General features: G+C 37.7%; 4 protein-coding genes across 7 annotated transcripts; 2 read left to right on the top strand and 2 right to left on the bottom strand.

Annotated features, from left to right (window-relative positions):
• Positions 1–16,307: 16,307 nt before the first annotated feature.
• Positions 16,308–30,345, bottom strand: rasa1b (RAS p21 protein activator (GTPase activating protein) 1b). The gene is made up of 26 exons (XM_084401372.1): positions 30,229–30,345; positions 29,153–29,818; positions 28,888–29,040; positions 28,565–28,700; positions 28,412–28,482; positions 27,737–27,854; positions 27,602–27,633; positions 27,445–27,497; positions 27,216–27,366; positions 27,044–27,122; positions 26,838–26,961; positions 26,597–26,753; positions 26,428–26,515; positions 24,933–25,013; positions 24,689–24,846; positions 24,532–24,608; positions 24,273–24,445; positions 23,010–23,169; positions 22,794–22,936; positions 20,198–20,313; positions 20,002–20,088; positions 18,577–18,644; positions 18,346–18,434; positions 18,178–18,255; positions 17,208–17,342; positions 16,308–17,136 (listed from the first exon to the last, which is right to left on the bottom strand). Exons 2-26 carry the CDS (start codon positions 29,635–29,637, stop codon positions 17,053–17,055), a joined length of 3,096 nt encoding a protein of 1,031 aa, XP_084257498.1. The 5' UTR covers positions 29,638–29,818; positions 30,229–30,345; the 3' UTR covers positions 16,308–17,052.
• Positions 30,346–31,274: 929 nt separating this feature from the next.
• Positions 31,275–59,037, top strand: edil3b (EGF-like repeats and discoidin I-like domains 3b). 3 transcript variants are annotated; one of them, XM_084401144.1, is made up of 11 exons: positions 31,275–31,471; positions 33,506–33,580; positions 34,625–34,654; positions 35,095–35,223; positions 42,670–42,783; positions 45,396–45,577; positions 50,452–50,607; positions 51,645–51,789; positions 51,874–52,058; positions 55,327–55,482; positions 57,228–59,037. In XM_084401144.1, exons 1-11 carry the CDS (start codon positions 31,405–31,407, stop codon positions 57,375–57,377), a joined length of 1,389 nt encoding a protein of 462 aa, XP_084257270.1. In that variant the 5' UTR covers positions 31,275–31,404; the 3' UTR covers positions 57,378–59,037. The 3 variants fall into 3 exon arrangements, with proteins under 3 accessions (XP_084257270.1, XP_084257271.1, XP_084257272.1); XM_084401145.1 differs by lacking the exon at positions 33,506–33,580; XM_084401146.1 differs by lacking the exons at positions 33,506–33,580; positions 34,625–34,654; positions 35,095–35,223.
• A 12,888-nt stretch (positions 59,038–71,925) lies between these two features.
• On the top strand, positions 71,926–87,525 carry hapln1b (hyaluronan and proteoglycan link protein 1b). Of its 2 annotated transcripts, none has more exons than XM_084401149.1 (5): positions 71,926–71,957; positions 81,479–81,623; positions 82,858–83,220; positions 84,889–85,191; positions 85,374–87,525. In XM_084401149.1, exons 2-5 carry the CDS (start codon positions 81,518–81,520, stop codon positions 85,661–85,663), a joined length of 1,062 nt encoding a protein of 353 aa, XP_084257275.1. In that variant the 5' UTR covers positions 71,926–71,957; positions 81,479–81,517; the 3' UTR covers positions 85,664–87,525. The 2 variants fall into 2 exon arrangements, with proteins under 2 accessions (XP_084257275.1, XP_084257274.1); XM_084401148.1 differs by lacking the exon at positions 71,926–71,957 and adding an exon at positions 80,754–80,946.
• A 777-nt stretch (positions 87,526–88,302) lies between these two features.
• vcanb (versican b) lies at positions 88,303–119,244 on the bottom strand. The gene is made up of 15 exons (XM_084401147.1): positions 118,943–119,244; positions 117,971–118,041; positions 116,336–116,746; positions 110,458–110,632; positions 110,240–110,367; positions 108,316–108,609; positions 104,262–105,011; positions 100,631–102,661; positions 100,318–100,431; positions 100,103–100,216; positions 95,250–95,408; positions 93,629–93,711; positions 90,416–90,560; positions 90,155–90,337; positions 88,303–89,337 (listed from the first exon to the last, which is right to left on the bottom strand). Exons 2-15 carry the CDS (start codon positions 118,032–118,034, stop codon positions 89,204–89,206), a joined length of 4,785 nt encoding a protein of 1,594 aa, XP_084257273.1. The 5' UTR covers positions 118,035–118,041; positions 118,943–119,244; the 3' UTR covers positions 88,303–89,203.
• Positions 119,245–120,708: the final 1,464 nt, after the last annotated feature.

Here is a 120,708-nt window from a genome sequence, read left to right on the forward strand (position 1 = left end):
TCAACATGGCTCGCCCTCATAGGTGATAATCAATGACCCTCTATGATCTTTAGTGGATTATGACTCTCTTGGGTCTCGTTGTGAGGCTTTAATTGATAGCAGAAGGTGGATGTCAGTGTCAGCTATGGATCAAGGAGACGGACATCCACTGGAAACAATCCAGTCTGGGATATTAGTCATATTTAGAACAGAACTGCTGAATATTTGCAAATTTACCTTTTAGATTAGCATTTTTCTGATCTTTTTTTTTTGTTGAGATTTTTTTGGTGGATTGGCATTTGCATCTGGGCAATCTTGCTGAGCGGTTGTTGCTTGGCCACTTTCCCATTGAAAATGGGCAATATATACATTTATATCTGGATAATTTAGATCGGTTGTGGGCCCTGTGTCTAATCTGGTTGCCCGTTGACGGCAACATTACCCAAAAAGTTGCCCTGTGTATCATCACCTTTAATGTTGGTTCACACCATGAACGATACCTATAACGATAAAGATATAGTGTGGACTTTGCTATTCTTTTATATTTAGAATGATTTTTAGAACTATAATGTATAACGTTAAGTAAAGATAATGGCAGAGAGGAACAATGTCGTTGGAATCACTTTCATAAAAAAATGTTCCCAGCTGATGAATGCTAAAACATTGACAGCCAATCAGAATCCATCCTGCTTTAAAGAGTTCGAACATTTAAAGTGACAGATGACATAAACTACAGGGTGCGCTTATAATAAACAAAACAACATTGTCAGCTGGTATGAACACTAATATAGTTATCTATAATTATCATTCTGGTGTGAACGGGCCTTAAAGGATTAGTTCACTCCAGAATTTAAATGTCCTGATAATTCACTCACCCCCATGTCATCCAATGTTCATGTCTTTCTTTCTTCAGTCGAAAATAAATTAAGGTTTTTGAGAAAAACATTCCAGGATTGTGGACTTCAACGGAGACCGGTGGGTTGAAGGTCCAAATTGCAGTTTCAATACAGCTTCAGAGGGCTCTACACGATCCCAGCCGAGGAATAAGGGTCTTATCTAGCAAAACCATCGGTCATTTTCAATAAATAAATAAATAAATAAATAAATATATATAGGCTACTTTTTAACCACAAATGCACGTCTTGCACTAGCTCTGCGATACTCGTCCACGACTTAACACATTATGTCATGTTGGAAAGGTCACGCGTGACATCATCTAGAACGATTATTTAAATCAGTAGGTCATTTTTTATGTAATTGCAAAAAGTAATTTAATAATTAAAATAAAATTGCTTAGAATGGGAGTGCCCTAGTATTGTTTCGTGTTGCTCGTTTACAGTGTAGATAGGGTGTTAGTTACCCCCCTCTTCCTTCTTACTTTCTCCTCTCTCTCTTTTTTGGGATAATTGCCAGAGAAAATTGCGCAGCAATTTCAGATTTATGTAGCACTTTGAATACATCCTCCCCCTCTCAAGTCTGATTGGTATCCAACCGCCTGTTACCATGGTAATGACAAGATCATTTTCCTGTAGCTCTTTGTGAGGTGGCCTTTCTCAGATGACAGGTTAAGCAGACGTGCTTGACCTGTGGGGGCAGATCTATTGCCACCCTTACATTATTTTATCTTGCCAAGGAGACGAAATAAAGAGAACAAAATTACATCAAAAGTTCAAGAATTTACTCGTGATTTAGATTAAATGAAATATGCAGAGACAGTTCCTCTTAGATGTACAATAGCAATACCATGGTACAGGAATGGTATCGGGTGGCAATACTGTGGTATATCTTATATACACACTGCTATTGTAGCTACTCCAAGTTCAAAGAATACCGTGGTACATGCCTAAAAATATGGTACTACCATTTTTGTTAGTGTTGTGTGCACTGCAGTGTTATTTAAATATTATTTATTATTATTAATGTTTAGATTTTTACATGTACAGTTTTCATTTTAGTTTAAGTTTTAGTAGTTTTGTGTGTTTTTGTACTGATACAGTGCAAAATGGTACTGTTACAGTGCATATCCCTTACAAACATTTACCATGGTGACCTCATTTCCGCCATAATAGAGTTGTAAACCGTTGTAAAACCATAGTAAATTAATATTGGATAAGTGTCAAAAGCTTTCAGAATGTTTTGTCTATGTTTGTTACTGGTGGCTAATCTCATGATACTATAGTTTCACTATGGTATTTTGGTGGAAACTATGGGTATCATGGTAAGTTTTGTCATTGCTTGTGGTAAATAATCTATCATGCAACATGCATTAACAATATTACTCATGATCAGTGTTGGGGGTACACATTACAAGTAACGCAAGTTACATAATCAGATTACTTTTGTAACTTGTAAAGTAATGCATTACTTTTACATTTTCAACAAAATACTTACATAATAGCTACTTTTCCACATAAGTAACGCAAGTTGTTTTTCCATTTATTGACTGACAGCTCTCCTGTCCCCATGTCGAGAGAAATGGAGAGTAAGTGCAGAGGTGTTGTGTGCGCTGTGTGAAAACATGATGGTTATTGTAGGTCTGACTACATGTGAGAATTTACTCATCTCACTTGCAAAAAAAAAAAAAAACATTACGCAAACCTGCAATAATTAAATATGTTAAATAACACAAATATGCTTTATGTATTTAATCTCACTTTATTAACCAATGTCTTTGCTGCTGACCTTTGATGATCCAATTCGACTACTAAAAAGCTGTCTTTAGATAAACATAACATTTGAGTTTCATTTTGTTGTTTTTATTGCTGAAGTAAGAGTGTTGGGCTGTGTCTGAAATTGCCCCCTGTACCCTTAATTAGGGCACTATTTGAGGGAACAGCCATTTGTAGTGGTGTCCAAAACCACAGTGGACGTTATCGAGTGCACTCATTCAATCCCATAATGCACCGCAATAACGAGTGTACAACCAATGTACACTCAACAGCTAGAGAATACCCATAATGCACTGTGAAGGTCGACCTGAATGAATTCCTGCGTCTCGCCAGAAGATGGCGCCGCAGCTGAATCATCCATCCATCCATTTTCCAAACCGCAGGTCCAATGTGGGTACAGCGTAATATCATACAGGTATAAATTGCTGTTTGATTGATTATTAAATTGTTTAAAGGTGCCTTATGTAAAAATTGAGGTAAAAATATCCAAAAAATGAGCTACATGCATCAAAAGAATGAGAAGAAATAAGGGCGATGATGTCATTAAAAAAATGTCAAGTTATAGTGCTGCAGAGATATCAACCTCAATTAGCATTAGCATTAATAGCCACGGCCCGACAGGTGTCGTAATACCAGTTTCGGCCATGGGAGGCGGTATGCCGGCAACATAACCACCAGCCAAACATGCAATACACGAATAACTCGCACGGCTTGTGGGCGTACTTGAACCTGATGTCAATCGTGTGGAAAGTAGCCTACTGCCCACTACTACATTCAAATAAAATATGATAAAAAAGGAACAGAACCAGAGTAAACATTGGCACTGCTTTCCATCGCTGGAGACAACTAATGGACATGAAAAAAATGAGGTTTGACTTCGAACTTGCAACATTTCGTTTGGATTGGTAAGTAAGATGCTGTTAGTATTTCGTTAGAAGTTTGTTTTATATGTTTGTGTAGATTTTCGGGAAGTTATAACATAGAAATGTATCGAAGGCTGTTCGATAAACGTATATAACGTTCATAAATACAGTATTGTAATATAGTACACATAGCACAATCTCTATTGCTCTTTTTGTCTTGCCAACTACGTGACCTATATTATGTTTATTAAATGGCTTTCCTGAGGTAAATCTGACATAATTGTTCTCCAGCTGTGTTATTGACCTCTTCACGATGATAAAAAACACTGATTGGTCGATATTATGTATGAGGAATACATTTTGGTAAGTTGTAGCCTAACGTTACTGTATCTTTCAGTGTTCGTGATTTTTTTACTATTAGCTAGTAGAGATGATCGGTTCACATGCGCTAGGGATCTGTCGTGTAACATTTACAAGCGCCAAAACGGTATTTAATTGACAGAATCTGAGAGCTGAGATTTTTTTATATCATAACTAACCTGCTCTGTCTAGTCTGTCGGTCTCCGTGTCCTCTTTGCTTCGCGATTTTTCTGTGCGTGAGAAAATTGATGTGTGGGGTGAGAGCGTGTGAAAAGTGTTTGCGTGTGTCTCACGGTGAATGCGTGAGAGTTGGAAGCTCTGGTTATGTTGGCGCTAGCTTGGTCAACATCAGCGAATGCTGTCTGTCAAATTAATGTAATTCAAACTAACAATAAAAATGTAATATGAACAAAACGAATATGAACATATTCACTGGTAAAGGTGAAGGGGAGTAGCTTGAAGATATTCATACTCTAGAGTAGACCAACTCACTTTCTGGAGGTATACTGCCCCCATCTGGTATGGAATGTGGAGTATGAATTTATTTATTTTTACATAAGGCACCTTTAACTAAGGTTTATACATGCTAGTTTCAAGATAAATCTTTTCATTACTACTGGAGCTGCCAGTTTGATAAGTTTCAAATGATTATTAAACCGCAAGCACAAACTATGCGGAAGCAGCAGCCCTTCCTGTGCACTCGTTTGCATTCACTCCTTCAAGTGAACTATATTAGTGTACTAATATAGGGAATAGTGAATGAGGGCCTTTACATTTGCCAAAAAATAGAACTTTTGTTTCTTTTTGTTATTAAAAAACAAACAAGCAAGCCCAGCCCAGGTGAGAAAAAGTAACACAAAAGTAACGTAACATTACTTTCCATAAAAAGTAACTAAATAATGCAATTAGTTACTTTTTGCGAGTAACACAATATTGTAATGCATTACTTTTAAAAGTAACTTTCCCCCAACATTCATGATGCTGGCCTCATGTAACTCAATCTTTTATGTAAATGTAAATGATGTTTTATTTATTTTTTCATGTTATATAACACAGCAGGTAACCATGGTTACTATGGTAAAAACAGCAACATTTAAATAGCACATTACCATGAGTAAACAACATCATAAATAAGGCTGATCTTGTTTTAATAAGACATGTGGTCGGTTTAGCCATGCATGAGGAAAGTCACGGCTAGTCACCGTACGTGGTTTACAATCTCCGTAGCAACAACTGGATCTCTTACTGTTTAAAAGGGGCCCTTGGGCCCCTGCTGACTTAAACCCAAGCCTGGGGCCAATATAATGAGCCTGTGATCGGCTCGTCAAACAAGAGCTCCATGCCCCATGAGCTCAAGAACACTGCAGTGAATCTACAGCCGCTACACAATTAGAGCACATGCATCATGTTTTTCCAGTGGTTTAGCTGAAGCCAAACCAGTTGGGGACGCATTAAAGAAAGAAAAAGCAGCCTATTTGTACTTGTGTTCGATGTGATTTCTGAAAAGAATAACCCTCATTGATGTTCGTTGTATTCCAGCCAACCGGAATGGTTTGGAACCAAGCAACCGCTTACTGTGAGCAGTGTCACATGAACACTAATATCAGCACTCTTGGGATGTCTCTGGCCTGTCAAAGACAGATCTACATGACATGTTGTCAGACGAGCGAATGAGCGCTTGAAGAGGTGAGAGGTGACGTGTCTAAGAAATTTGCAGCCTTCAATTAGCCGTGAGTAGAGTCAAGTCGCTTAACTCCCCTAATGTATCGAGATGTTGCCATCACCTCGGGGATCTAGATCGCAACTAATGGACACTCGAGAATCTGAGGGTGCTTGACGCCTGGCGGAAGTGACATGCGCGATGACGGGCTATTTTTGGCGTTAGGAGAATTTAAAGACAAGAACAGAGGTTGTGATGGTGTAATCTGAGGGTTTTAAAGGGTTTTGCTTGTTTGAAGTTTCAAAACCTGTTCAAAGGAAGAATTTGATCAAAAAAAGCATTTAAGATTCTAATGCAGTATGAGATCTTATACAATGTCTTCTTTCTGAGGGCTCGACTTTTTTAAAGGAATTTTGGTAGGAAATTTTCAGCGAACAATCTGTTGAGATTTCCCTCGTGCCTCCCTTGGTGCTCCCAGTGCAGTTAGCTAAAGCTATTACCTTTTCAAGATTTTTTGTAATCTATAATAAAATTGTATTTAATAATGGTAAATAATGACATTAAGTTTCATTGATCATCCATTGATGATGGATAACAAAAAAACAAAACAAAAAATAAAACGCTTGAACACTAGTACTTCAGGCCAAAGACATTGTTAATTGTGGTTACTGAAATATTTGAATTGTCAATATAGGCCTGGTTTCACAGACAGGGCTTAGATTAAAGGCACACTATGCAGTGTCCGTTTTTGTCAAGCAGTTACCCCTAGAGTCGCTGTGGAGTACTTGTGTTTAACGTTATTGCTGTAAATACCACTCGCACTCTTCCGACCGCGCTTTCTTTGTTTTCTTCGTCGACTCTGCCATGATTCACGTTTGAAATGCGTGCTAGTGTCTTCCATAGAGGCTGCTTCTATGCTGTTGATGTATGTTTTGTCGTGCCGTGAAGCAAGTCGTGATTCTAGCAAGATTTGTCGGGGCGCCACCTCTCAAACCTGCATTGCTGGTTTTGCCAGCGGCTAACACATTACTGGTGTGCATCTTGAGACAAAACAATGGAACTGACATATTTTAAGATATATCAGTGCAAGTTGCTTTCAGTAAACAGCTCAAACATGCATTTTACTAGGCTTAAAGCTCATAAATGAAACCATGGGATAATGTTTTTATAATTTGTTTTTGCTCTGAAGTGAAATGATAAGTTTGTGTGAGGAAGACTAGTCTCGCGTAGCCAGGCCTTTAGACTAACGGCAGAAGGTCTGGACTCATAGCAGCTTTCATTGGCCAAGGACCGCCCAGAGGACGTCTGACTGACATGTAAAGCAACCAATCACAGTTTGTTTTGTTCCGCGTCATGTTTAGGGGCGTGAAAATATAAAGTCGATCCCTACGATAACAGACTGGTGTGTTTCTACTAAATTATTAATTTAAGAACGTTGTGCGCCGCAAACTTCACATGCTTTTGAAAATCCAGCGTTTAGTTGATCCTGATAAGCGAAAATTGTCACAGTTGTGAACACGACGGCATTCATCCATGAGGGGGTTTGGCCTCACTACCATAGATATACATAATGCCTCATTAGCGTCCGTTTCTATGGGCCGTTATACGTAATCCGTCCGCCATATTGGAATGGTAGAAGCCAGTCCATGAACATTCAAGAGCAAGTTGATGAGCATCTGAATCCGTAATTGGACGCATGTATGAATATCTACACTCACCTAAAGGATTATTAGGAACACCTGGTCAATTTCTCATTAATGCAATTATCTAATCAACCAATCACATGGCAGTTGCTTCAATGCATTTAGGGGTGTGGTCCTGGTCAAGACAATCTCCTGAACTCCAAACTGAATGTCAGAATGGGAAAGAAAGGTGATTTAAGCAATTTTGAGCGTGGCATGGTTGTTGGTGCCAGACGGGCCGGTCTGAGTATTTCACAATCTGCTCAGTTACTGGGATTTTCACGCACAACCATTTCTAGGGTTTACAAAGAATGGTGTGAAAAGGGAAAAACATCCAGTATGCGGCAGTCCTGGGGGCGAAAATGCCTTGTTGATGCTAGAGGTCAGAGGAGAATGGGCCGACTGATTCAAGCTGATAGAAGAGCAACTTTGACTGAAATAACCACTCCGAGGTATGAAGCAAAGCATTTGTGAAGCCACAACACGCACAACCTTGAGGCGGATGGGCTACAACAGCAGAAGACCCCACCGGGTACCACTCATCTCCACTACAAATAGGAAAAAGAGGCTACAATTTGCACGAGCTCACCAAAATTGGACAGTTGAAGACTGGAAAAATGTTGCCTGGTCTGATGAGTCTCGATTTCTGTTGAGACATTCAGATGGTAGAGTCAGAATTTGGCGTAAACAGAATGAGAACATGGATCCATCATGCCTTGTTACCACTGTGCAGGCTGGTGGTGGTGGTGTAATGGTGTGGGGGATGTTTTCTTGGCACACTTTAGGCCCCTTAGTGCCAATTGGGCATCGTTTAAATGCCACGGCCTACCTGAGCATTGTTTCTGACCATGTCCATCCCTTTATGACCACCATGTACCCATCCTCTGATGGCTACTTCCAGCAGGATAATGCACCATGTCACAAAGCTCGAATCATTTCAAATTGGTTTCTTGAACATGACAATGAGTTCACTGTACTAAAATGGCCCCCACAGTCACCAGATCTCAACCCAATAGAGCATCTTTGGGATGTGGTGGAACGGGAGCTTCGTGCCCTGGATGCGCATCCCACAAATCTCCATCAACTGCAAGATGCTATCCTATCAATATGGGCCAACATTTCTAAAGAATGCTTTCAGCACCTTGTTGAATCAATGCCACGTAGAATTAAGGCAGTTCTGAAGGCGAAAGGGGGTCAAACACAGTAATAGTATGGTGTTCCTAATAATCCTTTAGGTGAGTGTATATATGCAATAGACTTCAGCAGACATCTGGAGTGGTCGAATGTGGCATCTACGTATACATATCTACGATCACGGCGGCTTTGTTTCCAGGCAGACCGGTTAAGAATGCGACACACACGTCTCCCAGAAATCCTGTACAATTCAACCAATCAAGTGACGACTTCGAAACTCCTGAAGTGTTTCCCATTTTGTGTGCCACATGCATCAGATGTTCAGCCAACGGTCCGTGGGTGGCTCTGCTGCAGCGCTCCTCAAATCTCATTCACATATTCAAATTTGGTCTGTCTCGAACAATATAACAAATTTTAGTTGCAGTGGAGGGGATTTTTTTTTAGCAAATAATCACTTGGCTAATACTAGTAATGTGTGATGAAAAGACTTAAATAAAAGTAAATAAAAGTGTTATGGACTAGTTTTATGTGAAAATCCAACAGGCTTTATTTGACTATTCTGTATTTGACCAATGGGAAAACGCATCTATGCATTGCACTGTTTAAGAGATTCTTTCTGCAATCTTTGATTTCAGGTTAAGAATCCACAAATCTGTGCGCCACCGGTGTTACTGATCTCCTCGCGGGGGGTAACAGCCCTAGATCTGAAGGGCGGTTTCTGACAGCTTGTGCACATTCACTCAAAGTGCTGCTTCACAAAAGACCTCGGCAGCAGCTCCACAGACCTGATTGTTAAGAGCAGCCAGTCCTGAGAGCCCAGTAATTATCACTGTCCAGTGTTTCTGCAGCAAAACCAGCACTGCTTCTCAGCTCCTTTGGCTTTTCGGACATCAAGTGGTGACCCAACACGGCACTGAAATGTTTTCGTCGTACAAAAGTGAACAAATGTTATTCAAGTCGAACATTGCTATTTATTAATATTACTTTGAACTCTTCAGACCCAAGTATGCAAAATTACTGCATTTTTAGTTTCTAAATGTCTCTTGATTAATTGCTTCGTGCTCTCAGCGGCCGATTAATTCACCGCACAAAGTTAACCTGTGTTTAACTCTGTGTCATATTCTGTTTTATTCATTGACTGCTGCAAAATATTGTAGCGTTTAATGAACACACAGGCCGGTGTCAACTACAAAATATGTTCTATTTTCTTTTCTTCCTTTTAAAAGTTAATTAGTATTGTTATATATCCATCCTAACCATGTTTGATTATATGGTTAGTTTGGACTTTTTTACGATTTTGTTTTTTCCCTGCTGTCCATGACCGACCAGTTGAGAACCACTTATCTATATCAATTACCATTACCATTCAAAAGTTTGGGGTCAGCAAAAATATTTTTAAAAGAAGCCTCTTATGCTTACCAAGACTGCATTTATTTGATCAAAAATACAAGAAATATTATTACAATTTAAAATAACTGCTTTCCTCTTAAATATATTTTAAAATGTAATTTATTCCTGGGACGCAAAGCTGAATTTTCAGCATCATTACTGCTCAAGAAACATTTTGTATTATTATCAATGTTGAACGTAGATGTGCTGCTTAATATTTCTGTGGATGGAAAACATAATTTTTTACAGGATTCTTTGATAAATAGAAGTTCAAAATAACAGCATTACTTTGAACCCGAAATGTTGTGTAACAAATTCTTTACTGTCACTTTTGATCAATTTAATGCATTCTTGCTCAATATCTTTTTTTTAGAACAGTAGTGTAACATGATGCATATGCACAGATAAAAAAAATAACAAAAATCAGTATACATCCAGATCTCGCTGCATTATAAAAGACAGAAAGAACAGACCCTGTGACGGTGCCCCTTTACTCACGTCCCTCCAGCTGTGCAGAACCTAAAGGTTTTTTGTGCATCGGAGACGGCTTTAAATACTACAGCCCGGGTGTTTTCGTCGAACACAATGCATGATTGTAAATTGTGACATCAGCAGCCATTCCGCTACATGGTGCGACTGTCATAATATATAACAAAACGAGCTGACGGCAGAGACAGATGAAACCTAGGCTGGAACTTTGCTAGAAAGGCCTGTCAGATTTATTTCAAACATCAAGGGCTCGATTATTTCATTTCACCCAGGCCTCATTCATCAGAGCTCCAGGGAAAGGGGAGTCTGTAGCCGTTGACCCGCTGTCTCCGGGGACAGTTGCCAGGGTACGAGGGCCAAAACTATCTTTCCCGTCTGGCATCCCACAGTGTGACTCCTGGCATGATCTAGACAAGGTATGGGTGGAGGTATAAAGGCTGTCTTTGGAAATGAATGTACTGGCCTCTCGTCTCGCCGGCGAGGACAAAGAGCAGGAAAAAGCTCACGCAGTGGTATAACTGTACTAATGTGTGTACAAGAGAGCGCGCTACGCGGACTTCTAATGCATTAGCGAAATGCAAAGAGGCTTTAAAAAGGCTGAGGCCTCGTACATTAGACATTCACATCACACCGCGAATCACGGCCCTCCGCCCCGACGTGCACGCTAATTAGCGCTCGGCTAACAAGCTAGGTCCTCCATTAGCACCCGAGCCTGAGGGTGATTAGCATTATGGAGGTTCAGTGTTTTTCTTTCTTTCGCGCTGACTCTGATTAAAAGGAGTGTTTCCTGTCTGAGAGACTCCACTTCCGTCATTATGTTCTTGGAAAAGCTGACAGAGGAGACTGGGAGAACGCTTTGCTCCCTCTCTTGGCCACGTCACGTTCAGATGTGTGAAACGTTGCAGGCAAAGACAGACCAAAAGAAAAGGGATGTGAATTATGCGAGTATATTGAAAATTGGCCTTAATTTGCATCTTAATAAATGGGCATATTGGGCACATTATGATATGCATTATGGCTAAAATCATGGCAACAGTAGGCTATGATTTTAGCCATAATGCATATCATAATGTGCCCAATATGCCCATTTATTAAGATGCAAATTAAGGCCAATTTTCAATATACTCGCATAATTAGATAGATATATCTAATTATGTATATATATATATATATTATCTATATATCGCATAAGAGAAAATAAACAACATGAATGAGATATATATATAAAAAAAAAATTGCTGGGAAAATTTTTCAAATTCATTTAATCTCATTCATGTTGTTTATTTTCTCTTATCTCAAAAATCTAAAGATAAGATTATTCATAACAAATGCAAAACAATATCCATCCATTCAGCCGTCCATCGTTTTATGTCTATTGATTGATGGATCAATCGCTCGTTTGTTTGTTAATCCGATCCATCCGTCAATCCATCCATTGTTTGATCTATCTATCGATGGATCGATCAATCGTTCCATCCATCCATCCATCCATCCATCCATCCATCCATCCATCCATCCATCCATCCATCCATCCATCCATCCATCCATCCATCCATCCATCCATCCATCCATCCATCCATCCATCCATCCATCCATCCATCCATCCATCCATCCATCCATCCATCGTTCGTTCGTTCCATCCATCCATTGTTTGATTGATCGATCAATCGTTCGTTCCATCCATCCATCGAGCGATCAATCGTTCGATCTATCTATCTATCTATCTATCTATTGAGCGATCAGTCGTTCGTTCGTTCCATCCATCCATTGTTTTATCGATCTATCTATTGATCTATCTATCAATCGAGCGATCAGTCGTTCGTTCCATCCATCCATCCATCCATCCATCCATCCATCCATCCATCCATCCATCCATCCATCCATCCATCCATCCATCCATCCATCCATCCATCCATCCATCCATCCATCCATCCATCCATCCATCCATCCATCCATCCATCCATCCATCCATCCATCCATCCATCCATCCATCCATCCATCCATCCATCCATCCATCCATCCATCCATCATTTTATCTATCTATCTATCTATCTATCTATCTATCTATCTATCTATCTATCTATCTATCTATCTATCTATCTTTTTTACAAACTCTCGCTCCGATCTCCGCGTGTCGTTCCCTCTCACACAAACACTCCATTGAAAACTCCTCGGCTCCAGTCGTGTGTTCCAGAAAAACCCCTTACAGACTCAGCAGGCCGGAAAATTGGCCCACGCTGTCACAGTTAGCTTAGCTGATCCTTATTATCCACGTTTCCAAGGGAGCTATTGGTGGGTTTTTATCTAACGTACCAGGGAGACGCACCGCGACCCAGTGGCCGACTGCAGCAGCCCGAAAGGGAAGGTTCAAACGTTAATGGCAGCTCTCGGCATGAGACAAAGAGCTTTACAACGCGTGGGAAAAAGTGGTCCATCAGCTTCCTGGTACTGGGAGAGTTTGCACTGACCCAAAAGGTCAGCCAGCGACAATGCTTCATCCCAACAGGGCCATCTGAGACAAAGCCTTTCTTTTACAACTATATTCATCACTCAGGGGCCGTTTCTGTTGCTGTCTGGCGCACAGTCGCTAACACAAGAACATACACACACACACAAACTATGGACTTTTTTTTTGATGATTGTGTTCAAAAATGTCGGGTGTTCAAATCCAAGTATATTCACTTCTGCCTTTCAGATTTCAAATATTAATGCAAGTCAACAAGGGCCTATAAATGTGTGTTGTCCACTTCCCCTCTGGCCCCAGGGACGCCTGGACAACACACTTTTTGGCATGTCCATATGGAGAGACAATGAAACAGGTTAAGTGAGTGCTGGTTAGTGTCTTCATTTTGTACCACAAAGTGAAGTGACCACTGCTCAAAGAGAGTCATTGAAATCCACTTGGTCAACTATTGGTTTGACCTGCTGACTCATGACCGCATGACAGACGTCGCACCACTGGTGCATAACCTCTTTCTGTTAACCGCAATTACTAAAAGCAAATGACAACAAGCATGAAATAATACAATGGCATTATAAATATTTTAAAAATTGATTAGTCTATCTGAGATATATTTTGTGATCATATGAAAGTTTAAACCATTCCAAATGTGATTAAAAGATTTGTAAAATATTTGAAATATGTGCACTTTGATAAAAAAAAGTAAACAAAGATTTTTTTTAAAGCATTAAAAGAGTAAAAAATGTAACTTACATTTTAAAGTACTGTATTTGTTTTATGCAAAATGAAGTGCATGTGTAGTCCAGCTAAGGTAACAAAATTTAAACAAATCAATTTACCAAATAGTATTAAAAATTGTAAAATTGAAAAATGTGTACATTTTTATTATTATAGGTAATATGCTTTTTTTTTTTACCAATTTTTTTTTAAACTTTTTTATCAAAGTAGGTATTAAAAGAGTAATACAATTAAACTGTTAAATTGTGAAGTATTTTTTTTTTCATGCAAAATAAAATGCATGTGCAATCCAGCTAAGGTGACCAAATTTAAACAAATCAATTTACCAAATAGTATTAAAATTAGTTAAATTCAAAAATGTGCAATTTTTTTTATTTATTATAATGTCCTTTTATTTTACCCCCCAGAAAACATAGACTAAAACATTTAAAATATTTCTTTCATGATAAATAAAATGCATGATTAATTAATCGCAACGGTTAGGTAAGGTAGAATTTAAAAAAAATATAGCCTATATATAGCTATATATTGGCAAATATGTTTTTTTTTTCTTTTCTTTTCTTTTTAAATGTCAGCTAGAATTACAGACAATAAATGTGACTGAGACACAAGTGTCCCCCATGGCTGTCTCCCTAAAATGCAAATTTTAACATATTGTTAAAACCATCTGTGAGCAATAATTATGCATTGAGTGGCAATTGAATGGCTGACGTCAATTATGTTCCCAGAGTCCTAAAATCCTGCTTGTTCTAAGGTACTTCCAGCTCTTGTGGGAAGTGTGCTCAAAAAATTAACCACAATGCACTGCTTTACCCAGAATTAAAAAAAAATTAAAATTGCCCACCATTAAAAATGGTTAAATTGCCAACAAAAAAATGTTACCTAAAAATGTACCTTGTATGTATTTTTAACAATTTAAATTGTCAAAATACTGAGATAACATGACATACTATTCAAAGGTGCTTTTTTCTTTCTTTCTTTTTTTGTGTGATAGAACAAATAGCCTGTAATTAAGCCAGTTCTGTCCTCCTTTGTGAAACATGCAGGAACAGACAGCGGGATGTTGTAAACTCAGAACTCAATAACTAGTCCCCTGAAGTGGAGGGCAGGTCTGTTGGTTTTGACTTCAATGTGCGTGGACTGAGAGGGCAGCTGCTCGCGGGACTCCGGTCATTCAGAGCGTATGGATTACAAGGTGGTAGTAACGCTCGGCCCAGCGGTAGGCAGTCCGGCTGCCCTAAGGGAGGTCAGGGGTTAAATGGTTTGTGTTAGAGGGGCCGAAACCCATAATTGAAAATAGACCTTGCCCTCCTTTTAGTTCACAAAACCAGTAGAGTGGTTAAGGGCATGAGGTCTGCTCATGGGGTGACATATGAAGTCCACAGGGCACGAGGTCATGGGCTAAAGATATTTATAGACGGTGCATTTCCACATTCCATCAATCATGATAGTTATTAATGGCACTTGTTTGTAGGCTATTTTTTGTGCATATGATATTCCACAATCCTCTACGTGCAAATCTGCAGGTCCGTTTCTGTCTGCTTAAGTTTTCATACTCCAACTGATGACACACAGGGGTGTAAATGCATCTACAACATATCGTCTGATCCTGTCCAATGGAAGTGATTTCCCACTTATAATGGTGTGTCCCGCTCATTTGTAATTTACATTGTTAAAACAGTATGTTGAAAACAACTCTATCTATGCTCTTTTCATTTGATCTCGTGTTGATTTTGGTTGTGCTGACATTGATTTAATCATTGCTGGGAAAAGATAAAACGTTAATCTTTTGTTCACTGGCTGATAAGTTAGTAGGAAGACGTTCTTTCAGGTCTCTTTACTCAAACCTGCTGGGCTCTATTTGGGCCCTTTGAAAGAGGCAAATAATGAGAAAACTGAGGCAGGAATGGGGGGCATAGAGTCCCTTCTGCTGGCAAACTGTGCTGTCGGTGGGTGCTTGTAATCTCTATTGTGCCTCGTCACAGGACAATTAAATCACTCCACCAGAGTCCTGCAGCTTCAACGCAAGGCCTGTGGGTCTGGACCGAACGAGATGTCGCGTTTTGTAGAGTTATTACAAAATGAAAAATAAGGTCATATGTGTGTGTGAATATATGCGTATATTATCTACTACACCTAACAATGGTTTCAAAACGTAATGTTCAGCCACGCTAAAACACCTATTAGACGACAAAAACTCACGGCGCAGCTCTAGATGTTTATTATTAACCTTAACGCTCCGGGTCTATATCTTCTAGCGGAAGGATTGCATTTGTATAATTTGCTTTTCTATTTAATTTAAATAATGTTCTTATATTTTATAGTAAACATTTTACAAAAGCAGAATTCACAACATAGTACAGCTTTGTAAGGCACAGAGAGGACTCAATTTCGACAGATCGATCCTGAGAATGAAGTGAAATGCTGCCATCTAGAGGTATAATTGTTTTCTCTCTCTCTCTCTTTTTAAACAAAAGAAGACCTAAAATATATTTTGTAATCTCAAGGTTGGAATTCACTATTCGACTTTTGCCCAATCACAGCCAGTCTACAGATTTTGGACAGTCGGAATCGACATACTTAACAGAATTGACGTTTTATATTTGAGGCAATTTCAGAAAACATTGGTTTCATTTGTCATGCATCTAGTGTTAAACAACTATTTACAACGTCAGCAAGTGTATGATACCTCGTGTTTTAAAATCTGTTTTAGTCGCTTAGCGTATTCCAGCCTTTAGTAAAACAAGAACCGACAAAACAACAAAAATACTTTTACGGCTTATCTGAATTGTCACAGATTTACTCCTATGAGGGAAGATCACCTTGAAAACTGTAAATACAGAAATGGGAATAAATTCACAGAAATAAAACTTGACAAACAAATGACAAATCCTATGATTTATTTGCATATATATATTAGAAAACAATTATTGTATTTTTACAAGAATGTATTAAATGAGTGCATGCATACCTGATAGTGTAATGTCACCCACATCTTTATGCATATTGTCATGAAATCATTTTAGAACAATTCAAAAGCAAAATGCATTTTTTTCTTCTTCTTCAATTCCATGATTCCAAGTATGAAAATAGTTTTGATACAAAATAGCTTCTTTTGCACTTCTTGGTAGTTCCTATAGATATGTAAAATCAGATATAAAGAATGTTTTCTCTTGATGGTCTGCTTAAGCACAACACATAAAAGGAAAACAAACCAGTTCATAAAGCACATGTGGTCTTTCCAAGCATTTTTTCCACAGCATCAGTTAGATAAATGCCTTTTTTCTTATTTATCCACTTGTCAAGCATCCGACTTCTCAGTTAAATTTTATTTTTAGTTTGTTTTTGGAGCAAAAACTCGAATAGTGTTTAACATTGCAGAATGCAAACAGCAGTCATGAACACTTCTGTCAGCTGGAAAAAACTGTCCTTTTTTATGACAGCTGTGGAAAGTTTCTCTTGCTTCTTTTATTTTGATCTCTTTAAGAAAACATCCCGTGAATAAGGGTGCACAGATAAACAGAAACATTCACTCTGTTTCACTACCTCGTGACGTTTCTGATCAAAAGTGGTTTATAATGTCACAGAACAGACATGTAAAAGCTTTTAAAGTGTGTAGGACTGTCGTCTATCGGCTGCTGTTGGTCACTGCATACTGAGTTTGGGTCTGCTGCAGAAGTTCAGTGACTGCCAAGAGTTTTTTCAAGATGTGCTGTGAGAGAAACACAACATGAGACACAAGTACTGGCTGTCAGCATGAAATATGTCAAGTTCTAATGTTACCTGCTGCGTGCCCCTCTCATTGCTGAGTATCCTCAGTTCATTTAAGTGTGTGACACAGAGCTGGTGTAGGGCGGCGAGGTCACGGGCCAGGTCCGTGTTAAAGTGCTCTGTGGGTTCAGGCAGCTCAGGGACGTTCTGAAAAGAGCAAACGTATGCAAATACTAAAGACACACTGGACATACTGCACAGGCCACGTGAATATGACTTTGTCGTTTGTGCTTATCCACCTACTTTTATGCGAATATTGGGATACTGCATAAAAAAAAGCACCATTAATTCTAAAAATGTGCATAAAACAACATGTGCTAAATTGCGGCAGATCTTTTTTTTATCCGATAAGACGACATGCGCATTAACTACGATGGAAATACATATACTGAATAAACATAACAGCGTTTATTGCGTTTTTCGTCTGTGCACTCTGAGACGCAAGTCATTTATGCTGTAGAAAAAAAAGAGCCACAGTGGCTTCCTCGATTGCAGAAACTTCCATATTACAGATATTTTGCACCACTTTCCCAGGCGATTTTGTTCTCTTGAACACATAGGATGGAAACAGTGCTTTAATCGCAAATGTTTTATGATATATTCCAATTCTGTGCACAAGTGGAATGGAAACAGCTGTTGTGCATTTCAATGTTGATGAATATGGATCATGGAGGATGTGCGCCCCCTGGAGGAAGTGTACTTTGTGTCTTAAAAGAAGAGTTGCACAGCAACAACAACAAAAAATTCCCGAAGTTTTAAATAAAACAAATATTATTTTAGTACGTTTGACAAGAAAGTACTATTTTAGGCTTTCTACTTAAAAATGTCATGTTTCATTCAATGTGCTAATTGCCGTTTCTCTGTAATTATTTGTGATTTCTGAGTGAAAATCATTTCAAAGTAAATCCTACACCATTTCCCCCCCCCCAATGTACTAGCAACATTTGCAGCAAATTAAGCAGATTTAGAGATAGTGACAAACCCCAAGCTCGTCCAAAAACTTGATCATTCTGTGTTTGTTGCTCTTGATGAATGGATTCACTCCTTCCATGTATGGCTCCTGAGATGGGGAAAAAAAATAATAATTTGAAGAAAGCAACAATTATTGAGCCTGGAAAGTCTTCAAAAACTATTTAAATCCAATGTTTACTTTGGCACCAAATTCCACCAGGTTGGCCAGATTCTGCACAGCTTTGGCCACTAAAGTGAGTGTCCGGGAAGCGATAGGGGAAGGAGGGTCTGCAGAAATAAACATGCAATTTCTTTTTTTATATTTAAAAGATTTATTAAAAGACATCTCTTTAAAGCCTGCCAAAATTGTTGTTGACGCCTGTTTAATAAAAACAATTTAAACAATTTGAATTGGTCATTCACAGCTCACCAGCAATGATGTTAAAAATTCTTGGGTTGACAATAGCAGGACAGATCAATCGGAGGAAGACAAATCCACTGAAAGAAACAGAAAAGAAAAAAAACATTACTTTTTAAATACATAAATTAAATTATATTATACAGTTGTTGATACATTTATTTACGGAAGAGGATTAGGGCCAAGCAAGAATAAAAAAAATAAAACCATCTCGAGATTAAAGTCACTATAATGCGAGATTAAACTCGTTAAATTTCGAGAGAAAAAGTCGAAATACAATCTTGAAAATAAACTCATTAAATATCGAGAATAAAGTCGTTGTTTCGAGAAAAAACTCGTTAAATTCGAGAAAAAAAAGTCGAAATACAATCTTGAGAATAAACTCAGTAAATTTCGAGAATAAAGTCGTTGTTTCGAGCAAAAAAAAAAAAAAAAAAAAAAATTCGAAATAATCGTGAGAATAAACTCATTAAATTTCGAGAATAAAGTCGTTGTGTTTCGAGGAAAAAAAGTCGAAATGAAATGTAAAGAATAACGCATTCGATCAGTGTTCATTGCATAGCCTACTGATATCAACCTCATCGAGGTTTCGTGGTTTCCCAGGATACCATAAGATGCATTATTAATCATAGTTGGCTGTGTAGGCCTCCATCCACAGAATGTAAACGACTGTAACCATCTATACAGCCATTAATGGCAATGCCGTACGGTTTTAATTTATCATAGCTGTCCATATGCCAGAGTGCATCTGGGCCAGCACAAGTGTACTGGCGTCTTCTCAAGCGTCTCCTTCATCGAAATTCCACACCTTGAGGATCAACAAGTTTAATAATGCGTCTTATGGTATCCTGGGAAACCACGAAACCTCGATGAATTTCATGTTGGACAAAAGCGAGTACATCGCGCAAATTGGACTGATTTTTTCTTCTAAAAAGACCTAGCCGTCCTAGACCTAAGAATGTTCTATTCTTTGTTACTGAAAGAAAGTCTAAAATATAGCTTGACTAAGTGATCCAACTCTGCCATGTCCTCTATCAGTAGGCTATGCAATGAACACTGATCGAATGCGTTATTCTCTACATTTCATTTCGACTTTTTTTCTCGAAACACAGACTTTATTCTCGAAATTTAATGAGATTATTCTCAAGATTGTATTTCGAGTTTTTTTCCCTCGAAATTTAATGAGTTTTTTCTCGAAACACAACAACTTTATTCTTGATATTTAATGAGTTTATTCTCAAGATTGTATTTCGACTTTTTTTCTCGAAATTTAACGAGTTTAATCTCGCATTATCATGACTTTAATCTCAAGATGGTTTTATTTTTTTATTATTGCTTGACCCTAATCCTCTTCCGTATTTATTAAACGTATTGTTATTACATTTAAACACATTTAAAAATGCAAAATGTCCTTCAACAAAAAAGAAAATTCCATACCTTACAACTCTAGTTTTCATGGTTGTGTTTCTGGGCCACTTTTTCTGTACAGTTTTCTGTAAACATCCATAAATAAACCTGAGAGTTCTGCAACAAAGAAAAGGCAACAATGTGCGTAAAACTCCATTCTCTCACATTACATCCTGACTGAAGAGTTTATTGGCTGAATTCCTTAAAAGTTGTGACAGAGACTCACGGAGGCAGGATTTCAGCAGCCATGAATATTTTCTCCACCAGCTCAGACACGATGCTCAGGAGATTAGCGAGATTCACGTTCACATCCTCATTCTTCTCCAGTTTAGAGGGATTGAGCTAATTTATAGTGGAAACAAGGTTACGGAACATTTCTAATGACATTCACAAATAAACAAACTAGGACGCATCAGCTGCAAAAACGGTTCATTCATTCATTCAAGGATATTAGTAGTGTCATTTGACAGTCATAAAACATAATAGGTTATTTAAATATTTAAGTATAAAAGATCCTGTTCAATTCTAAGGGGTGAACTTGTCATTTAAAATAAATTACAAATAATGAAACTAAAATACAATATAGTCATAATAAGTAAATTATTGTTTTTAATGCAAAAAACCTTGACTAACATTATTAGTACACCTCGGTGGAAAAAAAATAAAGTGCTACAAAAGGAGGATATGGGGGCCTTTCATGATGATCATCTATTTGCTAGGACTGTCAAATTAAACTTTGAATTTAAAATAATAATCCACATTCGAATGCAAAAAAGGTGCATTTGAATATTAGGTGTAAAGCAACCTTAAGTGACACACGAGATGCAATGATGATGTAAGTTGTTGCATGTTAATTTTTTTGTTAGAATGATGTGGCACTGCTGGGTTGTTCATTCAAAACTCAAGCTCAATGCGGAGAAGATCTTGGTTATGTCAAACCGCAACCAAGCAATTCACACAGAACGCATTTTCTGCGCTGCTTTTCCATTGTGTTCTATGTAAACAAGTGCTAGACAGACATCTTTGATCATTGCACTCGCATCTCACACAACTGTTTAGAAAGCCTTGTAAAGTTAAAAGAAGTTCAACTTTTAAAAAACATGTTGTGAGACTTTCCATTCCTCTGCATCTCATATTTTTAAATGCAAAAAGTACTCTACGTGATTGGAGCTTCAGCTATTATTAAACTATGCAGACATACACTATGCTGTAGGGGTGGAACGGTACATGTATTCGTATTGAACCGAAACGGTACAGGTGTCACTGTTCGGTGCATACATTTACACAGAGAATACACGGTATAAAAATAAATAAAACTCGCATGAAAATTAATTAATGTAATGCAGAACTACTGTTCGATACACGGGTTCTTTAGAGACACCTAATCTGTAACCCTGCCTTAGCTCTGAAGCAGGTTGCGATGTAAAGATTGCAATGCTGGAATATGGTGTGTGTGTGTGAGAGACAGAGAGAGAGAGAGAGAGAGAGAGAGATTCACACACACACGCATTTGTGTGTGTGTGTGTGTGTGTGTGTGTGTGTGTGAGGCGCGGGCGCGATCGAACAGTGGAAACATAAAAACATACTCCGTCATTTTGTTTATACAGGACATCATTCAAACTGCAAAGTGTTTAAGTTACTGTTAATTAGAATTTTAAGGAAAACATATATATTAATCTGAAATGATGCAAATTAATTTTCAATTCATTCAGATACAATTACCAAACATATCTCAAGATCTTTTTGTCTTTTTATTAATTTAATTAATAAACTAATTATATAAAATTTATTTTCCTTTTTGGTGGTACAGCCTGAGACATGCACAAGCCTTCTGCATTTTTGTTTTGCTTTTCCCTCCATTGTACCGAACTCATACCGAACCGTGATGTCTGAGCCGAGGTATGAACCGAACCGTGACTTCTGTGTACCGTTCAACCCCTACTATGCTGTTTTGTTCATAATTGTTTATGCAATTTATGAAATTATATTTGATTTATAAACATTATGGACTTTTTTTGTACAGACAGTCATGTTATTTCATAGATCTGAATAAACAATTTAATGCTGTGCATTAATATTTTGCTAATTACGTCCTCTTGCGGCCTCAGGAGACAAACCAAAAGCTTCTCTCCCTAACTGAAATAATGCCTTTTCAAATTCAAATATTACTCTTATCTAAAGGGTTAGTTCACCCAAAAATGAAAATTTGCCCATGATTTACTCACCCTGAAGTCATCCTAGGTGTATATGACATTCTTCTTTCAGACGAATACAATCAGAGTTATATAAAAAAATGTCCTGGCTCTTCCAAGCCTTATAATGGGAGTCAATAGGTATATGTTTTTGAAAGTCCATCAAAGCGCATCAATCCATGATAAAAGTGCTCGACACGGCTCTGGCGGGATAATAAAGGCCTTCTGAAGCGAAGCGATGCGCTCGTTTAAGAAAAATTTCCATATTTAAAACTTTATCTACTAAATTAACTAGCTTCTGGCAGGCGGCCATATGCACCGATTTACGGCGAAAGAGTAACACTTCAGAAGGCCTTTATTATCCCGCCAGAGCCGTGTCGAGCACTTTTATCATGGATTGATGCACTTCCAAAAAAAATACCCATTGACTCCCATTATAAAGCTTGGAAGAGCCAGGACTTTTTTTTTAATATAACTCCGATTGTATTCCTCTGAAAGAAGAATAGGATGTCTTGAGGGTGAGTAAATCATGGGCTAATTTTTTTAAATCTTTGAGTGAACTATCCCTTTAAGTATAAAATTGTGACAGCCCTACTTATATGCCACTTTAGTTACCATAAAAACAAATACCTCACAGGACTGTCTAGAGTCCATGATCTTCAGGATGGTGTCTTTAAGAGCGTGGTGAACAAATGGAGTGGCCGTGGCCTTCATGTACTGCTCCATCAGGGTACTGGCCAGAGTGGTGGCACGAAAAAGAGTTGTAGCTTCATCTGGAAAAACAAACAACTCTGTGAAAAATTCTGAGAACCCAGCCATGCAACATAACAATAATAAAAGAAGCACCTTCAGCGCTGATCTCTCGGTCATTGAGCTCTCTTAGCAGCTGGGCCTCCAGGTTCTCATGTCTGAATATCCTGAGCAGAACGCTGGCCAGGAGAGTGCGGTTCTGTCCACAAACGTGGGCCAAAGCATTGATCACGTGCAACTCCTTCAGCAGAACCAGCTGTAAAGGATCAAATATCATATAAACCAGGGTATATTTGTTGTTGACAAACTATTACTGTCAATTGAAATATACACTGTCTGTTAAATATTTGGAATAATAAAGAGTTTTTAATGATTTTGAAAGAAGCGTCTTCTGCTCACCAAGGCTGCATTTATTTGATCAAAAATACAGTAAAAACAGTCATATTGTGAAATATTATTACATAACTGTTTTATATTTAAAAATATTTTAAATGCAATTTATTCCTGTGATGCAAAGCTAAATATTCAGCATCATTACTCTAGTTTTCAGTGTCACATGATCCTTCAGAAATCATTCTAAAATGCTAATTTGATGCTCAAGAAACAGTTCCTATAATTATCAATGTTGAAAACAGTTGTGCTGTTTCATATTTTTGTGGAAACCAAGATACACTACCATTTTAGTAACATCTTTTTAAAAATAGAAATTAATTTTATTCAACAAGGACGCATTAAGTTGATTCAAAGTAAAAACATTTATAATGTGACAAAAGATTTCTATTTTAAATAAATGTTGCTCATTGAAATTTCTATTCATCAAAGAATCCTGAAAAAAATCAATCAGTTTCCAAAAAAATTAAGCAGCAAAACAGTTTTCAACATTGTTGTTAATAATAAGAACCATTATTAATAGAGCACAAATAATAACTAATAATAATAGAGCACTAAATCAGCATATTAATATTATTTATTAAATAAAAACTAAAACTGAACTACAATTAAAACTTAATTTAAAAATAAGCTAAATATTAATAACAAAAAAGCACATAAAATTACCAATTTTTTTAATCAAATTAAAATACAAAAATAAAAGCTAATTCAAAACATTAATAAAACCTATAATAGTATATATATTAAAAAAACACTATCAAATGCCATGAATATTTCTCTATTACTCTGTATTTTCTAACATTTCATTAAAAAAGGATGCCACTTTCATCGGCAATGGTCAGACTAATGTTCTAACATTGTGATTTAAATATGTTATAGGATAATAATATGTTGTAATTTTCCAAATGGCCAGTAACTGATTTTATTTATAAGTGGACCCTGTATATATCAACAAATGTATGTTCCCACCTCTTTTAACTCATTGTACACCTCCACGGGCATGATCTTCTCCACAGAGTAGCGCACTCTCAGGCGGAGTGAGCTGGGCACCACGTTCTTCAGGGGCACGTGAGAGCTCAGGGGAAACCACTCGTCAATCATCTGACCCCTCTGAAGCCGACACAGCGGGCAGCACATGAACACTGCGGGAGAGCGCAAGAAGAGTACATTATTCCTTATACAAAACAGTATTGAAAGTCTGAGCATGACGTAATAAGGAGGAACATACAAATATCATTCTCTTTGCTTTTTTTCGTCTTGTTGCTCAGGCTGATCTCAAACCTGTTGATTTCACTGGACAGGTCACTGCAGGAATATTGAGAAACACGTTAATAAAGATATTCAGTTTTATGCAATTAATATCAACATCTGAGGTGGCGGCTTACTCAAAAATGAATTCCTCTGTCCACACAGGGTTCTGGCCCTCCCGCGGATGGGTCTTTGCTACCTGAATGCTGTTCAGGTAAATGTTGCAGTAAGCATTTGTGAAATGTTTACTGGGCAGATTGTGAGCCTCCTCAACATTCAGAAATAAACTGCTGACCTGTAAAGATACATGTGAGTAACACACGAGGGGTAGCACTGTGAAATTCATCGACATTAGACGTCAAGAAGCAACTGAGAGTTTACCTGACGCAGGCGTTTGTTTGAGCATGGCTGGCTGGGTTTCTTTAAATTACTGCAAAAGGTTTGCAGACATTTCATCCAGTCCTACACAGTTTAGAAAGAACAGATGAAGGGTGTAAGAAGAGAGCAAGAATACCTTTAACAATCATATTCACAGTTTTCTACAGAGCGAAGTCATAAGTCATTTAGATGATGCGAGATGACAATTTAAACAGCCAAACAGATCATATTATTTATCAATCTAATACAGAGGTTGGACAATGAAACAAACACCTGGTTTTAGACCACATTAACTTATTAGTGTGGGGTGTAGGACCTCCTTTTGGGGCCAAAACAACACCGGTTTGTCTTGGGAATGACAGCTACAAGTCCTTCACAGTAGCCAGTGGGATTTGGAGCCATTCCTCGAGGAACTGTGGCCAGGTCACGATGTGATGCTGATGGAGGAAAGTGTTTCCAGACTTGCTCCACCAAAACACCCCAAAGTGGCTCGATAATATTCAGATCTGGTGACTGTGCAAGCCATGGGAGATGTTCAGTTCAACTTCATTTTCACATTGATTTAACCACTCTGTCTTGCTGTGTGTATTGTTGCATTATCATGCTGATACTCTGCACCCCCTTCAGGGTTCAATGTTTGAAGCATTAGGTGCACATGGTCTCCAGATTGGTTCGGTAGTCCTTGGCAGTGACGTGCCCATCAAGCACAGTCACAAGATGGACAGATGGAAGATGGACTCATCAGAGAACAATAAATGTTTCACATTGTCCACAGCCCAAGATTTCCACTGTTGGCACCAATGAAACTGACATCTGGTGTTGGCACAAGTGACCAAAGGTTTGGCTAAAGCAGCCCGACTGTGAATATTAACCATGTGGAGCTCCAGATGAACAGTTTTTATGGAAACATGAGAGTTGAGGTGCGTGTTTAATTCTGCAGTGAGTTGGGCAGCTGTGGTTTTATGTTTTTTTTTTTTTTTTTTTTACAATCCGGGTTAGTAGCTGGACATCTCTTTCAGACAGCTTTCGCTCGCATTCACAGTTACTCCTGTTGGATGCGGTTCGTCCTATGTGGTGGAATGCCGACATTAACCTGAATACCATAGCTTTCGATACACCACAAAGACTTACTGTCCTGGTCACAGATGAGCCAGTGAGATGCGCACCAACAATTTGTCCCTTTTTGAACTCTGATATGTCTCCCATTATGCTGTGTGGAGTTCAATATTTTATGTACAGCTGTGCTATTGCTCTGCTAATTCAACCTTCACACTCTGCTGGCCACGCATATTTAGGCATGAATCCTCCAACTATGTTGGCCAGTGTTTCAGTGGTGCATGTGAGACTAAAACCGACTGACTTACTAATGCATCATTTCTCACCCTAAACTCAAGACAAAAACTCTGATTAACATGGAAGATGTGTGATTTAACACTTGGAAACAGTATTACTGTAATGAAAGTGCATTAGCCAGCATTGCTAATGAAAGAATCGTTACCTGAGCTTGTTCTGGCGTCTCGCCTGCAAAGTAAAAGATACACTGCTCCTCGCTAAAGTGCTGCACAACTATCTGGAAACAGTTTGGCCTGCAAAAAAAATACTTATTTGTAGTTCCAGTGAATTTGAAGTGTAACCACTATAAGCACATAATACAGCGAGAAACAAACCTGCCAAACATGCTGTCATGGACCTCATACACAGAACACACACTCAAATCAATTAAACCCTTTGGTTTAGTTGCTCGTTTCTCACTCTCGAAGTAGATCAGCTGGGAATCATTACCCTCAAGAATGAAATATAGATTTTTCCATCTTTTTCCTTTTCCTATAAAAGACATAAGACAATGTCTTAGTAAAATGATTTTGATAATGCCTTCAATGTAAATCTACTCTGAAGTGTTGGCGGTACCTTTATTGAACAGGACATAACCTTTCTTCACAATGTTTTTATAGAAAGCATCCTTGGTCTTTCGACGGATGGTGTTGTAGATTTCTTTGCCTTCCATGGTGTCTGTAAGCACCTGCTCCTGGTGCTGATGAAATCACACATTTTAAAACATTTGACACAATAAATATATATATTTTTTGAGTTTTCCAAATGGTTGTTGCACGTACTTGGACAGATAGAGCATCTTTAAGGTTGTGGCCCTCAACTATCTGTTCCTTCCTGTAGTGTGCAACGATGTCATCAATACTGTTTAAACAGACAAGAAAACACAAGCAATGTGTGTCATGAAACTCAATTTATATGTTTCAAAAGCCTTGAAACACTTGTAAATTGCATTACCTGTTGTAGTAACGGCCTCCCATCATGAACTGGTTGCTGGGTGTGGGGCTGATTTTGAAGCGCTGAATGGTCTCAGTGGTGCGGAAGTACAGCGAATAGTCCCCAGGTGTGCTGTCGGACGGCCGCACTAAAAAACTGCCCACTTGCCCAACTAGGGAGAGCGATTACAGAAGTTTAGCAGGTGCTATTTATTTCTTTTTAATTTTTAATTTCTTTTTTTCGGACAGACCTGTCATCAGTAGATTATAAGCCTCTTGCTTGTTGATCTTGCCATGAAACCAGCTAAAACAGGCAGAATATTTAAATATTCCTATTAATTTTATGTTGTATATAGTTTGCAATGCATTACTACTTCTCAACTAGAAATCAAAACAAATTAAACTCACGCTTTCCCCTCATGCGGGTCTTCCTCACGTCCCTATGAAAGTGTCAATACAAGGGCAACCTCTCTCAATATACTGTATCTTTTGATATTCTTCCAATAACACACATGATTTAAAATCGAAAGTGTTTCCACTCACCACTTCCTTCACTAGGTCCTCAACTATGAGTCCCTGCTCATCTGTTCGGACATTTGTCACCCACAACCAGCCATCCTCCAGTTCATTATGAACTATAAATGTGTCACCTTTGAAGAAACTGTGAGCAAAAGAAGTCAATTTAAGTAAACTTTAATCACAATGACATTTTTATTTATATATATATATACATATACATATATATATATATATATATATATATATATATATATATATATATATACACATATACATATATACATACATACACAATCACAAACATTACTAACTGGACATTTAAAAAAAAAACTAAAACTGAAATAAAAATCAATTAACATAAATAGTGATAATAAAACCTAATATAAACAAAATTACACAATTTTTTACTAAAATTAAAATGTAAAATATAAACATAATACCCATATATATATATATTATTTATAAAATTGGGGTTGGGAATTTTTTTTATACATTGTTTTTTTTTTACATTACATTGATACTTTGTTTTTGATGAATAGAAAGTTAAAAAAGCAGTTGTAATAATATAAATGTCTCTACTTTCACTTTTGAAAATAAAGTGTCCTTGCTAAATATATGTTATTTTCAATAAACTCCAAACTTTTGAACACTGGTGTATATACAGTATTTGAAAGAATACATTTAATAAAATCCAATGACCTGATCTCATCAGTTTCGGGCACTTTGGTGTATGGGAGAATTGCTCGGACCCTCCTGCGGTCTTCAACAGGCTTAGAAAACAAAACGTATAGTTTTTTTATACATTACGGAAATGACAGTCAATTTTTCTGTTAATAAATAATACAAAACTACCTCTGGAGGGGCGACTGGTGATATCAACGTCTCTCCTTTCAGCAGACAGGACACGTAACTGTAATAACCAATCAGATCTGACAGAGAGGAGAAACGACGGCCTCCAATGTAGTAATCGCCACACATGGCGATGATCCTGCAAACATTCATTACTCCGGTCACCACAGGCACCATCTCATTATCAAGGCATAAAATCTTTTACATTAAAATGAAAGAAAAACGAAAAAAATTGTCATGATCATTAGTGATGGCTCAATATAAAAATGTGATTTGATTAGACACTGATGCTGTGGAGAAAGATGAAGAGAATAAAAAACAAACACCTGAAATGGCTGACTGTGTTGTTCATGTTAAGGAAAGATAACACAAATGAGCCTGGTCTGCGGTCACTCTCCCTGATGAGGTAGCTACCCGCCGCCCGGGCCTGAAGCAAACGCTCCTCTGCAATCATCCGGTCCAGCTTCCCATGATACCACCTGTCGAGTTACAAATTGCATTATGTACTTGCCTAATGATCTTTTACTATTTTCATCACAGTTTAGAGTTATGCACTCATAGGGTGCAAAGTGTCATATTACAGCGACTTACTGATTAGGAGGCGGTGCAGTGAGGGTTAAAACAACTTCCTCATCCTCTCCAATTTCCTGCACATCCAGAGCATCACCTTCTTCAACTGTACCCAGCGAGTGAAACGAAGGGGATGCCAGGCACACCTCGGGACTCAGGGATGTGGATGGTATTTGACCGACAGCACCTTCCTGTGTAGGATCTGACATCCCTCTCCCAACTCCTGAAAAAGACCCCGATATAACATGTCCAGCACTGATACCACCTCCCTTTGAGGCAAACATGACCGTTCCAGGTTTCGGATCCTTCCCAAAGACGGAATACGTGACCCCAGGAGGCTGTTTAGGTGGTAAAACCGCAGACAAAGTTGAGCTCAGGTCTGAGATCTGTATCCCCTGGCTGCAACAGGCTGGTAAATGGGTGGTACCGTCTCCTCCTGCCCCAGCCATCCGGGTCACCACCGAAAAGGGATCAGGCTCATCGCCGCCACCCTGGGTTGCCATCATTGTCACCCTGGGAAGTTGACAATGAAAGCTGACAAAGTTCAGGAGGGTTTCCCCTCCTGAAACCCACAACTACACCTTTATTCCCTTTTAGGAGACAGTTTCCCCCCTAATTCAATGTGCTGGTTTAGGTCTAACACAAGACAGATAGCTTCAGGTCTTCAATGTTTGATTTTCTCCTTATCTGAAAATAGGAAAGGACACAGTAACTCAAAATACTGGAATACGACTTAGAAATATTATTTTTTACACATGATGCTAGCACATTTTGCCTTTGTAATCACTACAAGATATCATTTATCTGGGAGTAAACATTAAAACTATTATGAGGAACTGTAAAACTGTATTTCAGCAAGAATAAGCCTAAAGAAAAACAGAATAAAATCAAATGTGCATACAAATGACGGCTATGTGCGTTAGCTCGTTAGCTTAACGTTAGTTTGGTTCTGGCCAAGATTGACACCACAAAAGTCCAGCGTTTGAGGTTAGTTAAGCGCTTAGGCTTATTAACAGTCAGGCAGGAGTGTTAAAGAGTGGGGAAGAGATGTTAAAAACGACGTTAAGGAAGTTTTTCGTTACTTTTGTATCACTCACTTTGGCTAGTTTCATGTTGAGAGTTGTGTTGTGAAGTCTCGCGCAGCCCTCGCGCCCCTCAAACACTCCCACCACGCGTGAGCCCGCCCGCCGCGCTCATGACGCGTGCCCGTGCCTTACCACCCTTCACAAAAAATAGCATGGTAACAATGGTTTCTGCCATACATAGTCAACTAAAAAAGAAAAATGAATGTTAATACTGTAAATCACAATAATACATTATGAATATAGTTGTTCTTGTTTTTTATATTTTTATTAGCTAATTTATTTTCAAAGGCAGTGGTGGCAAGTAAAGTCATGTAGACTATCACATGTTTCTATTGTTTTATATAAACTATTTTCTCAGTTTTATTGCAGCTTTATACGGTTTTAATAATTAAAGATGAGTATGATTATGGATAATCAGAATCGAGATTTTCTGCTAAATGTGCATACTTAATCGGGTTAAAATTATAAATTAATTCTAAGATTCTTGAACATTAAGCCTACTATGTCGAATGCTGTTACTTCCTATTGTTGACCTACAGAGGGCGACAGACACACACACATACACACATATACACACAACTTTGAGGTTATCAGATTAAGCTATACTGTAAATGTGCAATGAAGAACATCAATAGGCTACGTGCAATAAATAAACATGTTTGAAATCATAATGAGAACACACCATAAAACATGATTATCTTCGATGTCAGACGTGTTTTTATTTTCTTGTAAAACAGCCAATAAAGTAGGCTAAGAAATTATAACATTTTACATTTGCACGAATTTTAAGTTGCACATCAGGGATATTGGAGAGTCAAATCAAGTACGTGCCCTTATTTTTTTTCTTTAATCTTTAATTCTTCTTTGTTTTGTATTTTGTTTTATAGTAGCTAGCTACATTTAAATTCCCCGTATGCCATAGATATTAAAGTTTATTATTTGATGAACGGATGAATGGATCAGTGGGTGCGTCTTCACTGATGCTGTGAATCCTGCCAGTGTCGAGTCTCCATCATCATCTTCATCACTGCAGTAAGAAGCATCAGCAGCAGCAGCAGCAGCAGCAGCAGCATCACTGCTCGGAGTCACAGCATCTCTCTGACATTAGATCTGCATCATCGCAGCTGAAACACGGGACGGATCGAGGCTTTACCGGAGAACCAGCGGACATACACAAGTTTCCTCGCGATGCTTCCTTTATTTTTGTTCCTGGTCGCCCGCATTGCCGCGTCCATCCCACATTCGACATCCACGGGTGAGTTCACTGAACACAACTCTCTGTGTTTAACATGCGACTCGCATTTTCACAAAACAAACCTAGATTAAGTTCATCACACACGCCAGAACTTCCAGACAACGTTTAATGCGTTTATTCACAGGTCGGATATAACAGCAGCATCACTTAGGCGTTTTATTCAAACGTCCTCTGACATAATTCATGAGGGAGATGATAATGAGATGTTGGGTTATTTCGGGCTTATGATCACTTGATCAGAGCCCTCTAAAAGACGTTCAATTAAATATGATATTAATCCAAGTAGCCTACATGCATCTGCTTGACACATAAAGATGGCAATGAATAGTAAAACGCCAGCTTGTCCATGTTTCAGTGCTCATAACTGTTATGATCTGTGATATTTGTTTGATATTACTTTGAGGTGATCCAGAGGTCATCTGAACAATAAATAGGCATCAAAAGACTATCATCTGCAAGACTGAAACATCACCTTGGTGTTTTTAATGGCTTAACTCAGTGTGATTGTTGTTAAATGTCATGTGCATCTCTTGCTGACCTTTACGGATGACTCAGTAATGGACTGTCACTGAGATGTCATTAGAAATCAACTGATAGAGTTTTTGTATAATCTTACTTATTAGAGCTGTTTTTAGCTATAAACCTATTGTTTTTTCACACAATTCACTTACAAAATGTGTACAATGTGCATAGTTTCAACCAAAATACCATATTTACTACAGTTTTTAGGTTACTTCAAACAGTGTATTCCTTCAAAAAACATATATCATTGAAACCTGTTTTGTTTTTAAACCTACAATTTCTTAAAAGTATTATCACAGATGCTTACAAAAACGTACTATGTACTTATGATCCATAGTTTCCACCAAAATACCATGTTTTTTTTCTGTAAAATATACAAACCATATAATCTACCGTGTAATAGGTTACAGTAAAAACAGAAATATTGTGAAATATTATTGCAATTTCAAAATATCAGTTTTCTATTTCAATATAGCCTACTTTAAAATAATAAATATGTAATTTATTCCTGTGATTCAAAGCTGAATTTTCAGCATCATTACTCCAGTCTTCAGTGTCACATGATCCTTCAGAAATCAATCTAATATGATGATTTGCTGCTCAAGAATTTATTATTACTATTGACAACAGTTGTGCTGCTTAATATTTTTGTGGAAAATGTAATGTGTTTTTTTATATATAATAATAATAAATAATTTTTACTGACCTCAAACTTTTGGTAGTGCTCTTCAAACCACATGTACAAAAACATGATATTGGCATGGTACCTGTCCCAACAACTACATTATTACCATGATACATAGTATTTTTTGCTGGTGAAGTTACAGTACCACAGTTTTATCCCAGTAGCAATAACTAGGCTTACTTTTTGGTGGAAACTGTATTTAGGCCTACCTTGGTACATTTCGGTAGGGGTTTTGTTAAAATAGAACTGTAAGCTTTGAGGAATCATTTATTGCCTTCCAGATTTACTGTGCTATCCATAATCAGATTGCAGCAAGTTTTTAGTGCCAGTGTTTTTGTATCAATGCACATAACACAACAAATGTTCCTGGCAGTGTGAAATTCACTGTACCGTGTGGATCGTGCTACTATAATCCACTCTGAGCTCTATGCCCTCAGTTTGTGTCGGGTCATTGTGAATCTAGACAGCTCCATCAGCCGTGTTTCTTTTTAAACACAAATAATTTTCTCCTATTTTCCATCTCACTTAACCTCACACATTTCTGAAGCACTGACATTTTGTCATCACTTAAACATCTTTAAGAGTCAGCAAGTGTATTCCAAAGTTTAGCCGACACGGACACCTGTGTAAACACAAAGTTCCACTCCAGATTCCTGTGGCTGAATAATTCAGGTGGAAATGACATGCAGCGTGGCTAAGGATAGCATCACAAACTGCATCAGTCTGCAACACACCTTTCCAAGTTATCGAGTTGACTTGTCTTTGGAAAAGAAGATGTATTCATTTCCTGTGTATACAGTTTGGTTACACGTTTACACGTTTTGTAGGTGAAGTATGTGAACCGGTTCCGTGTGAGAACGGTGCTGACTGTCCCACTACACCAGCTGAAGAAAATGTTTCCTGTGAGTTTTTAAGCCACTTTTAATGTGTCCTTTTGGATTCGAGAAGCCTAAAGGCCCATGAGATTTCATTTCTTGAGATTTTTCTCTGTAAGACAACATTTATGGAGCGATATGTACCTCTGAGTTGAGTTTTTTCCTATTTATCATTATCTGACGACGTATGAGTTTGCAAGGTTTAAAGGCCCGTTCACACGAAGAACGATAACTATAACGATAATGATAACTATATTAGCGTCCACACCAACATCGTTCTGTTTATTCTAAGCACACTTAAGTTTATCATCTGGCCCTTTAAATGCTCGCGCTCTTTAAAGCATGATGGATTCTGATTGGCTGTCAGTGTTTTTATCGTTCATCGGCTGGGAAAGATCGTTCTGAAAGTGATTCCAACGACATCGTTTCTCAGTGCCTTTTTATCGTTAAAGTTGTGGTGTGGACTCTGCTATTCTTTAAATTTTGAATGATTTTTACAACTATATCTTTATCGTTATCTTTATAGTTATCGTTCTTGGTGTGAACGGGCCTACAGTGATGTTTTATTTCTCCAAACTCATACAAATAAAGCTTCTCCAAAGATTCTTAGATTCAGCAAAGAACCCTTTTCTTATTAAGAATCAGTTTTGGCTGTTCTTGAGTTGCTAGATGGTTCTTCAGATCAGAATTTTGGCTTACAAATGTAGAAAATAAAATTATTTATACAAAATATAATCATATGTGGTGTCAGGCAGAGACTTATGGGAATGTCCTTTTAGTGTTTTTCACTGTAAAATATTAAGTCAAAGTTTTTATTTGACAGTATTTTATAATACAATTACATATAATAAACATGTATAGTATGGTAAGGTAATTTAAGCAAGTGGTAAGTTAACCAAATAACTGTTTTTTACTGTAGCATTTTTACATTCTTTTCCTGTAAATGAATTCAAAGTTTGTAGTGGAGCTTTAGAAGGATCTACTGTTTCATCTAATTGGAATCTTTATTTTTAATAGTGACAATAGAATATATCCGAATTTCACAAACTGTACATTCTGCTCTCTCAACAGCATCAGGCTGGGAAGAGCAATCTGAAATCGGTGAGTTTGTTTATTTGAAGTCTCCTTTAATGGTCTGTTCTTCTCATTTTAAGACAGGTTCAAACGAGCTTACTCATTGAGACTCCAAATATGAATGCCATATTAAGCAGATGGCTCATGTTCGGCTTATGAGCCGTGAACATAAATGATGTCGGCCTCGATTTCCATTCACTTGTTAATTCACATTTAAACATCTGCTTAACGTTCATTAGGAAGTCACACTGTCTGGAATCGTCTTTTACAGCCAATGCAGTATTTAAAGTGTGATGTTCAGACTGAGCTGAAAAGCATGAAATAATAATCACCTTGTGGGAATAGTGCGTGTGATCAAGCACACTACTAAACATCAAGTTCACTTACACATGAACCTGCGAGTATGACTTTAAATACCACTTCAAATGAATCCTGCAGATTTCAGATACTGTGTTTTTCTGATGCAGGGCTCTGCCGCCCGAACCCGTGTCACAACGGAGGGGTGTGTGAACTCAGTGACACCTACCGCGGTGACACTTTTGTTGGATATTTGTGCAGATGTCCACTTGGCTTCGATGGTGTCCACTGCCAACACAGTAAGAAACATTGTCTTTTTTAGGCACATTATTATAGTTTCAGTAATAATATGAGGAAACTTATTAATATGAGTGTACCTTATCAGCAGATATGTTTCTATCCTATATATATATAGGCTACATATACAGTGTTGGGGTAAGTTACTTTTAAAAGTAATGTGTTAACTAATTATGTTACTTTCTATGGAAAGTAATGCATTAAGTTACTTTTCTCACCTTGCTTAGGCTCGCTCTCTTCCAGGCCGTGCAGGTGTTTAAGTTCTTTTTTGCATGTGTTTAAAGTCCCCCTGTGGGGAAATCAAGTTTTTAATGTTGTTTATGTGTATGTGGTGTTTTTAATATGCTTTAAGACAAACCATGTGTAAATTCATGTCAACACCATTGCTGAGTACTTTCTCCTTAAAACTGCAGTGAACTAAAGACAGTCACAAAAACGCCGTTTGAAATCGTTGGTGTTTCTGACGTCACAAACTACCTTGTAACCAATCAGGGGTGCGTTTCCCGAACAACGACGTAACTTGCTGCTTAACTACCATAGTACGTGGTTGAAGAAATCACCTAGCTACTCACGACTGTTTCCCAAAACCGTATTGTCGCCAAGTGGTCGTTCAACCACGTTAGTTTATGACGTCAAGCACGTGGTGGAGTAATAACTTCTTTTAATGAATCTGTTTGAGATCGAATTAACGCTAGATGTTTTGCTATAAATTACAGACATGACATCTGAGGACTATTTCTCATTTTTCTCAGTTATTTTGCTTTATTTCCAGATTCAATCATAGGCTCGTTCTTACATAGTAGAGCACGTTCGCACATGGGCAGTCTTCAAAAACGGTGCTTTAAATCTCTTAACGAACTAAAAGACGTAAATTACATTTTTATGTATTCTAAATAAAAGACACAGGTTGTACTGAATGTCAGCTTGCTTATTTTGCTCAATATAAGGATTTATTTAGTGCACATGTCATGCAAACTAGAATCTATGCTGTTAACTATAGGTTGAGAACTGTCGTTTCAACCACACAACTTTGCGATGGTGTTTGCGAATGTTCGTTAGAACGATGGTTTCGGGAAACACTGATTCGTTGAACTATGCACTCTAAAAACTGCTGGGTTGTGTTAACCCAATTTTGGGTCAAATATGGTCTCACCCAACGTTGGGTTAAAAATTCCATTTAAAAATGGACAAACCCAGCCGTTGGTTTACATTTTTAATGTGACCAATTCAATTTGTCCATTTTTAAATTGCATTTTTGTCCATTTTTGATTTTGTCCAAAATGCAATTTGTCCATTTTTAAATGAGACCATATTTGACCCAAAATTGGGTTAACACAACCCAGCAGTTTTTAGAGTGTGCTGATAACAACGGAACTTGCGAACATAGTTGGCTAACGATGCTTTTGGGAAACGCACCCCTGATCAACAACATGTGATCGTCAACGAGTGGATCTCTGAGCTGTTGTGAGTGAGTGGGGGCGGGGCTAATTTGCATATTCATAGAACTACGTATACTAAATGAGGCAAGGGTGTAGAGTTACAATCAAGCTATTTTAAGGCATGAATCATTTTTTTTAAAGGAAATAATGCTTAATTATGTCATTTTGGTGATCAAAGGTGAGTTTTAAGGGATAAAATGATTGACTACAGGGGGAATACAGGGGGACTTTCAACAACATAGCCTATATAACATATATATATATATATACACACACACACAAATATACATAAATCTCTATCTCTAGCTACCATAATAATAACACGTCTAGTTTAAAGCTACATACATCTGAATGAATGCCCACTATCTATCGCCCACTTGAGTACTGAATGAACGCATGTCAAGTATGTACAACAGGACAGCGCACTTGCTGTAGTGTATTATTTTGGCATTAGTCTCACTTGTGTAGAAACAGAATCCGCAATAAAGTGAATATCCATGTTTTTCTGCTTCATTTTATCTGATTTTTTTTTTTTTTTAAATACATAGGCTAATTAGCAAACAGCTATTTTTGTCTGTTTGCTGTAAGAGCTTGTTATTATTTGTTTTGTTTTGTCACGATTCTCTTGTTTCTGTGGTTACCTCACACCTCCTGCATTTTTCATGGATTAGGAGAAGGAATATTGTGCTCTGTTCTATACCGCCTAATACGCATCGCACATGTGCATCAGTGACCTTAATTTGCACTGTCTCCTGAATTGACTTCTGAGCCTAGTCTATAATTAATGCCAGAGTGAAAGTACAGCTGAGAAAGATAAGACACCGAGGCTTGGTTAGCAGCTAGGGGTGTGCATTGGCACTGCCCTCACGATTCGATTCGATTACGATTCACCAGGTAACGATTCGATTCAATTCGATTCTACGATGCATTGCGATGCATCAAAATTCTACTGCACACAACAAGGCAAAATTTTCATCAGTCATGAGGCAATACAAGCAGTCAGATATTGAACAACAGATTTTATTGGCTGCTATGTGTGTATTATCACTCTCCTGTATCTTTGACATAAATGTCATTAAATAAAATAAAATTGAATGGTACAGGGTATTGGATATGACATTTTCAAACCTGAAAAAGAAAGCATAAATCACTGCTTTCAGTGCTTTGAATGAGAAATGTTTCTCTTCTCACTGCTTGAGAACCATTTGAAATTAAATTTCAACTTTATTGTCCAACTCAAGGCCAGAAAATAAACAGTGTAGGGTGTAACGGTTCACAAAATTCATGGTTCGGTTCAATAGGCTACGATACACTTGTGTCACGGTTCGGTACGTTTTCGATACAGCAAAAAGAAAGAAATGCCAGAGAAATTTCCTTGATTTTTTTTTTTTATTCTTTTTTTATTAGAACTAACATCATAAAGTATGACTTTTTTTTTTCTTTGAGCAGTGATGGAGCTATAATTGACTCTTCTTTGGAGCATATAAAACAAAACAGCTCCTTGGAAAAAATTAAATGTAATTGTGCTTATAAACAAATGTTTATTTTAGTTCAGATTAACATTTGAGGGCAGCAATGTTATTCATAATGTCGAAATAAATCCGACATAACGTTACTTGAAAGCATTATAGCCTACTATTCCTGCCAAACTTCCAAAGTTGCAGTTAGTGTTAGGCTACTACAGTAAATCCATGGTGAATATTGCAGATCCGTGGACACTGGATAGTTCATTCATGTCACAATGTTTCTTCCTGGTTTCCACGTCAGCGCTGTTTGATCCGTTAATAACGGAGAAATGTGAATGTTTCTCACTAGATCTCGCAGCGATGTTATTACTTTAGTGGCGAGTTCAAATGCTTTCTTTACTGGATCTCTTAGCGTTGTGTAGTATAAGATCGGCTCGCGCTGCGTTGGTCCAAACTGATAAACAGTCCGTCACGAGTAGCTCAGTTTCGTTCCGCTTACATTGCGTTTGCCATTTGATGTTGTGGTCGCGCCAGCGTCTACATTATGAGCGCGCTCGCGACGCGCTTACATTTGAAATAACCGTTCGGTTTGAAAATGCGTGCCTTGTACCGAACGGTTTAGTACGAATACGCGTACCGTTACACCCCTAAAACAGTGACATAATCGATTATGGCACTTTGCCGCATCGATGCTGAATCGTGCATGCCCCGCATTGCGATGCATCGCCGAATCGATTATTGTTGACACCACTATTAGCAGCTGGAGGCTGGGCGAAAACAGACTGAGCAACGGCCTTAGAAAACTCTTTTTGGAGAATGACATTCAGATTCATTATCTGCCCCAGTCCCCATGACCTGATCAGTTTTTTCATTATAATTAGACTTCACAGCATTGGCCTCATGTAGGATGTTTAGCTGAGTGTGACATGTATAAAAAACCATGGATGTCACTACACATAAATGACATCCGGTGCTTAGACCATTAGCCTATTATAACGCAAAGCTTGCCCTATAGAGGAAAAAAAACCTTTTCAAAACTGTATTTAAAAGTATACTACAAATCCATTATCATATTTACTGACATATCGCTTGAGACTTACTTACTAAATATTATAATTAAACTTTATTTGGAGTACTTTATTGCACAATGCACATTTCTTAATATTAAGCCTAAAATGTGTGTATAGCGGAGTATAGCGCAGGGGGAAAGTTACCTGCTAGATCACAATTCATTTTCAATAAGAGGTTCACAGGAGAACTGGTGCAATCCTGTGAAACTGTTGTAGAGGAGCCATAAATAAGTGAAGTGCATGCCACCTCGGGGAGTGCTGCCATCCTCATCTGTATCGGCTATGCCAGGATCTGATGCTGGTTCTGACTTACTGTTTATTCTGTGTCAAGCACCACTGACTTCATTAACCTAGTTGCCTTGGCACAACTGAGCACAATGAATTTGCATTTCTTAAGAATGGAGTGCTGAAATCAGCATGTGTTCAACAATGGCACGAGCTCTGATCAGGAGAAGAGGCAACCAAAAGGAACTTGGCCATCTCAAAATGACATTTATTAGGTCAGAGGCTCTGTGTTTTCCTATGGAAGTAGCGTACAGTACCACAAATCCAGCGTGACAGCTGACCAACCCCCCTCTGCTCCTCACACCAATTTACTTGCTTGACTGCCTGGACTTTGGCCCCACGGAGGGAATCCCTCCAATCAGGAATCTGAGTTTGTTCTATCGCAACTGACAGCGGTGCTTGGATGCACATGACTTGAAGGCTGAATGCCAATGGTCGTTCCCCACTATGAATGTGCCAAAAAAACAAAACAATGCTTTGTGTTAGGGGTCATATAATGGAAACAGATTTCTTTTTTTTTTTCTTTTTTTTAAATAAGAGTTCAATGAATTACCACAATTTCTTTAAAAAAATAAAAAAAATAATGAAAAAAAATATATGAATAAATATATGTTTATGTATATGTAATTAATTCCTGTGATGGCAAAGCTGAATTTTCAGCATCATTACTTCAGTCTTCAGTGTCACATGATCCTTTGATGATATGATGATTTGCTGCTCAAGAAACATTTCTGATATTTATCAATATTGAAAATATTTAATACTTAAAATTTTTGTGGAAACCCTGAAAGTTAAAAGGTACAGCATTTATTTGAAATTTAAATATTTTGTAACATTATAGGCATAATGTCTTCACTGTCACTTTTGATCAGTTTAATGCATACTTCAGAATACACAATTCAAGTATTACCATTTTTTTTCTTACTACCCTAAACTTTTGAATGGTTGTGTGAATGTGACATATTCTAATGTTCATAATGCAAAACTAAATTCTAAGGGCCAGATTTACTAACAGCTTGTGCCAATGCAAACCCTCTTTAGAAATTAAAAACCATACTGTCAGGATTTACTAAAGACACACAATGAGAAATTAGCGCTGAAAAAGCATGGACAATTATTTTAGCGTCTGACCTCATTGCATATGCATTTGTAGGAGTTTCCCTTTCAGACGCAAAATGTATGGGTGGATAGTATTTAAATGAATCATGCAAGGTGATTTACTAAGGTTTGCGGTAGTCAGTTTAGTGGTATTTGCACCAGTACTTACAACCCAAAAAAGGCATAAGTGATTGTGCGCCTGAGATGAAATTGAATTTGTCAGTAGATCACCCATAGAAATTTCCACTCCCATTGGCTGCATGCTAATTTTGACATGTTTAGTAAATCTGGCCCTTGATGGTCATCATCAAAAGTACAGTATGAGCACAGTGACATATGACCACCTACATTTACATATCAATGCATATTCATCACTGCACCCAGGTGAGAACAGTGAGAACTACAGGTTAGCATATCACAACAGAGGCGATTTACATTGTAGTGCTTAAATGTGCAGTATCAAAAACAGCCTGATTAATGCAAGCAAGTAAAATGCACCTAAAATGCAACACGATTGTAATTTTCAATACTAAACTGAACTACATCTGGGGAGTGATTGTGTCGCCATTACTACTACTATTGCTCTACTTTCTGATAAAATGAGCACAAAAAAAAAACAAAAAAAAAAACCCTGTAGACTGAGAGGGGAATTGAAGCATATCTAGAGACCAGAATATCAGACTGATTTAGGCTAGTATAGCAACCGCATAGCAACATACTACTCTGAAAACCTTTGCAGCAAATTGCTGGAAACCCTCCAAAACACTTCAGCATCGTGACAATGATCAAGACCCACTCACATATTCTTCTAAAAACATAAACATCATTGAAATTGCAATGAGATTTTAAAAGTCCTATTCCTTTAGCTTTTCTTTTTACTCTTGAGTCTCTGACACCACCCCATCAGAGAAATCTAACATCAAATCCTTAAATCCCACGTTTGTTCTTGAGGTTGTTCTGTGACGCTGTTTAAGCTGTGGATTTGGTGGTTGCCCTCCTGTGTTCTTCTTCTGTGGAAAACCCAAAGGTGTGCTTTATCTCTGTCAGATACCTGACACAGTTGAGCCTTGCTTCACCTTGCAGATCCCTGAATTTCTGCTCGGATGACCCCGCGTCATGCTGTCTGTAACGAGTCTCTTGAGTTCCTTTCGTTCTGCTTAAAAATCAAAGCCAGAGGTCTGTGCAGCATTTGAGTCTAACATACGACAACATGAGCGTTTCTGCCAGGAGCATGTCACAAAGCTTGCTTATGAAATTAACATCACGGGAACTTTCGTGGCAATTCGTAACTATTTTACGTTTTGGCGAATTGGTGGCCAATACAATCTTATGTGTACATTTCCCTAAAATATGCTTAAGTGTCAAAGTCTCCTATGGACAACATTTAAGCAATAATATTTCCCTCTCTGTATGATGAGAGAGATTTTTCATCGCTGTGGCAAACCAACACATAATGAGAAACAATTAGGGGTGTAACGATACCCTCATGTCACGATTCGATACATATCACGATACTGAACTCGCGATACGATATTATCGCGATACTCCAAGACATATGATAAAAGGTTAACAAAAAATGTACTGTTGATTAAATTTGGTATTGCATTGTGGGTGTAAATGAATAGACTTGGACTTGGTGCTGGTAACCCAATGCACAGGACAATAGTGACACCAGAATACAAATATTGATGATTCTGAAGCTGAAAATACAGAATTATTTTAGATGAATATGCTTGCACTCTGTCACTGACTATATACAGTATATTTAAAATAATGTAGGCCACTTTTTACTGGTAACATAAGACATTTGGCATTATCAAATATTCCCCCATTGCATTATTATACATTATATTCAGCATTATATACTGTATAGTAGTTGAATGTAGTACTGACGCTAAAACTCTGAAAACTTGAATTATTATTTTGGGTGAACTTTACACAATATATATTGTCACTATTGTAACTACACTTTTGTATTGCAATATATTGTGACACCCCTAGAAACAATATTTGACATTTTGGATCTTTTTTCAAGTTGTCGCTTTGGATCATTTCCTGAGGTGTCCGCGGATGTCTGCTTGTCTTTTCAGATGTTAACGAGTGCGAGAAAAATCCCTGCAAAAATGGAGGCAGCTGCACAGACCTGCCAGCGAACTACACCTGCCAATGTCCCGGCGAATACATGGGGCGGAACTGTCAGTACAGTAAGTGAGAATCGACTTCATCACCTCATTTAATTAAACCCATGTGCGTAAATATTTGTTATCATCTCTTGAGGAGAAAACTAAAACTAGATTCTGTGCGTCAACTTGGGGATGAGAGCCATCTCCCTTCGACCGCGTTTTTAGGAGAATCTGAGTGAATGAGGCCAATATGACATTGACAGAGTAGGGTTCCACATTGCTCATGAAATCATTCTGTCATTTCAATGAATTCCGGCGGGGAACTGATTCTGTTTTGCTTATTTTTGTCCATGCAACATTTCCGAGACGTTTGTGCGCCTGAGCATGCCAGAAAGGCCTCATAACTCACCGTACGCTCTAGGACTCGAGAGAATACCGACACTTTCATAGCCATGACTTATTTGTTGGTATTTTTGTGCTGACTCAAAACAAGATTTTCCCTATCTGTAGCTTAACACTTCTATGAATGCATAAAAGAATTAGCTGAAGATTAAAGTCATGCACTCTTACTTACACGGCTCTCAGAGGAGCATATATAATGTTACATCCCTTCATAAGGTTTGGTTTGCGATCATGCTGTCCAAGCACAGCAGGCAAAACTCCCTTCGGGCAAGTCTGAACAGCCTACGGCTCCTTTTCGAATCTCCACAGTCGGCGCGTGGAACATTAAGTGGTTCAAGTACTCCGTTAATATCCCAGCGAGCGAGGGCCATCTCCGCAGGTGGACGAAACGATGACAGCAATGACCCTGGGGAGGACATCTTAGGCTTCGAGAGTGAAAACAGCATCTCTGTGTGTGAGAGCAAGGACACAACATCCATCGATGAATCCAAGGACGCTGCCTCCAAAAGCTCAGGGCTGACAGATGTTTTTGAGGACAAAACGGAGAAAGATGGCATTTCAGAGGCCGACACGGATCCTGTGGCGGGAACCTGCGAGAATGATATTATGATATTAGCATTTGAGACCAAAGAACTCTGCGTTTGTGGTATTCCTTTGAATTGCTTAATCTTCCCTTATTATATTTACTCTTAAAGAAAAAAAATAACATTTTCTATTAATAGTTCAGGAGACTTTTCCAAATAAGATAATTTTGATAATAATTCGATTAAAATCAATTCTCACATGAGTTAAGTTCAGACTTTTTAAATATATAAATGCAATCTAATTATTGGTCTTAGCCAGGGTTATTATAGTTTACTAAAACATAAAAAATAATTTTCCGTTGCTTCAAATAAAATGAACGTAAACTATATATAAAAATGAATATACATATATATAAAAACTTGGTTACACTTTATTTTAAGGTGTCATTGTTACAGTGTAATTATATATTAAAGTACTGAGTAATAATAATTAACAACATGTACTTACTATAGGGTTAGGGTAGGATTAGGCTTTGTTGAGGGTTAATTGCATGTAATTATGCATAATTTACTCTTATCACTATGGTAAGTACATGTAACCTATGTAACAAGGACACTGTAAAATACTTAAGCTTATTTAATTTCAGCTAGTTGCCAAGAAAATATTTCTCATTTTCATGGTTTAACTTGAACAATAAAACTAAAACTGAAATAAGTAAAAAAAAAACTATAAAGACATATGAATAAAAATAACCCTAAAACTTTAAATAAAAATACAATTTTAATGGAAAAGTAGAATAGTATCTCAATAATACTAAAATAACACATCTTAGCTATATAGCCTATATACTGAACAACATATTTCATTCATTTATTTTCACTGACAAAACTCCTCTGTATCTTTAACTTAAGTTGTAAGCTGTACATGAATTTTTAGTATTCACTAAATCACTAGAACCAGCTCACAAGAGTCATTTTTGCAGGAATCGTACTTCACTGTTCGAGTGGTATGTTGTTGATTAACTAAAAACAATTGACTCATAAGAGTCATCCGTTCTTAAATCAAACTATACTAATCTGGCGCTGTATGCATTTGATTCAGTAAGAAGAAGAGTCGTTCATTCAGTTTTGGAGCATAGACCTGAAAATTAAATTTCCACTTTAAACTGTCATAAATATTTGGAGCACAGACTTAAGTTTTTTCTCTTTTTAAAGAGACTATTGCTGAAGTGAAAAAAGTTGTAAAAAGTAAACTTGAAAAAAGTTTTACAACAATTATACATTTATTGTTATGAAAAAATTAAAACAATTAATATGAAATATATATTTTCTAAAACTGTGAGGAAAATCAAAGCCATAAATCTAAACAAGCTGTGTTCTAAATTTGAGGTTGATATCTTTAAAAAATTAGCTTTCAGTAAGACTTTGTTTGGGCGTAGTACCAAACTTTTCCAGTAGGTGAAATTCATCTCCCATTCATTTCCAATGAATACAAATCAAAACTATACAAGTGTGACTATTTTGTTCAGGACCATTAAACCATGTCCATAATTTTTTTGTGTGTGTTCACACAGAAAGTGCCAAAACCTTTACCAAGTTTTGTACCATTCCGATGAAGTAAAAAATTCTGCAAAAAAAAAACCTGAATAACACTGACCAGCACCAGAGCAAAATCCAGTTAAATGTCTATGAGAAGGAAACAACTGAATATTTTAAGATGAGAATATGTTATATGTGATCATCTCTTCTCTATGTTTATTCTCTCAGAATGTTCTGGACCTTTAGGAATGGAAGGAGGGATCATTTCGAACCAGCAGATAACAGCTTCCTCCACACATCGAGCTCTGTTCGGCCTGCAGAAGTGGTTCCCATACTTCGCCCGGCTCAACAAGAAGGGCCTCGTCAATGCCTGGAGCGCAGCCGAGGGCGACCGATATCCGTGGATTCAGGTAATCTGCCACATTGACTGCATTAAATGAAAATCTGCCAATCTAATGTCACCATAAAGACACATTCAAGTCTCATCTCATACTTTTTTTAAATAACTATTTAACTTTTTTAAATAGCAATAGTAATAGTGGTGCTTGCCTTAGCAAAAACACTAGCTAACAACTAACTTAATATGACTTCAAAGCTGTATACCAACCATCCAGCACAGAAACGGCTTTCTAAGAAAAGTATAAACACCCCCCAGTAATTAGTTTATACTTGGAGGCAAATTACATTAGAGATTTTAGGACTTCTAAAGGCGCGATTTCATTAGGAGACACACAGAAAGAACATTGTGGGTGTTCACAGCCACAGTAATGACTTAAGTGGTAACCACACGTTGCCACCAGCTATGCCCACTCAACACCAGCGTCCCTGGCCTTGTTCTGTTTGGCGTCCTTTGTCAGCCTGACTCAATTTTTGTGCTCTCAAGATTAAAGAAGGCTTTGATGCCAATATGCTTTTAAATAAGACCTCAATTTGTTGCTGGAAAACCGCATTACCTGTTTGTCTAGTCCTAAGATGTTCTCATTGCTGCGTCAGAGTTGGTTTTTGCAACAGGACCCACATTTTATATTGGACATCAAGTGGTGATCCAACCCAGAATGGGTTTTCAAACAACTAGATGGCAAGGACCCCAAATAAAAATGTGTGATGTAAAGACTTTGTTTTCCAAATGAAATAATTGGCCTTTACATTGTCATTCTACTAAAGCAAAAACAAATGTAAATAAAAATGAATCATAAATAAAATACATTTAATTTGTATTCATTTTATGGTAACACTTTTTTAAGGTCTCATTTGTAACTAACATATTAACTAACGTATTAACTAACATAAACTAACCATGAGCAATACATTTGTTACTGGATTTGATACTCTTTGTTAACGTTAGTTAATACAAATCCAGCAGTTCATTGTTTGTTCATGTTAGTTCACAGTGCATTAACTGATGTTAACAAATACAACTTTTGATTTGAATAATGTAGTAAATTTTTGAAAATAACATTAACAAAGATTAATAAATGCTATAGAAGTGCAGTTCATTATTAGTTCATGTTAAAGGGTTAGTTCACCCAAAAATGAAAATTCTGTCATTCTGTCACTCACCTTCGTTCATCTTCGGAACACAAATTAAGATATTTTTTGATTAAATCTGAGAGCAGTCTCACTTTTTCATAGGCTTCTAAGGGAATGAAACTTGCTGGCGCAAAAAATGTATTAAAGAGATCGTTAATATAGTCCAAGTGACTCCAGTGGCTCAATCTTAAGTTTATCAAGCGACGAGAATACTTTTTGTGCGCAAAAACCCCCCAAAATAACGACTTTATTCCACTATTCATTTCCTTCTCTCTGGGCCTCGAGTCTTTTCACGTAGTGTTTTAGCACAGCGCGTCTGTGTTGTACGTCACACGCATCACAGACATGACAGGCCAATAGTGAGCCTACGTGGTGACGTGCAACACAGACGCGCTGCGCTAAAACACTACATGAAAAGACTCGAGGCCCAGAGAGAAGGAAATGAATAGTGGAATAAAGTCATTATTTTTGTGTTTTTTTGCGCACAAAAAGTATTCTCGTCGCTTGATAAACTTAAGATTGAGCCACTGTAGTCACTTGGACTATATTAACGATCTCTTTAATAACTTTTCTGGGCCAGCAAGTTTCATTCCCTTAGAAGCCTATGGAGGAGTGAGACAGCTCTCAGATTTCATCAAAAACATCTTAATTTGTGTTCCGAAGATGAACGAAGGTCTTACGGGGTTGGATCAACATGAGGGTGAGTAATTACTGACAGAATTTTCATTTTTGGGTGAACTAACCCTTTAAAGGATAATTCCGGTATTTAGCACTTTGAGTATCTTTTCTGGTTTGTTTTGGATGAACTAGAGTGGTGGACAGAAATTTTGACGATGGGTCCTGTCTCGACTTTTTGACTCGTTTAGAATCGCCTTTGACCGCTTCAGAGTGGCTGGCAACGGGCATGCACGAACATGTCCTTAAAACAACCCTTAACTTAACTGTGCAACTCACCGAGTGGTTAGTGGTGTTCGTTGATGTTCCAAAGCAAGTAGCGTAGCGAAATACAGTTTCTGTCGTGTTTTATTTGGCATTTTGTAAAATCCCATTGATTTCTGTTGGAGGACTCATTGCTCATTGATATTACTGCGCTTCAGACTCAAATATCGAGCGGAAGTTTATACGCGGTTGTGGGGTATCTGAAAAAATAGTTCCACTATAGCAAATAACACGGATTGAAATCATACATTGCGCCGATATATTTGTTTTTTATCATCAACGAACACCACTAACCACTCGGTGAGTTGCACAGTTTTGAAAACGAACGTTAAGGGTTGTTTTAAGGACATGTTTGTGCATGCCGGTATTAGCCAGCCACTCTGAAGCGGTCAAAGGCGATTCTAAACGAGTCAAAAAGTCGAGACAGGACCCATCGTCAAACTTTCGGTGTCCACCACTCTAGTTCATCCAAAACAAACCAGAAAAGAGACTCAAAGTGCTAAATACCGGAATTATCCTTTAACTAGTTAACTAATGTTAACTAAAGAAACCTTATTGTAAACTGTTACCAACACTATCGGAGTTCATTAGTTCCCGCCAATGGGAAGTTTCAGCGATGTTGGTTCTGCAAGCATTTTTTCCATTAAGTTGGACTTAACGACTTTCCTGATGGAAAGAACTACAATCCCATGAAGCATTGCAAATTACATAATTGAATTAAAAACTATGGTGTAAAAAACAATTCACTTAAAGTTGATGATAATATCTATATATTTAAAATTTCTTGCAAAATATGCCGTCTGGAGTCGTGGCGCTTCATTGGGACTGGGCAGTTCTTTTGGGGTGATTTGCTCGCCACTACTCTCTGATTAGAGGAATTTTCTATACAGCATCATGGGTAATGTAGTTTTTCACCACTAATTAATAATTAACAACTTCGCAACTCCCAACAGGTCTGCCTTGTAAGGTTTACAAGCCGGGCCTAAAATTAACTTCTTTCCACACCTGCCAATGGTTACAGACGGCCATGAAAGTGTTTTTGCAAAAACAGGCAGTAATGACACCAGTGAAAATTCACAATTTTCAGGTTCAGAAACGTAATAAAGTAAACAAATATAAAATAACATGGCTGTTGTAAAAATGTATAAATTAAACATAGACTAATCCTTATTAAAGTTAAAGGTGAACTAAGTAACTTTTTTACCTTAACTGAACAGATTCAGAGTCATTGGAATGGTTATATTACTTATTCCGGGTTGAATGGTGGTCGTTTCGCACCCCCCTGGTGCCCGTGAGCGGAAAACACGCACTTGCAACTTTGAGCCGGCGGGTCGCCGGCCGCCGCGTCAGGAAGTCTCGCGTGATATCAGGTCTCGCGATGTAAACAATTGCTTTACGGCCAAAAGAAATCTGCTAAAATGCTGTCATTATTGCGCTCCCTCACGCTGTTCGAACCCGAATGAAGAAGACGTTTTAAAGAATGTCCCATCTCCTTTGATTTCGTTGATCTACTAGCGTGTCTGAGAATCGCCAACGAGTTTTTACAATAGTGTTGTCAAATATCTATTCCGAAGCTGTGGGGGGAGCTCTAGAGAGAAACCTGCGAGCAAAAAGCGAGAATACAGCGAAGAAATCCCGAAACTACTGAGCCCCGTTTTAAAGGGACTGTGTGTAGGAATTTCTCCCATCTAGTGGTGAAATTGTATTTTGCATTCAAACGAATAATGCTCTCCAGCGCCTCACTTTTTCAAATGCGCGTTGCATCTACGGTAGCCGTTATGTGCTAAAAAGCTTCAAGATGGCGGAACTACATGGAAGCCTCCGTGGACCTACCCGTCCCATGTATATAAAGATAAATTATTCGTTTACGAGGATTAGTCTGATCATTGGCATAGGTATTTGTACACCATTGAGGGCATATTTATTAATAAAAATATTGATTTTAGATAATAAAATACCTAAAAAGCTACACATAGTCCCTTTAAAAAAGTGATTCAGACAAGAGCAGTAAGTGATTTTCTCTTTGTCTTTTGTTGATGATTTCCATTAATGACACTGACAGCAGCAGGACTATTAGGCTGATGTCACTAAGACCTGCACGGATCCACTAAACTGTTACTGTACACACATGCGTTTTCTTTCTCAACTATTTGCATTCACTTAAGACATAAGGACTGTTTACTAGGATACTTCATGTGAATTTGTCCTTTCAAGTGCAAGAAGACACGAAAGAGAGCTTTCTGGGAGCGCGCTTCGAATGTTTGTGCACAGAAAACTTCAGACAGTGAGCGAGTAACGAACTGAGTTCGGTTTTTCGCCTTCTTGCGCTTGGTTGAAACTTTCGTGACGATGCAGCACTGGCCCGTCAACTGTCCCGAGCGTCGTTAACGTTATATTCTCACAACATTGCGTTGTTTCAATTCATAAACATGTTACCGGACAACTGGTGATTGACACGGTTTCATATACTCACCAACGCTGATTTCTACTTGCATTTGGCGCTTGGCGAGTGTTAATTTTAGGCCCTGTTTATAAGTATAAAAAAACATTTCCCTATGGAAAAAAATAAGTGGCCTTTTTTTACTTCCAGAACTCGACTGTTGAACTCTATTTACAATTTAAATCAGATTTATTTGCTTTTTACAGTGCAAACTTTCATAGCTAACTTCCACACAGCCCTTCTCCAGATACATAGCCATTCTTTTCTCTACCACAGCAATTTCTGATAGGGACAAATTATTACTCCACGGCCCACGAGGCTTCACTCGTTCATCTTGTAAGCGGAGGCTATCGATTTTGTGCTGTCCCCTCACAGATAAATCTACAGCGCAGGATGAGGGTGACCGGACTGATAACACAGGGTGCCAAGCGAATCGGAAGCCCCGAGTATGTGAAATCATATAAAGTGGCGTACAGCGAAGACGGGAAGGCCTGGAGCATGTTTAAAGTCAAGGACACAGATGAGGACATGGTAAGACGGGGCACGCCGTTCGTTCCAGACGAGATGAGAGAGCCCTAGGGGGATTTTTTTTAATTAAGAAACTGTCCGCTTAAGAACTTCTCCTGCCGACTCGGCCCTATTTCCAGTTTTTATTTTTATCAGTCAGACTCCTCTGATTTAATATATCTGCAACAAATCTGCCTGAAAACTATTTTATCCCTTCAATGTAGCATTTATCATAATTTAGGCCAGCTATATACTGTATATGAATTATGGCTTTTATGATAATGATAAATAAATAAAAGTACATATTGATTTGACTTTAAATTATATCATTATTAAAATTCTAATATCATATTAAATAATTAAAATGCACTATTGTTTAACATTTTGGGGTCAGTATAAAAAAAAAAAACAACATTTTAATGAAAGAAGTCTCTTATGCTCACCAAGGCTATTTATATATTACGTAATATTATATTAATAATATTTTTGAAATATTATTACAATTTAAAGTAACTGTTTTCTCTTTATATACATTTTAAAATGTACTTCTTTGGTGCAAAGCTGAATTTTCAGCATCATTACTCCAGCTTTCAGTGTCACATGATACTTCAGAAATCATTTTAATATGCTTAATTTTCCGCTCAAAAAATTGTTCTTATTATTGTCAATGTTGAAAACAGTTGAGCTGCTTAATATTTTAGTTGGAAACCGTGGCTCATTTGTTTACAGATCCTTTGATTAATAGAAATGTCAAAGAACAGCATTTATTTGGTATTTAAATGGAAATCTTTTGTAACATTATAAATGTTTTTACTGTCACTTTTGATCAATTTATTACATCTTTGCAGAATATAAGTATTAATTTATATTTTATTATATTATTATTTATTATTTATATTCTATTATTATTATTTTTTTATCTTACTGACCCCGAACTTTTGAACAGAAGTGTATGTGGGTTAAAAACAGTGCAGTGTCATATGAGAAACATGTAACTAACTTATTACATGATTTATCATTATATAGTAGTTATTATTAATAGTTTTGTTATTTTAATGCAGATGTTCACAGGAAATACCGATAACAACACCCCCTCTGCCAACTCCTTCAGCCCGCCGATTGAAGCGCAGTATATCCGCATTTACCCACAGGTCTGCAGGAAACACTGCACACTGCGAATGGAGCTCCTGGGCTGTGAGCTCACAGGTCTGTGTTTTGACACTATGGGCGCAGTGTTCGACACAGTCATGAGTCATGAGAATTATGTTCACTCTTGCAATTGTTTTTCAGGATGCTCAGAGCCCATGGGGATGAAAACCGGACACATCCAGGACTATCAAATAACCTCCTCCAGTGTGTTTCAGACCCTAAACATGGACATGTTCTCCTGGGAACCCTCCAAGGCCAGACTGGACAAACAGGGCAAGGTCAACGCGTGGACATCAGCCAATAACGACCAATCACAGTGGCTGCAGGTCAGACTTTAGACTTTCATACTGTATTACACTATTACTGTATATACTGTACACTCACCAGCCACTTTATTAGGTACACCTTGCTAGTACCCGGTTGGACCCCCTTTTTCCTTCAAAACTGCCCCAATTCTTCGTGGCATAGATTCAACAAGGTGCTGGAAACATTCCTCAGAGATTTTGGTCCATATTGACATGAGAGCATCACGCAGTTGCTGCAGATCCATGATGCGAATCTCCTGTTCCAGCACATCCCAAAGCTGCTCTATTGGATTGAGATCTGGTGACTGTGGAGGCCATTTGAGTTCAGTGAATTCATTGTCATGTCCAAGAAACCAGTTTGAGATGATTTGAGCTTTGTGACATGGAGCGTTATCCAGCTGGAAGTAGCCATCAGAAGATGGTACACCATCTGTGGTCATAAAGGGATGGACATGGTCAGCAACACTACTTAGGTCGGTTATGGTGTTTAAACGATGCTCAAATAGTACTTATAGGCCCAAAGTGTGGTAAGAAAATATCCCTCACACCATTACAGCACCAGCAGCCTGAACCGCTGATACAAGACCGGATTGATCCATGATGCTTTCATGATGTTTACGCCAAATTACCATCTGAATGTTGCTGCAGAAATCCAGACAAACCAGGCAATGTATATATATATCTACTGTTAAAAAGCTTAGGGTTAGTAAAACATTTTTTGGAAGAAATTAATACTTTTATTCAGCAAGGAAAAAATATAGATTTTGCTCATTAAAACGAAATAGATCAGCAAGTTATACGATATAAAGCTTTTCTCTGTGTTCTCGCTGTTTTTTAACCCATAGTTAAAAACACTATGTATTCTGGTTTATGAAGCCCTCTCTGGCAACCAATCATGAGCTAAACAATGTTTACTTCATTAAATATCCATGACTTTGTACAGTCGCAGAAACTTTCATTTTCAATTTCTGCCTCTGAGGGAGTTAAAAAGTCACACAGTGACACGCACAAACTGGAGTGATAAACAGCTGGTGACAACCAGAGAAAATGTATGTGGTGATTTCAGGATTTCTAAGGAGGCACCAAATAGGATACCATATCAAGTTATTTCATCCGATGGGATCATTTAGAAATCCAAGTGGGCTGAATTTGACACATGGTGGGTGGTAGGATGTGGCATCAATCTATTTATATGATTTTAGCCAAAATTTCCCATGCCATATCAATCAGTATTCTGCAGGATAATCTTTCATTTCATCCATAATCTTCCATGTACACTCAGGTCAGTTTGAGGTCAGCTACTGTACCACCAACGTCACTAATCTAGCTAAACCGGTAGACTGTTATCGTTATCAGTGAACCGTAAATCTGAGCTCGGTCTCAGAACGGAGGGCCGTGATGTTTTTAAATGGCTGAGTCTGCATCCATTGAACTGAGATTGGGAAATTGGATCCGAGAGAACAGCCTAATGTATATATTATATGACACCGGCACGCTTGCAGAGCCCAGCCCAGCCCAGCCGCTCAAACACTCCTCTGAGATTGCAGAGCTGCTATGAATGCCGCTCACGTCAGGCCAGGTCAGAAAGCAGAACCTCAGTCCTCATGAAAAAATAATACAGAGCCAGGAGGGGAGGGAGAGAGAGAGAGAGAGAGAGAGAAACTGACTGCGCAGTTGTGTCCCGTTCAGGATGTAGGAAACGGAATAGCTTATTCATATAACAGCTGTATATTTTAATAATATGCCTACATATTGTTTAATATGAATATGATATCTTATCATATGAGGTATTTCCAGAAATATTAAATTATATTAATAATTATTAAAATAGCAAGTTTAATATTTATTTAAACATTTATATATGTAATATGACTTGAGTAGATATTTCTCTAAACTAATTTCAATACTGTAAAAACAATTAAGAATAGAAATTCTATTTTAAAATAAATCGAATAAAATATTCAAAAGTGTCGTCTGTGATGTGAATTTATTAAATGTAATGAAATAAGTACAAATGTGCTCGTACTTATAAGTAGCCTACATTTGAACTTATTTCATTATATTTACATTTTCATTTATAATTTATTTTACTACTAAGAATCTTAGTTCTCTAAACTAAGAATAAAAATTTCATTTTAAAATAAAAAGAATAAAATATAAATGATGTGATTTATTCAATTTAATGAAATAAGTACAAATGTCTTAACTTATTTCATTATACTTAATACATTTTCATTTCCTCAATATAATAATTATACTGAATCATGAGAATTATGTCATTATTTTATAGAGCTATTTAAAAAGAATATGGTGCTTTTATTTAAATTCTACTTTGATGGTTGTATTAATTATTTTCACAACGAGTTCTTCAGCTGAGAAAAATACATTAGTCTGCAAAATGTAGAGACTTAAATAATTAGAATTATTTTATTATAATTAATCTTATTAGAAAGTTATTTGACCTAAACGATGAAGTTTTTTAAGTTTTAAATACATGTGTATTTACATAAACACGCCCTGTGGGTGTGGCCAATTCAGTTCAACCCTAACCATCCAGAAATGCATGTGATGGATTTCGAGAGAAGCACACTGTAGTTTCAGGCCCTTGGGCATCATCATCTTTACCTTCATGAGGCACGGCTTATTTTAATAAAAGCCAAGTTCGTTAATCAGGTCTTACTGTTTTAGCGAAAACAAGAAGCTTCAGAGCAGTTCATTACAGCAGCCCGTGAAACCCTGTAATACCTCTAAAGTAATAGACATACAAAAACCCAGCGGCCTGGAGATGTTCCTGCGGTGTCAGTGCCGCTGATTTACTCCGGTCCTCCGAGAGGAAACTCTGACGTCAATCATCCCGTGAAAGGCTGTTTTAAACAGATAACAGGCTGAGAGTGAGTCCTACCAAAGCAGGTGTGAGATTTGTTTTAACTTCAGACACCTTTCTAGTCATTTGCAGAGGTATAACCTACTTTACAACGACACTTTTAGACGTGTCTACGTTGCAAGAGCCCGTCGCACCTTCAGTTGGATGCCCCGTTTCTATTTTTGCGCAGCTACTCCTGCTATTTTACTCTCCCCTTTGCAGCATTTTATGTTATTGTTGCTGAAATCTACCTTTGAGCTCACTACACCATTTTCTCCATCGACTGCCATTCAAATTTAGCTGTGTATGCTGATGAAAGAAAAGAAAATTTTCTACGAACAACATTTTTTTACCGTAAAATGTGCTTCTTAAGTGATATATTGTATGTCTCTCTCTCTGTCTCTCTCTCTGTCTCATTATCACCAGATGGATTTGCTGATTACAACCAAAATCACAGGAATTATCACCCAAGGAGCCAAAGATTTCGGGCATGTGCAGTTCGTTGGTTCCTTTAAATTGGCATTCAGTAATGATGGAGAGAGATGGCTCATATATCAGGATGAGAAGCAACAGAAGGATAAGGTAGGACACTTGCTGTGTTCAACAGAGTATGTGAACGAACCCCTACGCTTCATTTTTGGAATTTGATGCTATTCGAAATACATTTTATGAGAATTGAATGTCTTTTATAAAACTCCCTCAGCTGATTGTAAGGAATAGATGGAGCCTCTCACACAAACTCAGTGAAGGACATGACTTTGGCATTAGCCTTGAGAAATTTTAAAGCTCTCAGCATTTTTATGACAATCTCTCACCTCCAGCTGAAGAATCACCTCCATGCTTCCCGTCCGGAGCGGCTGCAGCTGACAGGACTTTTTTTCAGCTTTTTCAAGCTTTTGGCAGACACAAAACTCCAGCAGGAGTCATTCTGTGGAGAAGAGCGAGACAGTTGTTTCTATTTAACGTTCATTAGACAAATATAACATGACTGATGCCAGTGTTGCTATGTGATTGCTAAGGTGTTCTGAGTACACTGACTGATTGATTATTTATTTATTATTTTTAAACTAAATATAATCAGAATTATTAAATATGAATAATTTATATTAATATAGATAAAATTTGTTTCGATTTTTGGCTATATTCAATATATAACTATATTATTTTCTAACAGCCACTGTTGCCGGGTAGATTGTTTAATATGAGAACTAAAATGCAGTGACAGTCTAGAAATAATCATAGCATGTTTTCCAGCGTTTGTAATTACATAAACACAAAAAGACTTTTATACATACAGTAATAATATATAAGCACACTGCCATTCAAAGTATGAGGTCATTAAGATAATGATACTTTTTTCAGCAAGGATGCATATACATTTATCAAAAGTGACAGTAAGGATATTTATAATTTTACAAAAGATTTCTATTTAAAATAAATGCTGTTCTTTGGGACATTCTATTCGTCAATGAATTCTGACTAAAAATGTATCACTGTTTCTACTAAATATTAAGCAGCACATACTGTTTTCAACATTGATAATAATAATATGAAATATAATACGCTTCTTGAGCAGCAAATCGTCATATTAGAATGCTTTCTGAAGAATCATAATGCTGAAAATTCAGCTTTGAATCACAGTAATAAATTACATTTAATATAGAAACCAAACCAGGTCTTTTAAATTAATAAATATTTCACAATATAATTTTTTTTCCTGTGTCCTGTGTAGACTTCTATTGAAAAATCTTGCCGACTCTAAACTTTTGAATGGTAGTTTAGGCCAATAATGTTATTTATTACTAAATCATTTTAACAAATGACTTCCGAATGATGATGACTAGCACATTTTTCAAAATTGTATGTTCCCCGGAATTAAGTCATACAGGTTTATTAATGAGTTGTGAGTAATACTGACATAACTTTCATTTTTAAGATCTTTTGTGATCTTTTCTCATCATAGCCCTCTTCCTTCCCTCTGAATACACAGAGACAGAGTTTTTGTCCTCTGAATACACACACACACACACACACTGTAAGGTCATGGTTGGGGGTTGTTAGTGGTGTTGGGTGGGTAATCTATTCTGACAGCGCTGATAAGAGACGGTCTACTGGAATAGATTCTCTCCGAGGACTAATCTGTGAACGACGTCCTTTAACGAGTGCTATTAAAAGAGCGCAGGTTAAGGGTGTATGAAAGCCAAACGTTTGCTTTTATGGCCTATTTTACCACCACATTATTGTGCACTTTTTCAAATGACATCAGAACTTGCTTTCAACTGATTCAGCATTTTTAATAATTCTTTGTCCTTCTGCGTCATTGGCAGATCTTCCAAGGAAACTTTGACAATGAAACACACAGAAAGAATGTGATTGATCCGCCGATCTACGCCCGATTCGTCCGGATTCTTCCGTGGTCGTGGTACGGACGCATCACTATGAGGGCGGAGCTTCTGGGGTGTCCAGAGGAACTGTGAAAGTTCACCGCATTTATGACGGACTGTGTAAAAATAACTTTAAACATTTCTAATGGTGATCTTTCAAGGATGCTAATGAGTCGATGATGATTGTGATGACTCTGAATGGATTTTTTTTTTCTCTAAAAGAAAAAATCACAACGCTTTTTAAATGTTACTGTCATCGTACAACTGACTACTTTTATTTCAGAGTATAAACAGCTGAAATAGGTCAATTGAATCCACTCAGGTCAAAGGTCACCTGCTAGAATAGCACTTCGAGTTTATGATTTATGAAAATTAGAAGGAGGTTCTGAGAACTGTTGTTAACGTTCTTATGAATTTATGTATATTAACTACTGAATGGTGTCGTTTATAATTTATTAATATTCAGTAAAAGCAAAATAAAAGAATGATAAGTAGGGGAGAGTGGGGTAAACTGTGCCGCTTATTAAGATTTATTTGACACAAACACAAGACTAAAGGTGTTGTCACATTTACCGTTGAATGGTGAAATCTATGGAAGCTTATTTTCTGCCAGGGAATTAAAAGATTAAAAAGGTACATGCGACTATCTCACAAATTTGGACTTCTTTCTCGCAAGTTTTTTCTCACAATTCTGACTTTTTCTCGCGATTGCAAGTTTATATGCCACTATGCTGACTTTTTTTCTAATGAATAAGATATAAACTTTAAAAAAATAAAAATAAATTGTGAGATAAAAAGTCCTTTTTGATTTTTTTATTCTGTGCCGGAAAAATATTTACTCACACAGATTCGCTGTTTTGACCAATAGAAAGTTGCTGGGTTTGAAATGACTGTGAGCTGTGCATCAAGCATCTCTACACTATATTGACAATAGACAATGGACCTTTTTTTTCCTGTAATTTTCTGCTGAAATTTAACTAATGTGACTGTACCTTAATATTTATCATCATATTTCAGGATGTCGACTGAAATGAAAAGTGTCTAATAGCCACAGTGGTTCAGTGACACAACTTGCCCGTGTTTTAGGGGTAACCTGTGACATATCATGGGGTACATTGAATAATTGGGAAAATGTGAATATATTTACTAATGCATAATCCCTTTCTAAAGTCTATATGTTGCTGCACATAATTTGCATTTTCATAACCCGACCCAAAAATATGTTTACTGCTTATCACTTTTCTACAAGAAACATGCACAGTTTGCTAGAATAAATGGGTGACACATCTTACCCCACTCTTCCTGCACACAGCTACAGGCAGACTTATTTCAACACAATATAGCGTTCAGTATTTCATATATATTCAAAGTCAAGTATCCATGAAATCAAAATTAAATTAGTTCCTTGGTGGGGAAAAAAATGAATTTTTGTACCGTCGAATATCATGTTTCACAATATAGAAGTGAAATGGGTTGCAGGCTGCGTTTCATGTCGACTTGTAGCAAGCATACAATTGTTCCTTTATTCATTTCTTTTGTAGTGTTTTTAAAAATGTGTAAATATGATACAGTATACAGCAAGAGCAGTTTGTTATAAGTATATCTATACTAGCTTTCTATTTCTTCATCGCCGTATTCACTGGACAGTTACTGAACTGATTATAATGTAATATAGTATTACTGAACTGGTAATGGTCATTTTAAAAATAAAAATCAAACTGTGAGACCGTTCCTGCACAGCTACAGTTTTCTGTCCACTGAGTCTGAATATGTATAAGGACGTTTAGTTGCTGGTCTATTCCGTTTTCGCTGATGTTTTCGCTTTGCATACTTCAATAAACACACACAGCCTGACCTTGAACACACAATCACTTACATAAAATACAGTATTGCACAGGAAAGCTGTTTGGTGAGGATTGGACTATATTCTGTAACACACATCAGATTTTTCAAAGACTTTGTATGTTGACATGTTGACATATCCATATCAGCTTAAGATGACCAAACCACTTTTGGAACCTGACAGGTGGTTTTTATGCTGGTCCAAAGTGGTCTACCAGGTTGAAATAAGGTCCGCCTGCTTCTAGTCCACCTTATAAACCACACTGTAAAAAGTGATCAGTTGACTTAACTTAAACAATATTTGTAAACCCGTTGCCTTAAAATGATTAAGTAAATCAACGTGATGCTTAATCGAAAAAAATAAGTAATGTGGAATTGTCAAGTTCACATAACTTAATTTTTTCAATTAAGCATTAAAGGGTAACTCTCGCCAAAATGCAACCTAGGGTCTTTTTGTTAATCTGCCCGAGGCAAATTTTCGTTTAAAAGCATAATTAGAATGGAAACGCCACTTTTAAGTTTGACCGTATTTTCGTTTTCGGTCAAATTGCCTTTTGAATGGGAGTGCTTGGGGCACTACTATGATAGCATCAAAAATCGCTATTTTTAAAACACCAAGAAGGCTCGACACAACATGAAACTGTGCTCGAAGTATCACCAGGGGCTCTAAACATGAACTCGAGCATTGAGAACATTGTTTGTGTACACAGAGTTTACTACAAAGAAAGATTTTGAACAACTCACTGTAGCTGTGTCCGCCGCCATTTTGTCAGTCAAAAATAGTCGCTCTCCGAATGCAATGTAACAGGGAGGAGAGTAAAGATGGAAAGCTCCTAAAGCTTAGTTCCATATAGGCTAAATTCACGGATAATTTGTTGTTTTGTTTTTGGTGAAAATCAATATTGACCTTGCATTTGAAAAAGGATCCTCATATAAGAAACAACTTAAGAGTCAGTTCATTCACATTCGGAGATAGACTATTTTTGACTGTCAAAATACCGGCAGACTTTTTACTTAAAAGTGGCGTTTCCATTCTAATTATGCTTTTAAACGAAAGTTTGCCTCGGGTAGATTAACAAAAAGACAGGTTGCATTTTGGCGAGAGTTACCCTTTAGGCCTAATGCTTAATTGAAAAAATGAAGTTATGTGAACTTGACAATTCCACATTACTTAATTTTTTCGATTAAGCATCACGTTTATTTACTTAATCATTTTAAGGCAACGGGTTTACAAATATTTTTTAAGTTAAGTCAACTGATCACTTTTTACAGTGTGGTTTATAAGTAAGGTGGACTAGAAGCAGGCGGACCTTATTTCAACCTGGTAGACCAGGCTAAGGCAAAATAAGTTACTTAATAATTTTAAGGCAAAAGGTTTACTCGTTTTTTAAGTATGTGAACTGAACACTTTTTATTGGACCAATTTGAAGCCATGTAAACCAGCTACCACCTGTTTTAGCTGGATTTTCCTAGTCTAGAAATAAGAATATTTGGATTACAAACATGTTTCATTGTTTTATGGGGACTTTCCATAGACATGGGCCTACTAATTTTTAGACTGTACAAACTGTATATTCTATCCCCTAAGTCTAAACCTACCCATCACAGAAAACTTTCTGCATTTTTACATTTTCAAAAATCATCATTTAGTTTGATTTATAGGCTGTTTTCCTTATGAAGACCAAAAAATGTCCCCACAAATACAAGGATTTCAGATATTTCCATCTTTGTGGGGACATTTTACCCCTTAATGTAGGGTTTACCATGATACACACATGCACACACACACACACCTCAGTCATCTGAAAATCAAAGTGCAAATGTGCAAAGATGCAAACTGACTTTAAGCATGTTAAAACGCTGATAAGAAAGAAAAGTGTCAGACGTTAACACTTGAAGATGACAGGTTCATTCACCTGAACTGGCAGATGTGATAATAGACTTTGACATCATCTACACAAGCAACAGTGCAAAGTTAAAATACACAAATTAGCAATGTGATCATACAAAATGTGAAATTTCAGTTCTCAGCTGTATGGACGACATGAATTCAGAGGTTTCTGAAGCAATTAAACACGCTGTTATCTCACAGGCTCTTCCTCTGAGCTGAAACACATGAAAAATGCATGAGCCAATCTTCTTCTGCATCTCCTAATAATGTCAACACTACGAAACCCACCGCGGCTCTCTGAGATGCATTCAGAAAGATCACAAACATCTGATGCTTTGCTAAATCAACTCAACTGAGACTCAAAGACTTTAAATACATCATTTTCAACTGGGCTACTTAATTTTTTTCAACTTTACATGTTTTTTTTATTACTTTAGATATTGTGATAGTTTCTTGCATAAATGGCTGTATAATGTTACAGTATAGTAGCAGTGAGAATGTATAAATTTCATTTATTGACCCTATATGTGAAAAAAAAAGGAACAAGAATTTTTAACCTGACTTCATCCAATGTTCAGATTTTTGTTCTAGAAATGTATGCAAATTAGTGCATATTCAATTAGATAATGCATCATTTGCATATTTAAACATGACAGAATAACATTTCAGAAATCTTGTGATACAAAAAATGTTTGCAATTCTTAATGTAATCAGTCAACTGGGGAAGTATGGTGATCTCTATAGTTTAAAGCTATACCGTGTCTTGCCTTAATATGAACATTTCTCATAAAATTCTTCCAAGACCAAATGATCTGAGCTGCTATTATGATGTGTTTGATAAAAAAATGACCCCAGTGTCTGAGAAAAATGATGTGCAAATCCTGACTGCATGGTGGAGGACCGAGTATAAATTTTAGCCCGTAAATCCTGTCGAAAGAGGCCAGGTCCTCAGAGACGAGTCCTCGCTAACATCTCCATCACTGTCTGAGCCACATACTGATACACAGCAGCTCTAGAAATAATTCAGCAAACAAGAAAAAAAGAAAAGAATGATAAAGCAAATGAAGTTTGTTAATGTACAGTAAATCATGAAGTTAAAGTAAGTCAAAAGTTAATAATGCTTTTTTTTCTTCTTAGTTTGAAGAACAATGATAAAATCTAAAGAGCCTTTTTACACGATAATTAGGAACCTTTTGTGCAATGGAAAGGTTCCATGGAGGTTAAAGGTGGAACCATTGATGCCAATAAAGAACCTTTATTTTTAAGTGTATAAAACCTACAGTATGCCTGTTTTCAACGGGCATTTAGGCCATACAAAAAAAAGTTAGGTTTTGCCTTTTCATCTGAAGTTATTATGAATTAAGCTTCTCAATTAAAAAAATAATCATATAACAAAAAGCACAAAAAGTGCTGATATAGATGTTAAAATGAGTATGTAATTGTAAGCCAAGGAGCAAGGAGGAGTGATGTTAACTATTTATTGTAATTTTTAACTACTTTGTCATTTTGATTTATTAAGCAAATAGTTGAGTCACTTGCACTTCTAGAATAATGACAGCAGGATAGAAAAAAAGTGCATTACTGTCGCCCTCTAGTGGTAATAGATGCCAATGGCAACAAAGAACACAACTGCCATCTAGTGGTAGTTTCAGGGCAGTTTCATTACAGTGCATTAGTAGTTTTTACAACAGCTCTATTATGACCTATTCTTTATATTAAAAAAACAAAATAGCATGTTATATAAAAATATCAAAGACGTGGCCAAATGCAGTGTTTGAACAAATTAACTTGAATTTCCTCCCGTCTGCACACAGTCAGTCATAGAGACGCAGGAAACAGTCATCTCTCTGTTAGCACAGATAGCCTTGGCTTCATTCATTCAGCTGTCAATCAGACAGCAAACACCAGGCACCAACACTGGAGACAGGATGTGATGGACATTCATCTTGTGTCAACAGGAAGTACAGATAGAGGCTTCTGTGAAAACAAAGAGTCCCTTTGGTCTCTCCACCCATTGCAAGTCAAGAAAAGGACCCACTTCAAATGGCCCGCCTGACAATATCTGCACACAATAGATTCAGTGTGACATGTATTAGTTTAAAGATAAAGAACTGATAAAGAACAGACCGAACGCGATAAAAAAAGAGGAAATCCGTGATCTCAGTTCCTGGACTTTCTAAAGAATGAAACATAAAACACAAGTTTCAATTACAAATAACTAAAGTTATCTTGAGCATTGTAATGTTTAAAGCAGACGTCATAACAAATGTCAGACTGGGAAGATTTTAATGCTGCCTTCATGTGCTATCGGAATTATTGTAAATACGAGTTGCCTAGGTCAAAATTCGATATGAAAGCCATCACAAGTCGTATTTAATTCAATTTACCACTGGGAAGCTTGGGGATCATTTTGATATCCAGAGATGGGTGTGACACATGAGAATGATCCTCATTGGTTCTTGCTGAAGCTCAAACGTGCTGCGTAACACGAGAATGAACCTCATTGGTTCTTGCTGAAGCTCAAATGTGCTGCGTAACACGAGAATGATCCTCATTGGTTCTTGCTGAAGCTCAAACGTGCTGCGTAACACGAGAATGAACCTCATTGGTTCTTGCTGAAGCTCAAATGTGCTGCGTAACACGAGAATGATCCTCATTGGTTCTTGCTGAAGCTCAAACGTGCTGCGTAACACAAGAATGAACCTCATTGGTTCTTGCTGAAGCTCAAACGTGCTGCGTAACACGAGAATGAACCTCATTGGTTCTTGCTGAAGCTCAAACGTGCTGCGTAACACGAGAATGATCCTCATTGGTTCTTGCTGAAGCTCAAACGTGCTGCGTAACACGAGAATGAACCTCATTGGTTCTTGCTGAAGCTCAAACGTGCTGCGTAACACGAGAATGAACCTCATTGGTTCTTGCAGAAGCCCAAACGTGCTGCGTAACACGAGAATGATCCTCATTGGTTCTTGCTGAAACTCAAACGTGCTGCGTAACACGAGAATGAACCTCATTGGTTCTTGCTGAAGCTCAAATGTGCTGCGTAACAAGAGAATGAACCTCATTGGTTCTTGCTGAAGCTCAAATGTGCTGTGTAACACGAGGATGAACCTCATTGGTTCTTGCTGAAGCTCAAATGTGCTGCATAACACGAGAATGAACCTCATTGGTTCTCGCTGAAACTCAAACGTGTTGCGTAACACGAGAATGAACCTCATTGGTTCTTGCTGAAGCTCAAACGTGCTGCGTAACACAAGAATGAACCTCATTGGTTCTTGCTCATCAAGCAAACATGCTTGAGCTTCTGTTTACCACAACTGATGTGTGAGTTGAATGTTAATATGTGAAAAAAAGCCTAAATTCAATCTGTTCATCATATAAACCGATCGTGTTTCTTCAGAAAATTTGGACTAAACCGCTCAATTCATATGGATTAATTTTTATGATCTTTTTATGAACTTTTTGAAGCATCAAAATGGTAGTTGTGTAGCTGTCAGTGGATGGACAGGAAATTGCTCAGATTTCATCAAAAAGATCTTCATTTGTGTTCTGAAGATGAACGAAAGTCTTGCGGGTTTGGAACGACATGAGAGTGAATAATTAATGACAGAATTTTCATTTTTGGGTGAACTATCCCTTTAAAAAAACTATTAAAAATGACAAGAACACAACAAAATTACTAAAACTTTAATGAAAATGAAAACAGAAAATATAAAAAAATTTAATAAAATTAATATGAAAACGGAATATATATATGTATATAAAAAAATAAAAACTACAACAGTATCTTAAAGATAATTCTATAATTACCCTGCTGCAAGCATCACTCATTTGTGATTCACACTGACTTTAAGATAATTTCCCTGTATATTAGCTTAGCTTGTTTTCTGAGGCGTAAAGTCTCCTAGCCGTGGATGTTGGCCGTGTGTCATGTGGTTCTCGAACCCCCATGGAATGTTTCCTAACATGCGTTTGGCCAACTTTAGCTCAACGCGGAAATCAGAACAAATAGGCTGTTCATGGCATCCAGCAGCAGAATGTTGATTTTTTGGGGCGTGTGTTAGCGTAGCCGTTTGACTGGGCTAGTTTTTGTGTAGTCTGTATTACTGGGTGTGTCTGCTGGAAAACTGCTGACTACCTAAACCAATTAACGTGAACATCTGGAAAAATCAGCAGATGTGACGAAGTTCTGTGTAGTTGTACTTCGACTTCCAACAGTCTCTCTCAGAACAACAACATCATCGCCAGTGGAATTGTACAGAACAAGAGTGACCCTGATTCACACTGCAAGAAGCCAGAATTATGCAATTAAAATTATGTCTAGATTAATTAAAAATAGAGAAAAACTTGGTTCTGTTCTCTCTTTCACTAGTCTCTATAAAATGGCTAAAAATAAAAATTTACTTTTTATTCTTACTTTTTTTGTGACTCGGTGTCCAAATAAGCTCAAATAATCACTTAACAAAATGATTACAGCTGGACGAGGGTGACAGATTGTCTGCTGTCTATCTCTATGGATGTGTGTTCACTGATAGACTCAAGAAAGAGCCTCTTCCTGGTTCATCCAAAGAACACACTATTTGACTGGGTGTTTCAGTGATTTTACCATGTTTAAGTGATGTAGTTACAACTTTGTATTGATAAAAAAAATCTTTTTATCACAGTTTCCACAAAAATATTAAGAAGCACAACTGTTTTCAGCATGGATAATAATAATAAGAAATGTTTCTTGAGCAGCAAATCAGCATATTCGAATAATTTCTGAAGGATCATGTGACACTGAAGACTGGAGTAATGATAAGTGTATTTGGAAATACACTGCCCGGCCAAAAAAAGTCTCTGTTTGGATTTGAATAGGCAAATGATTAATAGATTGGATCATTATCGCAGTGATTATTATAGCAACAGTTCTAACTTCTAACCCTAATTGATGGAGTGTGTAGCTTTTCATTTCTTAAACAACCATGTATGAGACACATCATGGCCATATTCCAGGATGACAATGTCAAGATTTATCAGGCTCAGATTGTGAAAGAATGGTTGTGAGGATCATGAAGAATTATTTTCACACATGAATCTTCTCCTCTGAGTCCACCACTGAGTTAAATTCATTGAAAGTCTTTGGGATGTGCTGGAGAAGACTTTACACAGTGCTGGACTCTTGCATTGACAATACAAGATCTTGACCAAAAATTGATGCACCTCCTGATGGAAATAACATCACAACCTTTTAGAAGAACTGTTGCTACACATATAACATCCTTGAAACATATTAATTTCCACAATAATGATCCAATCATTGACTCTTAAGCATTTGCCTATTTAAATCCAAACAGTGACTTTTTTTTTTTTTTTGGCCTGGCAGTGTATATTCAAATAGAAAATGCTTTGTTTCTTTTGATTCAAAGTCTGATCATTCAGGAATTAACACCTCTCTTCAACAAGCCACACAATTTGATGAATCATGTCTGTAATACAAACAGACCAGAATGAGTTCAAGTAAAATATTCCATTAGTAGGCTACACTGATGGATAACACTGTCATAAGCCATTGTCGTTTGCTGTCTAATAGAATAAAAAAGACAAAATGTGCTGGTGCAGACATTGGACAGGGATCAACAGACACGAGCGACAGTAAATGCATAAAACAGTGTTTCATTCTCTCTGACTTTGTCACTTCCTCTACGACCATTGTGCACTGGAGCCGCGGCCTTTAAACCAGACTGCTGTCATGGGACTGTCCTTGTGCTCCGTACTCATGCTAGTCACTGTGATTGAGAACTTTATGCTACAAGCCAACTAACTAACTTCCCACATGAGGGTTTGTCTTGTCGATCTCTAGATCTTGGCCAAAAAAAGCTGTGAAGCCGACCAAGCTTTATGCAAGATTAGGTGATGTTATTTTTTTACCTCGACGTTTCTTCCTGAGTTTGTTCTTCACTGATTTCTGCAACTAACATAATTGAGATATTTAGAAAATGATAAGATCATCTCAAACCACGAGCCTACAAAGGCCTCTGACAGCTTCTTAAACTCCTTGTGCCCTGCCCCCCAGCAATTTCAGCAAGCGAAGAAGAAAGTTAACCGCCGACCTCAGGGAGCTATGCTGTGAAATTCCTAGCAGCTCGGTTTTCTAAAATGAATCAGACCTTGTAGCCAACATACAGTACCTGCTTTCTAAGGGCAGACCTGCTTCTGAGAAACACCGAAAAAAAGCGTTCAACGGGACGGAATGTGTTTCTTTCTGTGAGGTGTGTATTCTGCAGAAAGGTGTCTTTGTGTGCGCTGATTGTAAACAGCAGCAGTTCTCGTGTGTGCATCCAAAAAACAGCATATGTGCAGTTCAGGTGTACATGGATATGAAATGTTTTTCTTTCTGTCCAGAGTTGATGAACCCCACTGGTACTCATACACATCATTTACTCACCCTCATATGGTTCCAAACCTGTATGAGTTTCTTTCTTCTGTTGAACACAAAAGAGGATATTTTAAAGAATGTTGGTAACCAGACAGGTAACGGTAGCCATTGACTTCTATAGTTTTTTTAACATGAGAATGAACCTCATTCTTGTTGAAGCTCAAACGTGCTGCGTAATAGAGAATGAACCTCATTGGTTCTTGCTGAAGCTCAAACGTGCTGCGTAACACGAGAATGATCCTCATTGGTTCTTGCTGAAGCTCAAACGTGCTGCGTAACACGAGAATGATCCTCATTGGTTCTTGCTGAAGCTCAAACGTGCTGCGTAACACGAGAATGATCCTCATTGGTTCTTGCTGAAGCTCAAACGTGCTGCGTAACACGAGAATGATCCTCATTGGTTCTTGCTGAAGCTCAAACGTGCTGCGTAACACGAGAATGATCCTCATTGGTTCTTGCTGAAGCTCAAACGTGCTGCGTAACACGAGAATGATCCTCATTGGTTCTTGTTGAAGCTCAAACGTGCTGCGTAACACGAGAATGATCCTCATTGGTTCTTGCTGAAGCTCAAACGTGCTGCGTAACACGAGAATGATCCTCATTGGTTCTTGCTGAAGCTCAAACGTGCTGCGTAACACGAGAATGATCCTCATTGGTTCTTGCTGAAGCTCAAACGTGCTGCGTAACACGAGAATGAACCTCATTGGTTCTTGCTGAAGCTCAAACGTGCTGCGTAACACGAGAATGATCCTCATTGGTTCTTGCTGAAGCTCAAACGTGCTGCGTAACACGAGAATGATCCTCATTGGTTCTTGCTGAAGCTCAAACGTGCTGCGTAACACGAGAATGATCCTCATTGGTTCTTGCTGAAACTCAAACGTGCTGCGTAACACGAGAATGATCCTCATTGGTTCTTGCTGAAACTCAAACGTGTTGCGTAACACGAGAATGATCCTCATTGGTTCTTGCTGAAGCTCAAACGTGCTGCGTAACACGAGAATGATCCTCATTGGTTCTTGCTGAAGCTCAAACGTGCTGCGTAACACGAGAATGATCCTCATTGGTTCTTGCTGAAGCTCAAACGTGCTGCGTAACACGAGAATGATCCTCATTGGTTCTTGCTGAAACTCAAACGTGCTGCGTAACACGAGAATGAACCTCATTGGTTCTTGCTGAAGCTCAAACGTGCTGCGTAACACGAGAATGATCCTCATTGGTTCTTGCTGAAGCTCAAACGTGCTGCGTAACACGAGAATGATCCTCATTGGTTCTTGCTGAAGCTCAAACGTGCTGCGTAACACGAGAATGATCCTCATTGGTTCTTGCTGAAGCTCAAACGTGCTGCGTAACACGAGAATGATCCTCATTGGTTCTTGTTGAAGCTCAAACGTGCTGCGTAACACGAGAATGATCCTCATTGGTTCTTGCTGAAGCTCAAACGTGCTGCGTAACACGAGAATGATCCTCATTGGTTCTTGCTGAAGCTCAAACGTGCTGCGTAACACGAGAATGATCCTCATTGGTTCTTGCTGAAGCTCAAACGTGCTGCGTAACACGAGAATGAACCTCATTGGTTCTTGCTGAAGCTCAAACGTGCTGCGTAACACGAGAATGATCCTCATTGGTTCTTGCTGAAGCTCAAACGTGCTGCGTAACACGAGAATGATCCTCATTGGTTCTTGCTGAAGCTCAAACGTGCTGCGTAACACGAGAATGATCCTCATTGGTTCTTGCTGAAACTCAAACGTGCTGCGTAACACGAGAATGATCCTCATTGGTTCTTGCTGAAACTCAAACGTGCTGCGTAACACGAGAATGATCCTCATTGGTTCTTGCTGAAGCTCAAACGTGCTGCGTAACACGAGAATGATCCTCATTGGTTCTTGCTGAAGCTCAAACGTGCTGCGTAACACGAGAATGATCCTCATTGGTTCTTGCTGAAGCTCAAACGTGCTGCGTAACACGAGAATGATCCTCATTGGTTCTTGCTGAAACTCAAACGTGCTGCGTAACACGAGAATGAACCTCATTGGTTCTTGCTGAAGCTCAAACGTGCTGCGTAACACGAGCGCAAGCAAGCATTTACCAGAATTGAAAGCTGAAAACACTGTTCGTTGATCAATAAAAGCCTAAATTAAATCTGTTCATTATATAAAGTGCTCATGTCTCTTCAGAAGACTTGGATTTAACCGCTCGAGTCATATGGATTTATGTTACGATCTCTTTATGAACGTTTTGAAGTTTTGGTTGAATAGATTTCAATGGAGGGACAGAAATATCTCAGAATTCATTAAAATATCTTCCTTTGTGTTGAACCGAAGTGTAATGGATTTGGAATGACAGAATATTTAAAGACAGAATTGAAATGTTTTGGTGAACTAACCCTTTAAATCTTTGGGTCTTCTATACAAATTTAGAACTATAGACAGATCTGGAAAGTACTTAACAAATGCATCAAGATAACCTGATTCCCAATATGTCTGTAAATGATCTTAAAACTATGCAGATATAATAGAAACAACTAGAGTTGCTTGCTCATGCAAAAGTCCCCTCCTCAATCAAAGGCTGTTCTATTGCTTTGCGGTTGATTTGGGTGGTTGCAGTCAATAACTCAAGTTCTAAGTATGTATTTTAAGTCAAGCTCCGCTATTACAAATAACCATAATCTAAGCTGCCTAATATAGCCAATACATATAACATTCCCCTTCAAAAAGCTAATGGAATGTCTTAGGATAAAACACACAGTGAATTGAGGTATAATGTAATTGGTTGCACGCCAGAATCAATAAACTCCACAGAGAAGTGGTCAGTTCATCTCTCTTTGAATTGAACTTTTACAGGCTCAGCGTTTGCATATTCTCTCGTGTTTACTGCCTTCCTCTTAGACCTATGCCAACTTTTGGCTGTGCATGAGCACAGAAGAAATGCTTTAAAATTATAGCACAACATAACTTCAACTAAAACAACAATTCCCCTATAATTTTGCCTATAAGACATCTTGTATTTTGTACACAGAAGTGACGCAAGTGCCAAAACATCTAAGGAATGTCATATTCTACCCTTTGGTCAGAGATTCAGCTGTCTTGATGACATAAGAACAGTGTGTTGGATCTAGTCTCGCAGAGCCAGACTTTTGGCATCAAGCGTGGTCCCACAGTGAATTCTGGCCAAAAACCGCCCACTTCTAGTTTACAGTTTCATCATAGCTATATTAAATAAACACGTTCCCTTATGCATTCATGTACATTTAAATATATTTTAATACAATCATAATACTGAAAAACATTGCATGTTTTATATGCCATTTTGAAGAGTCTGAAAGTCTGAAAATGCCTTGTAGAAACAGAAGAGATATGTGGAATATGCACATAGACTTCATAAAAAGAATGTCTGTCTGTCCAAAAGTAATACATATTAAACTGCTGTAAAGCTAAGACTATGTTGGATCAAATAAACAGATATGATCACTGTTAGACTGGGCAACCTGCTACATCAGATCTGTCTTATATGTTCAGAGTGGAATTATTCTGCATTCATTATATAGTGATGATTATGTTTTGATTTGTAGTTACCTCAAACATTTACAGAAAGAACGTTTTGTCATGTGGAAACTGGCTGGGTGAAAGTTTCCTTCTAAAGCTAAAAAATGTCTTAAGGTGGAAAAGCGAATGAACTAATGCTGTCAGAAAATTCTAAGAAATCACCAAAAATGGATTTGCGACCTTATCTTTACGCAATGGAGATATTCAAGAGTGCTTTCTCGAAATGAAGCATGGGCATATTACAAATGATGTTTTAAGGTGTTTACCAAATTAGGCTGGAATTATAGCTGCATGCTTGCTAAAGTCTATCAAAAGGAAAAGTTTCTCATTTATTCATTTTGACCATATCTGGTAACATGCAGAGATGATATTTATGTGGCTTCAGATGAATAAATGCTGAGCAAAGTGTTTATGAAAGATATTTAGAAAATAGTTCACAAAGCAATGGAAATTCTATAATTTACTCACCATCATGTCCTTCCAAACATACACTTCTTTCTTCTGTGGAGCATAAAAGAAGATATTTTAAGCCATTTAAAAACTTTGAAGCAATATGGACTGACAACAAATCTGAATAATAAAGGTGATGACATGGTCTCTTCAAAAGTCCTACTGACAAGAAACATTTAATATTCAAATTTGACACCATTAAAAATGGAAAAGTAAAGCAGGCTATAAGATACAATATTTTATAACAGATTTTAAATAATGTAGGCTGTGCACACAAATATATGTATCCCTGTGGATATACTGTATTGAAAAACAACTTTGTTACGGGTTAGTGTAACTTTGTAATATTCTTGATGACACACTACAGTGTCTCTATCAGCAACCTCTTACTGTCCGTGAGCGCGCGTGTTTTCCCGCGGGTTCTGCCTTGTTCTGTCTTGTTCTGTGACGTGTGTGAAAATCTGCGAGCAGTTCTGACGCCGGAGCCCATCAGAGATCATTCAGCAGGACGCACAGCTCTGCTTCACAAGGTAAGAGCCTGTCACTTCACATCCCTTCTTCATTTAGACCGAATGTTCAGTCACTTTACGAGTTTATTTGTGATTATAAATTCATTTATAGGCTTTTTGAGTAAGACGCATTAGTTCCGTCGATACGAATACAACACCTGTGGAACAGAGCAGATGTTTCTGTTAGTGACCGTCTGCATAGTCTTTACATTCATAAACGTCTTAAACTGTTACATGGTTTTAGCCTATCATGTGTTATGTTGGAAATACATTGAAACTTTTAGGTAAATCGTAAAAGCTCGTTAATATGTTTGTTGTCTCGGTAATGATGATGCTGTCTGCAGAATGTGCTAAAGAAAAAAACTCATGAAAATGTTTAGAATATATATATATATATATATATATATATATATATATATATATATATATATTATAAATAGCCTAGTATTAGCTTTTATTATTGTTTCTTAAAAACAGAAAAGCTAATGTATTTTAAATATTAAAATATGAAAAAAAAAAAAAAAAAATGAAAAAAAGTCAATGTGGCATAACCAACATGCATTAAGCCATTCTGCTGTCATGTGACAATCAAGTAGGCCTATTCCAAGGAAAATATTTAGTGCTCTTTGCAAATTTTTTCTTCTTAAACCAGCCAATGTAAACTTGTTTTTCGATATAGTGTACATTTTAACAATATTGTTTTTCAGTATTATGATTTGGCAATCTTTTGAGGTTTAATCAGAGCTGTAATTGCGTTCATAATGAATAAATATATGTCTCAATCGCTCCCTCAAGTCAATTTGTTTTATTCCCATGGCTTCCTAAAGCTGTTTAGTGGTTTACCAGCAGTTGAGTCAATTCATGAATACTCCCATTAACATTAACACAAACAACTTCCCCTTGTTATTTCTCAATGAATTATGAGACAGCCTGGCTCCAAAGTGACCAACAAGAGTATCCCACATTCTGCAGAGTAAAAAGCCTGCTTGTTGAGTCCATGCATTGACAGAATGTTCTTACGGGGCAAAATAGGCACATACAGAGGGTCCACTTCAATACAGGCAAAAGTCCTGAGAAGGAACAGCTGGTTAAACATATATTAGGGGCCAAGAGTGTGTAGGCTAAATGTATAAATTAATAATGCATGGCTTTATTTGACACATGAATGAAGCACTCTGTATTGCATGGAGGGCAGAGTTTGCCATCTATCGGTTTGGAGCAACCTTTAATCTTGAGCTTCAGTAAGCCACTATAGGGACATTTTGCCTAATTTTCTTACCCCAGTTATATATAGATTGACCTGGAGCTGTAGCTGTAGCTGAAACAACAACTTATGAAAAGAAACTATATACAAATGCACTCTCATATTATACCATGCAACTGCATAGTTTCTTTTCAGTCTGTCTGGTATTTAAGGTGGTAACACCATTGTTTCAGCAGACATAGGGTTCTTTAACTAAAGCTGGTCAATGCAATGCATGTTGCCTTGTTTGCTATTTAGCAGTGGTTAACCAGATCTGTCTGGAGGCTGTTCGGCTGCAGATCTCAAGGTCATGTTGCCAGCTTTCTCAAAGATACGCCTATTAGTGGTTTGTGATGAACATGGTTGAACTCTGACCTTTTCCTTACATGGTTGCCAGAGCACATTAAACCAGCCAATTTTCCAAATGACCTTTCGTCCTCATTCTCCACCGTGTTGTGATGTATATGAGGGTGGCCTGGGGTGATGCAATTAATTTCACCCCTGGTCTCCTCCAGGTTAATGTCTTGCATAACTTCAGAGTCTGTTTTATCTCATTAAACATTGCTCATTTCATGCTTAGATCAGTGTTGTTAATACGTTTTGAATAGAGATCTACTCAGAAGATCAAAATGTTCTTCATTGGTTATTTGCTGCACTTTAGGTTTAGCAAAGAACATCTTGTTATGAAGAACCATTTTACATCGTATTGGGATCTTGAGTTGCTGTGCTCTTTGGACATTATAAAAAGCTCTTGATGTAACTTCATAAATGAAAAAATTCTCCTATGACATCAACTATAAAACTCTTTTAGTTTTAATTGTGACCTTCTAGGGAATGTGTTGCCTTTCAAAAGGTCAAAAGGCACTCTGTGGGTCCTGTTTACACCAGGTATTAAGATGCGTTTTGGTCGATCCAATCACAATTGGACGACACTAAATACAGGTGTAAACAGGGTCTAAAATGTTTTGAGCCAAGTTTGATTTGAAGACGAAAAACATACCAAGCACAATGTTCTCTCACCATTCCTGATTTCTAACACTCATTCAGTGTCAGAGCAGAAACTAAAGCTGCTGCTTTCCGTATTGTTTTTCCGCCGTCTCCGTTCGTGTTTATATGTAAATTGAGTGAGCTTATTTCGTCCATTAGATCGAAAGATCTGAAAAAGTCTACATTTACCCGTCCATAGACCCTCTCCTCGAAGAAATCAGGACAGAAGTGGTCGAAAGCAGAGAAAAGAGACAGATTAAAACACAAGGTATAAATGTGTCTCCCTCACTGACTTGTGATTTAATCGACCAAAACACATCTTAATAAAAGATGTAAACAGGGCCTAAAATACATGAATACATGCCTTTTGAGACTGGACTACAATACAACAGTATTAGTAGACTGTCTGCTTAATATCTGCTAACACTTTATTTTGATGGTCCCCCAATAGACATTCTACTGACTATAAGTAACTTTGCAAGTACATGCCAACTTATACAGTAACAGTCTGCTAATACTCTAATAAGAGAAGTTGCAAATTAATAAGGGTTCATTGACATGTAGTTGCAAAGTTACTTATAGTTAGTAGAATGTCTAATGTGGACCATTGAAATAAAGTGTAACCCAACACTGAGATTAGCTGACCTTTGTTGAGGACACTTACAACTGCATATTTCAGTTTTAATGAATGTTTCAAAATGCTTCATTTCCTGTAAAGGGAACAAACACAGCCTATTGTTCATAGTAACTATTTCAGAGTTTTCTATTCATAAATTTTCATTTATAGTATAAATTTGGAGATGCAGATAGCAGGTCTAACTCTAGGGTGTGGGAGAGTATCGGGGTTGTCGAAGCAATGTGTGGATTGGGTGAAGATGCGGTAGAGAGATGGTTTTAGTTTATGCATCAGCACTGAGGACTCTTTGTGTGTACTAAGGTGGTGCAAGGGTGACGTCAAAACCCACAGAACTCTAATGAGATGCCGGGCGGGTGGGTTGGCATGAACTCGCCCCATGTAGCGCTAGGAGAAAATATTCTTTCTTGAACTAACAGTTTATTTGTGGTACGGAATATTTAGCTTTCAAATAAATAAACTCAGTAACAGGCTCTGTTTTTTGCCTTCTAAGTAATTGGCTGTTGATTTAAAAAATGCTACCTGCTGCTGCTGCCCGATCAAGAAGTCCATCTGCTGTCCACCAGTGACGCCTTAATATTCCATTTTTGGAGTCGGTATGAGCACCCCTGTTAACACGCCCAGGTTGTGCCTCCAAGTCAAAGGCTCTTTATACACTGAGCACAGAGACCTTCCTCAAGCTGGAGTCTATGAATAGGAGGTACATTGTCTTAAACGAACATGGAAAATACTATAAAAACTGCAAGGAGCAGGTACAAGCTGAATGAAAGGCTATATTTACATAACTGCCATTCCCCCCCCCCCCCCTATAGATGCCGTAAGCTTTTCCACTTAAAGCATTTTGTCTAATACTTGACAAAAATTGTTTAGAAATATAGCTGCAATCAGAAAATACTTAAGTAAAATCCAAATTAATTCACAGTACAGCAGATTTACAAATTTTAGGATAGTCATCCCATTTTGTATACTTTGTTTTCATAAAATCCATTTCCAAACAGTTTACTATATGAAAAAAACTTAGACACAAATTAGGGTAAGAAATCAATCAATGTTGTACAATAGGTTTGAAAAACTGAAAACAAATGTAATTAAGCAGAAATTGATAAAATATTAGTTATACACCAGTTTTATTAGACATTGAAAAGTGGCTTAATGCATCTTTAATGGGTTATTTATGTTTATCCAACAAGATACTTGAAAATAGAGGAGAATAATAATACTAATCTTTGTTAGTAACTAACATTAACAAAAAGTAATGCTGTAAAAGATATTGCTTATTATTGTTAGTTTATGTTAGCTATTGCATCATGTTCACAAATGAGACCTTATCGTAAAATGTTACCAGAAAATGTATTTCTTATTCATTTACCTCACACCACAAAATAGATTTATATGTGGATCTTATACAGCCTCTTTGTATTATCCCGAACAGAGTCTCTTTATTGTTCATTATGAATGGCTGAACTGTTTTCTGACCTGTGCATATTGTTTCTTAAATAATGTGAAATATTAGAATATTTTAATATAAGAAGGTAACCCCATTTAACTAATCTATAATTCAGTACAATTCCAATCATACAGGTTTGGAACAACATGAGGATGAATAAATGATGAATATTTGTATTTGTTTGGGTCACTTAGCCTATTTATTTAATTCACAGAATGCAAAAAAAAAAAAAGAGGCTACAAACCATGTCCATGTGTAGTAATAAACTTCCATGACAAAAATGCTGCGTATGACACCTGTAACAAATGGATTTGACTTAAGAACAGAGTCCATGAAATGAACTCACTTTATTAAGTGCTTGCAGCGAGTGGAGGTCGAACACACGCCTGACCTCTAGAGAAAACACATGGAAAGATTTTAAATGTTGTGACATGGCTCTTAAGTTTTGGGAGTGGTGCTTTGGTAACCGAAGACTGCGTAATGACCCGTCCAATTACCCCATCAATGGGGCCACAGTCTTATCCATGTTGGTGTGCTAAATCTCCAGAAGTGTCAGTGGGTCTTTCCATACTGTTTAGACTAGAAAATGAAATGCACAAGGTGAAGCAAAATTCAATCAATGTTGCCTGAAAGCATCAGATCTACACAGTATTTAATTACAATTTAAAATTGTTAAGAGGGTAAAGATTTTAAAACAGAGTGATCATGTCTCACGATCCCTTTGACGTAGGGTGTTGTGTTTAATTGTATACGGCAATGGGCGTTGGGCGCAAGAGTCAATCGTTTATAGTGTGTCATAGTAGACGACAACCGATGCAGCGTGTGCGACGTTTCACTATGTCCCAACAGAAAGACTAGCATGTTTAATTTTTTTCCCGGTCTTCTACGACGGGTTCTGTCACATCTGTGGCATTGACCAATAGAAGCTCTTCCATACACAGCTTTCAGACATGGTGAAATGAAAGAGACGATGGCATTGGTGCTGCTATAGGTAGAATAATGCAATGGATGAAAGATTCATGGAGCTTTAGCAACAATACTCCTGCTTTTATGGCTACGATCAAACTGTCAGTCCAAATCCGATTTTTGTGCATATCCGATTGAAATCCGATCGGATATAGCAAGTGTGAACGGCCAAAAATCACATGAAATGCGATATTCTACAAATCCGCTTCGAGCTACATTCATATGTGGTTTGAAATCCTATTCTGGAAATTCAGTCAGACATTGTTATAAGAAACATGCTGAAAGTCGCTTCAGAAACAAGGTTATGTTGTTGCAAAGTCCAGAACGAGCAGAAAATGAAAATATAATGGAGACATGTTTTGAAACCGGCGGAGACAACGGCACGGAATAAAGCCGCTCATACCAGCCTCCTACATTTCTGCCACTGCCTCAAAAGATGCAGTAGTCCAGCGCGGCGGCTACACATTGTCATGTTGTAAATACGTGACAAACCCGCAACGTCATTGCTATAAAAACCAATGCAGATATTACGGAAAACGAAAGAGCGGCATGACACAAAAACGAGTAACCCACTTCTAGATAAAATAACCTTGAATTTGGTTATATGTCATTTTTGCCAAAATGCTATTTGGCAATAGTATGATATTCCATCATGTAAGCAAAGTCAACAGCTATTACAAGGTGTTTGGTTTCATTTCTTTGACATGTTCTATGCATAGCCTGTGCGTCTATTCTTGGGCTATGGTTAGACGTCTATTACATTTTGGATGGCTTTTAGACGTCTTTTAAACGCTTGCTGGGTTGTTACAGACAAAAATATTGTGTAGTCTGAACCCGAAATAAGACAGATATTTTACTATAACTAAATGTATCTTAATGGTAGGACATGTTGAGTAAATTAAACAGGATGTTTCTGAGAAAAACCTGTGTGAGTGACATACATTAAAAATAAGCCTGATTTCAGTGTAAATGAGAGGTTTTAGGATTCCATTCATACACTGTCATCGGCCTAATGTCTGGTGCAGAAAGATTGTGTGGCCTTCAAAGACAGCGAGTCGTTTGAAGGGTGAAAACAGTCCTCTTATTGATGTTATGGAGATTAAGTGTTACGATGCACTTTGTAGAATCAAACGTAAGCTTTAAGATCAAGTCATTGAAATCACAGGTTTACACTGCATCTATTTGTGTTGACCTGTTTCTGTATTCACCTCAAAATCACCACTGCCATCTGCACAGGTCTACTATGGACTCAGCAGGTTTACTGCCTTAGGCCGTTCAATTATGTCTACCTTTCCTCGCAAGAATAATTAACCCATTTACCAAACCCATTACAGACTAAATCTTAATCTAACATGCGCATATATTCATCTCACGTTGAAATTAGAGCATGCTCTCCATTTCTGCTATCAGGTGTTTTTAGGATTGCTAAAGGACATCTCTGTGCTGTAAGTTTAGGTAACATCTTAATTAAAATGGCCAAATGTAGACTGATTAATCAGTATGGATTATATATAATGGTCCATTACTAGTAAAGATGTATTGCATTTCTTTGACAAACTGCAATTATACTTTGCAATGCTTTCTGAAAGAGCACATTGCTTGAAATCAGGTTGACTAGCATAATGCAGGATCACTGAAAGTTACGTTTTTTCTATATTTGTCTGGCACTCAATAAATTAAAGTGAAAAAAACTCAACCACTATCACTTCTCGAGATCTACTTCCAAATGAAGAAAGGAATAGCCCCCATAGTATTGTAAAGTGATCATCAACGACTACTCAAATCAACCACTTAAGGGATTATGTTTTGGCATATTAGGGAATGGGGTCAAAGGGGAATGAGGTTCTGGCCAAGAAGAATCCATAATCTCCCTGAGTTTTACAGCTGCTTAGAAACCAGTAGGATTTGTTGGGGAATGACATAATGAAATGCCCCCCAAGTTGTCTCAATGACCATTGTGTAGTCAAACTTTGTATACTGTCAAGTCGTGCATTTAGTCTCCGAACCTAGACTTGTCTAGCAGAATATTTTCTTGTACTAACAAAATACTTTTTTTAACAAAAGTTCTAAGTAAAGACTGTAAATATTTAGTTCTATTTAGAAACACTTTTTTTTTTTTCCATCTTTGAAATAGTTTTTTTTTTATAAGCCATACCCAATGCATTAAAAAGTACTATTTACATAAGAATACATGGGAAGGTTAATTTCAGAGACATTGCTATCAAACATCACTTTGAAATGATACTAATAGACGTGCTTAAAAGCCCAGTTAGCTAAACACTTTACATCATTCCCTTAAAAAGTATAACAAAAGAAAGGTTTGGGTCTTGCAAAAGAGATTTCCATATGAGGATTGGAAAGTTCTACAGAAACAATCTGGGACAAGCTGTGCTTGAGTTTAACAAGCATGTTTAATCAGAACCGATCCAAGACCTCAGATTGTTGACAAGTTATTTATTTTCTTCACAGTTGATGCCATGGTTTTCTGCTTATTCCACTGAAGCAAGAGTTTGCAAGTGACCTGGTCAAAGACCTTGAGCATGATTAATGAAAAATTGTCATTGTTGTTCAATAATAAATGAAGCTGGCAATGCTTATTTCAAAGATCAGGATTTAATGTCAAGGTGGTAACAGCAACCTGCCTTAAACGTACAAAAACAAGAGGAGTTAAGTATTAGAGTATTGAGTCACTTTTTAAACTGGGCTGTCTTAAAGCAAATTCACCAATCAGATTTGTTTTCTGGCAGCAAGTGATTTCAACAACAAGGGACTTTTTCCCCCAATTGCAGAATCGGTGCCTCTTCCCAGAAGATAAGTTCTCAAGTTGTGCAAGACTAAGATTCTTGTGATGCTTATGTGAATTAGCTGGTGGTCTGGCACTGTTTCTAAACCATTGCTGTTTTCTGATCAACTGCAGTCTATGCGTTTAGGACGTTTACCCACATTTAAAAACTCAAGGCATGGATTGTTTTCCCTGTGCTTGACCTTTACTGTATACAATGGAGTGTCACAAAGGAATGTGGTTGGTAACAGTGTTCTCTGTCAACAGCACAGTTAGTGTGGATAAGAGTTAAAGGTCTGTGTTTGGTTAACCGTCAGCATGCAAACCAGAGCATGTTTGACAGTCGTTACACTAAAAAGGCCTTAGGGTCATTTGGGCGGGAACAAATTCTTTTAACAGTAATAGTTGTGCCGTAAAATAGCCTCGTAGGGTAATTCAGCCCAGCAGACCCATGTGGCGTCCTCCAAGCCCCTACCCAATGCAGGGTATTACTTTTTTTGAAACAATGCCTAGAGCTAGTTTGCATTGTCTTTTGTCTTTTTTTTTTTTTTTTGCAACAGAGGACTTGGTATCCTTCTCCTACCCTGAACCCATATGATTTGACCTTGTCACAGTTGAGCAAGCTCACTGTACCGAGGTAACTTATCTGTCACAGGAGAGGGCACTGCATCTGCGAGTCCTCACTGTTATCAGCGGTGGCTTCCTGGTATGCGTAATGACTGTTTGCAGGCTGGGTTTGGGGGGGTTGGCTATTCTGCAGAGCAGTTCTGCTGACTGCAGTAGAGAGGAACTACCTCAGTGCGTCAGCACTCTGAAATGAATGAAGAAAAAACGAATCAATCAGAGTGACTGCAGCGAGAGAGGGAAGAGTCTACACACTTTCTAAAGCTGATCTTTTGTGTAGCCATCCTCACATGCGCTAGTGGCTGGGAGCACACGCTCCGTAAGATGGTAAGTCCTTTCTGAGCTTGGTGTCTGTAGGGAAACGAACTGTGTTGTAGAAGTGTGCCTGCAAAGTTTTGTGCTAGTTTGTGCCGTAGTGAGCATCTTAACTGCACTTTTCTCACACTTCAGTGCCTCTTAAGGTGAAGGGTACAGGAGGCAGTCCTGCAGCACTGTCGGATTGCACTGATATTAATTGGGATTTATGCATGCGTGAAAAGTTTAACGGTCCTAGTCATTTATTTCTGTAGCTGTCCTTTTTGTGTCAGTGTCTTTCTAAACGATGTGGCGAGAAGGACACTGTGTGCGCTTGTGTCTAGGTGATAGCACTGCACTGGGGAGTTACTGCAGATGGAAACGTGCATGCAATCTGGAGCAAGTCACAAAATACTGAACTCTCTCACAAACTCCATAAAGCCTAAAAATATAACTGTAAAGAATGTCTCCTTCATAATATGAACTAGTTGGGATATACAGTAGATAAATGGTTTTGTAAAATGCAAACTGTCTGACAGCCCTTATTCTTGTGTTCTCTATGTAGTGAAGTACCCCCCCCAACCCCCCGGTGCTATAAATCAAGATGGCCTTCCTGCTTCTCTTCCTCTTGGTCCTCTCTGAGAGCCGAGCTGACAACTTTGATGAGGCATACAGTGACCTGGAACACTACAGGACAATATACATATCAGGTAAGAGATGGGAAAAGGTGTGTGAAAGTAAATTGCAGAAAGAGAGTGTAGAGAGATAGAGAGGGGGTTGTACTGCCCATCCCCTAAATGGTGCTCCCCCTCCAGCATTTCTTAACAGGGGCACTCACCGTAATTATCTCATTGGGTGTTGGCTTAGGTGATTCAAAACCCTCTGGCTCCCATCACAGGACGCAAAGTGGCTGGAATTACTTACTACAAGTGTTAAATAATTGATAAGCTCCATATTTACTCACGCTGAGATATGATAATAGTATCAGCCTCCCTGACCGCATATGCAAAATAACCAAGATTAGTTTGTGTGAACAACAATATATTAAGTATAAGTATAGAAACACCATGATGTGTCGACAAGAAAAGATGCAATGACGAGTGATTACAACTATCTCTGTAAAATGTTGACCCAAACAACCACATCAAATGCACTACAAGTCTTGGTAGCTTGGGTTCAATTTCTATTTTGAATCATGCAAAGTAGCCACCAGTGAAATCCCATTTGTTAAAAAAAACGGAAATCATGTGGCACTTACCTTCCAACATTTTTAAAGACGAAAACTTGTTGCATTGCACCTGGTTAGGACACTGTGCCAGTGCCTTTATTTTAAAGCTTGGTTGATGTTTTGACAGAGAAGCATTCCCTTAGCAGAAGCTGAATTAATCTGCAGTTTAGCTGCAGTGTGTCTTTGCAGGTTTTCATCAGATCCAACAGGGTGTTGCTGAGAACTTGTTTGTGACAGTCTAACTCAGATCCTTATCTGACACCCTGTCTATGGGGAAGAGTATGGGAGAGTTTTATTTTGATATACGAATCCCTCTAACAGTTATTTATAAATGAAAACTGTCAGGAATTTCTATAGTTATATGTGCACTAAAATGGTTGCAAGAGTAGCAACACCTACTGGAGTGTCTTCATTGGAAGAGCATGCACAGTTTCTGTCATAAACATGTAGGGGAGTTTTATTCCTAAGAAATGTAGCAAACATGATGATTCATGTATTTGCATAACCACAACAGCATGTAGCAATAAGACAAAGAGAGATTCACAATATCATCTTTGTGAAACGCCTTATTGTTATTGGACACCAACCAATGCAACAGGGACAAAAAGAATCAGAGCCATGGCTATTAAATCAGTTGCAATCTGCATTAATATTGTATCTATTTCTTTACTTACTACTTGCATGAATATCTGAATATCGCTTTCTTTGATTTTTAGAAAATGGCCCCCGACTCTCAGTTGACACAGCACAACCCAAAGTAATTTCACAACGTGGAGGCAACGCAACACTGCCATGCAAGTTCAACCGGGATCCCTCGTCTGCCCCAAATCCCAAACTGAGGATTAAATGGACTAAACTGACTTCAGACTATCTTAAGGAAATCGATGTTTTCGTAGCTTTGGGCTTTCACAAAAAGAGCTACGGTCAATTCCATGGCCGTGTGCACCTTCAGGCTGCCAGCGAGAATGATGCCTCACTGGTTATCACTGAGATCATGCTGGAGGATTATGGGAAATACAAGTGTGAAGTCATCGATGGCTTGGAGGATGATACAGCAGTTGTATCCCTTGACCTGCAAGGTAAAGCAGAGATTCATGTTATCTTGCTGGTTTTTCCTGCACAATCTCAAGGAAATGTTCCTCTAGCAACATTTAGCCAAGTCACACAACACCAGGTCTTTAAAGGATTAGTTCACTTTCAAAAAAATGTTTGCTGATAATTTACTCACCCCGATGTCATCCAAGATATCCATGTCTTTCTTTCTTCAGTCAAAAAGAAATTAAGGTTTTTGAGGAAAACATTCCAGGATTTTTCTACACAGAATGGACTTCAATGGCAACCAACTATTCCAATGTTCGAAGAAGGTTCAAATGTCCATCTCAATGCAGCTTCAAAGGCTCGACACGATCCCAGTCAAGAAGTAAGGGTCTTATCTAGCGAAACGATCGGAAATATTCTAAAAAAAACAACAACAATTATATACTTTTTAACCACAAATGCCCGTCTTGTACCATCTCTGAGATGCTATGACTGTATTACGTCATAACGTTGGAAAGGTCACAATTATTTTTATTTTTTTTATAGTAATAATAAATTAAAACAAAGATGTCGGACGATTTTGAAGTTGGAGGAGAAAATGAGATGGAATTTTTCGCCCTTCCCTACCTTTTTGAACCGGAGTACACAGACAAATAACTTAGATAGATGACGTGACGTGTGACCTTTCCAACGTGATGACGCAAGGCACATCTCAGAGATGGTACACGACGAGCATTTGTGGTTAAAAAGGAATTTTTTTGTTTTTTTTTGTTTAAATGACTGATCGTTTCACTAGATAAGACCCTTATTTCTCGACTGGGATCGAACATTGGTATAGTTGGTTGCCATTGAAGTCCATTATATGGAGAAAAATCCTGGAATGTTTTCCTCAAAAACCTTAATTTCTTTTAGACTAATGAAAGAAAGACATGGATATCTTGGATGACATCGGGGTGAGTAAATTATCAGCAAAAGTTTTTTTTTGAAAGTGAACTAATCCTTTAAGGTACTGTAGTTTTAGTTTTGTTTCAGAAGATTTTATTAAGTCTCACCTTGGTGCTTGAAGATGCTTGAAGTTTTGCTGATGAACAACATGGCTAGCAGGTCTACCAGTCGTCATTTGGTTGTATTAATGCAAGTATTGTACGTTATCATTAACCAAATTGTTTTCTATCTACATTCTGTACATCTTCTGCATCTTTTCAAACATGGTAACCTCTAAAGTGGCCACATTTTGTTGGTGCATGTAAAAATGTTGCTACAGCAACATTACCATTGTGACACTGGGCTGGATTTTTGGGAATATTACACAATACTATACACAGTTTATGCAACATCCTTGGCTGTTCCTCAAGCCAATTAGATATGAGATAGCATTGTGCTGACTCTCTTCACACTGTGTGCAAGGTACACACTATTTAATAGTCTTATAATGCAGACTAGAACAACTTTAAAATCTGGACCATCAGCAAGATCCTGACACAAGAGCAATCAGGGCCAAATAATGGGACATTTATTTGGTCCTTGCTGTCTGCATTCTTGGCATTACTTCAGCTGCATGCAATAAATCAAAATTTAGACGGTCTATTGGAAAAAAAATGATTTAGCAATCAGGAATTTGATTATTGCCAGATTACACACATAATAAAAGGACTTCTATTGTGAAATTATACAATTTCATACCTTTTCTGGTCTTCGACTTTCTACAGGCATTGTGTTTCCATATTTTCCTCGACTGGGTCGTTACAACCTGAACTTCCCTGATGCTGAGAAAGCTTGCAGTGACCAGGATGCCATTGTGGCATCTTTCGACCAGCTGTACGATGCCTGGAGAGACGGGTTGGATTGGTGCAATGCAGGGTGGCTCAGTGACGGATCGGTGCAATACCCCATCACCAAACCCAGAGAGCCATGTGGAGGCAAAAACACCATTCCCGGTGTGAGGAATTATGGGATGCGTGACAAGCAAAAAGAAAGATATGATGTCTTCTGTTTCACCTCTAACTACAAAGGTTGGTCCTTTCCAAATGTTTGATAAAAGACATTTAAAATAGGCTAGCAACTCCAAAAAATGTAAAGCAACTGATCTGATACATAATGTGTAGAAAAAACTAATTGAGTTCAGCCATGCAAAGAATCTCTAATGAAAATGATTGGCTTTGAGAATAAACACTTTCCCTTTTCTTTTTTCCAGGACGTTTCTATTATTTGATACACCCTTCCAAGCTTACATATAATGAAGCAGTGCAGGCATGTCAAAAGGATGGTGCTCAGATTGCCAAAGTCGGGCAGATGTACGCAGCATGGAAGCTTCTGGGCTACGACCGCTGCGACGCAGGCTGGCTGGCAGACGGCAGTGTACGATACCCGATCTCAAGACCACGCAGACGGTGCAGTCCCACAGAGGCCGCCGTACGCTTCTCTGGATTCCCAGACAAGAAGCACAAACTCTACGGTGTCTACTGCTACAAGAGTGACAACTGAGCATACAAACCATACAACTCACGAACTAAATGTAATAATGTAAGGCGTTAGTTCGAGTGCATTAAAACTGTGACAAAGTCTCTAGATACTGTAATACAGAAGGATTTGAGGATAAAGAAAGTATTTGTTGTTTGTTTGAAGGAAAGATTCTGTAGGATTAGGCACCTCAGGCGCCCTCTTCCCTCAAAATCAGGAATTCACTACAAGATGGCAACAGGACAGGAATAGTATTCATAGGATGCCACAGAAATTATAGCTACGTGTTTCAGGTCTGAACTATCATATACAGCAGTGCTGAAGGAAGAGATATTTGACAAGATTGCAGTAGAAATTCACACTGTGCTCTTCCATTTAGCATGCAGTAGCCTGAGGGATGTTCTAGAACCGAATGACAAAAAAGCTTAAATACTTTCAACTGATACCTTTGGGCAATTCGTTTGTCATTCAAGAACATCATATCCCATATAAATAGCATGATGGAAAATATATTTTCTGTTGATAGGAAAACAAATTCAACAAAAGTGCTAAATACCGTACAGAAAAGTTATGGCACAATGAACGCGATTTTTCCTTTTGCCATCCTTACAGGGTGCTAAATTGTATTATTTCTTAAAAACATACCTTTTTAAATTTAGTTCAAAAACAGTTTATGTGTGGACCAAACCATGTTGAGTCATATGTCGCATTAAGAAAAAAAACATTGTTCAGTGATTTTTTTTAACTATTGAAATATACAAGTAGAGTGTTTATAAATGTATGTTAATTATCTTTTTTCTTGAAACAATGTGTTTATAAGATGTCTCCCCTACGTCACAATGTAAGAACTTCAGAGCTCCACTGTATCGACCTCGTCACTGTCAAACGTTTTTTTTGTCTCCAGGATGATGAAGAAATTTGTTGTTCATACCACAGACATCGTAACAAAAACACTGTGTTTCAAAAGTAAATCAATTGTTTTTAGTATTTCTGTTCTGTTCTATTTCAGACCTGAAATTCATCAATTCATGAAACCATAGAAAACCTATCTTCAAACATAGCCCATAGCGATGGTGCCAAATGTTAATACAAATTAGTTTGCTAGAGGAAGTCGTGCTAAAGAAAGCACACGGCCCAGTTTCTAGCCCATGTGATGAGTAGTTTTAGTCTATGCATGTTACCGTTTACAAATAGCAAGACTGAGGTGGTCAAAAAGATGACAGTGCTAATGACCATGTTGTGTTACTTAGTAAAAGAAAAACAGCACAATGAAATGTATCTTCTATTGTAGAAAAAAATCGACCTTGCAGGTAAAGGTTTACTCAAAGACGAAGCAAAAAAATAATGGCACAACAAAAAAGTGCATAGTTAGCATGTTGCATTCAGTCTTGTCTATGAAGCAGTAGACCTTCAGAAAAACATGTCAAGCCAAGGCATTTGGAAACAAACAATTAAAACAGACTGCCAAGCTAAGACAAAAACAACTTAATATTGTTTTATTCTTGTTATCATTACTATTAGAGTCAACACAGCCAGTTTAGAACTACGGTCAAGAGTTTTAGCCGCTACACTAAATTACCAGCTCCACAAAATATTTCTAAATATTAAAGGTTTCAAAATAATTGCATATGTATTCACATTCATTTCATTTTGTTTTGACTCTGGCAACTGTACATGTGCCTTGTTTACAAGACTTCAGAATAAATTTTAGAACTGGATGCTTAGATATGTCTTTATAGGCAGCGTTAACATTTTTCACCCTTGTTTTGTGTACATAAAGTATAATTAAACGGATGATTTGACTGTATCAATGTAAAAAAACAAAAAAACATTGACCCAAAAAAATAAACAATCAGTCAAATACATATTTGGTGTGGTTGTTTTCTCACTGCCAAAACACAAAACACAAAAAAAAAAAAAAAAAATGGCAAGGAAGAGAAATCGCAAATATGTCATTATATTTGTTTTGCCAGTTTTCTCACATAATTTTTGTCTCAGCTGATTGGCGCAATAAATAAAAAAAAAAAAACATATAGCAGGGATGAGGTTGGTATCTAGAAACTGTAGGCCTAGGCTACATGTTATATTTTAATCATGTTATTCGAACCTGCAAAATTTAACAATGGATTCATCAACATTGCCGACTATGATGGCCTAAAGGCTAACTAGCCTATGTCATGGACTAATGCCACGAAGCTATTTGTTATGGGTCTTTAACTAAAGATAGTTGTGGTAACTGTGTATTTTCACTTTAGTTTTTTCAGGTCAGGTGTCAATTAAACTGAAACCATATTTCTTGTCTCAATACACTTGCTAGCCGAAGTCACTCAGAAAACACAAGTGGAATGACATATTTAGGGTCCGAGCACCGATGTTGTGAGAACCCTCTTGGAATTTCTCAATTTATTATCAGATGTAATCTCAAAAGTGTTCATGTTTAACCATCCCCATCCTTACCTTGTCAACGTTAGCAAGTCGGTTAAGGCGTCGAGAAGAAAGTCGTCAAAACAGAGTCTATTCCCGTCACACGTCAAGATGGCGCGGGAAAATCTCCGTTACCGTTACATCGCCCTCTTTTGGTCAACATCAGCCATAACAACTTTCTGTCACAATTAACGTGGGATTTTTATGAAATTATGCAATCAAACACACGGAAACGTGTTCATAATATACTAATAGCGCTTTATTATTTAAAATCTCACAGTTCATTCATTGTTATAGGCCTATGTATCTTCAGCAATAAATTAAACTTCTATGGCTTCATGTAACATTTGTAATAATGTTTGACAAAACTGCTAGTTCATTCAACCACACATACAGTATTCATATTTTCATATTTTACCATGACATTCATTTAAAAAAGTAAAAATGATTACAAACCCACATATAAAAAAAAACAACTAAAATATATATTTCGATGCCATATGAGAATATGATTATGAGAGTGTACAATAGTTTGGTGTTATCGGAGTAATCCTCACAACTAGAGAGGATGCTGCAGAGGAAGTTGACGATAAAGATTTGTTTTCCAGTCATGAGTTGCAGTCCTTTCAGCATTGTTTGTCCTCCAGCCCCGTGACATCCCTTTTTCATCCCTCACCACAATGTGAAACAATATAATGCCTATTGTTCTTTTACTCTTCGTACATGCGTACTGTAATTGTTTTGTTTATACTCTGCTCGTACCATAGTGCTCTTTTATTGAGCCAGAGAGAAAAGGAAATCCCGTTCTTCGTAAGCAAAGGATACGGATGACTTTTTAAAAAATTACAGTCAACATTCACAGCTGTTTTTACTTGTTCATTATCTCTACTATATACATTTCAACCAGAGACCCTCCTCCCCTTGTCAAAACATTAAGACATTATTACAGTATGCGATGTACACTATTGCATAGTCAAATATAAAGTACACTCTCAGTGGGTGTGTGATGGTGTTTTTTGCAGTCCCTCAGGGTAATTCACTTCGGCTCTAAAACATTCATCAGGCACATAGTTTGGCTTCGCCCCTTTCGACTGAAGACCTTCTCTGTGGATGTGAAGCATCTGTAGCTCTGGATGGAGATCAGTGTCTGGAGTCTTCAGTTGTTTTTAACCAGCGATGATGGTACTGCGCCGACTCACTGTAGCGTCTCTTACTGTTGTTGTAATAGTTATTGTTTTGATATTTGTGTGCATAAGTCTTCTGGTATGTAGATGCTGCAGATTAAAAGGCAAAGATATGTTAACTTTTACCCAAAAATGAAAATTTTGTCATTATTTACTCAAAAGAAAAAATATTATTTTTTCTATTTTTTTTATTAGGTTTTTATTTTTTGAATAATCACTTAAATAGCAAAAATGCTTTTGTGTGACTTCAGAAGACCTGAAATGCACTTTCTGTTTTTTTTAAAAAGGGGAAAGAGCACTAAAGTAATTTTCAATAATCAAAAATCATAAAAAATTGTTTCAGTTAATACAAAATAAAAAAACTTAGATGAAAAACGTAAACTTAAAAACCTAAAAATGTACTTGTAAATTGTAGTCAGTCACTGATTCCAAGTTACAAGACAAACATTTTAGTTAGTAACATAATCCATTACATTACAAATTTAAGGTAATATGATCTGACTACTTTTTGATTACTTTTAGATTACTTTTGACCTGAATGAATGGCCAATGAATTATGAATAATTTACTGCCATTGTGAGAACAACATGTAATCATGTAATCAATATGTATTTTAAAACATAATATAATACAATTACAAGTACTTAATTTTTGGAATCTGATTATGTAATCCAGATTACATGTAATCAGTTACTACCCAGCACCATATATATATATATATATATGGTGCTGGGTAGTACCTGATTACATGTAATCTAATGTAATATATGTATTAAGTTTAAATACTAGTAAACGTGACCAAAAAAATGACTAAAACTTGAAAACTGAAAATATAAAAATAAAAACAAATTCAAAACTTTAATAATATATAAATAATACTAAAACAGCACTATAATCAGAGACTTACGATTCAAGCATGTGATTTTGGGCTTATCCCAGTGGCCATCTTCTTGGCATCTGATAGTAGGAACGTGTCTTTGGATGAAGCCGTCCTTGCAGTGGTACCTGACCAGAGAGTTGATTTCATAGCGCGGCTTCATGCTGCCATAGATATGGGCGTCTTTTATGACAGGGGGCTGACCACAGGACACTGGGACAGAGGAAAAATAAGGTCAAAGACAATGAACTCACAGTAAGCAACACTGCAGACTAGCTGAGGAGGTCTCACCAGTGCCCTTCTTGCAGGTGAAGGTCAGGTGGTAATTGCACGGCACATCATTCCACTGGCCGTTCTCATGCCAGATCATCACCACGCAGTCCTCGCCCGTTGAGAAGAAGCTGTCCGGCTGACCCTCTCTCCAGTTCTCAAATTGCTAGAGCACAAGAACACAAGTAGAGTGTGTCATTCTATTCATGCACCACTGCATGTGCCCACACGAGGGTGCAAATATCACATGTAAGAATCAAAATAGAATGAATTTTATACACATCTGGAAGGGCTACGTGGGACTTTCCTTGATAAAATGGGGAAAAGGGATGATGCGTTATTCAAACGAAATGTACTGCTGCATTCAATTTGCATGGGTTGAACACACAAGCCCCATTTCATGCGTGTAAAGGCAGAAAACAAAACAAAATAAATAACAAAACAAAAAACAGGATGAAGCAAGGTCATTACATAGATTTATATTCATAATATATATAATTACATATAAATACATACACAAATAAATTTTCATGTTTCATGGGGACTTTCCATAGACATAAGAATTTTATACTGTATAAACTGTATAATATATTCTATCCTCAAACCCTAAAACTTGTATTTTCAAACAACATCACTTAATATGATTTATTATGTTGTTTTCCTCATGGGGGACCAAAAAATGTAACTCCACGGACAAGGATTTTGGATACTGCGATCTTTGGCAGGACATTTTGTCCCCATAACATAGGGTTTACCAGCTTTTATGTTGTAATGACTTTCAGTCAAAATAACATACTACTTAATATAAAATAAAAAAGCTACTACTATTTTTGCGGTATGTATTATGTGTCCACCTTATTTTTAATGTAAGAGCAGGTGCAGCAATTATTATCGTAATCATAAACAAAACGTTTTACTGTTTACTTTTGATATTATTCCAGTTATTTACCCATTGCCATTAATAAATCAGAAGTTTCACACATTTACAGGAAATGTACATAAGATGTATATACTGTAGACAGTATGCAAATTTTCGGTATGCATGGAATACCCAGATAACATAGAAATTAGCCAAAATATGTATGTAGAATACTGCATCCCACAATGCAATGCACTCTTCCTATTTTCAGCATGACAAATTAAAACTACAAAAAACATCAACATTTTTAAAACCTACAGCAATAATTTAATGAATTGTCAAAAGTCAAAACATTCTTAAAACACCCATATTTTTAAGATGATAACTGGACTTCACTTGCTGAATTTAACATGGAATATTAAACTTTTGTAAAATGTGCAGTTTTGCATTCTGATTAATATGGTATTTTGGTTACACTTTATTTTAAGGTGCCATTGTTACAGTGTAATTATATAATTTTAATATTAATTTATTAATATATCTATTAATATTAATTAATTTAATATTATATAGAGTAATATTAAGCAACTACATGCACTTACTATAGGGTTAGGCTAGGATTAGGATTTGGTTGAGGGTTAGTTGCATGTAATTATGCATAATTTACTCTTATTATTATTATTATGGTAAGTACATGTAACATATGTAACAAGGACACTGTAAAATAAAGTATTACCGGTATTTTAAAGTGATTAATTATTGTTGAGTGCGGTACTCATCTTTTTTACCGCTTCTGTTACCACACAGGATGATAGAAATGCTAAAGCAAGAACTTTCCCATTAGCATTAGCATCATCTCATGGTTTTCATCTCAACTGTTTCTCAACAGTTGCACTTGGGTGGCAACTAAACCCTAAAACAACTTTATTTAGTTAATGATCTGTAAGACTGGGGCTGTAAGTGCTGCCCTCTTCAGGTTGAACGGTGGCTACTGCAGTTTAATTTTCCTAATGGAAGTTGTTTCCCGGCGTGACGTAAGCAGGCACCAGCTCACCATGTCCTTGGCATAGGCTCAGCCCCCGGTATAAAAACATCTTGTTCCGTCCAAACCACTGTAGCGAGTAAGGAGTTGGAATTGCGAGTATTGAAAACGATCAGGATAGCGTATATTAGCATCTAGTTAGCATAGCATTTATATAGTTATTTAGATTATTTCGTGTAGCCTAGGTTGTTAATTAGCATAGTTGTTAGTGTAGTATTGTTAGAAGCATAGTTAGTTAGCATAGTATTGAATCAGTTAGGATGGCTTCAAGTTAGCATAGATTTTTAGCATTAGCTTTATCTGTATTTAGTACAGTGGTTAGGATGCATAGCTTTCTTGGAAATTAGGCGCCAGTGGTTGCATGCACTTGGCCTGGAAGACCGTGAGTTCCCGCCTAAAGCTGGAGTGAGCAACCTGCATTTTACGCGGGATTGCTTCTCCAATGCAATGGAGGTAAGAAATTGGCTTCTCCAAACAGCTCACGCTGAAAAGCGACACAGTGCCAAACGCTGCTCCTCCTGCATGGACTCCACCACTGTAGCGGCGTCTTGATGTGAGTGAGCATATATTTTTAATCACAATTTATGTTCCTTCCTATAAGGCTAAAGTTAGGCTAAACCCTCTGGGGTCGACAAACGCGCCGGCGAGTTTTGCTGGGTTTTTTCACATAGCAGCAAAATAGACATAAAATACTCCGTCATTTATGGTCATACAGACTTAAGAAATATGAAAAAATAAACTGTAAAATGTCTACTATTTTATGTGTCCACTTATAATCGAAACAAAACATGCTGCTTTTGTAAAAAAAAGAAGAAAATAAACAGGCTATTTTTTCTGCTCCGTGAACTTTTTTTCTGGAGCACGTCTCTAAACTTAAACAAAACTCAGCGAATACTAGTCACACGGGCATAAGCAATATACCTTTATAAACATTTAAGTCTCTGCTATTAAATTATCTCATTCAAAACGAAAACAAATATTCTCTGTTTATGTAATCTGTATGAAAAGATAGAGATGTCAGTCGTTCTCATGGCAACTCATTATCTGCTAATATGAACATGCCTACAGAGAGCGCGCGCTATTGAAACGCGGGTCACAGGTGCACCCCCCCACCCCCCACCCCCTCTGGCAGGCTCTGACCAGGGGTTGAGTTACCCTTTAAAGTCTGTGTTCTCACTCATTTTAGGATCAAACAACCTCATTTAATCATTGTCAAAAAAAACTAAATCAAAACAAGAATGACTCATAACTCTGCAATCCAGGACACCTGGAACACAGAAGTGCATCTAATAAACAGATATTATTAGGATCAAAATAATGAATCCCATCTTACCATAGGGTGTCCATCAGTCCAGCGGAAATCATTGTTAAACATTTTATCATTCAGTCCGATCCACTGATAGTCATGGCCCAAACCTACAAGACAATTACACATCTCTGTCAAGTCCAAACAAAGAATCATATAACTTTAGAAGACTTAGTTTAAGAAGATTTAGTGCACAAGTTGTATAGATTTATGTTTTATGCTACTGGTTATCTGTTTCATTCGGCTGCTATTGGTGGGAAAAATGGATAGTTCCCGCTTCAAACTGCTGTGTCAGACTGGTCAGGAAACTCAAACAAACAGAGCAATGTTTTGATAGCACCACATGCTTTTGGGGATAATCAACCCACTTATAGTTGTCTCTGCATATTACACTAGGAAATGAGAACATATTTTAACGTTGAAAAAACACATCTTTAAGCTACTAATCTTTTTGTGTGAGGACCTTTGCAAACTTCTTTGACATCTTTAATAGACCTGGCTGAAGTGAAAATAGCAGGAAATCAGTTAAACCAAACCACACATCAAATGACAAACAAATGTAGAACAAATCGTTTCTGTGCCCGGAGCAGCCAAGATGAGGTTTGTTTAGTTTGGAGTCAACAGCGTGGTCAAGTGCTTTTAATTAATATGACATATGCTTTGTTTAATCATTGCAAGATCATTTGGTCCTGAATATCTGTCCTCCCCCCTCATTTAAAACTAGAAATAAAACTAGATTTTATACATTTGATGAAAATGTAGGCTATCTGTCAAAACTTGCCACCACAATGTTTGCCAAAACTATCGCTATACAGTTGCTAAAATGTTCTTGTGGTTTTTACAGCATTGCTTTAGATTGATGCAGATTATGTATTTTTGTAGGCCAAAACACGGAAATGAGTTAGCATTTTAGCACTTCCAGTTCCACCGTCCTAAAGTCAAAGGGTTTTTTGGCACTCAAGATATTTGCACATTTTATTCTATGACATAAAATACATCAATAATAACCCCTTTGGATTTTTTAAAGCTTTTTCTTGACATGAAAAAGCTGGTTGCTAACAAGTGCCTAAATTGGACTACAGAGGTTGCCTGGGACATTAAACGTCATCACAGCGAACAGGTTAACTCATCTACTCTCTAGTCCACTTTATCGTTTATAATCGCACTCTTGCTATCTATTTTAACTCAAACTTTCAGGGAAAGACATAAGAGTTGGCGGAAGCGTAAAGGTGGTGACGTTGAAGTCATGTGGCCGTGGTGAAGTTCTTTTATAGCCTACGTTTAGCTTTTGACTACTGCCGACTGTATTTAGGCTTCAAAAGTTGTGTTCATTTGTGAAGATGAACAAAACGTGTAAGAATCATAAACTTTTGTTGGTTGCAGAGCTTATTTTCTGCAATAATCCAAAAGCCAATGGAAAAATCATATTGGGTTTTTGTCGAGGCAACCAGTGTGATGTGAATTTCTGGGTTGGCCTACAAAAATACATAATCACTGCAGCTCTCTTTATACAATACTGAAAAATTAGGAAGTAAATGAGTTAAGGGTTTGTTCAAGCCCTACTCAACTATCAAGGCAATACGGATGTCTGCTTTGGCAAATACCATTCGTAAATTCAATAGTACACAGTTCATGAAAAGGAACTTACGATTTACAAAGAGCTGCTCCTCGTGGGACAGGACGCTGGTGAGGTGACCGCCCTGCAGACGACACTCTCTTTCCCCTGCTTCCCATGTCCGTCGGTGTGTGAAGTATTTATAGCAGTGGCTCTGAAACTTGTGCCAGCCAAAGTCACAAACCTCTGTATCTGAAAGTTTGAATAACAGACATTTAATCATGAGAAAAAGAGGAAAAGAAACCTAAAAACGAGTAACACAGACAATACATATTGGATAGCTTTCATAATATCATCCATATCAATGCACCCCTATTCGAATTGAAAATGCTTTTGTAATTCATTATGCAGCTACAGCAAGCATCATAATGCCCATAGTTTATCAAAGAAAAGACGTCTCATGATAGCCATTTTCTTTAGCATTAGCCATGAACAAGCCTGTCTTTCACATCATGTATGGTTATGGTGCAGAATGGACACAGAACTGCATCTGTTTTGAGTACTGCCATCAACTGGGTTAACCTAGTGCAAAGCACTTTTTATTCTATGCCATTCAATGGAGATCATCAACATTTTACTTGGACTGAAACCCCCTAATGACCGCAGCGCTCAGTGTGAAAGCTAAATGCAAACAATGACATCTAATGAGGCTGGAAAGAAAACTAGTAAATGAGGCCAAGTAAATCATCTCAGACGAACGGCCCATAGTGCTGTTTTCTTTAACTGATTACACGGCATTACAAGCTCACTTCGTCCTTTGCCTTGAATGTCCAAACTGCTCTCATGGCATAGTGCATGTACTGTATATTAAAACAAATTTATTATAATTGCTACAATAATATACAAATCTCAAATTTACTTGAGAATGTATATTATCCCTCCAGTTTCAGTTGTGGATTTTAAATTGCCTACTTATTTCGGGAGACCTACAGTAGACCTAATCCAGACAATGGATCAAATCAGGACAAATACTGTAACCTAGTAACTAGAAACTGGCTGTTGCATGCAACTTTGGGTCTTTAGGGGCTTTCATACTGGAGGAACCTTCTCATAGTTCCCAGAACTATTGGCGGAAGTACCCGGATTTTGGCATGTTCACACCGCAGGAACTAGGAACAATTTTTGTTCTAGGAACTCCTTTTGGAGGAACTAATTTAGCTCTTACTTCAGAGTAGGGTCTAAACCAGCACTATAGGAACTACCAGTGACGTTAGTGTATGCTGATTGGCTGAACGCACGCGAAACACCAGGCCATTTAAAAAAAAAGATGTGTAAACACAGATTATAGCCCATAATTTACTCCACAAACATGGAAAACAGTGATAGATGGGCCTCTTAACCTGTACTCTAAGGAGAAAATCCAACGCAACTTTGAGGGGACCGAGCCAAAAACGATTATGTATTTCTGCTCAGCAACACTGGACATCAACCACATGGCATAGGCTAATACCTTTTCATATACTGTCTACTTTGTATGTATAACAGTTCTATCTAATAACGTATTAGACAGATCGTAAACTAATGAACACGGAGAATGCGTGAAAAGTAGAGGCTCTGGCGTTCTCAGCGCCGTCAAAATAAAAGTCACAAAAACAAGCGTGGTTTACGACACTTCAGAGAACTACTGGCGGTGCGAACACAACCAGGAAAATCTTCCTAAGGGAACCATTAGTTCTCGGGGAACCACCCTGGTGCCTAGTTCCTAGAACTACCCAGTGCGAATGCCCCGTTTGTCAGAAAAAAGTGGAGAGCTTTTGTACGTTTTCTTGGCTAGGCATCTTGGTCATGACAAGGACTCTTTTTCCCCTCAAAGTTCTGTCAAATGCTATTTCAAATTTTGGCTAAAATATTGCATTTATCGCAATATCGCAAAGTTTAATGCAGCAGCTATGAATTCATTGTTTTCAACTATCAACAAAGGTCCAAATTCAGCTTCACTGATTAAACAGAATCAGAATCTTTTTTTATATTGCATGGAACACAAGAGTTTTGGAGCTTTTTACGATCTCCCCTGATCTTTAGCTAAAAAGCCTGAGAAAACAGATGTCCTCAGAGGTGATGTGTTTGAATGGAGAAGATTAGCTCTGCTGACTAATGGCAGCAATATTTTGTATGAAGCTGGAACCAATCCATTGGGGGACCAACGCCCAACACGACCGCCAAGCCTGTGCAAGTGAGCGTAAATATCAAGTCCTGAGAAGGTTAATAGCTCTCTTCAAAGTTAAGACATGCTCTCATTCATAAGTCGACTGATTATTTTCATAGTGTTAAGCTAAAGGGATACCCCTACACAAGACATAGGGAGGTGTTTAATAGTTTCTATACTGTGGCTTGTCCCCAACATAACTCAAAGGGGTCTCCATGAGCCTCTAAGACAAACAGCAATTCATTAACTGATTCCAGCTGCTTTCGCAGTACAGACCCATATGCCAATTGCAATCGCCTTGCCAGAATCCTAAGGGGTCTCACCTTTAAGTGAAGGAACAGCAAAGAAGGGCCTTGTCCCAACCCTGCTTCATGTCATCGGAGGAGAATGGCTTGACTTCATCATCCTCGAACATTAAACACTGTCCACAGCCACGTTACATAGAGATTCAATATTTTCTTTTTTTCTATGAGTTGTTTGTCATAGTGAAAACCACAACAGACACTCCAAAAGGGATGTTCTCATATTTGAAGTGCTTCACTGAACATTTCGATGGGTAATGGGAACTAACTGTAAAAAGGCTCTTACTGCACGCCAACAAGACACTCTTTATATGTCAAAGTGATTTGTACCACTACTTAATACATTTTATCTTCATTTCATGCATATCAGACCTAACCTCTTCTCAGAACAATGTCAAACCAATGGCCAGACTAAATTATCAGCATGCCAGCAGGTTTAGCTCCTATAGATAAAATGCTTTGCCCCTTCAAGCCTCGTGATGGTTTAGAGACAACATGTCATGAAGACCTGATATCACACACAATAAGGTTCTATTATACTAACATTAGTTAAATCAATGACACAAAAGAAGAATAAACAATGAAAAATACTTTTAAAGCATCTTTTAAACTTGGTTATGGTTAATTTCTACATACAGTATAATGTTATTCACACTTCACAGACAGATGCTGATGAACGCGGGCAATCACCAGATTACAATATGTCACTTAGACATTCCACAACTTTACAAACACCGATTCAACAATCTGCGAAAACAAGCACCGACCAATGCCAACAGAAGCCGACATTGATCCGACAATACCAGATGAACTTGTCTGTTGCAGTTGGTTAGCGTCTGTCAGTGCCATGTGAAATGGCCTTAAAATATTCAGGGATGTATGGCTTCAGTGTAGATCTAAGTCAGTCTTTTGCTATTGCCAAACACTGCTAATAATATTGGTAAAGAAATTAAATAATTAAAGGATTCAAAGGGATTTAAGGGAATAAAGAAGAAATAATAACAGTAAAATAAGTTCTAGGCCTAATTATAGCCAATATAGTTGTGAAGTAATTGATTTAAACTCTTTGCAAATAATATTTTATTTAAAAAATATGCACTTGTTTGTATGTCTAATATGTAAAAAAAAAAAAAAAAAAGTCACACTCAGTTATGAAGGACATTTAAATAATTGCATATTTTCAATTAAAAATGGCAAAATTGCATTAAAAAAGTTGTGTAGTTTGCATCACTGTATGTTACTGTTGGTCGTTAAACATATCCATCGTAAAACAGTTGTCAAATATTAAATGTTTAGCTACCACGCATGCACTCTTTTACTGTAAAAACTAAAAACGTCACATTGGAACTAATACTCGTCTTCAGTGAACATTAAGCCCCGCCTTCTTTGATCTGATTGGCCATCATTTTGACATTGACAAACAGCGCTGTTAGACCGCTGAGACAGACCAGCTTAAAAATGTACATTTTTAAACTGTCTGCCATCCTAACAATAAACAGAGCAGTGCGTAATGGAGAGCAGCATAAAATATCAAATACTGTATTGGGGGGGGGGATAATTTGGCCATTTCCAGTTATTAGGTGGGACTTGTCCCACTCAATGCCAATGGTGGTTATGCCTTGCGCTGAAATATGCCACATTATTAAGTTCAGTGCGTTGCAAACGTCATTTCATGCAGGCTTTAATTAGTTTCCGAAGCCTTCTAAAAGTCACAGCCTAAGCTTGGGACCTACCAAGTCATGCTTTTGTGGACAAGTATGACGAGGCGACCAAAGGAAAATGCACTCATCATTTACGTAGCCACTCTAATGTGCCTGGGACCATGCCAAGTAAGGCAGTTGGTTCAGGAAAGGCTCAGCGAATTGCTCATTTGTGAGAAGTGTGGTGGGTGTAAAGGACAAGGCAGTACTGTCGCTGACTGGCTGACCTTTTCTCTGAGCCCTATTGTTGGCACAAATCTGCTTTCATCCCTCTGGACACCATACCGTAAACGCTCTGGAGGATCAGGTCTGCCAGATGTGATGAACTGTGTGGTTTGGTTTGCCCATTGCTAACAGTTTGGACTGACCACCATATTCAATTCGCTTCAGTGGAATTATTAAACAGACACTATTCACTATTTAGAAAATAGCCCCATTAATCATAACATATTCCATTCACCAGCTCCTACAAATATAAAACGAGTTGTAGAAACATTTCACTTATTGGAAACCTAGCTGGCACTCATCATGTGTAATCATCATGTTTCAGGAATAAACCATAACATTTATACATTAGGCATTGTGTGTTAGCATGAAAATGATGTGATAGAATCGCATAGCAACTTAGCATGCCACACATACAGTTCACATTTTGTTGCAAAAACACAAAAAAACGATCTTTACTAAATTTTTATATTAGCCTAATTAAAACAATTGTATAGCATCATGTTGTTATACCTTGCTCACAGAGGGCTCCTGAATAGCTGGGCAGACAGACACAACTGAAAGAGTTTAACCCATCAATGCATGTAGCTCCATTGCGACAAGGGTTCGACTGGCATTCATCAACGTCTACAAGAATTAGGATATGAAAATATATTACTTTTCTTACAGAAACTCTAAAAAAAGTTAATTAAAAGTGAATAAAGCTGAAAGAATTAAAGGGTTCAAACCATTTTCACAATGTTCCCCACTGAATCCAGGCATGCAGACACAAATTTTTCCTTTTCCATTAGAATAGCATGTTCCACCATTTTCACACACACTGACAGAGCAAAATGTGAGACCTGAAATAACAAGTACACATCTATTAGTGGATGGACATATACACTATGGACAAATGAACTACGAAGCAATTCAAGTAATTCCATTAGTTGTAAACCTCAAGATAGGAATTTTGGAAATTACCTATTCAACACTATACAAGATAAGCAAGATAATTTATGAGTTAAAAAAAATAAATATATATATTATGTGAAACTGTACCTTGCAAATCCAGCATATCATGGCTCTCAACAGTGTAGCTGGATTCCGTCCAGATCTCTGGTTTTCTTGTGGTGAACTCTTCCCTGGATGGTGGTTGTCCTTCAACAATTGAGGGACCTGCCAGATCTTCATAATCTGCTTCATTTGCCACAGTACTTGTGGCCTCAATAGTGGTGAGAATGTCTCCTGTAGCAGAAGTAGTGCCTCTATCCGAGACCTGAACTGGCTCTTGCTCATTTAATTCTGTAGCAACACTGGTGGAGGGACGACTAGAAACTGGAGTAGATGAAGTGAGAGGCTTCTCCGTTGAGAATCCAGGTGGAGAATGTGATATTTCTTGTGTTGTCTTCTCTGAAGTCTCAGGTGTCTGCGCTGAGGTGGTTGTGTCTTCTAAAGATTCTTTTTGGATTAAAACTTGATTTCCAAGATTTTCTTCGGAGGAAGACATTACTGCTCTAAGACCATCAGTGGGCAGAATGGTGGTCTCTGAACTTTGGGTTGTGAATTTTGTTTGAGTTTGAACACTGGTAAAACTCAATGGTGTTGTGTCTTCTGCAGAACCTTGATTTCCAAGATTTTCTTGGGAGGAAGACATTACTGCTCTAAGACCATCAGTGGGCAGAATGGTGGTCTCTGAACTTTGGGTTGTGAATTTTGTTTGAGATTGAACACGTGTAAAACTCAATGGTGTTGTGTCTTCTGCAGAACCTTGATTTCCAAGATTTTCTTGGGAGGAAGACATTACGGCTCTAAGACCATCAGTGGGCAGAATGGTGGTCTCTGACCTTTGGGTTGTGAATTTTGTTTGAGTTTGAACACTGTTAAAACTCAATGGTGTTGTGTCTTCTGCAGAACCTTCAAATACTTTAGTATTTGAAGTACTCATTTCTTCAGATTGTTGAATGAGAAGGGATAGAGCAATATTTGTAGTGAAAGGTTGATTTGAGAATGCTTCAGTTGGCTGATCACCAGAGCTGATGTCCTCAGAGATGGTGAAGATCGTGTTAACACCTTTTTCAATCTCAGGGACCAACAAGGGACTCTCAGTTGTACTTCTGTGTTGGTCTTTCTCAGAATGTTTAATATAAGCAGTGCTTTCCTCTGAGATTGCCCCAGTTTGAAAAGTTGAGGCCACCTGAATCGTAGGCTCTGTACTGGACAAAGCCAAACTAGCAGGTTGCCTTGGCTCTTTGGGATGAGTACTTGTTAAGGAACTTATAGAGCTGTGAGAAGAAACAGTGAAAGATGGAGATAAAGTTGAATGTTTTGGTTCTTCTGCTGAATATATATCTTGTCCTGAGCCTTCTTCTTCAGCGGAGGTGGAGCCCTCAAAATCTTCTGTTTCTGGCTTCATTTCTTTTTCTACAGTTCTGGATTCTGGAGTTGTAACAAATGGTCCTTTGGTGGAGCAATCCACCCCAAATGTCTGTGTAGTCTTCTCTGTCTCAGCTATTTCAGTCTCATCAGTAGCTACCATATCCGGGTCATTAGATGCCGATGTTGGCAGCGTGTCATCTGCAGAACCTTCCAATGTTGTCAATTCCTCTTCATCATCTGTTGGGCGCATCCCAGAACCTTCTTCGAACTTCGACATGCTAAATGATATGGCTTGTGAGGTCATCTCCTGGCTTGGAGACTTAGTTGCAAACTTGGGAAACTCTGTCGTGGTTATATTTCCCGAGCTTTTTGTTGTGAAATGGGGCTCAATTGGGGTTCTCGTCGTTGAGCCAGATTCATTTGTCTCAGGGGAAGAAGTGATGCCTTCCACCATCAGTATTTCTATCTCATCATCAGGGATGGTTTCTTCTGGTGGTGGGATAGCAGTGTCAAACTGGTCTCCTCTGGCCTCCTGAGTTTGGTCAGTGTCTGGTTTCAGAGTCAATTCGTGCTTTCCGTTAATGAAACTTGGTTCTGGGTTGATGGTAACAGAAGTCAAGTCAGATACATCAAGGTCTCCACTGCCCAAAGGTGGCTCATTTTCACCAGTTAGGGCAGGAGTGTTGTGCCCAATGAATTTCAGAACAGTATCAACTGCAAACAAAAAGGAAAAGACATTACACAAGCGAGTTGGTTTATAGTTGATACTGATTTAGCCAACAGCTTTTTTCAGCTTTTAAGTGAAGTGACGTGAAGGCCAAAGTATGGCAACTCATACTTGGAATTTGCTCTCTGCATCCAAGTTAGTGCACAAGCACACACACACACACACACACACACACACACACACACACACACACACACACCAAACCGTGTACACACACACCCAGAGCAGAGGGCAGCCATTCATTGCGGCGCCTGGGGAGCAATTTGGAGGTTAGATGCCTTTCTCAAGGGCACCTCAGTCGTTTCCTGTCGATATTGAGTCCGACGCTCTAATCATTATGCTGCAACTGCCCCCCTAGATCACCTATGATCATCTACTGTAAAGCATGCTTCCATATTCAGTTTCAACTTTATGTTTCCAAGTTACTTTACAGACATCTTAGAAACTGGCACTGCATGTATATTCTACTTAAAGGCTAGAGTCTCACTTGAGGCGAATAAAATGCTCAAGCCAATTATGATTTTGGCTGTCAAGGTATGACTTATTATTGTTCCTACATAAGAAGCTCTACTTAAATACAGTAGAATGAATTGCTTATTATACATTTCATTCAGAAATATGTCCCAGTGAGACCCTAAAGTCACTGTATTGCAAAATTACAAGGCCCCTTTCTTGTTCAAAATGTGATTCCAGCTACTGTTACATTACAAATTAAACTGGGTGAAATATAGCCAGAAATTTGACTTCATATATATCCTTTCCTTTGATGGTCATACCAGCAGCCATACACGGTAACCTGATCTGTAGACTGGACGAGGTAAGGGAAAGTAATTAGCTTGCGGTGATTACTTTGCTGATTGATGTTTTAAGGGGCTTTGCCATTTAACCCAAGAGACATTTGTCTGTGGCTTTGAGAGCTACTCTTTCTCACACTCAACACCTCTGTCTCTCTCTGTTGTTTTACTAGAGTAGATGCCCCTTTAACAATCTCAAATGGTATAAATGGGTCGCCTGATTAATGCCGACCCACAGGACCTACAAGACAGGAACACTGGCTACAGTTCATTTACAGATGTTTATCAACCTCATCACTCTTTCCAGCAACACTGGAAGTCAATTAAGGTCATGGGAAGGCATGGAAGAACTGTTTCCCCTTCCCCTATTTACGTATAAGCAGCACCACTGTTTTAGCTTTACTTGTGGATGAGGTAAAGATTTAACACAAACCAACTACTAAAGCAACTGCATAAAGTTGCATAAGTCCAGATGTTGTTTGCGAGACAGCAGTAGGCGTCGCGACAGAGCCAAATGTGTCCTCTCTCTAGCCAAGATCTACATTCATTTTGCATCTCAATGTTTCCTAAACCCAGTCACTCATTTACATCATGCTGCTTTGGACTAGCAACAATCACAGAAAAACACTGCTGCACCAATATATGAAAGGATAAGCAAAATTGGTTCATGTGAACAAGAAGTCAATGTATTGAATGATCATTCTTTCTCTGGTAAAATTAGATTCAATATGATTTTTTTTATGCATGGACGAAATTGTATAAAGAGTTATCTAAAAATTTCCATCTGACCCACCTGACTGATTTTGGTCCTTAATGTTGACTATAATCATATTGATGTCTAGTGAAAAGTCTGCTGGCTTCAATTTGCTGGCTTCAATGGATTCAATCTGTTGGCTGTGCACAACCTCTTTACTTAAACGCGGGGTTATCATGGTGGACTCAGCAACAGCCGAACCATCTTCGGTCGTGTTTGCAGTGATTTCGTTCTCTTTGTATACAATTTTTGGCTTGTCTGAGTCTCCTTGGAAGGTCGTAACAAACACATGCGAAGTAGGAATCACACTCTCGCGAGTATCCGTGTCACCACTGATGCTACTCTCAGTACCACTGTATTCCCCATGCGGAGTATCCAGCACAGTTTCCCCTGCGGTGGGCTGACCGGGTAGCTGGATAGGGAAAACGAAATCTGAAGAAGAGTATGTATTTGCACCAGGGGGTTCCACTTGCACCATGGAGCTGTCCTTGTCTTCATAGTCCTTAAAAAATGTGGGTGGGGTTGCCATATCTGAAATTGTCTTGGCTTCAGTTGGTCCAACAACTGTGGCTTTAGCAGAAGGATATGCTTCAGGAGTGGCTCTTTCGCGTGGAGCCATGCTTGTAGAAAACATGGATGGTGGTTCTTCTGTGGTGCCGTGGGCTGGTGTAGAAGACATTGCTTTAAGGGAAGAGACTTGAAGGCGGTCCGAGAGAATTGGAGATGTTGCAGGTCCAGCTGTGGGTACAGTCATGGGTACAGTCGTGGGTACAGTCGTGGGATCCCATCCTGAGAACAGAACAGAGAGAAGAGAGATGATGTATTTTTGGTGAAGTGTGTAATTTTGGTGCCCCCTATAATGGCACCAAATTGAATTACAAAAAGAATGGCTTGTTTCCAAACCATTTTTCCAAACACTTGCCCATCTTCCATTGTTTAGCTAGTCCCATATTCACGCCATTTATTGACAACAACTGACAACTAAGACTGCCCAAACAAACAGAGAAATGTTGAAAGTGCCACAGTGGCAACCTACGAATGGATTTTTTACAGTATATTTGTCTATACATATTAAATCAATCTATTGACACTAACCAAGTATGCACAATCACTGTCAAGATATTTTTAAACATTTCTAAAAACAGCAACAACAGCAGAATCATCTAAGCATGAAAGGATTTTTTGGCTGGTAAAGAGTTATTTTGGGAAAATTACTTGCTATGACAGGGTAGAATTTGACAGTTTATATTTATTTTGAAATTCTAGCTTCCTTTCCAGAATGTTTTTGGCTAGGTTGCATTTTGCCTAACCACTTATTTTGACTCTGACCCGTAGGTAAATAGTCTTGAATAACTGCAGTTGGAATGCTTTATAATATAAGTGCCAAAGTGGTTTCGTTTCTCACAATAGATTCATCAAACCGTACCACTGCTCTCTACGTGCATGCTAACTCTGACACACTGTCACAGACCTATATAAAAAAAGGTAAATGTGGCCAAGTTAACTACACTATAATGTTCACTCCAAGTCTGTTCATACACATATAACTGTGTGCTCAAGACATGTTGGCAGGCCTCCAAAGTTGTTTTACTCAGACTGTAAAAATGTCCATGCTTAGCTAGAGGTTTAAACAGCGAGGCAAACCCATTCATGACAACATGTGTTGCAGTCGCCCATCTGGCAGTATACAGGGGAATACAGAGGGGGTCCAAAAGTCTGAAAGTACAAGTGAAAATGCCTCGATTTTCCTACATTGTAGTGTGTCTCCTTTTGCATTAATCACAGTAGCATTTGAGCATGAACAAAACCCAACAATCCATGTTATCCAGCGTGATTTGAGAATGTGAGATTGTGTGACATTGAAGACATTGAGGAATAAGTCACAGGAATAAATTACATTTGAATAGATATTAAAATAGTTATTTGAAATTGTAATAATTTCACAATATTATTGATCAAATGAAGCATTGGTGAGAATAAGTAACTTATTTCAAACCATTAAAAAAATCTTATAATTTCAATATGTTGAACTGACTTTAAGACAGTACAACTTATTGAACAAACATCTATCCCATATTTGCAAATGTATATGACGCCTACACTGATTTATATTTATTGCATGTTCTCAGAGGCATTTTACTACCAATATGTTCTGACTTATGAGATAAAACACTTGTTTTCAATAGTAATCACCACCAACTGTTCTTCTTTCAGCATTACTGCGTTTAATAATCTATGTTGTTTTGAGTCTGATTTTATATCAGCAGCATAATGCTGAAGTTATGCAGTGTTGTGTATGGACAAAGGCCCACACCCATCTCTCCTACTTCAGACCCTTCATCTGTCAGTCTTCATCTTAAGCCTACACACACACGTCACAACCAGGCCAGAGAGAATATAAAATACCTGAATACTTATGAAAAACGATGTTAATCAGGATTCTAAAACATGAGGGGGAGTAAATGATAGAATGATGACAAAAATTCATTTTTGGGTGAAGCCACCTACTTTTGCTCATGACAAGGCTTCGACAGTACAACATCTCACTGCTTCTTTGTCTCAGTCTCAGTGTGTGGACACACAGCCAGCTGTTAGACGTTAGGGACGTGTCCTCTTTTCTGTGCAGCGCCTCTAAAGCATCAGGCATCTTTTTCCTTTATAAAACAGCAGTGATCTTGAAACAGCACAGGAGGAAACCACATCCCCCCCACTAGCGTTTGTTTATATATTATAGTGGGGCGCTCTTGCCCTCCATGCTCTTTCCCGGCCTACCCAGAGTTCTTTTGTTTGTTTTGCGGTACTCTGCGGTAGAAGCCCATTTAAGAGGAGTGCTTCAAGACTGGTTACATGAAACAAACCACAGCTAAAAGGAAAGCCACAAAATCCCTGGAGGTAGGGGGTGAAAAGTAGATACCCGATGTAAAATTGGATTAAATGCATGTTAAGCTCTGATTTTGTGTGGCCTGTTTCCATTTTCCCTCTCGAGTGACGACTGAGGTTGTACAGACAGAGAGTTTAAACAACCCCCCAGCAGGACAGTTACAGGGTTCAAAGGTCAGAGACATTCTGGGCAGCGGAACTGACCTGAAAACAGGTCAGTTAGTTTGCCGTTTTAAGGCACATATTTGAGCTAGGGTTAGGACAGACGTTTAACAGATGAAATGTGAGGCCGCCCTGGAGAGAACAAATTATTCTGCTTCCACCCAGCTAGCAGAGAGAGAGAGAGAAAGGTCGGCTCAGAGTCACAGCTGTTATGATATCACAGCAAAACAGACGCCTCCCTATCAAAACAATAGTTGTGTCGTGTGTGTGTACTGTATATGTATATGCTGGAGTAGACTTTACAGAGTGCGTGACTCTTGCATTGTCAATACAAGATCTTGACCAAAAAATGATGCACCTATTGATGGAAATAACATTACAACATTTATTTCCAAGAAGAGGTGCATTTTTGGTCAAGATCTTCTATTCATGTGTGTAAATGATTCTTCATGATCCTCACAACCATTCTTTCACAATCTGAGCCTGATGAATCTTGACATTGTCATCCTGGAATATGGCCATGATGTGTCTCATACATGGTTGTTTAAGAAATGAAAAGCCACACACTCCATCAATTAGGGTTAGACGAACAGTTGCCAAACATAAAACATGATAGAAACATAATAATCACTGAAATAATGATTTATAACTTTTTTTTGGACCAGGCAGTGTATTTGTTGCATAATGGTACTAAAAAGAGGCTTATTTTTATTTATGAAAACATAATTTAAATGTATTACACCCACACACGTGTGTGTGAATATAAATTACATTATTCATAAAGAAAATGCCCTTTTTTCTATATTTTATATTATTGGAATTTATTATTATGTAAAATAAATATCATTTTAAGATAACTGTTTGTTTAATAAATGTTGCTGATATTTTGTTACCATGTAAAGAGTTTTGGTCAACGTGTTTATAAAAAAAATTTGCAATATTAAACAAATGTAAATGAGTTATTTCTTCGTCTTTTTTTTCAGGATGGCATGTTTCCGTGAGATTCACTCAATAAATGTTAGCATTCGTCGAGCATTTCATGAAGACCTACCTTTGAAACAGAACGCTCCTAGCTTCTCGCTCGGTAAAGGAAATCCCGTCTGGTTGCGGTAGCGGTACATAGTCCTCACGCCCAGCTGTCCTTTGCCGCACTGAGTTCTGGGTACCGAGATGGGGTAGCGGGCGCTGCCGTCAGACAGCCAGCCGAAGTCGCAGCGGTCCAAGCCGTCTCTCCAGGCTGCATGCAGGTGACCTGGAGATGCTAAAACTGAGTCCTGTCTTTCACACGCCGACCTGGCCTCATCCAGGGTCATCTCAGCACCCACAGCAGAGAAGAACACCTCACCTGAGTTCAGACACACACAATAACACATTCACTTTATACATATTACACAGCCTCTGTTTCAAAGTCTAGTAAGCTGCCTATCTAGACAGCATTAGGCATCATAGACATACAGCCGACACAAATGCTGACCCAAATACAGCAAAATTAAGATCAATTTGGCCAAAATCTAAGGCACCACTGGATGTTCACCCATAGTTCATAGCAACCATAGCAATAGTTCACCCATAAATGAAAATTATCCCATAATTCGTGGCTGTATATGTTTTTCTTCTTTTAGCCGAACACAATCGGAGTTATATTAAAAAATATCCTGGTTCTTCACAGCTTTTCAATGGCATTGAATAGTGCCCGAGTTTTTGAAGCTCCAAAAAGCGCATCCATCCATCATAAAAGTAATCTATCCGACTCCAGTGGGTTAATAAATGCCTTCTGAGGTGAAGCGATGGGTTAATACTTTATAAACTATAATCACTTGCTTCCAGCAACGTATGCGCGTTCGCAAGAGAGTCGAGATCCGGCAGAAGGGTGACCTATGACCCGACGTATATGACGGAGCTCCTCTTCTCTTATTCCGCCGGAACTCGACTCTCTTGTGAACGTGCGTACGGCCGTTGTCGGAAGCCAGTGATTATAGTTTATAAAGTTTTAAAAATGTATGTTTTTCTTACAAAAACACATCACTTCACTTCAGAAGGCATTTATTAACCCAGTCGTATGGATTACTTTTATGATGGATGGATGCTTCAAAAACTCGGACACTATTCCATGCCATTGAAAAGCTAGGAAGAGCCAGGCTATTATTTAATATAACTCCAATTGTGTTCGGCTGAAAGAAGAAAGTCATATACACCTACGAATTATGGGATAATTAAATTTTTTTGGGTGAACTATTCCTTTAACAAATAAGGCAACCCTACAATGCACTGCTAAGGAATGGAAATGTAACTTATGTATATTAAATTAAATTAAATATTTGGACCATTAAGATTTTTTCCCTTCAAATTGAGACATTTGCTCTCTAAATTCTAGTTATATGAAATTCTAATTATATTCAATGAACATTTATTTAAAGAAAAAAAGATTAAATAGTGATATTATTTAGATAAAATAATATAAGAATTTGTACATGGTAATATTTGTTATATTTTTATTTCAGAAATTTTTGGGATAACATGTGTCCGTAAAGTTCATCAACTAAGTTTTAGTTTTTTTTTCTTCTTAGTATTTTTCTTTTGCAAAAGAATATTGAAGTAAATTAAAGATGTGATTAAATGTTTTGCTGTCATTACCATTAAAGCCGCACATGGATACTGTATTTGTATATCTATTTCTATTGATTGAAAAAAATATTTTTAAAAACTAAAATGTAATATTTGTGGATAATTAGGATTTTTTTCAAAATTACATTTTCCACCCAATCAGACATTTTCCCTTCAAAATTATCATTACTGCAATGGAGAAAAAAACAAACATTTAGGTGTTATTAGCGTTGCCATAGAAACAGGTAATTTCTGAGTTTGAGCATGTGAACAGAAGAGTAGAATTGAGCAAAATCTCCATACTATCATCTCATAATTATAGTAATTCCGACAAGACGTGAACGCAGCATGAGTCTGATTTCTAAACTTACCCTGAAGTTTTCCAACGTAGCAGTACACATCATACATTTCAGAGGAATTTCTGAATCCGTATGTTCTGACTCCTGGCTTTAGTATCATATCACCATGGCAACCTTCCCGTGGCTTTGTTATCGGGTATCTGTGGAGAACAAGCCCAGATGTGGTTGTTGTATCAGCAATATTCAAATGTAGATAACATGATTTCATAGTGTGGAGGTATAGAAATCACCTGACGGTTTGGTCCGCCAGCCACCCGGCGTCGCACTGGTCGAATCCGTCCTCGTAGGCTGAATAAAGCTGCTCAGCGGTGGCGATGGATGCATCCACATCAGTGCAGGCCTGCTTGGCGTGTTCGAAATCTAAACTGTAGCGACTGCTGTTGGCGCGGTAATGAAACACAACACCTATGAAAAAACATAAATCAAGTTCATGAACCAAAAGCAAGAACAAAACTTATTTGATCAAATTTAAAGCTACACTGTGTAGGATTTTCTCCCGTCTAGTGGTGAAATTGTTTATGACTACCAACTGAATATTACTTTCTAGCTCCTCCCATTCCGAGGGTGTTTTAACTCCTACGGTGGCCGTATTAATTCAAATCTGCCGGCAGTCGCGAGTAATCTCCCACTCGCATTCGTCATGGTGCCACTGAGTGTAAAAACGCGAAACGCGAAGCTTGAATTTCCAGGTATGTCCCTCTTTGGCTAATGTATTTTCAAGATGGAGGCGCAACATGGCTGCTGCCATTCGAGTATGTATGTATTGTATTCTAATTGGCAGATTCTACGCTTACGAAAATACTTGATTAGTTGGTAGAAGTAATTACACATTAATGAGCACATATCATTTTGAAAGAACAAAATGTTTTTTGCTAAGAATCAACTTAAAAAATTACACAGTGTAGCTTTAATATATAGCAATATTGTATTTTGGATTTTTTTTTTTTTTGTGATACACTAATGTATTTGTGTATCTATGACAAGAACACCATCTAAACTAGTAGAGCTGCATGATTCGGCATAAATTGAGAAACATCATTTCTTTTGTTTCAAATAAAGATTGTGATTCTACGACGATTCTGAACGGACAACTAAACAAAGTAACATTTAACTTACTGGAGGTTCTGATGAAATGTTAATTGTTACTGTTTATTTAAAAGTGTTTAAATAATTTGAATGAATAATTACAAAAAAAATCGTATTGTATGAATGATTCAATGACTCATTCATAAATACTTCACTTGTTTTATTACTGGATGAATCGGCATTTTTTTATAAATCTCCTAAATGAATGATTCAATGGCAAATACATTTTTAAACAGTCACTTGTCGCCACCTACTGGCGTAACAATGTAATCGATGCAATCGTTATTTGAAGCGGCAAGTTTAATTGTTTTGATCGCTTCCTAAGACATCAGTGTTTATATCCGAACTATAAACTTTTATCCCAGTTCTTCTGTGATAATTTGAACATTTGTGACACAGAAATGATGATACTGTGTGGTTGAAAGGACTGTTTGTGTAGCTGTTGCATACCTACACATGACAACTCCTCTCTCTGTATCAGCGGCAGCGCCAATGCAGATCTGAATATTCTGCTGTGATTTTGTCAAAGGTTTAATAGACAGGCAAAAGTTCTACTATTCAAAAGTTTGGGTCGGTACGTTTATCTATCAAATTTTGAACAGTAGTGTTATATTTTCAAAACAATTAATTTATTTCCAGTCACACGGTCAGCGTTATGCATATTTGACTTCATCTAAAAACAAAAGTGATCAAATGGGCTGCTTTTCTGAGAAATTGGCCGCCTTTGTACTGAACCCTGGAGGTTTCAGCCACAACAACAAGCAGTTGTCTGGCCAAAATCAAGAATCCTTTTATTGTTCAGCTATTCAGGAACCTGCCGTGTCAAATACTGAACATGATCTGAATAGTAATCACAGCATTACACAGCACCAAAGCATCAAAACCATCCCTCACTATATGTTACTGTGAACAGTGCATGATGCAACACAATGACTAAAGATGTATATGAATGTGTATAAATAAAATTGTCCAACAGCTAAAACTTGCAAATTAAATAAAATTAAATAAAAAACACTTAAGGGCCGTTCACACCAAGAACGATAACTATAAAGATAACTATAATGATAACATTATATTAGCATCCATGCCAACACACAATATCTTTCTGTTTGTTATAAGCATGCGCTGCAGTTTTGTCGTCTGCCGTTCGAGCTCTTTAAAGCAGGATGGATTCTGATTGGCTGTTAATGTTTTTATGGTTCATCGGCGGAAAAAAGTCGTTCTGAAAGTGATTACAACGATATTGTTTCTCTGTGTTATCGTCATAGTTGTGGTGTTGATTCTGCTATTCTTTTATATTTAGAACGATTTTTTTCGAACTTATAATCCTTGGTGTAAACGTGCCTTTATTATTATACTATATCATATATAAAGACTTCTTATTCTTAATCACAGGGATTTGTTCACTATTTTTCACTTAGACTTAGAAAGTGAATGAATTTATGGATGCAACTTTTCCAAAAGAGGGTTTTACTGTCCAAATTGTCTTAACAGCTGTGGCATGCAAATAAATAAATATATAAATAAAAGAAGACTTTTGGTTCCTAAATCACTGGGATCTGTTCTCTAGACAAACCACACAATTTGAGTTTAGTTTAGCACAAACATGCTTGAGTTTCAGGTTTAATACTTCTGCACATCTAAGCAAAAACTAGTGATATTGCTTTAGAGAACACTACTAATCAGGCTCTCAGAACAGGCCATGCAGTCGGACTCTGTAATTTGTCCTTATATGGGCTTTTCTAGTCTTTTTTGGGTACAATAGCAAAACTACTGGCTGAGCAGGCCAGGTTCTGAATGCGCTCTCCTCAGAGGGATGGCAGTGTTGGCTTTTTTTGGGCAAGCGCTACCTTTGAGTGGCAATCAGCGCAGCGCGGGCCTAAATGGAGGGCATTGAGTGTATTTGGCAGGAAGGCACACAGTTCTCTACGGGCCTACAAACCCTCCAATACCACCGCCTCACGTGAGCCAGATGTGCTCATGTTTTACTGCACACAACTGGGCATCGTAATGCGGTAAACAAATAAAGTGTTGTTTGTCACCTAAGAAAATCTTTAGCATGGTTTCTTTCACGTCTTCTGTTAAAGGAATGTTCCAGGTTAGGTTATTGCATGTATAATGTTTAAAGGGATAGTTCACCCAAAAATGACAATTCTGTCATTAATTACTCACCCTCATGTCATTCCAAAGACTTTCGTTCATCTTCGGAACACATTTTTGGGTGAACTATCCCTTTAATTGTTGGATATACAGTGTATATTTTCATACACTTTAAAAGAGTAGCATGGCTCTAGCAATGCTAAGGTCATAGGTTTGTTTCCCAGGGAATGAATGAACTGATTTGAAGGAAAAAAGAGCATGTTACAGATTCTGTCGATTTGGCTTGAATTGAAACCAGGATATTCATTTAAAGGTCCAGTAAGTGATTTCTGAGAAATTTAAATCAACCCCTAAACAAACAATTCTGTGAATATTTGCTAGATGTTTGTTGTGTGTGCTGAAAAAGAAAAACATTGTGTTTTTAGGTGAATAGGAGAAAAAACAAAGTGGATCGGACCAATCCACAGAGCACCATAGAGCCAATCAGCAATAAGGGGCGGAGAGAGAGTGAGCAAGCGGGATATTTGTAGAAAGACTGTAGAAAGAGAGATAACTGAGATAAAGAGGAACAACTTTTCAATCAGACAAGAGCTTTAGAACCCACGTTAATATTAGAAAAAGCTTTCCAATGCTGGAGAGACCTGAGCAGGAAGGCCTGAAAACGGACGCAGAGGATGCTTTGTTTCTGCTCGATACGCGAGTAACATTGGTTTTGCAATGTTTCACAGATCCAAGATATGCTGTTGTACGCTATTGTCATTGTTTATACTTGTCTATACTTGCGCTAGCTGTCTGATGCACCAGTTGTTTCTCAGAAATCGCTTACTGCACCTTTAATATCTGACTCCATCTACAAAGCAAAGTGATTCAGATTTACATCATCTTAACCAAGGTCTCATTTTACAACAGTTAGGACCCTTTTTAGCTTTAACTATTTTCTGGATGATTTTTCAGACATTTGCTCATAATGCAGTCATTCAGCAAACCCCCAAAAAAGAATAAACAACATTTCCTTGCGTTGGTTAAAACACAAATCGTTCACCCTTCATTTATATTATTTAGAAACACAATAGGGCCTTGTCAAGATTCGAGGTAAAACCAGACTCTGAAAGTGATTTTTCCAGACTCTAAAGCAAAATAATCGTTCCGCCCTTGTCTCCTGACAGGAACGCTGTTCCATTTTGGCTTTCGATGAATAATTACATCATCACATGTGCTTACAAGAGTAAAAAAGCGCAGCACATCTGAGAGCCATTGCTGAACGGGTTTGCCAATGGAAACCGCGCAAGATGGAGGAAGCTAAAGAAACACCATTTTTGCTGAAAGTGATTTTTAACGAAATCGTTCCTCTGTGTCGATATCGTTATAGTTGTGGTGTGGACTCAGAACCCGGAAGTCTAATTTGCCGTTTGGTTCCTTCGAGAATTTCCTATGGGGTTTTATAATGGAGTTTTGCAATTTTTCAATTTATGTGTAAAACAAAGTCTGTGGTAAACATACCTTGACGATAGTTTGACGTTTTGTTCTACAACGTGAATTACACACACCCATAGCGAATACTCAATTTTTTGAAGCGGTTGCGTTCATTTTGAAAATGTATGTTTTTAACTCTTTCCCCGCCATTGACGGAATCTTCCGGCCTCCGTGTTTTCACTGTTATGCGGTTTGTGGCGCTATAAAAGATCTTCTGAAAGAGTAAACACAGGCGAAAAAGAAGCAGAAACAATCGATATCATATGCAAGCATATGCAAATGTAAAATAACGCGATCATTAACATTAAACAGCATATAAATCAATACTGCCTAATGTTACTGGATGAAATGTCGACCCAGGACGAGCTGTAGAACTGTGAAGCTTCGGGGGTGTTGATGGACTCGATTTACTCAATCTATGTTTTGATCATCGTTGAATCCCATCCAGACGTACGTACGGACAAAAACTTGATTTTCTCAGCTTTTTGCTTTTTTAATGAAACTTAAGCACATTCAAGTGTTGATAAAAAAAAAGAATGCATTAAGCTAGAAAAAAAACGTTTTGCTGTTGTTGATTAATAGCAGAGGCTCTGTTCTTTCTTTTGATATATTGCATGTTCATATTGTGAAGATAATCAAAAATGCTGGCGCGGGCTGGCGTGGAAAGAGTTAAAGCTACACTGTGTAATTTTTTTAAGTTGATTCTTAGCAAAAAACACTTTGTTCTTTCAAAATGATATGTGCTCCTTAACATGTAGTTACTTCTACCAACTAATCAAGTATTCTCGTAAGCGTAGAATCTGCCATTTAGAATACATACGAGCGAGTTGCTCGAATGGCGGCAGCCATGTTGCGCCTCCATCTTGAAAATACATGTGCCAAAGAGGGACATACCTGGAAATTCAAGCTTCGCCTTTCGTGTTTTTAAACTCAGTGGCACCGTGAGGAATGCGAGAGGGAGATTACTCGCGACTGCCGGCAGATTTGAAATAATACGGCCACCGTAGGAGTTAAAACGCCCTCGGAATGGGAGGGGCTAGAAAGTAATATTCAGTTGGTAGTCATAAACAATTTCACCGCTAGACGGGAGAAAATCCTACACAGTGTAGCTTTAATAAGTAAGTATATAAGACAGTTTGGGGTGTGAGTGTGTTATGTTTTGCGCTATGTAACTCAAGTTATGTTTACCACAGGCTTTATTTCCCACAAATTGAAAAATAGGAAATTCTTGAAGGAACACGCGACGAATTAGACTTCCGGGCTCTGACGTCATTCCTGCACCACTCAATTTACAACGATTTCTAGAACTATATCTTTATCATTATCGTCTTTGGTGTGAACGGGTCTTGGTGACGTCAAACGAAAAAAGGAAGTCATTAGCAATTATACGATTGAAATTTGACCAGGAACATGCATTACTTTCAAAATTAGCATATAGGAATCACTGACCAGTGACGTCCAGGGAGACTGTATCTTGAGTGTCTTCAATGCCGTGCATCACCTCACAGCGGTAGACGCCCGCATCACTGGCCCTGAGCCTCGTCACGGTCAGAGACGCGTTGCCCTGCTTTTCGGGGAGGCTGGGCACAGACACCCTGTCTTTAAACCCCTGGCCGATCTTGATGAACCCGTTCTGGGCCACCATCACTATCCTCTCCTCATCGCCCTCGAGTTTAGTCCACTTGATGCGCAGATGGTCCGGGTTGACGCTGGAGACCGGGGCCGCAGCAGCAGCGGTGGGTGTGCTGGAGGTGCCAGTCGGGGGGGGGAGGATGGAGAAATGGCAGGGCAAGACCACCTGCTCCGCCAGAGACCCTCGGACCGGAGGACTCCTCTCCACCTTCATCCTACGGGCCGAGTCTGGGAAACAAGAAGCAGATGGAGGAGAGGAACCCAGGAGCAGACACATCATAGCATCTTCTAGAAGCTTTTACTAACACACACTTTGACACCAAACTCAAACATTCTGTTTCCAGATAGACTCGATATTTTCACATTAATCATGGGATTAAAAGAAGCATTCGAGTCATTAATCAATGGAATGGTTTCATAAACCAAAAATGCTGTTGTTCATCTTTCATAGCATCATATAGCAGACCAGGGTTATCAACTGAAATAAAAATATAAAAACCCATTTTTCAGTTTTGTTTAGTTTAAGTTGAAATAATATTGTAAATGAAACTAAATAAACTAAAGCTTTATGAAAACTATATAGACATATTGCCTATAATATAATAAATATATAATAAAATAAAATCTAATTCAAAATATTAACAAAAATAATAATAGAGTATCAATCATACTACAATAACACTGCAGCAGACAGGAAGTAGTCGTTTAACACACAGGAAGTGTTGAGAAATGTAAAATATGTTTACAATGATTTCTAGGGATGCATGATACATCATCATAACTGTCACTAGCCAATATTTCAGATTTTTAGTAGGCTATATCCCATTGGTTAATTTCTCCTAATTTTAATTTAAGTGTCCTTTATTGTCATCTAACACTCACTTAACATCAATCTTTAAAAACGATAATATTTTAATAGCACTAACTAAGTATAATCTTTAACAAATCTCTAAATTAATATTTCTTTATTATATATTATAATTATATTAATATAAGTGAATATTTGATTAAAATATGTATTATTAGAATATGAAAAATATTTATATTATTTATTAAATATATAATATACTTATTATAATTAAATATGAATATACATATTAATAATTAAATGTAAATATAATTATTATTATAAATAAAATAAATATTTTATTTAAAATAATTTAATTTTAATAATTTAATAAATTAGTTTTATTTGAAAGATTAAAAAGTTGTTGTTGTTTTTATACAAACTAGCATCAATTTTTTATATTTCCCATTTATTGATATCAGCCATTACATTAAAATGATTATTGGCTAATCAGTAATGTCACAAATTTTAATATTAGTGCATCATTTATCTATTTTAAAGGTTTGGAGAGTCGAAGTGAATGTAAAAAGGAAACATTTATAATAATGTGGAAGAAGTAAAAATGCCACACACACACACACACACACACACACTCATAAACTCACCATCGTGGGTTACAGCGCTGCAGGCACAGACCAACCAGAGGATGTGCTTAACGTCCAATAACATCTCAAATCTGGAAATAAAGCAAGCTTTTCATTTCGTAAAAGTCATTCTACTTTTGTATTTGCAGCAACAGATTAGCTACTTCTAACGTGGGCTGATTGTCAGACTGTTTCTGTTTCATGTCTGTCTATGTCTTTGTTCCAGGTCCAATAGGTCTTTAAACACCCACTCTCTGTTTGCTTTCTTGTCTCATTTATCAATTCAATAAATAGCTTTGCAGTCAAACAAAGAACGAGTTTATGAAAGCATCATTCATAGTTAGCGGTTAAAAAGCTTGTAGGCATATGTTCCATCTTAATTGTCCTACTTCACCTCAGAAATATACGGATCATCCTGTGACAGCTGTGGTGTCCAAAACCCATGACAGTCAAACTGTCTCACACACGCCCTATATAGTAGACACTCAAACACTAGAGAGCGACATATAAAGCATCTTTACGCAGCGCTCTCTAACAATTAACATCGCCGTGGAAATCTGAGCGCGCGCTAAATCTAAAGCCAATCTATGCGTAATGAAGACAGATCAATTAAAATCAGACCAAATCAAACCCAAAAGCTTATCTGAAAGCAATCCAAAGCTTATCTAAACCCCAGCACCGCTGATATCACACTCAGCTATCCACATTAAAGCAGAACAGGCATTAAAATGATAATGATGAGATAATGATAAGTGGACCTCCACTGAGATGATGCCAAGCGCGAACAAAGCTTCAGGGTGACAGACAGTCAACTGAGAAACAAAGAGATGCACTGAGGCAAATGTGCTCTAATAGCAGAGCAGAGGAGAACATGGTCAAATTAAAATGCGATTGAACTGACATTTAACTAAAGCAATTAGGCTACTTGTTAATGTGCAGTAATATTCATCAAGTATCAAGATTGTTAATAATAGTAATAATAACAATACTTACTTATTTTACCAAGTAGACAATATTGACTAGCTATTCCTGATTCTCCAAATGCAGTCCAAATGTATCTGATGCTCCACCACCGAGCCGCAGAAGTCAGTGCTCTTTCTTCCCCTGATGCCCACGAAAAGACTGGAGACATGAGCCGGCAGCAAGTTCAAATTCCATGTCCACCCATGATTTCGTCAGTTTCCAGAGGAGGGGCAGAGAGTGCCCACCCAAAACGAATCTGATCCATCCTGCTGACTGAAGAGGAACAGAGATGTTCTGCGCTCTTAATCTTAGTGCAAACTGGATTTTGAATCACCGATTAAGCTACCGGTAGTCTGAACATATTACTTGGGACATAAATAAGATATTGTTTCTCTTCTCTTTAATTGCATTGCGCACAATCTTGGAGCTGCACAGAAAACTTCCGCGCAAAGTCCAAAGCATGTCTATCTGCTCGTAAAGTGCCTGTAACAGCTAAGATAGTGACAGTCTTCGCAAATTAAATCAACATTCATTCTACAGATTATATGCACAGAACACAAGCACTGCTCCGGAGTCGCGCGTAAAAGCGCATCTGCAGGTCTGACAGGGCACTGATAATCAGACATGCTGAAGGTGCTGATGGAGTAACTGGGTTATTAAGGGGTGTGAAAGTGGCCAAATTGCTCTTGTGAGCTGATGTGAACTGCTCTACTCCGCTTCTAAGAGCTTGCCTGAGCTTTCCACACGGGGGAGAGAAGATACCGTTACCTCTGCTACAAATAACCCGCACCATTCATTAGATTAAGCGATTGCAGGATTATTGGTAAAAGTCCATATAGCATATAGTTTGGGGTCGGTAGGATTTGATCACCAAGGCTGCATTAATTTGATCAAAAATAGTAAAAAAAAAAATAACATTGTGACATATAACCGTTTTATGTTATAAAAAAAAATTAAAAAATTTGACGCTGAATTTTCAGCATTATTACTCCAGTCTTCAGTGTCACATGATCCTTCAGAAATCATTCTAATGTGCTGATTTGCTGCTCAAGAAACATTTCTTATTATAATGAGTGTTGAAAATAATTGTGCTGCTTAATATTTTTGTGTACACCATGAAACTTTTTTTCAGGATACAAAGTTCAAAAGAACAGAATTTATTTGAAATGGAATTCATTTGTAAAAACAAAACGTCATTACTGACAATTTCAAAAAATCTAACTGGCCTTTAAACAAGTAGTGTATATGTAAGGAGTTACTGTACACAGTTTATCCAATATATGCTCTATTCCCTTTTACTATAAGGGAAATTGTATGATCATATGTTTTATCCATTGTTAATCAAATTTGAGGTTTACTACACAAACTACACATAGACCTATAATAATAAAAGACTGTCAAATTTTCTAGAGAACATGATTGGTGCTTACCTGTCTTGATGATAGGGTGTTGTCAGTGGTTTCCATTCTGAATCATAGACAGAATACACATAGATGCCTCATTAGCGGCTGTTCTATGGGATGGCCCGTGCACATTCGAGAGCAAGTTGCCTGAGTGTCTGCAACCGTAGTTAGACGTATGATTATCTACAGTATATCTGTAATATACTTCAGCAGATGATTTTGCTACACAAGACGACATACATTTTTTTACCAAAGTATAAAATCCTGTAATACACAAACCGACACTTTCTCACCAGTGACAGGTTATCCCATTTCTTCTGGAATTTAAATCTCGGCGGTTTCACAACCAGAAGCTGCGCAATGTTGTGGCTTCATTGATTCTTATTGTGAGTG

This window comes from Rutilus rutilus, assembly GCF_951802725.1.
Source record: "Rutilus rutilus genome assembly, chromosome: 25".
NCBI lineage: Eukaryota > Metazoa > Chordata > Actinopteri > Cypriniformes > Leuciscidae > Rutilus > Rutilus rutilus.

What these genes read in the sequence shown, in the direction of transcription:
- edil3b (XM_084401144.1), top strand. Translation starts at nt 31,405, where the DNA reads ATGCTTCCTTTATTTTTGTTCCTGGTCGCCCGCATTGCCGCGTCCATC. An exon ending in ACCGATATCCGTGGATTCAG is followed by an intron (nt 45,578 to 50,451) that starts GTAATCTGCCAC and finishes GTCCCCTCACAG; the next exon opens with ATAAATCTACAGCGCAGGAT. An exon ending in CCTGGGCTGTGAGCTCACAG is followed by an intron (nt 51,790 to 51,873) that starts GTCTGTGTTTTG and finishes ATTGTTTTTCAG; the next exon opens with GATGCTCAGAGCCCATGGGG.
- hapln1b (XM_084401149.1), top strand. Translation starts at nt 81,518, where the DNA reads ATGGCCTTCCTGCTTCTCTTCCTCTTGGTCCTCTCTGAGAGCCGAGCT. An exon ending in TGTATCCCTTGACCTGCAAG is followed by an intron (nt 83,221 to 84,888) that starts GTAAAGCAGAGA and finishes GACTTTCTACAG; the next exon opens with GCATTGTGTTTCCATATTTT. An exon ending in TTTCACCTCTAACTACAAAG is followed by an intron (nt 85,192 to 85,373) that starts GTTGGTCCTTTC and finishes TCTTTTTTCCAG; the next exon opens with GACGTTTCTATTATTTGATA.
- vcanb (XM_084401147.1), bottom strand. Translation starts at nt 118,034, where the DNA reads ATGTTATTGGACGTTAAGCACATCCTCTGGTTGGTCTGTGCCTGCAGC. An exon ending in GGACTGATGGACACCCTATG is followed by an intron (nt 90,561 to 93,628) that starts GTAAGATGGGAT and finishes CTTGTGCTCTAG; the next exon opens with CAATTTGAGAACTGGAGAGA. An exon ending in CACCTGCAAGAAGGGCACTG is followed by an intron (nt 90,338 to 90,415) that starts GTGAGACCTCCT and finishes CCTCTGTCCCAG; the next exon opens with TGTCCTGTGGTCAGCCCCCT.
- rasa1b (XM_084401372.1), bottom strand. Translation starts at nt 29,637, where the DNA reads ATGATGGCAACCCAGGGTGGCGGCGATGAGCCTGATCCCTTTTCGGTG. An exon ending in TGTACAATGAGTTAAAAGAG is followed by an intron (nt 23,170 to 24,272) that starts GTGGGAACATAC and finishes GATCCTTTACAG; the next exon opens with CTGGTTCTGCTGAAGGAGTT. An exon ending in ACTCTAGACAGTCCTGTGAG is followed by an intron (nt 20,314 to 22,793) that starts GTATTTGTTTTT and finishes ACTATAAATTAG; the next exon opens with CTCAATCCCTCTAAACTGGA.